General features: G+C 41.4%; 2 protein-coding genes across 3 annotated transcripts; both read right to left on the bottom strand.

The window, feature by feature from the left end:
* Nucleotides 1-32683: 32683 nt before the first annotated feature.
* fam181b (family with sequence similarity 181 member B) lies at nucleotides 32684-35034 on the bottom strand. The gene has a single exon (XM_021593118.3). The coding sequence runs from the start codon at nucleotides 34585-34587 to the stop codon at nucleotides 33271-33273; it is 1317 nt and encodes a 438-aa protein (XP_021448793.2). The 5' UTR covers nucleotides 34588-35034; the 3' UTR covers nucleotides 32684-33270.
* A 16498-nt stretch (nucleotides 35035-51532) lies between these two features.
* prcp (prolylcarboxypeptidase (angiotensinase C)) lies at nucleotides 51533-126262 on the bottom strand. Of its 2 annotated transcripts, none has more exons than XM_090224044.1 (9): nucleotides 125736-126262; nucleotides 105311-105451; nucleotides 74585-74686; nucleotides 74263-74444; nucleotides 73537-73694; nucleotides 72715-72884; nucleotides 64671-64841; nucleotides 62408-62595; nucleotides 51533-53418 (listed from the first exon to the last, which is right to left on the bottom strand). In XM_090224044.1, the coding sequence occupies exons 1-9, from the start codon at nucleotides 125919-125921 to the stop codon at nucleotides 53205-53207; spliced, it is 1512 nt and encodes a 503-aa protein (XP_090080170.1). In that variant the 5' UTR covers nucleotides 125922-126262; the 3' UTR covers nucleotides 51533-53204. The 2 variants fall into 2 exon arrangements, with proteins under 2 accessions (XP_090080170.1, XP_090080169.1); XM_090224043.1 differs by lacking the exon at nucleotides 125736-126262 and adding an exon at nucleotides 116851-117553.
* Between the last annotated feature and the right edge of the window lie 10471 nt (nucleotides 126263-136733).

Here is a 136733-nt window from a genome sequence, read left to right as displayed (position 1 = left end):
CCGGCCTCAGACTGGGGACCCTTGCAGCGGGCCCCGAATAGACGGGAGACTCTGGCAGCGCCGGAGATAGACGAAAATAGAAAAAGAAGTAATCGTTAAAACCTCAACGGGATCGGTGTCCCTACACTAGGACGGTTGTTGCTAACGTGCGCTAATGTGTCTGGAATGACGTTGTAAACAACAGTCAACTGTCCGAGACATGGACATGTGTTACATTATATGTGCAGAAGGCTTAAATTATTGTTAATCTGACTGCACTATCCAATTTACAGAAGCTATTACCAGTGAAATACCATGCTATTGTTTGAGGAGAGTGCACAACATGTGATTTACTGGGTTTATAACCATGTGATTTACTGGGTTTATAACCATGTGATTTACTGGGTTTATAACCATGTGATTTACTGGGTTTGTAACCATGTGATTGACTGGGCTTATAACCATGTGATTTACTGGGTTTATAACCATGTGATTTACTGGGTTTATAACCATGTGATTTACTGGGTTTATAACCATGTGATTTACTGGGTTTATAACCATGTGATTGACTGGGCTTATAACCATGTGATTTACTGAGTTTATAACCATGTGATTTACTGGGTTTATAACCATGTGATTTACTGGGTTTATAACCATGTGATTTACTCTGATTTACTGGGTTTATAACCATGTGATTTACTGGGTTTATAACCATGTGATTTACTGTGATTTACAGGGTTTATAACCATGTGATTGACTGGGCTTATAACCATGTGATTTACTGAGTTTATAACCATGTGATTTACTGGGTTTATAACCATGTGATTTACTGGGTTTATAACCATGTGATTTACTGGGTTTATAACCATGTGATTGACTGGCTTATAACCATGTGATTTACTGGGTTTATAACCATGTGATTTACTAGGTTTATAACCATGTGATTTACTGGGTTTATAACCATGTGATTTACTGGGTTTATAACCATGTGATTTACTAGGTTTATAACCATGTGATTTACTGGGTTTATAACCATGTGATTTACTGGGTTTATAACCATGTGATTTACTAGGTTTATAACCATGTGATTTACTAGGTTTATAACCATGTGATTTACTAGGTTTATAACCATGTGATTTACTGGGTTTATAACCATGTGATTTACTGGGTTTATAACCATGTGATTTACTAGGTTTATAACCATGTGATTTACTGGGTTTATAACCATGTGATTTACTGGGTTTATAACCATGTGATTTACTGGGTTTATAACCATGTGATTTACTGGGTTTATAACCATGTGATTTACTGGGTTTATAACCATGTGATTTACTAGGTTTATAACCATGTGATTTACTGGGTTTATAACCATGTGATTTACTGGGTTTATAACCATGTGATTTACTAGGTTTATAACCATGTGATTTACTAGGTTTATAACCATGTGATTTACTGAGTTTATAACCATGTGATTTACTGGGTTTATAACCATGTGATTTACTGGGTTTATAACCATGTGATTTACTAGGTTTATAACCATGTGATTTACTAGGTTTATGACCATGTGATTGACTAGGTTTATAACCATGTGATTTACTAGGTTTATGACCATGTGATTGACTAGATTTATAACCATGTGATTTCTAGGTTTATAACCATGTGATTTCTAGGTTTATAACCATGTGATTTACTAGGTTTATAACCATGTGATTTACTGGGTTTATAACCTTGTGGTTTACTGTGATTTACTGGGCTTATAACCATGTGATTGACTAGGTTTATAACCATGTGATTGACTAGGTTTATGACCATGTGATTGACTAGGTTTATAACCATGTGATTAACTGGGTTTATGACCATGTGATTTACTAGGTTTATAACCATGTGATTTACTGGGTTTATAACCATGTGATTAACTGGGTTTATGACCATGTGATTTACTAGGTTTATAACCATGTGTTCTCAGAAGCCCTTTACCGTACTCTACTGTAGGTGCCTTGATAATAAAGCCATACTGAAATGACAAGGTGATAAGTGTCTACGTAATAGCTGTCCTTTAGATGCCTTCCAGACAACTATATGGACTCCCATCAAGAATGGTGTGTGCGTGCGCGTGCATGAGTGCATTTTCCATGTGTGTGTGTGTGTGTGTGTGTGTGTGTGTGTGTGTGTGTGTGTGTGTGTGCGTGTGTGTTATGGCCGTCCTTCACCCATCAGAAGGGATAGACTGACAATTATCAGGAGTGTGTGAGAGTTAATGGTATTTCCGTCCGCTAGTCTGCTATAAGGATTATTCTGCCTCTCCAGAGAGGTGCAGGTGGCATAATATAATACTTATTCTATTCCTTCCAGGGATAAGGATGTCATTTATATCTTTAGATCTGATCTCGCCCACCCACACACACAAACACACACACACACACACACACACACACACACACACACACACACAATGGAAACGATACTAAGACTGATACAGATGACGGCCGACAACCCCTCACGCAACGTTTTACCTCAGAACATCCTTGAACATTCGTTGGCTAGACGATAGTCTCTGCATCCCAAACGGTATCCTATTCCCAGGAAGTGCGTTGCTTTTGAAAAGGTAGTGCTCTTTGAAAGGGAATACAGGGTGCCCTTCGGGATGTAGCCCCTTGAAGTCTTGGAGTTTTTCGGGACATTTATTACGCTCTCTTTAAGACTGTTGAATAAAATGATAACTGAGTTGTAAATCTGTAGGGTCAGTAGTTGAGTGAGTGAAAGGTTTGTCTACTGTCGGCAGCCACTGTCTTTGTGAATAGAAAACGTTAATGGAACAGAGGCTTTTTCTTTTCAGGTGAAGTGTGACGCTGTCTTTTTTTTTTTTTTCAGACCATTTGCATAAAAAAGCGAATTGGTGGTTTAGACCCTTGTACATCCCAAATGGCAACCTAATCCCTTCATAGTGCACTACTTTCGAGCAGAGCCCTATCCCTTGTACATCCCAAATGGCAACCTAATCCCTTCATTAGTGCACTACTTTCGAACAGAGACCTATCCCTTGTACATCCCAAATGGCAACCTAATCCCTTTACTTTCGAACAGAGCCCTATTGACCCTGGTCAAAAGTACGGCACCAGGAAAGGAATAGGGTGCCATTAGGGAATCAGCCCTTGGGGGAAGAGAGAATGATTAATAGCTGTGTACAAATATATTCTGCTACATTCAAACAGACGTTTTTCCACTTCCTGTATATAAATACTCACTTTTCAACGGGACATGATATCTATTGGGCTACCTATAGGGCAGACAGGTAACATCAAATCACATTTTAATGGTCACACATACACATGGTTAGCAGATGTTAAATGCGAGTGTAGCGAAATGCTTGTGCTTCTAGTTCCGACAGTGCAGTAATATCTAGCAAGTAATCTAAAAATTCCACAACAACCACTTTATACACACAAATGTAAAAGGATGGAAAAAGAATATGTACATTTCAATATAAGGATGAGCGATGACCGGGCGGCCGAGGCAAGATGCAATAGATGGTATAAAATACAGTATATGCATATGAGATGAGTAATGTAAGATATGTAAACATTATTAAAGTGGCATTGCTTAAAGTGACTAGCGAACCATTTATTAAAGTGGCCAATGATTTGAGTCTGTATGTAGGCAGCAGCCTCTCTGTGTTAGTGATGGCTGTTTGGCTTTGAGATAGAAGCTGTTTTTCAGTCTCCCGGTCCCAGCTTTGATGCACCTGTACTGACCTCACCTTCTGGATGGTAGCGGGGTGAACAGGCAGTGGCTCGGGTGGATGTTGTCCTTGATGATCTATTTGGCCTTCCTGTGAAATCGGGTGGTGTAGGTGTCCTGGAAGGCAGGCAGCGTGCCTCCGGTGATGCATTGTGCAGACCCCACCGCCCTCTGGAGAGCTTTGCGGTTGAGGGCGGAGCATTTTCTGTACCATGCGGTGATATAGCCCGACAGGATGCTCTCAATTGTGCATCTGTAAAATATTGTGAGGGTTTTAGGTGACAAGCCAAATTTCTTCAGCCTCCTGAGGTTGAAGAGGCGCTGTTACGCCTTCTTCACCACACTAACTGTGTGGGTGGACCATTTCAGTTTGTCCGTGATGTGTACGCCGAGGAACTTAAAACTTTCTCCCTTCTACACTACTGTCCCGTCGATGTGGATAGGGGGGTGCTCCCTCTGCTGTTTCCTGAAGTCCACAGTCATCTCCTTTGTTTTGTTGACGTTGAGTGAGAGGTTGTTTTCCTGACACCACACTCCGAGTGCCCTCACCTCCTCCTTGTAGGCTGTCTCGTCGTTGTTGGTAATCAAGCCCTCTACGGTTGTGTCGTCTGTGAACCTGATGATTGAGTTGGAGGCGTGCATGGCCCCGCAGTCATGGGTGAACAGGGAGAACAGGAGGGGGCTGAGCACGCACCCTTGTGGGGCCCCAGTGTTGAGGATCAGCGAAGTGGAGGTGTTGTTTCCTACCTTCAGCACCTGGGGGCGGCTCGTTAGAAAGACCCAGGGCCTCAAGCTTAATGATGAGCTTGGAGGGTACTATGGTGTTGAATGCTGAGCTGTAGTCAATGAACAGCATTCTTACATAGGTATTCCTCTTGTCCAGATGGGATATGGCAATGTGCATTCTGATGGTGATTGCATCGTCTGTGGACCTGTTGGGGCGGTATGCAAACTGAAGTGGGTCTAGGGTGGCAGATTGGGTGGAGGTGATATAATCCTTGACTAGTCTCTCAAAGCACTTCATGATGACAGAAGTGAGTGCTACAGGGCGATAGTCATTTAGTACAGTTATCTTTGCCTTCCTGGGTACAGGAACAATGGTGGCAATCTTGAAGCATGTGGGGACAGCAGACTGGGATAGGGAGAGATTGAATATGTCCGTTAACACACCAGCCAGCTGGTCTGCGTATTTTCTGCGGACGCAGCTAGTGATGTCTGGGCCGGCAGCATTGCGAGGGTTAACATGTTTAAATGTCTTACTCATGTCTGCCATGGAGAAGGAGAGGGGGGACCGCAGTCCTTGGTAGCGGGCTGCATCGGTGGTCCTGTATTGTCTTCAAAGCGGGCAAAAAGTAGGGGTTTAGTTTGTCTGGATGCAAGACGTCGGTGTCCGTGACGTGGCTGGTTTTCTTTTTGTAGTCCGTAATTGCCTGTAGACCCTGCCACATACGTCTCGTGTCTACGCCATTGAAATGCGACTCCACTTTTTCCTTTTACCAACATTTCGCTTGTTTGATTGCGTTGCAGAGGGAATACCTACCCTGTTCATATTCGGCCATATTCCCAGACATCTTTCCATGGTTGAATGTGGTGGTTTGCTCTTTCAGTTTTGCGCAAATGCCGTCATCTTTCCATAGGTTTAAATAGTCACAGTGGGTGTTACGTTCGTCGTCAATTGAATGAGACCAAAGCGCAGCGTGGAAAGTGTTCATCGTACTTTGTTAAAAATGAACACCAAAAACAACAAAAATATAAATTACCGTAAAGCTCTGTAGCGCAGAATTTAGGGAGCCTTGTTCTCAAATTAGCTTTGTTAAAATCCCCAGCTACAATAAAAGCAGCCTCAGGATATATGGTTTCCAGTTTACATATGGTCCAGTCAAATTCCTTGAGGTCCGTCGAGGTATCTGCTTGTGGGGGGATACACACGGCTGTGACTATAATCTAAGAGAATTATCTTGGGAGATAATGTAGTCGGCATTTAATTGTAAGGAATTCTAGGTCAGGTGAACAAAAGGACTTGAGTTCCTGTGTGTTGTTATGATTACACCATGAGTCGTTAATCATGAAGCATACACCATCACCCTTCTTCTTACCAGAGAGATGTTTGTTTCTGTTGGCATGACGCATGGAGAAACCAGGTGGCTGTATCGACTCCGACAACATATCCCGAGAGAGCCATGTTTCCGTGAAACAGAGAATGTTGTCTAGAGACTGGACATTGGCGAGTACTATACTCGGGAGCGGTGTGGCAATGTGCACGCCTTCAAAGTCTGACCAGGAAGCTGCTCCGTCTACCTCTCCTACGGCAATGTTGTTTTGGGTCGGCTTCTGGGAATAGATCCAGTGTCCTGGGTGGTGGTCAGAACAAAGGATCTTCTTCGGGAAAGACGTATTCCTGGTCGATATCTATTGGGCCTAGAGATAGCATGTGATATCTATTGGGCCCTACTGGTAGGATGGGATATCTATTGGGCCCTACTGGTAGGATGTGATATCTATTGGGCCCTACTGGTAGCATGTGATATCTATTGGGCCCTACTGGTAGGATGGGATATCTATTGGGCCTAGAGATAGCATGTGATATCTATTGGGCCCTACTGGTAGGATGGGATATCTATTGGGCCTAGAGGTAGCATGTGATATCTATTGGGCCAACAGGTAGCATGTGATATCTATTGGGCCTAGAGATAGCATGTGATATCTATTGGGCCTAGAGATAGCATGTGATATCTATTGGGCCTAGAGGTAGCATGTGATATCTATTGGGCCCTACTGGTAGGATGGGATATCTATTGGGCCAACAGGTAGGATGTGATATCTATTGGGCCTAGAGATAGCATGTGATATCTATTGGGCCCTACTGGTAGGATGGGATATCTATTGGGCCAACAGGTAGGATGTGATATCTATTGGGCCTACAGGTAGAATGTGATATCTATCGGGCCTACAGGTAACATGTGATATCTATTGGGCCTAGAGGTAGCATGTGATATCTATTGGGCCCTACTGGTAGGATGTGATATCTATTGGGCCTACAGGTAGGATGTGCTATCTATTGGGCCTACAGGTAACATGTGGTATCTATTGGGCCAACAGGTAGGATGTGATATCTATTGGGCCTACAGGTAGCATGTGATATCTATCGGGCATACAGGTAACATGTGATATCTATTGGGCCTACAGGTAGGATGTGATATCTATTGGGCCTACAGGTAGCATGTGATATCTATCGGGCCTACAGGTAACATGTGATATCTATTGGGCCAACAGGTAGCATGTGATATCTATTGGGCCTACAGGTAACGTGATATATATTGGGCCTACAGGTAACATGTGATATCTATTGGGCCCTACTGGTAGGATGGGATATCTATTGGGCCTAGAGGTAGCATGTGATATCTATTGGGCCAACAGGTAGCATGTGATATCTATTGGGCCTAGAGATAGCATGTGATATCTATTGGGCCAACAGGTAGGATGTGATATCTATTGGGTCTACAGGTAGCATGTGATATCTATCGGGCCTACAGGTAACATGTGATCTCTATTGGGCCAACAGGTAGGATGTGATATCTATTGGGCCTACAGGTAACATGTGATATCTATTGGGCCTACAGGTAGGATGTGATATCTATTGGGCCTACAGGTAGGATGTGATATCTATTGGGCCTACAGGTAGGATGTGATATATATTGGGCCTACAGGTAGCATTTGATATCTATTGGGCCTACAGGTAGGATGTGATATATATTGGGCCTACAGGCAACATGTGATATCTATTGGGCCTACAGGTAGGATGTGATATCTATTGGGCCTACAGGTAGGATGTGGTATCTATTGGGCCTACAGGTAGCATGTGATATATATTGGGCCTACAGGGAGGATGTGATATCTATTGGGCCTACAGCGAGGATGTGATATATATTGGGCCTACAGGTAGGATGTGATATCTATTGGGCCTACAGGTAGGATGTGATATCTACTGGGCCTACAGGTAGCATGTGATACTTATTGGGCCTACAGGTAGGAAGTGATATCTATTGGGCCTACAGGTAACATGTAATATCTATTTGGCCTACAGGTAGGATGTGATATCTATTGGGCCTACAGGTAGGATGTGATATCTATTGGGCCTACAGGTGACCTGGTGGGCATTCCAAGCAATATCATTCAATTTCCTTTACAGTGTACTGTATAGGACACATGGTTTTAGGTGGGACGCAACCAATAGTTTCTGTTCATTTCATCACCTGAGAGCCACAACTGCCATGTATTGAATCGGTTTTTATTTTTGCTTTGGGACCAATGTGTTTTATTGAACTGATCAGAATGCATTTCACTGTGGATATAATATATAATATAATAATAATATAACATATCTAATTACATTGAACGTTCCAATGCAGTCGTTTTTATCACAATATCAAATCAATTAAGTGACTTACTGTTATTGTTTTCAATTCAAATAGTAGAAAAAAAAGAAGAAAAAAAAGCTTCTTAGTGAAACGCATTTCCTCAAGCTAGGACTGTCTGGGAGTGGCCTGAGTTGAAAACCTGCTGTTATTGGCAGAGAGGTTTGGAACTCTTTCGTATTGGTCTATTAAACTAACTGCAATTTCAGGAAATCTTTCAAACAGCTCCGACACTATAAGGACAAACAGCTCTTACACTATTAAGGACAAACAGCTCTTACACTATCAGGACAAACAACTCTTACACTATCAGGACAAACAGCTCTTACACTATAAAGGACAAACAGCTCTTACACTATAAGGACAAACAGCTCTTACACTATCAGGACAAACAGCTCTTACACGATCAGGACTAACAGCTCTTACACTATCAGGACAAACAGCTCTTACACTATAAGGACAAACAGCTCTTACACTATCAGGACAAACAGCTCTTACACTATAAAGGACAAACAGCTCTTACACTATCAGGACAAACAGCTCTAACACTATAAGGAGAAACAGCTCTTAAACTATAAGGACAAACATCTCTTACACTATCAGGACAAACAGCTCTTACACTATAAGGACAAACAGCTCTTACACTATAAGGAGAAACAGCTCTTAAACTATAAGGACAAACATCTCTTACACTATCAGGACAAACAGCTCTTACACTATAAGGACAAACAGCTCTACCACTATAAGGACAAACAGCTCTTACACTATAAGGACAAACAGCTCTTACACTATAAAGGACAAACAGCTCTTACACTATAAGGACAAACAGCTCTTACACTATCAGGACAAACAGCTCTTACACTATAAGGACAAACAGCTCCGACACTATAAGGACAAACAGCTCTTACACTATAAGGACAAACAGCTCTTACACTATCAGGACAAACAGCTCTTACACTATAAAGGACAAACAGCTCTTACACTATAAGGACAAACAGCTCCGACACTATAAAGGACAAACAGCTCTTACACTATAAGGACAAACAGCTCTTACACTATAAGGACAAACAGCTCTTACACTATCAGGACAAACAGCTCTTACACTATAAAGGACAAACAGCTCTTACACTATAAGGACAAACAGCTCCGACACTATAAGGACAAACAGCTCTTACACTATCAGGACAAACAGCTCTTACACTATAAAGGACAAACAGCTCTTACACTATAAGGACAAACAGCTCTTACACTATTAAGGACAAACAGCTCTAACACTATAAGGACAAACAGCTCTTACACTATCAGGACAAACAGCTCTTACACTATCAGGACAAACAGCTCTTACACTATAAAGGACAAACAGCTCTTACACTATAAGGACAAACAGCTCTTACACTATAAGGACAAACAGCTCTTACACTATAAGGACAAACAGCTCTTACACTATAAGGACAAACAGATCTTACACTATAAGGACAAACAGCTCTTACACTATAAGGACAAACAGCTCTTACACTATAAGGACAAACAGCTCTTACACTATAAGGACAAACAGCTCTTACACTATAAGGACAAACAGCTCTAACACTATAAAGGACAAACAGCTCTTACACTATAAAGGACAAACAGCTCTTACACTATAAGGACAAACAGCTCTTACACTATAAGGACAAACAGCTGTAACACTATAAAGGACAAACAGCTCTTACACTATAAGGACAAACAGCTCTTACACTATAAGGACAAACAGCTCTAACACCACTATAAGGACAAACAGCTCTTACACTATAAGGACAAACAGCTCTTACACTATAAGGACAAACAGCTCTAACACCACCATAAGGACAAACAGCTCTTACACTATAAGGACAAACAGATCTTACACTATAAAGGACAAACATCTCTTACACTATCAGGACAAACAGCTATAACACTATAAGGAGAAACAGCTCTTAAACTATAAGGACAAACATCTCTTACACTATCAGGACAAACAGCTCTTACACTATAAGGACAAACAGCTCTTACACTATAAGGAGAAACAGCTCTAACACTATAAAGGACAAACAGCTCTTACACTATAAAGGACAAACAGCTCTTACACTATAAGGACAAACAGCTCTTACACTATAAGGACAAACAGCTGTAACACTATAAAGGACAAATAGCTCTTACACTATAAGGACAAACAGCTCTTACACTATAAGGACAAACAGCTCTAACACCACTATAAGGACAAACAGCTCTTACACTATAAGGACAAACAGCTCTTACACTATAAGGACAAACAGCTCTAACACCACCATAAGGACAAACAGCTCTTACACTATAAGGACAAACAGATCTTACACTATAAGGACAAACAGCTCTTACACTATAAGGACAAACAGCTCTTACACTATAAGGACAAACAGCTCTAACACCACTATAAGGACAAACAGCTCTTACACTATAAGGACAAACAGCTCTTACACTATAAGGACAAACAGCTCTAACACCACCATAAGGACAAACAGCTCTTACACTATAAGGACAAACAGATCTTACACTATAAGGACAAACAGCTCTTACACTATAAGGACAAACAGCTCTTACACTATAAGGACAAACAGCTCTTACACTATAAGGACAAACAGCTCTACCACTACAAGGACAAACAGCTCTTACACTATAAGGACAAACAGCTCTTACACTACAAGGACAAACAGCTCTACCACTATAAGGACAAACAGCTCTTACACTATAAGGACATTAGCATCCTTTTCACAAGTTCACAGTATTCTTCCAACCCCAGTGTGGAAATCTAAAACATAGGCAAATCCCATTTTTGACCACACTGGGCCTTTAAGTCGTAAGTAGGATAGGGGTTCTTACAGCTTCTTTACTATTATAACCCCGGAGTTACTTCCTGTAAACCTGTTTCATTGATTTGTTGTCTTAATATACAATGCAAGGCAGCTGTGTGTGTGTGTGTGTGTGTGTGTGTGTGTGTGTGTGTGTGTGTGTGTGTGTGTGTGTGTGTGTGTGTGTGTGTGTGTGTGTGTGTGTGTGCGTGCGTGCGTGCGTGCGTGCGTGCGTGCGTGCGTGCGTGCGTGCGTGTGTGTGTGTGTGTTGTATTGGGAGGTTGGATTGTGATAGGGATTTGCAGCGTGCGACACAGGCTGCTGGTATAGAGTGAAGGGATCCGTCAGCCGGGCTGGGAATGGCTTTTTAGAATGAGATTTATTCATGGGATTTGCATGAGAGATTCGTGTCAGTCAATTTCAGAGGCATCTGCTGTACTTAAAGAATCCGAAGCTACACACCTCTTTGATCTGGAGATGATTCATGTCAACTGACAGCTTGTTATTGTTATCACAAAGTAAACAAACACACATTCATTTCACACAGTCACAAGTATGTGTGTCTAGGTTTTCCTGCATGTACACACACCCACACAGAAAAATAAATTAACATTCTATAGCTGTTTACAACCGACTGTCATTTAACTGAATGTAATTTAACTTAATATCATGTTTTCAACTCTCTAGAGACAGCAGGAGAGGTAGAGATACTCTCAATGATCGGCTATGAAAAGCCAACTGACATTTACTCCTGAGGTGCTGACTTGCTGCACCCTCGACAACCACTGTGATTATTATTGTTTGACCATGCTGGTCATTTATGAACATTTGAACATCTTGGCCATGTTCTGTTATAATCTCCATCCGGCACAGCCAGAAGAGGACTGGCCACCCCTCATAGCCTGGTTCCTCTCTAGGTTTCTTCCTAGGTTTTGGCCTTTCTAGGGAGTTTTTCCTAGCCACCGTGCCTCTACACCTGCATTGCTTGCTGTTTGGGCTTTTAGGCTGGGTTTCTGTACAGCACTTTGAGATATCAGCTGATGTAAGAAGGGCTTTACAAATAAATTGATGTAATGTAACTGAATGTAATGTAAATGAATGTAATGTAACCTAATGTAATGTAAATTAATGTAATGTAACCTAATGTAATGTAAATTAATGTAATGTAACCTAATGTAATGTAATCAGTCAAAACATGTCAATAATTTTTGGGGATTATATATATTTTTTATTTAACATTTATTTAAACTAGGCAATTCAGTAAAGAATAAATTCTTATTTACAATGACGGCCTACCCCCGGCCAAACCCCGGACGACAGGTGTCTGTAATCATAGCCAAGAGTGGGCTAATATCATTGGTTAATTCTCAAATATTAAAATGGCATACAAACAACAGCATACAAACAACAAATGGATAGCATACAGGTCATTGATTCATTTTAGACTACACAAGCTTACAAACAATTACAATGGCAAAGTCACAATAATCAGAAGAATGGCTTCAGATCAAAGTCTACGTTGAGAACGAAGGGAGCAAGGGTCTTTAAATTAAAGATCCAGGCAGTGTAACGGTTTTCTTGAGGTGAAGGAGAGGCGGACCAAAACGCAGCGTGATGGTTATTCATGGTTCTTTAATATAGACACTATACATGAATAAACTAACAAAACAAGAAATGTGGAAAATAAATAAATAAATAAACAGCCCTATCTGGTGCAAACACAGAGACAGGAACAATCACCCACAAACACACAGTGAAACCCAGGCTACCTAAGTATGATTCTCAATCAGAGACAACTAATGACACCTGCCTCTGAAACATAGAAATACCCAAATCATAGAAAAACAAACATAGACTGCCCACCGCAACTCACGCCCTGACCATATTAAATAATGACAAAGCAAAGGAAATAAAGGTCAGAACGTGACAGGCAGCCTCTCGTTTTAACAATAAATTATCAAGTGCCAATATAACGCAGAGACGAAATCGAGTGGCCTGCCTCCAAGAAGTGGGCCCCAACTGGATAAGTCAAGTTTTTACACCTAATGGTGCTACGATGCTCCTAATGGTGCTACGATGCTCCTAATGGTGCTACGATGCTCCTAATGGTGCTACGATGCTCCTAATGGTGCTACGATGCTCCTAATGGTGCTACGATGCTCCTAATGGTGCTACGATGCTCCTAATGGTGCTACGATGCTCTGAGATACGTACTTTTAATTCGCGCTTTGTTTTACCTACATAATTTTTACCACAAGGACAAGTTACGAGATAAATAACTGCCTTAGTGGAGCACGTAATAACACCTTTTATTGGGATCTGTTTCCCTGTTTGGGGGTGTTTGAAGGATCTACATTTATAAGTGCCATTGCATTGAGCACAGCCATTACATTTGTACTTTCCATCCAGTAGGGGCGCAAATAGACGTTGTTCAGGAATATCTTGGGTTGGTAAATCAGAGTTGACCAATTGGTCTCTGAGATTTCTGCCCCGTGAGAATACGACCAAGGGAAGGTCCGAAAACACATTACCGAGACGACCATCGGATCTTAGAATGTGCCAATGTTTGTGAACGATTCCCTTAATTTGTTCAGAGCACTTTGAATAGCGGGGTGGTTAGAACACAAGAATGCGTCTTTTTGCGAGACTGACCTTGAAAAAGGTCATGTCTCGTTTTGTTTTGAAGTTTCTCAATGGCAATATTAATCTGATCATTTTTGTAGCCCCTCTCCTTGAACTTTCTTTGATTCTCGGCCAAACGAGTCATTCCACAGTGTTTGTGATTATACCCTGATGAAGACAGCTTGGCTGTCGAAACGTTGGTAATTACATTTTTGCATCTGAGCTCCTTGAGTGTGCAGGTCTCTTTCATTTTCAAGTTTTCAACTCCGCTAGCTAGCACCTCTAGCTAGCACCTCTAGCCAGCACCTCTAGCCAGCACCTCTAGCCAGCACCTCTAGCCAGCACCGCTAGCCAGCACCTCGCCTAAATAGGTGTGCGTTTCTTTTTCTTCTAGATAATGCAGTGCAAAAACCTGCGACATGCAAAGTGTCTCCCAACTGAGCCTCTGCTACAGCTATACACTGTCCTAACTCTGCTACTGTTTACACTGTCCTAACTCAGCTACAGATTTACACTGTCCTAACTCTGCTACAGCTTTACACTGTCCTAACTCTGCTACTGTTTACACTGTCCTAACTCTGCTACTGTTTACACTGTCCTAACTCTGCTACAGCTATACACTGTCCTAACTCTGCTACTGTTTACACTGTCCTAACTCAGCTACAGATTTACACTGTCCTAACTCTGCTACAGCTTTACACTGTCCTAACTCTGCTACTGTTTACACTGTCCTAACTCTGCTACAGCTTTACACTGTCCTAACTCTGCTACTGTTTACACTGTCCTAACTCTGCTACAGCTTTACACTGTCCTAACTCTGCTACTGTTTACACTGTCCTAACTCTGCTACTGCTTTACACTGTCCTAACTCTGCTACTGTTTACACTGTCCTAACTCTGCTTTACACTGTCCTAACTCTGCTTTACACTGTCCTAACTCTGCTACTGTTTACACTGTCCTAACTCTGCTACAGCTTTACACTGTCCTAACTCTGCTACAGCTTTACACTGTCCTAACTCTGCTACAGCTTTACACTGTCCTAACTCTGCTACTGTTTACACTGTCCTAACTCTGCTACTGCTTTACACTGTCCTAACTCTGCTACTGTTTACACTGTCCTAACTCTGCTACTGTTTACACTGTCCTAACTCTGCTACTGCTTTACACTGTCCTAACTCTGCTACTGTTTACACTGTCCTAACTCTGCTACAGCTTTACACTGTCCTAACTCTGCTACTGTTTACACTGTCCTAACTCTGCTACTGCTTTACACTGTCCTAACTCTGCTACTGTTTACACTGTCCTAACTCTGCTTTACACTGTCCAAACTCTGCTTTACACTGTCCTAACTCTGCTACTGTTTACACTGTCCTAACTCTGCTACAGCTTTACACTGTCCTAACTCTGCTACTGTTTACACTGTCCTAACTCTGCTACTGTTTACACTGTCCTAACTCTTCTACAGCTTTACACTGTCCTAACTCTGCTACAGCTTTACACTGTCCTAACTCTGCTACTGTTTACACTGTCCTAACTCTGCTACAGCTTTACACTGTCCTAACTCTGCTACTGCTTTACACTGTCCTAACTCTGCTACAGCTTTACACTGTCCTAACTCTGCTACTGCTTTACACTGTCCTAACTCTGCTACTGCTTTACACTGTCCTAACTCTGCTACTGTTTACACTGTCCTAACTCTGCTACTGTTTACACTGTCCTAACTCTTCTACTGCTTTACACTGTCCTAACTCTGCTTTACACTGTCCTAACTCTTCTACAGCTTTACACTGTCCTAACTCTGCTTTACACTGTCCTAACTCTGCTTTACACTGTCCTAACTCTGCTACAGTTTTACACTGTCCTAACTCTGCTGCAGCTTTACACTGTCCTAACTCTGCTACTGTTTACACTGTCCTAACTCTGCTTTACAGTGTCCTAACTCTGCTACTGCTTTACACTGTCCTAACTCTGCTACTGCTTTACACTGTCCTAACTCTGCTACTGTTTACACTGTCCTAACTCTGCTTTACACTGTCCTAACTCTGCTACAGCTTTACACTGTCCTAACTCTGGTACTGTTTACACTGTCCTAACTCTGCTACTGTTTACACTGTCCTAACTCTGCTACTGTTTACACTGTCCTAACTCTGCTACTGTTTACACTGTCCTAACTCTGCTACTGTTTACACTGTCCTAACTCTGCTACTGTTTACACTGTCCTAACTCTGCTACTGTTTACACTGTCCTAACTCTTCTACTGCTTTACACTGTCCTAACTCTGCTTTACACTGTCCTAACTCTTCTACAGCTTTACACTGTCCTAACTCTGCTTTACACTGTCCTAACTCTGCTTTACACTGTCCTAACTCTGCTACAGCTTTACACTGTCCTAACTCTGCTGCAGCTTTACACTGTCCTAACTCTGCTACTGTTTACACTGTCCTAACTCTTCTACAGCTTTACACTGTCCTAACTCTGCTACAGCTTTACACTGTCCTAACTCTGCTGCAGCTTTACACTGTCCTAACTCTGCTACAGATTTACACTGTCCTAACTCTTCTACAGCTTTACACTGTCCTAACTCTGCTACTACTTTACACTGTCCTAACTCTTCTACAGCTTTACACTGTCCTAACTCTGCTACTGCTTTACACTGTCCTAACTCTGCTACAGCTTTACACTGTCCTAACTCTGCTACTGCTTTACACTGTCCTAACTCTTCTACAGCTTCACACTGTCCTAACTCTGCTACTGCTTTACACTGTCCTAACTCTGCTACAGCTTTACACTGTCCTAACTCTGACTTTACACTGTCTTAACTCTGCTACAGCTTTACACTGTCCTAACTCTGCTACAGCTTTACACTGTCCTAACTCTGCTTTACACTGTCCTAACTCTGCTACAGCTTTACACTGTCCTAACTCTGCTACAGCTTTACACTGTCCTAACTCTGCTACTGTTTACACTGTCCTAACTCTGCTACAGCTTTACACTGTCCTAACTCTGATACTGCGTTACACTGTCCTAACTCTGCTACAGCTTTGCACTGTCCTAACTCTGCTACTGTTTACACTGTCCTAACTCTGCTACTGCTTTACACTGTCCTAACTCTGCTACAGCTTTACACTGTCCTAACTCTGCTACAGCTTTACACTGTCCTAACTCTGCTGCAGCTTTACACTGTCCTAACTCTGCTACTGTTTACACTGTCCTAACTCTTCTACAGCTTTACACTGTCCTAACTCTGCTACAGCTTTACACTGTCCTAACTCTGCTGCAGCTTTACACTGTCCTAACTCTGCTACAGATTTCCACTGTCCTAACTCTGCTACAGCTTTACACTGTCCTAACTCTGCTACAGATTTACACTGTCCTAACTCTGCTACAGATTTACACTGTCCTAACTCTGCTACAGCTTTACACTGTCCTAACTCTGCTACAGCTTTACACTGTCCTAACTCTGCTACAGCTTTACACTGTCCTAACTCTGCTACAGCTTTACACTGTCCTAACTCTGCTACTGTTTACACTGTCCTAACTCTGCTACTGCTTTACACTGTCCTAACTCTGCTACAGCTTTACACTGTCCTAACTCTGCTACAGCTTTACACTGTCCTAACTCTGCTACAGCTTTACACTGTCCTAACTCTGCTACTGTTTACACTGTCCTAACTCTGCTACAGCTTTACACTGTCCTAACTCTGCTACAGCTTTACACTGTCCTAACTCTGCTACAGCTTTACACTGTCCTAACTCTGCTACAGCTTTACACTGTCCTAACTCTGCTACAGCTTTACACTGTCCTAACTCTGCTACTGCTTTACACTGTCCTAACTCTGCTACAGCTTTACACTGTCCTAACTCTGCTACAGCTTTACACTGTCCTAACTCTGCTACAGCTTTACACTGTCCTAACTCTGCTACTGTTTACACTGTCCTAACTCTGCTACTGCTTTACACTGTCCTAACTCTGCTACAGCTTTACACTGTCCTAACTCTGCTACAGCTTTACACTGTCCTAACTCTGCTACAGCTTTACACTGTCCTAACTCTGCTACAGCTTTACACTGTCCTAACTCTGCTACAGCTTTACACTGTCCTAACTCTGCTACAGCTTTACACTGTCCTAACTCTGCTACAGCTTTACACTGTCCTAACTCTGCTACTGCTTTTTTTTATTATACTTTTAGTTCAACAAGGAACACAGACTGAGACCAAGGTGTCTTTTACAGCTGGGCCCTGCGTATACATATTTACGTATACATATTTACACATACAGTTTAGGTACAATGATTAAGAAACTAAACAGGACAAGACAAAACGATCACAGATAACACAAACAAAAACAGCAACAGATTACATTTACAAACAAGGTTATTACCCTAACAGGTTGTTTCCCTAACAGCACAATAAATTGCATTACCCAAAACAGTTACAAGCAATACAAAAATAAACATCCTCCAATAACCTTTCAAAATGGGCGACAGGGGGGACAAGAGTCTCAAGTCTAAGTTTAGTCTGCAGGCTATTCCATAGGCAAGGAGCGTAACAGGAGAAGGCCGCCATACCCAACTCTGTGGAAATCGCATGGGCCTCAAGTGTAATCCATGCTTGACACGTGGTTTTAGGAATTCTAATTCCAATATTGATTTACACTGTCCTAATTCCCAGACACATCCACTGTTCTGCAGGTTCACATCCCACCTGGACACATCCACTGTTCTGCAGGTTCACATCCCACCTGGACACATCCACTGTTCTGCAGGTTCACATCCCACCTGGACACACCCACTGTTCCACAGGTTCACATCCCACCTGGACACATCCACTGTTCTACAGGTTCACATCCCACCTGGACACATCCACTGTTCTGCAGGTTCACATCCCACCTGGACACATCCACTATTCTGCAGGTTCACATCCACTGTTCTGCAGGTTCACATCCCACCTGGTACATGCTCCAGAGTGCCACAGGGGTCTATGGCACTGCATCTCAGTGCAAGAGGCGTCACTACAGTCCCTGGTACGATTCCAGGCTGTATCACATCCGGCGGTGATTGGGAGTCCCATTGGCCCAGCGTCTCCCGGGTTTGGGCCGTCCATTGTAGATAAGAATTTGTCCTTAGCTGAGTCGTCTAGTTAAATAAAGGTTACATGCATACACGCCGCAATGCAACAAGCCTCCTGCTGTACCTACCTCATCTTCTCGCTCACTTGCATATCTGGCTTTTGGTATTCCAGTCTGTGCCAATGGAAATCTTGGTAATCTCTTTGACAAACAGTGGCACTGCGATACTCCACACATCACTGTACGATACTGTTGTGTGTCCAATAGATATCTGCCACCATCAGACTGTGTCTGCTCGGCGATAAAACAGATTACCTCTGTCTGTTTACCGTGCACGTGCCAAGATATTGTTTTGGTTTGTCTGATACACCACCATATTGGCTCGCGTTTACCACATTCTCTGTAGGCTGCACTCATCTGATCATGCACATTTGTGTGTGCCTGTGTGTGTGTATTAGCCCACCCTTTACACTAAATGTAATAACCCCCCCATTACACTAAATGTAGTAACCCCCCATTACACTAAATGTAGAAACCCCCCCCCCATTACACTAAATGTAGAAACCCCCATTACACTAAATGTAGTAGCCCCCCATTACACTAAATGTAGTAACCCCCCCATTACACTAACTGTAGTACCCCCTCAATTACACTAACTGTAGTACCCCCCCCCCCCCCAATTACACTAAAAATAGTAACCCCCCCATTACACTAACTGTAGTACCCCCCCCCCAATTACACTATGTAGTAACCCCTCCCATCACACTAAATGTAGTAACCCCTCCCATCACACTAAATGTAGTAACCCCCCATTACACTAAATGTAGTACCCCCCCCCCATTACAATAAATGTAGTAACCCCCCATAACACTAAATGTAGTAACCCCTCCCATCACACTAAATGTAGTAAGCCCCCCCCCCCCCCCATTACACCAAATGTAGTAACCCCTCCCATCACACTGAATGTAGTAAGCCCCCCCCCCCCATTACACTAAATGTAGTAACCCCTCCCATTACACTAAATGTAGTAAGCCCCCCCCCCTCCCCCATTACACTAAATGCAGTAACCCCCCCTTTACAGTAAATGCAGTAACCTCTCCCCCCATTACACTAAATGTAGTAACCCCCCCATCACACTAAATGTAGTAACCCCCCCATTACACTAAATGTAGTAACCCCTCCCCCCCATTACACTAAATGTAGTAACCCCTCCCCCCCATTACACTAAATGTAGTAACCCCTCCCCCCCATTACACTAAATGTAGAAACCCCTCCCCCCATTACACTAAATGTAGTAACCCCTCCCCCCCATTACACTAAATGTAGTAACCCCTCCCCCCATTACACTAAATGTAGAAACCCCTCCCCCCATTACACTAAATGTAGTAACCCCTCCCCCCCATTACACTAAATGTAGTAACCCCTCCCCCCCATTACACTAAATGTAGTAACCCCTCCCCCCCATTACACTAAATGTAGTAACCCCTCCCCCCCATTACACTAAATGTAGTAACCCCTCCCCCCCATTACACTAAATGTAGTAACCCCTCCCCCCCATTACACTAAATGTAGAAACCCCTCCCCCCCATTACACTAAATGTAGTAACCCCTCCCCCCCATTACACTAAATGTAGTAACCCCTCCCCCATTACACTAAATGTAGAAACCCCTCCCCCCCATTACACTAAATGTAGTAACCCCTCCCCCCCATTACACTAAATGTAGTAACCCCTCCCCCCATTACACTAAATGTAGTAACCCCTCCCCCCCATTACACTAAATGTAGAAACCCCTCCCCCCCATTACACTAAATGTAGTAACCCCTCCCCCCCATTACACTAAATGTAGTAACCCCTCCCCCATTACACTAAATGTAGAAACCCCTCCCCCCCATTACACCAAATGTAGTAACCCCTCCCCCCCATTACACTAAATGTAGTAACCCCTCCCCCATTACACTAAATGTAGAAACCCCTCCCCCCATTACACTAAATGTAGAAACCCCTCCCCCCATTACACTAAATGTAGTAACCCCTCCCCCATTACACTAAATGTAGAAACCCCTCCCCCCATTACACTAAATGTAGTAACCCCTCCCATAACACTAAATGTAGTACCCCGCCATCACACTAAATGTAGTAGCCCCCCCATCACACTAAATGTAGTACCCCGCCATCACACTAAATGTAGTAGCCCCCCATTACACTAAATGTAGTAACCCCCCATTACACTAAATGTAGTAACCCCCCATTACACTAAATGTAGTAACCCCCCCATCACACTAAATGTAGTACCCCGCCATCACACTAAATGTAGTAGCCCCCCATTACACTAAATGTAGTAACCCCTCCCATTACACTAAATGTAGTAACCCCTCCCCCCCATTACACTAAATGTAGTAACCCCTCCCCCATTACACTAAATGTAGAAACCCCTCCCCCCATTTCACTAAATGTAGAAACCCCTCCCCCCATTACACTAAATGTAGAAACCCCTCCCCCCATTACACTAAATGTAGTAACCCCTCCCCCCCATTACACTAAATGTAGTAACCCCTCCCCCATTACACTAAATGTAGAAACCCCTCCCCCCATTACACTAAATGTAGTAACCCCTCCCATAACACTAAATAGAGTCCCCTTTCCCATCACACTAAATGTAGTAACCCCCCCATCACACTAAATGTAGTACCCCGCCATCACACTAAATGTAGTAGCCCCCCATTACACTAAATGTAGTAACCCCCCATTACACTAAATGTAGTAACCCCTCCCATTACACTAAATGTAGTAACCCCTCCCCCCCATTACACTAAATGTAGTAACCCCCCCATTACACTAAATGTAGTAACCCCCCCATTACACTAAATGTAGTAGCCCCTCCCATCACACTAAATGTAGTAACCCATCATAGCGAGCTTTATGTGAGTACGCATCGTAAGCTACTCAGCAGGCATCAATTTAAGAGCCCTATTCAATCTGTACCACGGAGGCTCAGTGTTAAAGCAATGTTCCCTGTTAGCGGAGACTGCACTCACGGTAAACACTGCAGATGTCAGCTCAATGGGAAATGACCTTACATGTCTATCGTGCAATACAGATTGAACATCGACCCAAATCTGGCTGAAAGACGAAAAAACAAGGACAGGTTTTTATTTTATTCACATTATTTACATTTAAACCTTTTATTTAACGAGGTCAATAAAAAAAAAAAAATGAATTCTTATTTACAATGACGGCCTACTCCCAGCCAAACCCGGACAACGCTGGGCCAGTTGTGTGCCACCCTATGGGACTCCCAATCACGGCCGGATGTGATACAGCCTGGATCATTAAGCCATTTATTCATTTAATCACAATGACTCAATTGGTCATATTGTATTTTAAAAAACGGGTAGACAACCTATATTTCTCTCTGATATAAGTGATGAAAATGCATCCGTTTTCCTCCATGATGTTGAAGATGATTCTACATGTGTGACTGAAACCGTCTGGTTTGGAGTGGCAACGCTGCCATCTAGTGGCAGAGTGTTGATACTAACTAGACAGCTGTTGGTAGATATAACATAGCAGAGTGTTGATACTAACTAGACAGATGTTGGTAGATATAACATAGCAGAGTGTTGATACTAACTAGACAGATGTTGGTAGATATAACATAGCAGAGTGTTGATACTAACTAGACAGATGTTGGTAGATATAACATAGCAGAGTGTTGATACTAACTAGACAGATGTTGGTAGATATAACATAGCAGAGTGTTGATACTAGACAGATGTTGGTAGATATAACATAGCAGAGTGATGATACTAACTAGACAGGTGTTGGTAGATATAACATAGCAGAGTGTTGATACTAGACAGCTGTTGGTAGATATAACATAGCAGAGTGTTGATACTAGACAGATGTTGGTAGATATAACATAGCAGAGTGTTGATACTAACTAGACAGATGTTGGTAGATATAACATAGCAGAGTGGTGATACTAGACAGGTGTTGGTAGATATAACATAGCAGAGTGTTGATACTAGACAGATGTTGGTAGATATAACATAGCAGAGTGTTGATACTAGACAGATGTTGGTAGATATAACATAGCAGAGTGTTGATACTAACTAGACAGATGTTGGTAGATATAACATAGCAGAGTGTTGATACTAACTAGACAGATGTTGGTAGATATAACATAGCAGAGTGTTGATACTAACTAGACAGATGTTGGTAGATATAACATAGCAGAGTGTTGATACTAACTAGACAGATGTTGGTAGATATAACATAGCAGAGTGGTGATACTAGACAGATGTTGGTAGATATAACATAGCAGAGTGTTGATACTAACTAGACAGATGTTGGTAGATATAACATAGCAGAGTGTTGATACTAGACAGATGTTGGTAGATATAACATAGCAGAGTGTTGATACTAGACAGATGTTGGTAGTTGATACTAGACAGATGTTGGTAGATATAACTTAGCAGTGTGTTGATACTAACTAGACAGATGTTGGTAGATATAACATAGCAGAGTGTTGATACTAACTAGACAGGTGTTGGTAGATATAACATAGCAGAGTGTTGGTACTAGACAGGTGTTGGTAGATATAACATAGCAGAGTGTTGATACTAGACAGATGTTGGTAGATATAACATAGCAGAGTGTTGATACTAACTAGACAGATGTTGGTAGATATAACATAGCAGAGTGTTGATACTAACTAGACAGATGTTGGTAGATATAACATAGCAGAGTGTTGATACTAGACAGGTGTTGGTAGATATAACATAGCAGAGTGTTGATACTAGACAGATGTTGGTAGATATAACATAGCAGAGTGTTGATACTAACTAGACAGATGTTGGTAGATATAACATAGCAGAGTGTTGATACTAACTAGACAGATGTTGGTAGATATAGCATAGCAGAGTGTTGATACTAACTAGACAGATGTTGGTAGATATAACATAGCAGAGTGTTGATACTAGACAGATGTTGGTAGATATAACATAGCAGAGTGTTGATACTAACTAGACAGATGTTGGTAGATATAACATAGCAGAGTGTTGATACTAACTAGACAGATGTTGGTAGATATAACATAGCAGAGTGTTGATACTAGACAGATGTTGGTAGATATAGCATAGCAGAGTGTTGATACTAACTAGACAGATGTTGGTAGATATAACATAGCAGAGTGTTGATACTAACTAGACAGATGTTGGTAGATATAACATAGCAGAGTGTTGATACTAACTAGACAGGCGTTGGTAGATATAACATAGCAGAGTGTTGATACTAGACAGGTGTTGGTAGATATAACATAGCAGAGTGTTGATACTAGACAGATGTTGGTAGATATAACATAGCAGAGTGTTGATACTAACTAGACAGGTGTTGGTAGATATAACATAGCAGAGTGTTGATACTAACTAGACAGATGTTGGTAGATATAGCATAGCAGAGTGTTGATACTAGACAGATGTCGGTAGATATAACATAGCAGAGTGTTGATACTAACTAGACAGATGTTGGTAGATATAACATAGCAGAGTGTTGATACTAACTAGACAGATGTTGGTAGATATAACATAGCAGAGTGTTGATACTAGACAGATGTTGGTAGATATAACATAGCAGAGTGTTGATACTAACTAGACAGATGTTGGTAGATATAACATAGCAGAGTGTTGATACTAACTAGACAGATGTTGGTAGATATAACATAGCAGAGTGTTGATACTAGACAGATGTTGGTAGATATAACATAGCAGAGTGTTGATACTAACTAGACAGATGTTGGTAGATATAACATAGCAGAGTGTTGATACTAACTAGACAGATGTTGGTAGATATAACATAGCAGAGTGTTGATACTAACTAGACAGGTGTTGGTAGATATAGCATAGCAGAGTGTTGATACTAACTAGACAGATGTTGGTAGATATAACATAGCAGAGTGTTGATACTAACTAGACAGATGTTGGTAGATATAACATAGCAGAGTGTTGATACTAACTAGACAGATGTTGGTAGATATAACATAGCAGAGTGTTGATACTAGACAGATGTTGGTAGATATAACATAGCAGAGTGTTGATACTAACTAGACAGATGTTGGTAGATATAACATAGCAGAGTGTTGATACTAACTAGACAGATGTTGGTAGATATAACATAGCAGAGTGGTGATACTAGACAGATGTTGGTAGATATAACATAGCAGAGTGTTGATACTAACTAGACAGATGTTGGTAGATATAACATAGCAGAGTGTTGATACTAGACAGATGTTGGTAGATATAACATAGCAGAGTGTTGATACTAGACAGATGTTGGTAGATATAACATAGCAGAGTGTTGATACTAGACAGATGTTGGTAGATATAACTTAGCAGTGTGTTGATACTAACTAGACAGATGTTGGTAGATATAACATAGCAGAGTGTTGATACTAGACAGATGTTGGTAGATATAACATAGCAGAGTGTTGGTACTAGACAGGTGTTGGTAGATATAACATAGCAGAGTGTTGATACTAGACAGATGTTGGTAGTTGATACTAGACAGATGTTGGTAGATATAACATAGCAGAGTGTTGATACTAGACAGATGTTGGTAGATATAACTTAGCAGTGTGTTGATACTAACTAGACAGATGTTGGTAGATATAACATAGCAGAGTGTTGATACTAGACAGATGTTGGTAGATATAACATAGCAGAGTGTTGATACTAACTAGACAGATGTTGGTAGATATAACATAGCAGAGTGTTGATACTAACTAGACAGATGTTGGTAGATATAACATAGCAGAGTGTTGATACTAACTAGACAGGTGTTGGTAGATATAACATAGCAGAGTGTTGATACTAACTAGACAGATGTTGGTAGATATAACATAGCAGAGTGTTGATACTAACTAGACAGATGTTGGTAGATATAACATAGCAGAGTGTTGATACTAGACAGATGTTGGTAGATATAACATAGCAGAGTGTTGATACTAACTAGACAGGTGTTGGTAGATATAACATAGCAGAGTGTTGATACTAGACAGATGTTGGTAGATATAACATAGCAGAGTGTTGATACTAGACAGATGTTGGTAGATATAACATAGCAGAGTGTTGATACTAACTAGACAGATGTTGGTAGATATAACATAGCAGAGTGGTGATACTAACTAGACAGGTGTTGGTAGATATAACATAGCAGAGTGTTGACACTAACTAGACAGATGTTGGTAGATATAACATAGCAGAGTGTTGATACTAACTAGACAGATGTTGGTAGATATAACATAGCAGAGTGTTGATACTAACTAGACAGATGTTGGTAGATATAACATAGCAGAGTGTTGATACTAACTAGACAGATGTTGGTAGATATAACATAGCAGAGTGTTGATACTAGACAGATGTTGGTAGATATAGCATAGCAGAGTGTTGATACTAACTAGACAGATGTTGGTAGATATAACATAGCAGAGTGTTGATACTAACTAGACAGATGTTGGTAGATATAACATAGCAGAGTGTTGATACTAACTAGACAGGCGTTGGTAGATATAACATAGCAGAGTGTTGATACTAGACAGGTGTTGGTAGATATAACATAGCAGAGTGTTGATACTAGACAGATGTTGGTAGATATAACATAGCAGAGTGTTGATACTAACTAGACAGATGTTGGTAGATATAACATAGCAGAGTGTTGATACTAACTAGACAGATGTTGGTAGATATAACATAGCAGAGTGTTGATACTAGACAGATGTTGGTAGATATAACATAGCAGAGTGTTGATACTAGACAGATGTTGGTAGATATAACACCGTCAGTCACCGTGTCCTCCTACGTTTAGAACCGGCAGTCACCATGTCCTCCTACGTTTAGAACATGCAGTCACCGTGTCCTCCTACGTTTAGAACATGCAGTCACCGTGTCCTCCTATGTTCATGTCAGTAACCATGTCCTCCTACGCTTAGAACCGGCAGTCACCGTGTCCTTCTACACTTAGAACTGGCAGTCACCGTGTCCTCCTACGCTTAGAACCGGCAGTCACCATGTCCTCCTACGCTTAGAACCGGCAGTCACCGTGTCCTCCTACGCTTAGAACCGGCAGTCACCGTGTCCTCCTACGCTTAGAACCGGCAGTCACCGTGTCCTCCTACGCTTAGAACCGGCAGTCACCGTGTCCTCCTACGTTTGGAACCGGCAGTCACCGTGTCCTCCTACGTTTGGAACCGGCAGTCATCTAGTCATAATATTTCTGATCGCAATAAAGAGATGCCTTCCTACATTTACACTTTGTTGTTCTGAGATTCAGAAAAAGACTAGCATACTATACTATACACTGTTCGTCTTGACTGGCGTCCGTGTTCGTCTTGACTGGCGTCCGTGTTCGTCTTGACTGGCGTCCGTGTTCGTCTTGACTGGCGTCCGTGTTCGTCTTGACTGGCGTCCGTGTTTGTCTTGACTGGCGTCCGTGTTTGTCTTGACTGGCGTCCGTGTTTGTCTTGACTGGCGTCCGTGTTCGTCTTGACTGGCGTCCGTGTTCGTGTTGACTGGCGTCCGTGTTCGTCTTGACTGGCGTCCGTGTTCGTCTTGACTGGCGTCCGTGTTCGTCTTGACTGGCGTCCGTGTTCGTCTTGACTGGCGTCCGTGTTCGTGTTGACTGGCGTCCGTGTTCGTCTTGACTGGCATCCGTGTTCGTCTTGACTGGCATCCGTGTTCGTCTTGACTGGCATCCGTGTTCGTCTTGACTGGCGTCCGTGTTCGTGTTGACTGGCGTCCGTGTTCGTCTTGACTGGCGTCCGTGTTCGTGTTGACTGGCGTCCGTGTTCGTCTTGACTGGCATCCGTGTTCGTGTTGACTGGCATCCGTGTTCGTCTTGACTGGCATCCGTGTTCGTCTTGACTGGCATTCGTGTTCGTGTTGACTGGCGTCCGTGTTCGTGTTGACTGGCGTCCGTGTTCGTCTTGACTGGCGTCCGTGTTCGTGTTGACTGGCGTCCGTGTTCATCTTGACTGGCGTCCGTGTTCGTCTTGACTGGCGTCCGTGTTCGTCTTGACTGGCATCCGTGTTCGTCTTGACTGGCATCCGTGTTCGTCTTGACTGGCATCCGTGTTCGTCTTGACTGGCATCCGTGTTCGTCTTGACTGGCGTCCGTGTTCGTCTTGACTGGCGTCCGTGTTCGTGTTGACTGGCATCCGTGTTTGTCTTGACTGGCGTCCGTGTTCGTCTTGACTGGCATCCGTGTTCGTCTTGACTGGCATCCGTGTTCGTCTTGACTGGCGTCCGTGTTCGTCTTGACTGGCATCCGTGTTCGTCTTGACTGGCGTCCGTGTTCGTGTTGACTGGCATCCGTGTTCGTCTTGACTGGCATCCGTGTTTGTCTTGACTGGCATCCGTGTTAGAAAGTAAAATGAGTGTTAAATCCACACTAGCCTTGTGCGGCCAGTAGAGGGGGGTATTGTCGCAGTCTCTATGGTTCACGGACTTTCTTGATATAGTTTCTCAGGGTAAGAGGGCTGATCTAGGATCAGGTCACCCCCCCCCCTCCCCTGTCCATTCATCATTATCTAAAAAGCAAAAACTAATCTTGATACTTTTTGTACATGTGAGTAAATGATAGGTGTACGATATTGTTTTTCAGCTATCTTAAAGAAAAGCAAGTCATCACGTCGAGTTACGGCTAGGCCCTAAATCTTTAACTTTACATGAAATTGTGTTTCAAAATCTTTCAAGTGTATTTTTTATTTTATTCACAAGATACACTGTTTTTCCAACAACTGTGATGCTCAATTAACTTCATTTGTTCTGACAGCAAATAACGTAGAAATCAATAAAAGGACACTTCTGGCAGTGTAGTAATAAAGACCAGCTTTATTTTGTCGTTATCAGAATATGGGGTGGCAGGGTAGCCCAGTGGTTAGAGTGTAGAGGAGGTAGGTAGTCTAGTGGTTAGAGTGTAGCGGAGGCAGGGTAGCCTAGTGGTTAGAGTGTAGAGGAGGTAGGTAGTCTAGTGGTTAGAGTGTAGCGGAGGCAGGGTAGCCTAGTGGTTAGAGTGTAGAGGAGGCAGGGTATCCTAGTGGTTAGAGGAGACATATAGCCTTGTGGTTAGAGGAGGTAGGTAGTCTAGTGGTTAGAGTGTAGCGGAGGCAGGGTAGCCTAGTGGTTAGAGTGTAGAGGAGGCAGGGTATCCTAGTGGTTAGAGGAGACATATAGCCTTGTGGTTAGAGGAGGTAGGTAGTCTAGTGGTTAGAGGAGGCAGGTAGTCTAGTGGTTAGAGGAGGCAGGTAGTCTAGTGGTTAGAGGAGGCAGGTAGTCTAGTGGTTAGAGGAGGCAGGTAGTCTAGTGGTTAGAGGAGGCAGGTAGTCTAGTGGTTAGAGGAGGCAGGTAGTCTAGTGGTTAGAGGAGGCAGGTAGTCTAGTGGTTAGAGGAGGCAGGTAGTCTAGTGGTTAGAGGAGGCAGGTAGTCTAGTGGTTAGAGGAGGCAGGTAGTCTAGTGGTTAGAGGCGGCAGGGTAGCCCAGTGGTTAGAGTGTAGAGGCGGCAGGGTAGCCCAGTGGTTAGAGTGTAGAGGCGGCAGGGTAGCCCAGTGGTTAGAGTGTAGAGGCGGCAGGGTAGCCCAGTGGTTAGAGTGTAGAGGCGGCAGGGTAGCCCAGTGGTTAGAGTGTAGAGGCGGCAGGGTAGCCCAGTGGTTAGAGTGTAGAGGCGGCAGGGTAGCCCAGTGGTTAGAGTGTAGAGGCGGCAGGGTAGCCCAGTGGTTAGAGTGTAGAGGCGGCAGGGTAGCCTAGTGGTTAGAGCGTTGGACTAGTAACCGGAAGGTTGCAATTTCAAACCCTCGAGCTGACAAGGTACTGTCGTTCTGCCCCTGAACAGGCAGTTAACCCACTGTTCCTAGACCAGTTAACCCACTGTTCCTAGACCAGTTAACCCACTGTTCCTAGACCAGTTAACCCACTGTTCCTAGACCAGTTAACCCACTGTTCCTAGACCAGTTAACCCACTGTTCCTAGACCAGTTAACCCACTGTTCCTAGACCAGTTAACCCACTGTTCCTAGACCAGTTAACCCACTGTTCCTAGACCAGTTAACCCACTGTTCCTAGACCAGTTAACCCACTGTTCCTAGACCAGTTAACCCACTGTTCCTAGACCAGTTAACCCACTGTTCCTAGACCAGTTAACCCACTGTTCCTAGGTTGTTCTGCCCCTGAACAGGCAGTTAACCCACTGTTCCTAGACCAGTTAACCCACTGTTCCTAGGCCGTCATTGAAAATAATAATTTGTTCTTAACTGACTTGCCTAGTTAAATAAAGGTTATCTATTTAAAAAAAATGACATCTTGTAAAACATATTCTGTTTTCATTAAGAAGTGTGGTGATTCTAGTATTTCAACACTTCACGGTATATTCACAGTGTTGACTAATTTAACCTAACCTCAACTCTCACACTAACTAGTCTGGCTGCACACAGAAAACAACTAGCCAGAGTTACTGTACCAACGAAGGACAACCATAGAGGGATCTAGCAGAATCGGGAATGCCAAATAGCTACCATTCTTTTCTCTCACTTAAACCAACGATAGTTTGAAACAATGTTTTATCATTTGTTATGGGTGTAATTGAAGGGCATTTGAAAATGTTGCCATGGTTTTTGTCCTAAACACAGTCCTGGTTTGATCCATGCATGACTGAGAAATCACAGTGTATGGTTTGAATACTGTAGACTACCTGGTGATGGTCATCAACCGGAGGTTTGAATACTGTAGACTACCTGGCGATGGTCATCAACCAGAGGTTTGAATACTGTAGACTACCTGGTGATGGTCATCAACCGGAGGTTTGAATACTGTAGACTACCTGGCGATGGTCATCAACCAGAGGTTTGAATACTGTAGACTACCTGGTGATGGTCATCAACCGGAGGTTTGAATACTGTACTCTGCCTGGTGATGGTCATCAACCGGAGGTTTGAATACTGTAGACTACCTGGCGATGGTCATCAATCGGAGGTTTGAATACTGTAGACAACCTGGTGATGGTCATCAATCGGAGGTTTGAATACTGTAGACTACCTGGCGATGGTCATCAACCAGAGGTTTGAATACTGTAGACTACCTGGCGATGGTCATCAACCAGAGGTTTGAATACTGTAGACTACCTGGCGATGGTCATCAACCAGAGGTTTGAATACTGTAGACTACCTGGCGATGGTCATCAACCAGAGGTTTGAATACTGTAGACTACCTGGTGATGGTCATCAACCGGAGATTTGAATACTGTAGACTACCTGGTGATGGTCATCTTGAACCTCAAAAGGAAATGAATTGGCTTTGAACAAAATGTCAGAACACTTATCAACCACTTTTCAGAGTGTTCTGATTCAAGTTAAGATCCAGGAGACTTTTGTAATAATTACAAAAATGTATAACAGGTCCAAGGGCTTTGTGACACTGTTTAATAATCAGATGTGACTTTAAAACTGGATTCTTATAATCTTGGACTCTTTTAATTGAACGTAATATCTTGAAAGTAATATCTGGTGTTTTTAAAGTAGCGTCTTGTCGTCAGTCTTGTCCGCTGTGAGCATGAATTAAATGAATTAAATCAAATCAAAACACATATTGAAATTGACTGGCATGGGTAACACAACGTTTTTTTTCATTAGGGGTGAATTAACTTTCACTTACACAAGCATTAGAGTACATGAGAAAACCAAATCTATACATTTGTTTTTATTCACCACACTGAAAGATCGCCAAGGACTGTTTACCATCTGGCAAGCGGTGTCAGAGTGTCATGTCTCGGACCAACAGGCTCAGAGACAGCTTCTACCACCAGGCCACCAGACTGCTGAAAAGTTCAACCTAGCCGTCTCCCTGCACAGATCTGCACCTAAGAGACTATATGCACCATAGATATAATTTGCACCGACTACCAACACAATCAACCCTTACACACAAACAAACAGACACACCAGCAGACAGTCTTGTTTTACTAACCTTGTGGAGAGACACAATTGATTCCCATTCAAAATCATATTTTCCCTAACCCCTAACCTTACCCCTAACGTTAACCCCTAACCCCTACCCTAACCCTAACCCCTAACCTAACCCCTAACCCTTACCCTAACCCCTAACCCCTAACCTAACCCTAACCTAACCCTAAACCTTACCCTAACTCCTAACCCTTACCCCTAACCCCAAACTATAACCCCTAACCCTAAACCTTACCCTAACCCCAAATCATAACAACCCTAAACCTTACCCTAACCCCAAAACATAACCCACCCCTAACACTAAACCTTACCCTAACCCCTTAACCCTAAACCTAACTCCTTAACCCTAACCCCTAAACCTAACCCTAAACCTAACCCCTTAACCCTAAACCTAACCCCTTAACCCTAAACCTAATCCATTAACCCTAAACCTAACCCCTTAACCCTAAACCTAACCCCTTAACCCTAAACCTAACCCCTAACCCCTTAACCCTAAACCTAACCCCTAACCCCTAAACCTAATCCCTTAACCCTAACCCTAACCCCTTAACCCTAAACCTAACCCCTTAACCCTAAACCTAACCCCTTAACCCTAAACCTAACCCCTTAACCCTAACCCCTTAACCCTAACCCCTTAACCCTAACCCCTTAACCCTAAACCTAACCCCTTAACCCTAAACCTAAACCCTTAACCCTAAACCTAACCCCTAACCCCTAAACCTAATCCCTTAACCCTAACCCTAACCCCTTAACCCTAAACCTAACCCCTTAACCCTAAACCTAACCCCTTAACCCTAAACCTAACCCCTTAACCCTAACCCCTTAACCCTAAACCTAACCCCTTAACCCTAAACCTAACCCCTTAACCCTAACCCCTTAACCCTAACCCTAACCCCTTAACCCTAACCCTAACCCCTTAACCCTAACCCCTTAACCTAACCCTAAACCTAATTCCATCCCTAATAATATCATTTTTCCTTGTGGGGACCAGCTAAATGTCCCGAGTTGGTCAACTTTTTGTTTGTTTACTATTCTTGTGGCTCCATGTCTCCATGTCCACACTCACACACACACACACACACACACACACACACACACACACACTCACACTCACACTCACACTCACACTCACACTCACACTCACACTCACACTCACACTCACACTCACACTCACACTCACACACTCACACTCACACTCACACTCACACTCACACTCACACTCACACACACACACACACACACACACACACACACACGCACAAACAGTCAATGTTACTGTTTTATTATATACTATTAATTCCACTACCCACTTAATATTTGTAAATACCTACATGATCAATAGGCATACTACCTGGTCTATTACTTCTACTACTTGTTATTACATGATTATTGATGTAATGTTCTGCGTTGTCGAGGGAGCTCTAACACACAAGTATTTCACTGCACTTTTTATACCTGCTGGAAAAGGTGTACGTTACAAATACGATTAGATTAGACAGTATCTCAATCTGTAGCTCTGGTCAATAGCAAGTCACACTAACATGTTGGACCAGAACTACTCCACTTGTAGTCTCCGACAGGGATGCGATAGCGATGTCTTATCAGAGAGAAGAAAAATCCTTTGTGTTGTAACCACCACTACTCAGACCATATGAGACCTGAGACACAGAGCAGTCTGGGAAGAAGTTGGGAAAGGCCAGAGTGCACAGTGAGTTACTATCCTCTGTAGACCCTGTCGCAGAGGAGTCGGACACAGAGTGACAGTACAGGGGTGTCTGTGTTCCTGGGCCCGTCCGTACGCTCTCTCCTGATTGGCAGTACAGGGGTGTCTGTGTTCCTGGGCCCGTCCGTACGCCCTCTCCTGATTGGCAGTACAGGGGTGTCTGTGTTCCTGGGCCCGTCCGTACGCCCTCCCCTGCCTTCTTAGAAGGAGAAGAGGTCCAAGGCTCTGTATACAAGAATCCTCCCACTAGATGGTGAGGGTCGTAGGGCGATACCTGGTCTGTTATGTCCTGAGTCTGCTGGTGCTGGAGGATCCTACTGGGCAGGCCCCGAGTCTGAAACATGTCCTGGTCGATGATCCTACTGGGCAGGCCCCGAGTCTGAAACACGTCCTGGTCGATGACCCTACTGGGCAGGCCGCGAGTCTGAAACACGTCCTGATCACTGAGCATGTTACTGTAGTCCGGCCCCAGCAGGTCAAAGAAGTCTGGGTTCCCCGCTCCCCGTTCCAGATCACCCAGGAACATGCCCGAGGTGGACGTGACTCGAGAGGTGGTGGTAGTGTTGGCCGGCTCAGTGAAAAAGGATGGGGGAAGGTTACGGTGCCTCAGGGGAGGCTTCTTGGCTCTCTCCCCCTTGACAGGCTCCTTGACAGAGTTAAAGAGGGCAGCCAGGCTCTTGGTCTGGAGGTTGGCCTGTAGCCCGTCCCGCTTGTGGACGGGTTTGCCTTGCTGGAATGGGCTGGGCTGGGTCTGAAGCTGGATCTGAGGCTGGGTCTGGGTCTGGGTGGGAAAGCCAGAGATTTTTCTCTTGTTGGCCCCTGGAGCTGCTGCTGGGTTCCCTGTTGGACTGATGAAGCCTGTACATCTCTTGATCTGCTTCTGCAGGTACTTGCGGTGGTTGACTTTCCTTTTGGACTTGACTGGCTTGTCCAAAGCCAGTTTGATGTTGCTGGAGGCCGAGTCTATGAAGCTGAGCAGATTCCTGGTAGTTTCCCTGTATTCACCTCTCTCCTCACTCTCCTCCAGCGGACTCCCGTCCAGACTTCTGGTGGTTTCCCTGTATTCTCCTCTCTCCTCACTCTCCTCCAGCGGACTCCCGTCCAGGCTCTGACTCATGTCATACTCCATCATGACCGACCCAGGGAAACAGAAGTTTACGAACGGAGAGTTCATGATTGCAGTTTGAACAGCCATTACAATTCTGATTCTAAACACTGGGGCCTCAGTGGCCTCGCCCTCAGCATCCGCTGCTGCTGCTAATCCAAAATATAAAGAGCCTCTTCCTCGTCACAGCATGTCTTCTTGTCCTGTAGGTCTGGGTAATGTTGGCACCTACAAGAAGCAAATCAGATATTCGATTTCAGACTGTCACAAGAGACTAGTCCCAGGGTAGCTTCCCAGTGTGCAAAAAATGGTTGAGAATATGTATTCTCAACGTCTTTTCAACCAACGAGATGTATTTTCAGCGTCTTTTTTGCTCGTAGGGTTGGTCCAAACCCCTTGGTCCTTGAGCTAGTTGTGAGCCTTGGACATGCAGCTCCTGTGAATTCCACTCCTCTCCTCTCCACTTTTCCACTCCACAGTAGAACAGAACAGAGACTGAACTGAGGGAACAGACACTTGTTGTTTGTGGAAAGCAAATCTGACGGAGAGAGAGAGAGATCTTTCAGGGGGCGGGGCTAGATGATGTCAGAACATCAAAGGGGAGGGGCAGAGAGACCCCGGGACTTAACTCTTTGCTTACGCCTGACCACCTGCAACTAAGAGAGATTTGTCTGAGCTTCCCCGCTGTGTCTCAAGACAATAGCCAGTGGTAGGGTTGGTTGGATCCCTCTTCCTCCTCCTTTCACTGTTTATGTGTGCTGTGAACCTAAACCGGTCTTATGAAACTTGAATATGTTGGGCTACTATGGAGGTGAAACTAGAATATCACTTTCAGAGCAATGCAATTCTTTGGAAATTAGTTCTTATGTTGTTTTATAATAGTTAGTTCAAATTTAAAAGATTTCATTTCTAAAAAACATTGTCCCTGTACTATGTATACATTATTTATCTTGTGCTCTTAAAAAAAAAAATATATATATATATATATATATATATATATATATATATATATATATATTATTTCCATGTCTTTATTCATACCAGCTTGATTGTTGGGTTTACAGGCAGGACTTGCTACTTCTACCATCTCATCACACACCGAAAACACACCAAACTATGTCATCAAGACCCTACCGTTTACTATTATCTTTTCAGAAAGGCTTTTTCTTTATGGGGAAATCCTGGTTCCCAAACAGGTATCTTTATAGTATCTGGGATCAATTATAACTAATCCTGGTGCCCAAACAGGTATCTTTATAGTATCTGGGATCAATTATAACTAATCCTGGTGCCAAAACAGGTATCTTTATAGTATCTGGGATCAATTATAACTAATCCTGGTGCCCAAACAGGTATCTTTATAGTATCTGGGATCAATTGTATCAGTATAGTATCTGGGATCAATTGTATCAGTATAGTATCTGGGATCAATTGTATCTCTATAGTATCTGGGATCAATTGTATCAGTATAGTATCTGGGATCAATTGTATCAGTATAGTATCTGGGATCAATTATAACTAATCCTGGTGCCCAAACATGTATCTCTATAGGATCTGGGATCAATTGTATCTCTATAGTATCTGGGATCAATTGTATCTCTATAGTATCTGTGATCAATTGTATCAGTATAGTATATGGGATCAATTATAACTAATCCTGGTGCCCAAACATGTATCTCTATAGTATCTGGGATCAATTGTATCAGTATAGTATCTGGGATCAATTATAACTAATCCTGGTTCCCAAACAGGTATCTTTATAGTATCTGGGATCAATTATAACTAATCCTGGTGCCCAAACATGTATCTCTATAGTATCTGGGATCAATTATAACTAATCCTGGTGCCCAAACAGGTATCTTTATAGTATCTGGGATCAATTATAACTAATCCTGGTGCCCAAACAGGTATCTTTATAGTATCTGGGATCAATTGTATCTTTATAGTATCTGGGATCAATTCCCAAATATAACTCTACTACTTAAGATAACCTTCCTGCTTGTTCTGTGTCTTAATCTGCTCGTGGAACTAAAGTTGGAAGTTGATTTCTTGTTGGTGCATGGTCATGTTGGTGAATTCCCAGAGCAGTGGGAATTTTTGCTCGGTCCTGACAACTATTATAGCCGGGTCTTTGACATACAGCCCTACAGAGTCTAAAGAGCCTCTATTCTCCCCCCGCCTCTCAAAGGGAGCTTTGTGCCAGGGATTCATTAAAGTGCACCTCACAGCCCCACAGTAAAATAGCCCCCCCCCCCCTCCCTCCCTCCCTCCCTCTCAATAATGAACAGTCGATTTAACTGGAAAAGCTGGCGGGGTTGTTAAATTAAAAGGGGAAAATAAAGTGTTGGTTCAAGCTCGGTGAAGAAGAAGAAATGTTGACCTTAAGAAATACAGCCCTGGTATGAAACTGCTTGCTGTACCCTGCTTACTGCGTCTGCTTTTACCGCTGCAGACAATCATACTTTTACGGGAAGTCTCTTGGCTAACGGTGAATAGTGAATACCCAGAACACACTGAGAGGTGCAGTATGGGTTCTAGGTCTGCCTGAGAGTTTCACTGTGCCAAAGCTTGATCCTGATTTAAGTGGGGGGGTGGGGGGGGGGGGGGGCTGAAAGGAGGAAATAGTATCAGGGCTGGTGAGAGACGGATGAAGGAAATAGTATCAGGGCTGGTGAGAGAGGGAAGATGGAGGAAATAGTATCAGGACTGGTGAGAGAGGGAAGATGGAGGAAATAGTATCAGGGCTGGTGAGAGATGGAAGATGGAGGAAATAGTATCAGGGCTGGTGAGAGAGGGAAGATGGAGGAAATAGTATCAGGGCTGGTGAGAGAGGGAAGATGGAGGAAATAGTATCAGGACTGGTGAGAGAGGGAAGATGGAGGAAATAGTATCAGGGCTGGTGAGAGAGGGAAGATGGAGTAAATAGTATCAGGACTGGTGAGAGAGGGAAGATGGAGGAAATAGTATCAGGACTGGTGAGAGAGGGAAGATGGAGGAAATAGTATCAGGACTGGTGAGAGAGGGAAGATGGAGGAAATAGTATCAGGACTGGTGAGAGAGGGAAGAATACATAGGACTGGATGGAGGAAATAGTATCAGGGCTGGTGAGAGAGGGAAGATGGATGGAGGATAGATTATTCACACAGTAAAAAAAAAGGGATGTACCTATTTTGAAGATATTTCCATACACTGCCTTGATTGGCTGATAGGATGGTCTAGAGCCCACCCACTTACCCAGAAGAATAGTCATTGGTCTATTATAAACAGATCACAGAGACGTCATGATGTGGTCCAAACCTTCCACTTGAACAGGCTGAAATTCCAGGCATATTTTATTTTTAACAACCCTTACAACAAAACGGCCACTATTATCACTTTCACAATTTCAGAGTGTTATTTCACCTCGTAGTGTGGAAATATAATTCTAACATTTAATTTTTTAACTGCACTGCCCCTTTAAATCATTTGGGCTTTTATGAAATAATGTTGGAAATCTGGCTTATGTTATTGCCTACACTCTCGGAGCTCTCTCCTCTCAGCTCTCTCCTCTCTCCTCTCAGCTCTCTCCTCTCAGCTCTCTACTCTCAGCTCTCTACTCTCAGCTCTCTCCTCTCAACTCTCTCCTCTCAGCCTGGTCTGAGGCTCAGTTGGTATAGCTGTTTTTGGTCCTTGCAACAGAATTCCCAAGAATGGATTCTTTCTTTTTCCCTTTTCTTGAAAGTGCATTTTAAGGCAGTGAATCATTTAGAGCTGGGAGACGGAGAGGAGGGAGAGAGAGAGAGGTTCTGAGCTCTTTGAAAGAAGAAGGGTCCATCGAGAAACTGTTATTCTCATGTAAATTGGTGCGGACAGGGAAAAGGGGGGACAGTGAAAGTGATAGTACTGATCTAATTATCTGTGGCCCCAACACCCGGTCTGAATGAGACGCTCAGAATAACTGCTGACATGGAAGCACAATAAACAGGACAACGTAGAGCTTCTGTAAAAAAAAAACAAGCTTTTCTCTTCAGGCCTTTATGGGGGTGTTCTCTCTCCCTCTTCTCTCTCTCCCACTATCCACTCTCTCGCTCTCCCGCTTCTCTCTCTCTCCCTCTATCCACTCTCTCGCTCTCCCTCTTCTCTCTCTCTCTCTATCCACTCTCTCGCTCTCCCTCTTCTCTCTCTCTCTGTCTCTCTCCCTCTCTCCACTCTCTCTCTCTAACTCCACTCTCTCCCTCTATCCACTCTCTCGCTCTCCCTCTTCTCTCTCTCTCCCTCTATCCACTCTCTCGCTCTTCCTCTTCTCTCTCTCTCTATCCACTCTCTCGCTCTCCCTCTTCTCTCTCTCTCTGTCTCTCTCCCTCTTCTCTCTCTCCCTCTCTCCACTCTCTCTCTAACTCCACTCTCTCCCTCTATCCACTCTCTCGCTCTCCCTCTTCTCTCTCTCTCTATCCACTCTCTCGCTCTCCCTCTTCTCTCTCTGTCTCTCTCCCTCTTCTCTCTCCCTCTCTCCACTCTCTCTCTCTAACTCCACTCTCTCCCTCTCTCCACTTGGTCTCTCCCTCTTCTCTCCCTCTTCTCTCCACTCCATCTCTTCCTCCTCTCCCTCTCCCCTTCCTCCTCCCATCTCTCTTTTCCTTCTCTCCCCCTCCTCCTCCCCTCTCTCTCTTTCTTTTCTCTCTCTCTTTACAAAAAAAGCAGGGTATTTAAAAGAGATATTCATAGCATCTCGCACCTCTATTCTTAAATGTCGACAGCAGCAGGCGAGAAAAAGAGGCAACAGAAATAAGTGAATATGACATGATAATTAGGTCAAATACAGTATCCGCATTCATGGAGCCACTCTCTGGTTCTTTTTTCTAGCACTTCTATCAAACATCAGACAACAATGCCAACAACTTTGTAGTGCACTATCTAGGGTGTCATTTGGGACAACCGTTGCGGAGGGAGGATATACCACAGAAACAGAAACAGTCTGTTATTACATAGAAACAGTCTGTTATTACAGAAACAGTCTGTTATTACATAGAAACAGTCTGTTATTACATAAACAGTCTGTTAGTGTTATTACACAGAAACAGTCTGTTATTACACAGAAACAGTCTGTTATTACACAGAAACAGTCTGTTATTACATAAACAGTCTGTTAGTGTTATTACACAGAAACAGTCTGTTATTACACAGAAACAGTCTGTTATTACACAGAAACAGTCTGTTATTACATAGAAACAGTCTGTTATTACATAGAAACAGTCTGTTATTACATAAACAGTCTGTTAGTGTTATTACACAGAAACAGTCTGTTATTACACAGAAACAGTCTGTTATTACACAGAAACAGTCTGTTAGTGTTATTACATAGAAACAGTCTGTTAGTGTTATTACATAGAAACAGTCTGTTATTACACAGAAACAGTCTGTTATTACATAGAAACAGTCTGTTAGTGTTATTACACAGAAACAGTCTGTTATTACACAGAAACAGTCTGTTATTACATAGAAACAGTCTGTTATTACATAAACAGTCTGTTAGTGTTATTACACAGAAACAGTCTGTTATTACACAGAAACAGTCTGTTATTACAGAAACAGTCTGTTATTACACAGAAACAGTCTGTTATTACACAGAAACAGTCTGTTAGTGTTATTACATAGAAACAGTCTGTTAGTGTTATTACATAGAAACAGTCTGTTATTACATAGAAACAGTCTGTTATTACACAGAAACAGTCTGTTATTACATAGAAACAGTCTGTCATTACATATAAACAGTCTGTTAGTGTTATTACATAGAAACAGTCTGTTATTACATAGAAACAGTCTGTTATTACACAGAAACAGTCTGTTATTACATAGAAACAGTCTGTTATTACACAGAAACAGTCTGTTATTACACAGAAACAGTCTGTTATTACATAGAAACAGTCTGTTAGTGTTATTACATAGAAACAGTCTGTTATTACACAGAAACAGTCTGTTATTACACAGAAACAGTCTGTTATTACATAGAAACAGTCTGTTATTACATATAAACAGTCTGTTAGTGTTATTACATAGAAACAGTCTGTTATTACATAGAAACAGTCTGTTATTACACAGAAACAGTCTGTTATTACATAGAAACAGTCTGTTAGTGTTATTACATAGAAACAGTCTGTTATTACACAGAAACAGTCTGTTATTACATAGAAACAGTCTGTTATTACACAGAAACAGTCTGTTATTACACAGAAACCGTCTGTTATTACATAGAAACAGTCTGTTATTACACAGAAACAGTCTGTTAGTGTTATTACATAGAAACAGTCTGTTAGTGTTATTACATAGAAACAGTCTGTTATTACACAGAAACAGTCTGTTATTACATAGAAACAGTCTGTTATTACACAGAAACAGTCTGTTATTACACAGAAACAGTCTGTTAGTGTTATTACATAGAAACAGTCTGTTAGTGTTATTACATAGAAACAGTCTGTTATTACACAGAAACAGTCTGTTATTACAGAAACAGTCTGTTATTACATAGAAACAGTCTGTTATTACATAGAAACAGTCTGTTATTACATAGAAACAGTCTGTTAGTGTTATTACATAGAAACAGTCTGTTATTACACATAAACAGTCTGTTATTACATAGAAACAGTCTGTTATTACATAGAAACAGTCTGTTATTACATAGAAACAGTCTGTTAATGTTATTACATAGAAACAGTCTGTTATTACAGAAACAGTCTTATTACAGAAACAGTCTGTTATTACACAGAAACAGTCTGTTATTACATATAAACAGTCTGTTAGTGTTATTACATAGAAACAGTCTGTTATTACAGAAACAGTCTGTTAGTGTTATTACATAGAAACAGTCTGTTAGTGTTATTACACAGAAACAGTCTGTTATTACATAGAAACAGTCTGTTAGTGTTATTACATAGAAACAGTCTGTTATTACATAGAAACAGTCTGTTAATGTTATTACATAGAAACAGTCTGTTATTACATAGAAACAGTCTGTTAATGTTATTACATAGAAACAGTCTGTTATTACATAGAAACAGTCTGTTAATGTTATTACACAGAAACAGTCTGTTATTACACAGAAACAGTCTGTTATTACATAGAAACAGTCTGTTATTACACAGAAACAGTCTGTTATTACAGAAAGAGTCTGTTATTACACAGAAACAGCCCGTTATTACAGAAACAGTCTGTTATTACACAGAAACAGTCTGTTATTACATAAACAGTCTGTTAGTGTTATTACATAGAAACAGTCTGTTATTACATAGAAACAGTCTGTTATTACATAGAAACAGTCTGTTATTACATAGAAACAGTATGTTATTACATAGAAACAGTCTGTTATTACAGAAACAGTCTGTTATTAAATTGAAACAGTCTGTTATTACATAGAAACAGTCTGTTATTACATAGAAACAGTCTGTTATTACAGAAACAGTCTGTTATTACACAGAAACAGTCTGTTATTACATAAACAGTCTGTTAGTGTTATTACATAGAAACAGTCTGTTATTACATAAACAGTCTGTTATTACATAGAAACAGTCTGTTATTACATAGAAACAGTCTGTTAGTGTTATTACATAGAAACAGTCTGTTATTACATAGAAACAGTATGTTAGTGTTATTACATAGACACAGTCTGTTAGTGTTATTACATAGAAACAGTCTGTTATTACATAGAAACAGTCTGTTATTACATAAACAGTCTGTTATTACATAAACAGTCTGTTATTACATAGAAACAGTCTGTTAGTGTTATTACATAGAAACAATCTGTTAGTGTTATTACATAGACACAGTCTGTTATTACATAGAAACAGTCTTAGTGTTATTACATAGAAACAGTCTGTTAGTGTTATTACATAGAAACAGTCTGTTAGTGTTATTACATAGACACAGTCTGTTATTACATAGAAACAGTCTGTTAGTGTTATTACATAGAAACAGTCTGTCATTACATATAAACAGTCTGTTAGTGTTATCTCTTATTCAAGATTGCTTCGATCACGTGGACTGGCATATGTTTTGGATAGCCTCAGACAACAACATTGATGTATACGCTGATTCGGTGAGCGAGTTTGTTAGCAAGTGCATCGGTGATGTTTTATCCACTGTGATGATTCAAACCTTCCCTAATCAGAAACTGTGGATTGATGGCAGCATTCGCGCAAAACTGAAAGTGCGAACCACTGCTTTTAATCATGGCAAGGCGACCGGAAACATGACCGAATACAAACAGTGTAGCTATTCCCTCAGCAAGGCAATCAAACAAGCTAAGCGTCAGTATAGAGACAAAGTAGAGTCGCAATTCAACGGCTCAGACACGAGAGGTATGTGGCAGGGTCTACAGTCAATCACGGACTACAAAAAGAAAACCAGCCCTGTCGCGGACCAGGATGTCTTGCTCCCAGACAAGCTAAACAATTTCTTTGCTCACTTTGAGGACAATACAGTTCCACCGACACGGCCCGCTACCAAAACCTGTGGACTCTCCTTCACCGCAGCCAACGTGAGTAAAACATTTAAACGTGTTAACCCTCGCAAGGCTGCCGGCCCAGACGGCATCCCTAGCCACGTCCTCAGAGCATGCGATGACAAGCTGGCTGGTGTGTTTACGAACATATTCAATGAATCCCTATCCCAGTCTGCTATGCCCACATGCTTCAAGAGGGCCATCATTGTTCCTGTTCCCAAGAAAGCTAAGGTAACTGAGCTAAACGACTACCACCCCGTAGCACTCACTTCCGTCATCATGAAGTACTTTGCGAGACTAGTCAAGGATCAAATCACCTCCACCCTACCTGACACCCTAGACCCACTCCAATTTGCCCGCCCTGTGCAACTGGGTCCTGGACTCTGGGTCCTGGACTTTCTGACGGGCCGCTCCCGGTGGTGAGTGTAGGAAACAACATCTCCACCTCAACACTGGGGCCCCACAAGGGTGCGTTTTCAGCCCGCTCCTGTATTCCCTGTTCACCCATGACTGCGTGGCCAAGCACGCCTCCAACTCAATCATCAAGCTTGCAGACAATCCACCCACACAGACAGCATCGTGAAGAAGGCGCAGCAGCGCCTCTTCCACCTCAGGAGGCTGAAGAAATTTGGCTGACAAACTTTCACAGATGCACAATCAAGAGCATCCTGTCGGGCTGTATCACCGCCTGGTATGGCAACTGCACCGCCCACAACCCTAAGGGTAGGTCTGCACAACGCATCACCGGGGGCAAACTACCTGCCCTCCAGGACACCTACAGCACCCGATGTCACAGGAAGGCCAAAAAGATCATCAAGGACAACAACCACTCGAGCCACTGCCTGTTCACCCCGCTATCATCCAGAAGGCGGGGTGGGACCGCCATCAAAGCTGGCGAGACTGAAAAACAGCTTCTATCTCAAGGCCTGTTCAGGGGCAGAACGACAGATTTGTACCTTGTCAGCTCGGGGGTTTGACTGTTAAACAGCCACCACTAACATTTTTTTTATTTTACCTTTATTTTATTTAACTAGGCAAGTCAGTTCTTACACAAATTCTTATTTTCAATGACGGCCTAGGAACAGTGGGTTAACTGCCTGTTCAGGGGCAGAGCAACAGATTTGTACCTTGTCAGCTCGGGGGTTTGAACTTGCAACCTTCCGGTTACTTCCGGTTACTAGTCCAACGCTCTAACCACTAGGCTACCGTGCCGCCCCACATTGAGTAGCTGCTGCCAACATACTGACTAAACTCCAGCCACTTTAATAATAAGAAATTGGAAGTAATAAATGTATCACTAGCCACTTTAAACAATGCCACTTAATATAATGTTTACATTACTCATCTCATATGTATATACTGTACTCTATACCATCTACTGCATCTTGCCATCTTTATGTAATACATGTATCACTAGCCACTTTAAACAATGCCACTTTTATATGTTTACATACCCTACATTACTCATCTCATATGTATATACTGTACTCTATACCACCTACTGCATCTTGCCTATGCCATTCGGCCATTACTCATCCATTTATTTATATGTACATATTCTTATTCATTCCTTTACACTTGTGTGTATTAAGTGGTTGTTGTGAAATTGTTAGATTACATTGTTAGATATTACTGCACGGTCGGAACTAGAAGCACAAGCATTTCGCTACACTCGCATTTAACATCTGCTAACCATGTGTGTATATGTGACAAATAAAATTGTATTTGATATAATAATAATAATATTTAATAATAATAACAATAATAATGTAATAACACAGAAAAATCTACCAAAACAAAACGACTCTATCAAGGTGAACAAACCCTGCGAATAAAACTGACAAACAGGGGAAACATTGGACGAATTCAACCCTTTTCTGTGTCCCATCCATTGCTACTAACTATCCCACAGGTGAGCAAGAGTACTTGCTTTCCCCGGTACACAGTTCCATATTGTCTGGATATTGTTAAAGATCGGCTCTTCCCCTGGAATGTACTTACTCAGCAACCACCCCACCCAACAATATCCCCCAGGTACCCACCCTGACCCCCTCACCACCAAGCCCTCCTCAGGGCGATGTGATGCGACACCCATAGCCCTAATCTTCCTCCCAGTAGTGGGTGGTCCCTGCCTGCTCTATGACACACTCAGAGCCCAAAGGTCAGGCCCACACTAAGAACACAGTTGATTGATGGGAGTGTCGGGGGCAACAGAAAAGGGTCAGTCCAAATTAATGACTGTGAGTTGCTGTTCAGAGGAGAAAAGCTAAGGATCTGTTAGCAAGGGGATCTAGGGGACCTCCTCGCCTGTGGTTAGGTTATTTCTGAGATGGGTTTCAATACCAGGGAGGGACGTCTGAGATTTGGACAAAATGGCATGGAAGTCTGGCTTTGCGTCTATCAATACACTGATTAACAACATACTAAATATCAAGCTCTACACTCTCACCAAAAAATTCCAACTAAATAATGTAGCAAACCTTGTCGAAGAAAGACTGCGGCGGTTTCTTTACAAGGGACCTCTGATAGTCGGACAAGTGAGACAAGGGCCTAGATCCGATCAGAACCAGCGCTAACCGTTGATAGTCGACACCCACATAGCTCCACCCCCCTAGATCCCATCAGAACCAGCGCTAACCGTTGATAGTCGACACCCACATAGCTCCACCCCCCTAGATCCCATCATAACCAGCGCTAACCGTTGATAGTCGACACCCACATAGCTCCACCCCCTTAGATCCGATCAGAACCAGCGCTAACCGGTGATAGTCGACACCCACATAGCTCCACCCCCCTAGATCCAATCAGAACAAGCATCAAGACTAAGGAGATGATTGTGGACTACAGGATTATTATTATTATTATTGGACCATGCTGGTCATTTATGAACATTTGAACATCTTGGCCATGTTCTGTTATAATCTCCACCCGGCACAGCCAGAAGAGGATTGGCCATCCCACATATGCTCTCTCTAATTCTCTCTTTCTTTCTCTCTCTCGGAGGACCATGCCCCAGGAATACCTGACATGATGACTCCTTGCTGTCCCCAGTCCACCTGGCCGTGCTGCTGCTCCAGTCTCAACTGTTCTGCCTTATTATTATTCGACCATGCTGGTCATTTATGAACATTTGAACATCTTGGCCATGTTCTGTTATAATCTCCACCCGGCACAGCCAGAAGAGGACTGGCCATCCCACATATGCTCTCTCTAATTCTCTCTTTCTTTCTCTCTCTCGGAGGACCGTGCCCCAGGAATACCTGACATGATGACTCCTTGCTGTCCCCAGTCCACCTGGCCGTGCTGCTGCTCCAGTCTCAACTGTTCTGCCTTATTATTATTCGACCATGCTGGTCATTTATGAACATTTGAACATCTTGACCATGTTCTGTTATAATCTCCACCCGGCACAGCCAGAAGAGGACTGGCCACCCCACATAGCCTGGTTCCTCTCTAGGTTTCTTCCTAGGTTTTGGCCTTTCTAGGGAGTTTTTCCTAGCCACCGTGCTTCTACACCTGCATTGCTTGGTGTTTGGGGTTTTAGGCTGGGTTTCTGTACAGCACTTTGAGATATCAGCTGATGTACGAAGGGCTATATAAATACATTTGATTTGATTTTGATTTGGGGCAAAAAAGTATTTAGTCAGCCACCAATTGTGCAAGTTCTACCACTTAAAAAGATGAGAGAGGCCTGTAATTTTCATCACAGGTACACTTCAACTATGACAGACAAAATGAGAAGAAAAAAATCCAGAAAATCACATTGTAGGATTTTTAATTTATTTATTTGCAAATTATGGTGGAAAATAAGTATTTGGTCACCTACAAACAAGCAAGATTTCTGGCTCTCACAGACCTTCCCTAACCTAACCTTCCCTCCCTCTGTACCCCCTGCCTCTCTCCTAACCTTCCCTCCCCTCCCTCCCTTTGTCCTTCCCTCCCTCTGTACCCCCTGCCTCTCTCCTAACCTTCCCTCCCTCTGTACCCCCTGCCTCTCTCCTAACCTTCCCTCCCTCTGTAACCCCTGCCTCTCCTAACCTTCCCTCCCTCTGTACCCCCTGCCTCTCTCCTAACCTTCCCTCCCCTCCCTCCCTCTCTCTCTCTCCTTTCCTCCCTCTGTACCCCCTGCCTCTCTCCTAACCTTCCCTCCCTCTGTACCCCCTGCCACTCTCCTAACCTTCCCTGTGTCTGTACACCCTGCCTCTCTCCTAACCTTCCCTCCCTCTGTACCCCCTGCCTCTCTCCTAACCTTCCCTCCCTCTGTACCCCCTGCCTCTCTCCTAACCTTCCCTCCCTCTGTACCCCCTGCCTCTCTACTCCCCCTGTCCTTCCTTCCCTTTGTACCCTCTGCCTCTCTCCTAACCTTCACTCCCCTCCCTCCCTCTCTCCTTTCCTCCCTCTGTACCCCCTGCCTCTCTCCTAACCTTCCCTCCCTCTATACCCCCTGCCTCTCTCCTAACCTTCCTTCCCCTCCCTCCCTCTCTCCTTCCCTCCCTCTGTACCCCCTGCCTCTCTCCTAACCATCCCTCCCTCCTTCCCACCCTGGCCCTCCCTCCCTCCCTCCTTCCCACCCTAGCCCTCCCTCCCTCTTTCCCACCCTCCCTCGTTCCCACCCTAGCCCACCCTCCCTCCCTCCTTCCCACCCTAGCCCTCCCTCCCTCCTTCCCACCCTAGCCCTCCCGCCTTCCCACCCTGGCCCTCTCTCCTTCCCACCCTGGCCCTCCCTCCTTCCCTCCCTCCCCCCCTCCCTCCCTGCTTCTAGCCCTCCCTCATTCCCACCCTGGCCCTCCCTCCCTCGTTCCCACCCTAGCCCTCCCTCCCTCGTTCCCTCCCTCCCTCCTTCCCACCCTGGCCCTCCCTCCCTCATTCCCTCCCACCCTCCCTCGTTCCCACCCTAGCCCTCCCTCGTTCCCACCCTAGCCCTCCCTCCCTCCTTCCCACCCTGGCCCTCCCTCCCTCCCTCCTTCCCACCCTGGCCCTCCCTCCCACCCTAGCCCTCCCTCCTTCCCACCCTGGACCTCCCTCCCTCCTTCCCACCCTAGCCCTCCCTCCTTCCCACCCTAGCTCTCCCTCCTTTCCACCCTAGCCCTCCCTCCTTCCCACCCTAGCCCTCTCTCCTTCCCACCCTAGCCCTCTCTCCTTCCCACCCTAGCCCTCTCTCCTTCCCACCCTAGCCCTCCCTCCTTCCCACCCTAGCTCTCCCTCCTTTCCACCCTAGCCCTCCCTCCTTCTCACCCAGCTCTCCCTCCTTCCCACCCTAGCCCTCTCTCCTTCCCACCCTAGCCCTCTCTCCTTCCCAACCTAGCCCTCCCTCCCTCCTTCCCACCCTGGCCCTCCCTCCCTCCTTCCCACCCTAGCCCTCCCTCCTTTCCACCCTAGCCCTCCCTAGCCCTCCCTCCTTCCCACCCTAGCTCTCCCTCCTTTCCACCCTAGCCCTCCCTCCTTCCCACCCTAGCCCTCTCTCCTTCCCACCCTAGCCCTCTCTCCTTCCCACCCTAGCCCTCCCTCCTTCCCACCCTAGCTCTCCCTCCTTTCCACCCTAGCCCTCCCTCCTTCTCACCCTAGCTCTCCCTCCTTCCCACCCTAGCCCTCTCTCCTTCCCACCCTAGCCCTCCCTCCCTCCTTCCCACCCTGGCCCTCCCTCCCTCCTTCCCACCCTAGCCCTCCCTCCTTTCCACCCTAGCCCTCCCTCCTTCCCACCCTAGCTCTCCCTCCTTTCCACCCTAGCCCTCCCTCCTTCCCACCCTAGCCCTCTCTCCCTCGTTCCCACCTTAGCCCTCCCTCCTTCCCACCCTAGCCCTCCTTCCCTCCTTCCCACCCTGGCCCTCCCTCCCTCGTTCCCACCCTAGCCCTCCCTCCCTCGTTCCCTCCCTCCCTCCCTCGTTCCCACCCTAGCCCTCCCTCCCTCCCTCATTCCCACCCTAGCCCTCCCTCCCTCGTTCCCACCCTAGCCCTTCCTCCCTCCTGCAAACCAAGGCCCTCCCTCCATCCCACCCTCTCTGGCCCCGAATGTGCAGTAGTAATAATATTGCTAGCAGGGGTTAACTGACGGGGGACCATGGCCCGTCTAGGTACAGCAATTTAAAAACCTTTGAGGATCCCAGCTGTATGAATCTGTTCCAGGGGGGAATCCCACAGGCTGGTCCGCATGGGGTTAGGGTCAACACACCCACCAATCCCTGCATCCCAAATGGTACCCTCTTGCCTATATATAGTGTACAACTTGAGTCCTGGTCTAAAAGTCGTGCACTATATACAGGCAATAGGGTACCAATTGGGACGCAAGCCTGTGACTTTACCCCAGCAACCTCGATCACCTCCCACCAGCACCGTTATTGGTCTCCTCCGATTTGGCTTTCTTTGCTTTTTTATTAAATCACAACCACATGCTACTGCTGTGATTGGCAACAGAATGAATATATACACTGAGCGAACAAAACATTAGGAACACTTTCCTAATATTGAGTTGCACCCCCCTCCCCCTTTTGCCCTCACAGAACAGCCTCGATTCGTCGGGTCATGGACTCCACTAGGTGTCGAAAGCAGTTCCACAGTGATTCTGGACCATGTTGACTCCAGTTGAACCCCCCATGTTGACTCCAGTTGAACCCCCCCATGTTGACTCCAATGCTTACCCACAGTTGTGTCCAGTTGGCTGGATGTTCTTTGGGTGGTGGAACATTCTTGATACACACGGGAAACTGTTGAGTGTGTAAAACCCAGCAGCGTTGCAGTTCTTGACACAAACCGGTGCGCCTGGCACCTACTACCATACCCTGTTTAAAGGCACTTAAATATTTTGTTTTGCCCGTTCATCCTCTGAACAACACACAGACACAATCCATGTCTCTATTGTCTTAAGGCTTAAAAATCCTTCTTTAACCTGCCTCCTCCTCTTCCTCTACTATGATTGAAGTGACATCAATAAGGGATCATAACTTTTACCTGGATACACCTGGTCAGTGAGACGGGGAACACTCAATGTTAAAGGGAACGCTCAGTGTGACAGGGAATGCTCAGTGTTAAAGGGAACGCTCAGTGTGACAGGGAACGCTCAGTGTTAAAGGGAACGCTCAGTGTGACAGGGAACGCTCAGTGTGACAGGGAACGCTCAGTGTGACAGGGAACGCGCAGTGTTAAAGGGAACGCGCAGTGTTAAGGGGAACGCGCAGTGTTAATGGGGAACGCTCAGTGTTAAAGGGAACGCTCAGTGTGACGGGGAACGCTCAGTGTGACAGGGAACGCTCAATGTGACAGGGAACGCTCAGTGTGACAGGGAACGCTCAGTGTGACAGGGAACGCTCAGTGTTAAAGGGAACGCTCAGTGTTAAAGGGAACGCTCAGTGTGACAGGGAATGCTCAGTGTTAAAGGGAACGCTCAGTGTTAAAGGGAATGCTCAGTGTGACAGGGAACGCTCAGTGTGACAGGGAACGCTCAGTGTGACAGGGAATGCTCAGTGTTAAAGGGAACGTGCAGTGTTAAGGGGAACGCTCAGTGTGACAGGGAACGTTCAGTGTGACGGGGAACGCTCAGTGTGACGGAGAACGCTCAGTGTTAAAGGGAACGCTCAGTGTGACGGGGAACGCTCAGGGGAACGCTCAGTGTGACGGGGAACGCTCAGTGTGACGGGGAACGCTCACATGCTCAGTGTGACGGGGAACGCTCAGTGTGACGGGGAACACTCACATGCTCAGTGTGACGGGGAACACTCAGTGTGACGGGGAATGCTCACATGCTCAGTGTGACGGGGAACGCTCAGTGTGACGGGGAACGCTCAATGTGACGGGGAACGCTCAGGGGAACGCTCAGTGTGACGGGGAACGCTCAGTGTTAAAGGGAACGCTCAGTGTTAAAGGGAACATTCAGTGTTAAAGGGAACGCTCAGTGTTAAGGAGAACGCTCAGTGTGACGGGGAACGCTCAGTGTTAAAGGGAACGCTCAGTGTTAAAGGGAACGCTCAGTGTTAAAGGGAACGCTCAGTGTTAAAGGGAACGCTCAGTGTTAAAGGGAACGCTCAGTGTTAAGGAGAACGCTCAGTGTGACGGGGAACGCTCAGTGTTAAAGTGAATGCTCAGTGTTAAAGGGAACGCTCAGTGTGACAGGGAATGCTTAGCGTGACAGGGAACGTTCAGTGTTAAAGGGAATGCTCAGTGTTAAGGGGAACGCTCAGTGTTAAAGGGAATGCTCAGTGTTAAAGGGAACGCTCAGTGTGACGGGGAACGCTCACTGTGACGGGGAACGCTCACTGTGACGGGGAACGGTCACTGTGACGGGGAACGCTCAGTGTTAAAGGGAACGCTCAGTGTGACAGGGAACGCTCAGTGTTAAAGGGAACGCTCAGTGTTAAAGGGAACGCTCAGTGTGACAGGGAACGCTCAGTGTTAAAGGGTACGCTCAGTGTTAAAGGGAACGCTCAGTGTGACAGGGAACGCTCAGTGTTAAAGGGAACGCTCAGTGTGACAGGATGAATATATAGATTATAGAAGCAGCCCTCTGATGTTCAGCATGTTTACATATGAATAATTGTCACGCCAATGACTCATCCATCAAATGTCAATATCTTTCGAATGTTCAGTGTAGAATAAAACATTATTTATTTAGCAAGTATTCCTTTTGTGAGTTTAGAGTTGACAAGATAGACAAAAACAGTATCAAAATAACATTGCTTTTAATCTGGGAACAACACATGACAATAGCAGTAAGACATTAAAGGGATATTACTTATTAACAGCCACAGCCATTAAAGGGATATTACTTAACAGCCATTAAAGGGATATTACTTAACAGCCATTAAAGGGATATTACTTAACAGCCACAGCCATTAAAGGGATATTACTTAACAGCCATTAAAGGGATATTACTTAACAGCCATAGCCATTAAAGGGATATTACTTAACAGCCATTAAAGGGATATTACTTAACAGCCATAACCATTAAAGGGATATTACTTAACAGCCATAACCATTAAAGTCAATGAAACATGTTAACACGACATTGAGAGACACTGCTGGGTCCAGCCCTTCTGCTGCCGTTGTTAAATATGGGTCAATTTCTGGACCAAATACAACTCAGGCCGTAGTATAGAAACTGTAAACTACAAGTGAATGTTATCAATTGTTTTGGAAAAAACCTTTAGAATCCCTGACTAATGCTAATTCTAGTTTAACAGAAATGGTCAATTACAACGAATTGTAAACACTTACCAAAAAAAAAAGCATACGTTTTTCCTGAGAGTTGTTAAATAAATATTTTTTTTGTACTAATTATCCAATAAACACAATTGTTGTTCTGATATACAGTATGTGTAAGCTATCAAATGTCAATTAAACACAATTAATAAATACTGTAACTGAATGATCTAATCTGGTGTTATGTGAAAATGTCTTTAATTTTCAAATTAAGAAAATATTTATTTTGTTTTTAACATTTGATATTCTAGCCCTTTCTGACTCGTAATAAAAAAAGAGACTTTGGCACAAAACAGAGAACACTGTAAACAATCATTGAAATCAACAAATCAACATTGAAATAGTTACTTAACTAAACCTGATTATTGGTGTAAGTAGATCTTCCTTAAACTCGAACACATCTGAAAAACAATATTCCACTGAACATACATCAGTACATTCTCGTGGTAGAGAACGTTGGTATTATATGGCACCCTATTCCCTTCATAGTGCACTCCTTTTTAAACAGGGTCCATATGGGCTCTGGTCAAAAGTAGTGCACTATATAGGGAATAGGGTCACTTTTGGGATGCAAAAAAAGCCTTGGTTTCAATGTCCACACTAGCATATCACTTAGAATACACGTTCAATACATTGCTCCCTTCTTAGTAGTATGCTAGAGAGGGCATTGCAACAAAGCCACATGTTATATGCTATGGTTTTTCAGCTTCAGGTAGTTTGAGAGGCTGGGGCTGCATCTAGTGCCCTACTTCTGACCAGAGTCCTAGGGGGTCCTGGATAAAAGTAGTGCACTATATAGGGAATAGGGTGACATTTCAGGCCAACCCTGGGTGTTTAAGTTCAGAGTGATTTAGTCTGGCAGTTTTAGTTCTGCTTGATTTAGTAATTGTAGTTAAGAGTGCTTTAACCTGGGAGTTGTAGTTCAGAGTGCTTTAACCTGGGAGTTGTAGTTCAGAGTGATTTAGCCTTGCAGTTGTTCAGAGTGATTTAACCTGGTAGTTGTAGTTCAGAGTGATTTAGCCTGGCAGTTGTAGTTCAGACTGATTTAACCTGGTATTTGTAGTTTCCTGGCCTGTGTGATCCACAGTTTGAAGTATTCCACCACCTGGATGCGGGCTGAGAGGACGGTGTGAGGGTCATACTCGTTGTTGTAGCGTAGGTCCAGGTGGTGAGCTCCGTCAGGTATCACTATGGCAACCACCGAGTCCGAGATGTTTCGGGTCACCCCACCACTTGACCACGGGTCCAGTCCTCCGTTACTGTGAGAGTTTAGAGGAGAGGGATCAACCAATCACATAAGGAAGGAGGATCCAACGGTGAAGCAGAGTTAACATGGAATAACATCAGGCTTAACCTACATGGAATAACATCAGGCTTAACCTACATGGAATAACATCAGGCTTAACCTACATGGAATAACATCAGGCTTAACCTCCCCGGAATAACATCAGGCTTAACCTACATGGAATAACATCAGGCTTAACCTACATGGAATAACATCAGGCTTAACCTCCACGGAAAAACATCAGGCTTAACCTCCACGGAATAACATCAGGCTTAACCTACATGGAATAACATCAGGCTTAACCTACATGGAATAACATCAGGCTTAACCTACATGGAATAACATCAGGCTTAACCTACATAGAATAACATCAGGCTTAACCTACATGGAATAACATCAGGCTTAACCTCTATTTAAGCAATAAGGCACAAGAGGCAGTGCTGCATCATGAATAGAGTCACAGGTAAGAGGCAGTGTTGTATCATGAATTCAGTCACAGGTAAGAGGCAGTGCTGTATCATGAATAGAGTCACAGGTAAGAGGCAGTGCTGTATCATGAATAGAGTCACAGATAAGAGGCAGTGCTGTATCATGAATAAGGTCACAGGTAAGAGGCAGTGTTGTATCATGAATAGAGTCACAGATAAGAGGCAGTGCTGTATCATGAATTCAGTCACAGGTAAGAGGCAGTGCTGTATCATGAATAAGGTCACAGGTAAGAGGCAGTGCTGTATCATGAATACAGTCACAGGTAAGAGGCAGTGCTGTATCATGAATAAGGTCACAGGTAAGAGGCAGTGTTGTATCATGAATACAGTCACAGGTAAGAGGCAGTGCTGTATCATGAATAAGGTCACAGGTAAGAGGCAGTGTTGTATCATGAATAGAGTCACAGATAAGAGGCAGTGCTGTATCATGAATACAGTCACAGGTAAGAGGCAGTGCTGTATCATGAATAAAGTCACAGATAAGAGGCAGTGATGTATCATGAATAGAGTCACAGATAAGAGGCAGTGCTGTATCATGAATAAGGTCACAGGTAAGAGGCAGTGTTGTATCATGAATAGAGTCACAGATAAGAGGCAGTGCTGTATCATGAATTCAGTCACAGGTAAGAGGCAGTGCTGTATCATGAATTCAGTCACAGGTAAGAGGCAGTGTTGTATCATGAATTCAGTCACAGGTAAGAGGCAGTGCTGTATCATGAATACAGGTAAGAGGCAGTGCTGTATCATGAATAGAGTCACAGGTAAGAGGCAGTGCTGTATCATGAATAGAGTCACAGATAAGAGGCAGTGCTGTATCATGAATACAGGTAAGAGGCAGTGCTGTATCATGAATACAGTCACAGGTAAGAGGCAGTGCTGTATCATGAATAAAGTCACAGATAAGAGGCAGTGATGTATCATGAATAGAGTCACAGATAAGAGGCAGTGCTGTATCATGAATAAGGTCACAGGTAAGAGGCAGTGTTGTATCATGAATAGAGTCACAGATAAGAGGCAGTGCTGTATCATGAATTCAGTCACAGGTAAGAGGCAGTGCTGTATCATGAATAAGGTCACAGGTAAGAGGCAGTGCTGTATCATGAATAAGGTCACAGGTAAGAGGCAGTTACTTTATCATGAATAGAGTCACAGGTAAGAAGCAATGCTGTATCATGAATAGAGTCACAGGTAAGAGGCAATGCTGTATCATGAATAGAGTCACAGGTAAGAGGCAATGCTGTATCATGAATAGAGTCACAGGTAAGAGGCAGTGCTGTATCATGAATACAGTCACAGGTAAGAGGCAGTGCTGTATCATGAATAAGGTCACAGGTAAGAGGCAGTGCTGTATCATGAATAAGGTCACAGGTAAGAGGCAGTGCTGTAGCATTAATAAGGTCAAAGGTTAGAGGCAGTGCTGTAGCATTAATACAATCACAGGTAAGAGGCAGTGCTGCATCATGAATACAGGTAAGAGGCAGTGCTGTATCATGAATACAGTCACAGGAAAACGGGGTGCTTCGGCCCGATGTGATAGCCTTAAATGTTTGGCCCGACGTGTGCCTAAACATATTAAAATAACAATAAATTACATATTTTAATTTAAAATGTTATTTTGATAAGTAAATTCATACCCAATGTCATTCTTCCACCAGAAGACATAGTCCAGACAAACGTCTGGATGTTAGTTATTTTGGTCATGTGGATACAGACGTTCATTATTTTTGCGTAGTTGCTATGCAAAAGGCCTGGTCGTCGGTCCTAAACAAAATGGTCGCTATTCAGGATGGATAACGTTCTTGTCACCTGCTAGCTAGCTCGGCTAACTCAGCTAACTCGGCTAACTCAGCTAACTCGGCTAACTCGGCTAGCTCGGCTAGCTCAGCTAACTCGGCTAACTCAGCTAGCTCAGCTAACTCAGCTAACTCGGCTAGCTCGGCTAACTCGGCTAGCTCGGCAAACCAAATGCTAGGCTTATATTAACCCCCGCTGTACCAAACCAAATGCTAGGCTTCTATTAACCCCCGCTGTAGCAAACTAAATGCCAGGCTTATATTAACCCCCGCTGTACCAAACCAAATGCTAGGCTTATATTAACCCCCGCTGTACCAAACGCTAGGCTTATATTAACCCCCGTTGTACCAAACTAAATGCCAGGCTTATTTTAACCCCCGCTGTACCAAACCAAATGCTAGGCTTATATTAACCCCCGCTGTACCAAACCAAATGCCAGGCTTATATTAACCCCCGCTGTACCAAACTAAATCCTAGGCTTATATTAACCCCCGCTGTACCAAACTAAATCCTAGGCTTATATTAACCCCCGCTGTACCAAACCAAATGCCAGGCTTATATTAACCCCCGCTGTACCAAACTAAATGCCAGGCTTATATTGACCCCCGCTGTACCAAACCAAATGCTAGGCTTATATTAACCCCCGCTGTACCAAACCAAATGCTAGGCTTATATTAACCCCCGCTGTACCAAACCAAATGGTAGGCTTATATTAACCCCCGCTGTACCAAACCAAATGCTAGGCTTATTTTAACCCCCGCTGTACCAAACCAAATGCCAGGCTTATATTAACCCCCGCTGTACCAAACGAAATGCTTATATTAACCCCCGCTGTACCAAACCAAATGGTAGGCTTATATTAACCCCCGCTGTACCAAACTAAATGCTAGGCTTATATTAACACCCGTTGTACCAAACTAAATGCTTATATTAACCCCCGCTGTAGCAAACTAAATGCCAGGCTTATATTAACCCCCGCTGTACCAAACCAAATGCCAGGCTTATTTTAACCCCCGCTGTACCAAACTAAATGCCAGGCTTATATTAACCCCCGCTGTACCAAACCAAATGCTGGGCTTATATTAACCCCCGCTGTACCAAACTAAATGCCAGGCTTATATTAACCCCCGCTGTACCAAACCAAATGCTGGGCTTATATTAACCCCCGCTGTACCAAACCAAATGCTAGGCTTATATTAACCCCCGCTGTACCAAACTAAATGCCAGGCTTATATTAACACATGGGGGGGAAATATACTGTGGGGGAATGACACCGAATCTCCTTATCCCCCCCCCCGACCCAAATTAGCCTACATTTAGAATATTGTGTGTATGTGTATTTCACATTATGTTGAGGTAAAAATCAGAGTATAATGCTTGTATGGATGTCAACCCAAACACATGTATGTTATCGTCACCAATCAAAGGCATTACAGTTAAAAAACGACTTTGACTACCACCACTGATTTCTGTATGCTAGCTGAGCTACCAGCTTACACGAATGGGAGTTAGCATTTAGCAGCCACTTCCTCTGTACATAGTCTCACTATTGGTATTTTACTGCTGCTCTTTAATTACTTGTTACTTTTATTTCTTATTCTTATCCGTATTTTTTTTAAACAGCTTCGTTGGTTAGAGGCTTGTAAGTAAGCATTTCACTGTGAGGTCTACTACACCTGTTGTATTCAGCATTTCACTGTGAGGTCTACTACACCTGTTGTATTCAGCATTTCACTGTAAGGTCTACTACACCTGTTGTATTCAGCATTTCACTGTGAGGTCTACTACACCTGTTGTATTCAGCATTTCACTGTAAGGTCTACTACACCTGTTGTATTCAGCATTTCACTGTGAGGTCTACTACACCTGTTGTATCCAGCATTTCAATGTGAGGTCTACTACACCTGTTGTATTCAGCATTTCAATGTGAGGTCTACTACACCTGTTGTATTCAGCATTTCACTGTGAGGTCTACTACACCTGTTGTATTCAGCATTTCAATGTAAGGTCTACTACACCTGTTGTATTCAGCATTTCACTGTAAGGTCTACTACACCTGTTGTATTCAGCATTTCACTGTGAGGTCTACTACACCTGTTGTATTCGGCATTTCACTGTAAGGTCTACTACACCTGTTGTATTCAGCATTTCACTGTAAGGTCTACTACACCTGTTGTATTCAGCATTTCACTGTGAGGTCTACTACACCTGTTGTATTCAGCATTTCACTGTGAGGTCTACTACACCTGTTGTATCCAGCATTTCAATGTGAGGTCTACTACACCTGTTGTATTCAGCATTTCAATGTGAGGTCTACTACACCTGTTGTATTCAGCATTTCACTGTGAGGTCTACTACACCTGTTGTATTCAGCATTTCAATGTAAGGTCTACTACACCTGTTGTATTCAGCATTTCACTGTAAGGTCTACTACACCTGTTGTATTCAGCATTTCACTGTGAGGTCTACTACACCTGTTGTATTCGGCATTTCACTGTAAGGTCTACTACACCTGTTGTATTCAGCATTTCACTGTGAGGTCTACTATACCTGTTGTATTCAGCATTTCACTGTAAGGTCTACTACACCTGCTGTATTCAGCATTTCACTGTGAGGTCTACTACACCTGTTGTATTCAGCATTTCACTGTAAGGTCTACTACACCTGTTGTATTCAGCGTTTCACTGTCAGGTCTACTACACCTGCTGTATTCAGCATTTCAATGTCAGGTCTACTACACCTGTTGTATTCAGCATTTCACTGAGAGGTCTACTACACCTGTTGTATTCAGCATTTCACTGTGAGGTCTACTACACCTGTTGTATTCAGCATTTCACTGTAAGGTCTACTATACCTGTTGTATTCAGCATTTCACTGTGAGGTCTACTACACCTGTTGTATTCAGCATTTCACTGTGAGGTCTACTACACCTGTTGTATTCAGCATTTCACTGTAAGGTCTACTACACCTGTTGTATTCAGCATTTCACTGTAAGGTCTACTACACCTGTTGTATTCAGCATTTCACTGTGAGGTCTACTACACCTGTTGTATTCAGCATTTCACTGTCAGGTCTACTACACCTGTTGTATTCAGCATTTCACTGTGAGGTCTACTACACCTGTTGTATTCAGCATTTCACTGTAAGGTCTACTACACCTGTTGTATTCAGCATTTCACTGTAAGGTCTACTACACCTGTTGTATTCAGCATTTCACTGTGAGGTCTACTACACCTGTTGTATTCAACTCAGCCAAATACATTTAAACTCAGTTATTCACAATTTCTGACATTTAATCCTAGTAAAAATTCCCTGTCTTAGGTCAGTTAGGATCACCACTTTATTTAAGAATGTGAAATGTCAGAATAATAGTAGAGAGAATTATTTATTTCAGCTTTTATTTCTTTCATCACATTCCCAGTGGGTCAGAAGTTTACATACACTCAATTAGTATTTGGTAGCATTGCCTTTAAATTGTTTAACTTGGGTCAAATGTTTCAGGTAGCCTTCCACAAGCTTCCAACAATAAATTGGGTGAATTTTGTCCCATTCCTCCTGACAGAGCTGGTGTAACTGAGTCAGGTTTGTAGGCCTCCTTGCTCGCACATGCTTTTTCAGTTCTGCCCACAAATGTTCTATAGGATTGAGGTCAGGGCTTTGTGATGGCCACTCCAATACCTTGACTTTGTTGTCCTTAAGCCATTTTGCCACAACTTTGGAAGTATGCTTGGGGTCATTGTCCATTTGGAAGAGACATTTGTGACCAAGCTTTAACTTAACCTGACTGATGTCTTCAGATGTTGCTTCAATATATCCACATCATTTTCGCCATCTATTTTGTGAAGTGCACCACTCCTGCAGCAAAGCACCCCCCACAACACGATGCTGCCACCCCCATGCCTCACGGTTGGGATGGTGTTCTTCGGCTTGCAAGCCTCCCCCTTTTTCCTCCAAACATAACAATGGTCATTATGGCCAAACAGTTCTATTTTTGTTTCATCTGACCAGAGGACGTTTCTATAAAATCACGATCTTTGTTCCCATGTACAGTTGCAAACCGCAGTCTGGCTTTTTTATGGCGGTTTTGGAGCAGTGGCTTCTTCCTTGCTGAGCTGCCTTTCAGGTTATGTCGATATAGGACTCGTTTTACTGTGGATATAGATACTTTTGTACCCGTTTCCTCCAGCATCTTCACAAGGTCCTTTGCTGTTGTTCTGGGATTGATTTGCACTTTTCGCACCAAAGTACGTTAATCTCTAGGAGACAGAATGCGTCTCCTTCCTGAGCGGTATGATGGCTGCGTGGTCCCATGGTGTTTATACTTGCGTACTATTGTTTGTACAGATGAATGTGGTACCTTCAGGCGTTTGGAAATTGCTCCCATCGATGAACCAGGCTTGTGGAGGTCAACATTTTTTTCTGAGGTCTTGGCTGATTTCTTTTGATTGTCCCATGTCAAGCAAAGAGGCACAGAGTTTGAAGGTAGGCCTTGAAATACATCCACAGGTACATCTCCAATTGACTCAAATTATGTCAATTAGCCTATCAGAAGCTTCTAAAGCTATGACATCATTTTCTGGAATTTTCCAAGCTGTTTAAAGGCACAGTCAACTTAGTGTATGTGAACTTCTGACCCACTGGAATTGTGATACAGTGAATTATAAGTGAAATAATCAGTCTGTAAACAATTGTTGGAAAAATTACTTGTGTACAAGTAGACTACAAAGTAGATGTCCTAACCGACTTGCCAAAACTATAGTTTGTTAACAAGAAATGTGTGGAGTGGTTGAAATACGAGTTTTAATGACTCCAACCTAAGTGTACGTAAACTTCCGACTTCAACTGTAAATCCAAATCGGACTTAAGTAACCATATTGTGGGCCTGTTACACTACACAAATCATGTAGCATGTGACGAATATCCACTTTGTTAGATCAGATTTGTTGAATGTGAGCCAATCTGGACAATGGAACGTCTGGTCAATGGAATGTCTGGTCAATGGAACGTCTGGTCAATGGAACGTCTGGTCAATGGAACGTCTGGTCAATGGAACGTCTGGTCAATGGAATGTCTGGTCAATGGAATGTCTGGTCAATGGAACGTCTGGTCAATGGAATGTCTGGTCAATGGAACGTCTGGTCAATGGAACGTCTGGTCAATGGAATGTCTGGTCAATGGAACGTCTTCATTCCACTGACTCCTTTACCACATCTATGACCATGATATTCTTATGGAGGCGCAGTGATAATTTCAGATGGAAACTGTTTACAGGCATAGTGTGCCTGTAACGGCCAAAACAGCACAGCTTGGAACGCTGCTTGTCAAATCAGCATCCTGGATCCAGAGAACAGCAGGGTATTATTTAAGATGGCTGAACCTCTATTGGGTAACAGTGTATTATTTAAGATGGCTGAACCTCTGGCTAGCAGTGTATTATTTAAGATGACTGAACCTCTGGGTAACAGTGTATTAATTAAGATGGCTGAACCTCTGGGTAACAGTATATTATTTAAGATGGCTGAACATCTATTGGGTAACAGTGTATTAATTAAGATGGCTGAACCTCTATTGGGTAACAGTGTATTATTTAAGATTCCTGAACCTCTGGGTAACAGTGTATTAATTAAGATGGCTGAACCTCTGGGTAACAGTGTATTAATTAAGATGGCTGAACCTCTATTGGGTAACAGTGTATTATTTAAGATTCCTGAACCTCTGGGTAACAGTGTATTAATTAAGATGGCTGAACCTCTGGGTAACAGTGTATTAATTAAGATGGCTGAACCTCTATTGGGTAACAGTGTATTAATTAAGATGGCTGAACCTCTATTGGGTAACAGTGTATTATTTAAGATGGCTGAACCTCTATTGGGTAACAGTGTATTAATTAAGATGGCTGAACCTCTGGGTAACAGTGTATTAATTAAGATGGCTGAACCTCTATTGGGTAACAGTGTATTAATTAAGATGGCTGAACCTCTATTGGGTAACAGTGTATTAATTAAGATGGCTGAACCTCTGGGTAACAGTGTATTAATTAAGATGGCTGAACCTCTATTGGGTAACAGTGTTTTAATTAAGATGGCTGAACCTCTATTGGGTAACAGTGTTTTAATTAAGATGGCTGAACCTCTATTGGGTAACAGTGTTTTAATTAAGATGGCTGAACCTCTATTGGGTAACAGTGTTTTAATTAAGATGGCTGAACCTCTATTGGGTAACAGTGTTTTAATTAAGATGGCTGAACCTCTATTGGGTAACAGTGTTTTAATTAAGATGGCTGAACCTCTATTGGGTAACAGTGTTTTAATTAAGATGGCTGAACCTCTATTGGGTAACAGTGTATTAATTAAGATGGCTGAACCTCTGGGTAACAGTGTTTTAATTAAGATGGCTGAACCTCTATTGGGTAACAGTGTTTTAATTAAGATGGCTGAACCTCTGGGTAACAGTGTATTAATTAAGATGGCTGAACATCTATTGGGTAACGGTGTATTAATTAAGCATTAAGACATGAGAACCTGTTGATTACTGTGAATAACACATGGCGAGGGCTGTACTAAGGCATGGTCCAAGTTAGGTTGACGTGTCCGGGAACCATTTCAGTCGCAATCTCCAGTTACATGGTCACAGGTAAATCTTCTGTCCCTCGCTCAGTAAAATCAGCAGGTGTTAGTTTACCTGAAGATGATGTTGCTGTGAGAAGCGATGTCCAGTCCTCCGTAGACGGTCGCTGCCCAGTCAGCCCGAGGACGCACCCCAAACAGGGAGTTGCACTCATCTGAGAAGGCCTGGAAGTTCCAGTCCTGGGGCTCAAACATGTCTTGCACCCCATCAGTGCAGAGTGGCATCACCATCTCTGTACACGCCTGGGGGAGGAAGAGGGGGAAAGGAGCTGTTAAGGACTGAAACCAAGGTGACCTACTGCTCCTCAGACATCTAAACATTTTACTGCATAGGCTAACAGGGTCCATCTAGAGGACCAGACTAGAGGACCAGGCTAACAGGGTCCATACAGAGGACCAGACTACAGGGTCCATACAGAGGACCAGACTACAGGGTCCATATAGAGGACCAGACTAGAGGCCCAGACTAGAGGCCCAGACTAGAGGACCAGACTACAGGGTCCATCTAGAGGACCAGACTAGAGGGTCCACATAGAGGCCCAGACTACAGGGTCCATATAGAGGCCCAGACTAGAGGCCCAGACTAGAGGACCAGACTACAGGGTCCATCTAGAGGACCAGACTAGAGGGTCCATATAGAGGCCCAGACTAGAGGACCAGACTACAGGGTCCATATAGAGGCCCAGACTAGCGGCCCAGACTAGAGGCCCAGACTAGAGGGTCCATATAGAGGCCCAGACTAGAGGCCCAGACTAGAGGCCCAGACTAGAGGCCCAGACTAGAGGACCAGACTAGAGGACCAGACTAGAGGACCAGACTAGAGGGTCCATATAGAGGACCAGACTAGAGGATCAGACTAGAGGACCAGACTAGAGGGTCCAGACTAGAGGACCAGACTAGAGGACCAGACTAGAGGGTTCATATAGAGGCCCAGACTAGAGGGTTCATATAGAGCCCCAGACTAGAGGGTTCATATAGAGGCCCAGACTAGAGGGTCCATATAGAGGCCCAGACTAGAGGCCTAGACTAGAGGGTCCATATAGAGGACCAGACTACAGGGGCCATATAGAGGCCCAGACTAGAGGACCAGACTACAGGGTTCATATAGAGGCCCATCCTAGAGGGTCCATATAGAGGCCCAGACTACAGGCCCAGACTAGAGGGTCCATATAGAGGCCCAGACTAGAGGACCAGACTAGAGGACCAGACTAGAGGACCAGACTAGAGGACCAGACTAGAGGGTCCATATAGAGGACCAGACTAGAGGCCCAGACTAGAGGACCAGACTACAGGGTCCATATAGAGGACCAGACTAGAGGGTCCATCTAGAGGAGCAGACTAGAGGGTCCATATAGAGGACCAGACTAGAGGGTTCATATAGAGGCCCAGACTAGAGGACCAGACTAGAGGGTTCATATAGAGGACCAGACTAGAGGACCAGACTAGAGGGTTCATATAGAGGGCCAGACTAGAGGACCAGACTAGAGGGTCCATATAGAGGACCAGACTAGAGGGTCCATATAGAGGCCCAGACTAGAGGGTCCATATAGAGGACCAGACTACAGGGTCCATATAGAGGCCCAGACTAGAGGGTCCATATAGAGGACCAGACTAGAGGGTCCATATAGAGGACCAGACTACAGGGTCCTTACAAATACATTGCTTGATCTGGAAGACCCTGAAGAGCACTACCTGACCAGAGCCCTATTCCCTAATTAGAGCACTACCTGACCAGAGCCCTATTCCCTAATTAGAGCACTACTTAACCAGAGCCCTATTCCCTAATTAGAGCACTACCTGACCAGAGCCCTATTCCCTAATTAGAGCACTACCTGACCAGAGCCCTATTCCCTAATTAGAGCACTACCTGACCAGAGCCCTATTTCCTAATTAGAACACTACCTGACCAGAGCCCTATTCCCTAATTAGAGCACTACTTAACCAGAGCCCTATTCCCTAATTAGAGCACTACCTGACCAGAGCCCTATTCCCTAATTAGAGCACTACCTGACCAGAGCCCTATTCCCTAATTAGAACACTACCTGACCAGAGCCCTCTTCCCTAATTAGAGCACTACCTGACCAGAGCCCTATTCCCTAATTAGAGCACTACCTGACCAGAGACCTATTCCCTAATTAGAGCACTACTTGACCAGAGCCCTATTCCCTAATTAGAGCACTACCTGACCAGAGCCCTATTCCCTAATTAGAGCACTACCTGACCAGAGCCTAATTCCCTAATTAGAGCACTACCTTTGACAAGAGCTCCATATAGGGAATAGGGTGCCATTTTAGAAACAACCTGTGAGTTTGTGTTACCTGGTAGTACCAGCCGATGAAGCCCAGGTTCCCTGTAGCCGTAGAGGAAGTGTTGAGACAAGGACAGTTTCCTGTGTAGTTGTAGTAGACTCTAGCAGCTTCAGAGATACCCCCTAACAGCTGGTAGTCTGACACACTGCTGGGGTCAAAGCTAAGGTGTTTGCACACCACCTGGGAACAAAACAACAAAAGATATCACGGATGTAGAGATTTTTTTTTTTTTTAAGTTGGCAGACAGTTTGGGCTTAGAAATGACAATTATTGTCTCAGTATAGTAAATACAGGATTTCTGTGGTCCGTGTTCGTCACACGAGGCACAAACATGGAACAATTACTAATGAATTGATACGTCTGACAACAGCAGAGTGAAAATACTTTTCCCGCTAATTAAATAGTAATACTAGGTAATAAGTAAGAGTTTTTTTCATAGGTAACCTTTTAAAGCACTTTGTTTACAAAACAAACACCTCCGTTCCATTTCAGTCCAAATCCAAACGGCTCAACCAACGTTAGAAAGCTCTCTCTCTCTCGTCTCGGAGCTGTTTACCGGTTGTTTTCTCATAAAACATTTCAAAAAAATGTAGTGTCTAATTTACATATGAAATTGAGTGGAATGAAACAAAAGGCTTCATTTAAATGTATAGCTCTGCGCTTAGCATAGCGAGGAGACATATTTTGTTGTTAAAAGATTTATCGACCTAGCTATGGTTTCCTCCCTCCGCCTCATTCTCACCCTACCAGGACAACTTCTCAACTTTACGAAAGTGACTGTTTCATCTACAGTGACAATTACTGCAGTTGAGATACATTTAAAATGGGATTTTTTTTTTTTTTTTTTTCATCGTTCGTGGTTTGCTTTCAGACATAGTTACTGTATTGGTCGTTGTCATGGTAGCAGCAGAGTTTGCTGCCTGTCCTGTTCTGTCTGCTAGCTGTTTTTGTTCTGTCAGTCTTTGTAAAAGGCTGCTGGAGAGACTGTGGCTGCTTGTTAGGACGTTGGACTGGAGTTCTGGCAGAATGGAGGCTGTTACTGAGGCTTTTGTCTACAGGCGGGCTAGGGGAGGAGGAGGAGGGGGAGGAGGAGGAGGAGGTTGAGGAGGAAGGGGGAGGATGTCGATGGATATATGAGAAGGAGGGGTAGAGCAACAGGCATGTCTGAACCGCAGATTTATGCCATGAAAAAAGAAAAACGTCCAGCAATTGCTCTAAAGCATCTCCTCTCTACTTTTCAGATAGGATTAGTCTCCTACATTCATCTTTGCCAACAGATTTCCCCCCCTTTAAACCCTCAATACTCCCTTCCCACAGTCACTCACATAATCACATTAGCTTTGTCATTAAAAAAGCTCACTGGCTAAACCGCTTAAACCACCCATAGGGCAGGCATACATTACAGGCACTGAGCCACAACGGCTCCAAATGTCCATTCAGCTTCTCCGTGTCTGTTAACCTGCTGCACCACTAGGGGATTTAGGATTTATATATATCGATGAGGACTACAAATGTTTTTTTTTTTAAAAAATTTTTAAGTTGATATATTTCTACTAATGAAAAAGCAACAGAACATTGGACATCTCATTAAACTCACAGGATGGTTGGAGCACCCCAGGAGGGTGAGCAAGCACTAGCAGCGTTTAGGGTTCAGGGTTTAGGGTTTAGGGTTCAGGGTTTAGGGTCAATGGTGCTGCCTTGGTTGGGGACGTGACGTGTCAGAGGAGCTGGTACAAAGAATGATGGGTCAGAGTCCTTCAGCCTTCTATAACAGCCTCTACAGTCCAGGGATCACTGAGTCCTTCAGCCTTCTATAACAGCATCTATAGTCCAGGGATCACAGATCCCTTCAGCCTTCTATAACAGCCTCTATAGTCCAGGGATCACTGAGTCCTTCAGCCTTCTATAACAGCCTCTACAGTCCAGGGATCACTGAGTCCTTCAGCCTTCTATAACAGCCTCTACAGTCCAGGGATCACTGAGTCCTTCAGCCTTCTATAACAGCCTCTACAGTCCAGGGATCACTGAGTCCTTCAACCTTCTATAACAGCCTCTATAGTCCAGGGATCACTGAGTCCTTCAGCCTTCTATAACAGCATCTATAGTCCAGGGATCACAGAGTCCTTCAGCCTTCTATAACAGCCTCTACAGTCCAGGGATCACTGAGTCCTTCAGCCTTCTATAACATCCTCTATAGTCCAGGGATCACAGAGTCCTTCAGCCTTCTATAACAGCATCTACAGTCTAGGGATCACTGAGTCCTTCAGCCTTCTATAACAGCCTATATAGTCCAGGGATCACTGAGTCCTTTAGCCTTCTATAACAGCCTCTACAGTCCAGGGATCACTGAGTCCTTCAGCCTTCTATAACAGCCTCTACAGTCCAGGGATCACTGAGTCCTTCAGCCTTCTATAACAGCCTCTATAGTCCAGGGATCACTGAGTCATTCAGCCTTCTATAACAGCATCTATAGTCCAGGGATCACTGAGTCATTCAGCCTTCTATAACAGCCTCTATAGTCCAGGGATCACTGAGTCCTTCAGCCTTCTATAACAGCCTCTATAGTCCAGGGATCACTGAGTCATTCAGCCTTCTATAACAGCATCTATAGTCCAGGGATCACTGAGTCCTTCAGCCTTCTATAACAGCCTCTATAGTCCAGGGATCACTGAGTCATTCAGCCTTCTATAACAGCCTCTATAGTCCAGGGATCACTGAGTCATTCAGCCTTCTATAACAGCCTCTATAGTCCAGGGATCACTGAGTCATTCAGCCTTCTATAACAGCATCTATAGTCCAGGGATCACTGAGTCCTTCAGCCTTCTATAACAGCATCTATAGTCCAGGGATCACTGAGTCATTCAGCCTTCTATAACAGCCTCTATAGTCCAGGGATCACTGAGTCATTCAGCCTTCTATAACAGCATCTATAGTCCAGGGATCACTGAGTCATTCAGCCTTCTATAACAGCCTCTATAGTCCAGGGATCACTGAGTCCTTCAGCCTTCTATAACAGCATCTATAGTCCAGGGATCACTGAGTCATTCAGCCTTCTATAACAGCCTCTATAGTCCAGGGATCACTGAGTCATTCAGCCTTCTATAACAGCATCTATAGTCCAGGGATCACTGAGTCATTCAGCCTTCTATAACAGCATCTATAGTCCAGGGATCACTGAGTCATTCAGCCTTCTATAACAGCATCTATAGTCCAGGGATCACTGAGTCATTCAGCCTTCTATAACAGTGGATGGTCAGGGGGCCGGAACATATGGTCAAATAATTTATATATTTTCCATAATAAAAAATATGATATATCCAGCTGTTTGAAGTAAAAGAGGCAAAAAACAAAATTTTAAAATAGGAAGCATAGACACAGATATACTGCTTCTTAGACTGGCTTTCAATGAGAATGACAGATCTATAACTCACATTTCTATGTGAATTTGGACGGGTCGCCCAAAAAGGTGCCATATTGCAGCTTTAACAATTAAAAAGTATACAGCTGATATCATCAAATTACATAGTACTGATACATAGTACTGGTACAGAGTACTGTTACATAGTACTGTTACATAGTACTGTTACAGAGTACTGGTACATAGTACTGTTACATAGTACTGTTACAGAGTACTGTTACAGAGTACTGTTACAGAGTACTGGTACAGAGTACTGTTACAGAGTACTGGTACATAGTACTGTTACAGAGTACTGTTACAGAGTACTGTTACATAGTACTGTTACAGAGTACTGGTACAGAGTACTGTTACAGAGTACTGTTACATAGTACTGGTACATAGTACTGTTACAGAGTACTGTTACAGAGTACTGTTACAGAGTGCTGGTACATAGTACTGGTACATAATACTGGCACATAGTACTGGTACATAGTACTGGTACACAGTACGGGTACATAGTACTGTTACAGAGTACTGTTACATAGTACTGGTACAGAGTACTGGTACATAGTACTGGTACATAGTACTGTTACATAGTACTGGTACAGAGTACTGTTACATAGTACTGTTACAGAGTACTGTTACAGAGTACTGTTACAGAGTACTGTTACAGAGTACTGTTACAGAGTACTGTTACATAGTACTGGTACATAGTACTGTTACATAGTACTGTTACATAGTACTGGTACATAGTACTGTTACATAGTACTGGTACATAGTAATGGTACATAGTACTGTTACATAGTACTGGTACATAGTACTGTTACAGAGTACTGGTACAGAGTACTGTTACAGAGTACTGTTACAGAGTACTGTTACAGAGTACTGGTACATAGTACTGTTACATAGTACTGGTACATAGTACTGTTACATAGTAATGGTACATAGTACTGGTACATAGTACTGTTACATAGTACTGGTACATAGTACTGGTACATAGTACTGTTACAGAGTACTGGTACAGAGTACTGTTACAGAGTACTGGTACAGAGTACTGTTACAGAGTACTGTTACAGAGTACTGGTACATAGTACTGTTACATAGTACTGGTACATAGTACTGGCACATAGTACTGTACCAATGTCAGACAAACAGGGTTTAGTGGAGAAGAAAACGCCACAGATGCACTTCTGAGGCCTACTGTGTAAAATTCTCCCTCTCTCCCGCCCAGGGGCTTTATTGGCATGGGAAACATGTTAATGTTGCCAAAGCAAGTGAAGTAGATAATATACAAAAGTGAAGAGACACCTCACAAGACACCTCACAATCCTCACAACCACACAAGAAGAAGAAACGAACAAGTCCCAAAAGGCACCATGATCCTTAAGTAGTGCACTACTGTCAAACCCGGTCTGGTCAAAAGTAGTGCACCACTGTCAAACCCGGTCTGGTCAAAAGTAGTGCACTACGGTCAAACCCGGTCTGGTCAAAAGTAGTGCACTACTGTCAAACCCGGTCTGGTCAAAAGTAGTGCACTACTGTCAAACCCGGTCTGGTCAAAAGTAGTGCACTACTGTCAAACCCGGTCTGGTCAAAAGTAGTGCACCACTGTCAAACCCGGTCTGGTCAAAAGTAGTGCACTACTGTCAAACCCGGTCTGGTCAAAAGTAGTGCACTACTGTCAAACCCGGTCTGGTCAAAAGTAGTGCACTACTGTCAAACCCGGTCTGGTCAAAAGTAGTGCACTACATAGGAAACGGGGTAACATTTGGGTCTTAAACATTATGAAATGTAAATTTACTTTGAATATTAATGCAGTTAATTGACAGTTGTAATAAACAAAATAATAAGAAAAGAAAAAAAGACGAAAGATGACACCTACTTGTAACACAACCATTTGAATCAGAGACAGAGAGGATGTGGCAGAGCAGATAAAGGAAGTAGAGACAGAGAGGATGTGGCAGAGCAGATAAAGGAAGTAGAGACAGAGAGGATATGGCAGAGCAGATAAAGGAAGTAGAGACAGAGAGGATGTGGCAGAGCAGATAAAGGAAGTAGAGACAGAGAGGATGTGGCAGAGCAGATAAAGGAAGTAGAGACAGAGAGGATGTGGCAGAGCAGATAAAGGAAGTAGAGACACAGAGGAAGTGGCAGAGCAGATAAAGGAAGTAGAGACAGAGAGGATGTGGCAGAGCAGATAAAGGAAGTAGAGACAGAGAGGATGTGGCAGAGCAGATAAAGGAAGTAGAGACAGAGAGGATGTGGCAGAGCAGATAAAGGAAGTAGAGACACAGAGGATGTGGCAGAGCAGATAAAGGAAGTAGAGACAGAGAGGATGTGGCAGAGCAGATAAAGGAAGTAGAGACAGAGAGGATATGGCAGAGCAGATAAAGGAAGTAGAGACAGAGAGGATGTGGCAGAGCAGATAAACGAAGTAGAGACAGAGAGGATGTGGCAGAGCAGATAAAGGAAGTAGAGACAGAGAGGATGTGGCAGAGCAGATAAAGGAAGTAGAGACAGAGAGGATGTGGCAGAGCAGATAAAGGAAGTAGAGACAGAGAGGATGTGGCAGAGCAGATAAAGGAAGTAGAGACAGAGAGGATGTGGCAGAGCAGCTAAAGGAAGTAGAGACAGAGAGGATGTGGCAGCTAAAGGAAGTAGAGACAGAGAGGATGTGGCAGCTAAAGGAAGTAGAGACAGAGAGGATGTGGCAGAGCAGATAAAGGAAGTAGAGACAGAGAGGATGTGGCAGAGCAGCAAAAGGAAGTAGAGACAGAGAGGATGTGGCAGCTAAAGGAAGTAGAGACAGAGAGGATGTGGCAGCTAAAGGAAGTAGAGACAGAGAGGATGTGGCAGTTAAAGGAAGTAGAGACAGAGAGGATGTGGCAGTTAAAGGAAGTAGAGACAGAGAGGATGTGGCAGCTAAAGGAAGTAGAGAGAGAGGATGTGGCAGATAAAGGAAGTAGAGACAGAGAGGATGTGGCAGAGCAGATAAAGGAAGTAGAGACAGAGAGGATGTGGCAGCTAAAGGAAGTAGAGACAGAGAGGATGTGGCAGCTAAAGGAAGTAGAGACAGAGAGGATGTGGCAGTTAAAGGAAGTAGAGACAGAGAGGATGTGGCAGTTAAAGGAAGTAGAGACAGAGAGGATGTGGCAGCTAAAGGAAGTAGAGAGAGAGGATGTGGCAGATAAAGGAAGTAGAGACAGAGAGGATGTGGCAGATAAAGGAAGTAGAGACAGAGAGGATGTGGCAGATAAAGGAAGTAGAGACAGACAGGCTGTGGCAGCTAAAGGAAGTAGAGACAGAGAGGATGTGGCAGATAAAGGAAGTAGAGACAGAGAGGATGTGGAAGCTAAAGGAAGTAGAGAGAGAGAGGATGTGGAAGCTAAAGGAAGTAGAGACAGAGAGGATGTGGAAGCTAAAGGAAGTAGAGACAGAGAGGATGTGGAAGCTAAAGGAAGCAGAGACAGAGAGGATGTGGCAGATAAAGGAAGTAGAGACAGAGAGGATGTGGAAGCTAAAGGAAGCAGAGACAGAGAGGATGTGGCAGATAAATGAAGTAGAGACAGAGAGGATGTGGCAGTTAAAGGAAGTAGAGACAGAGAGGATGTGGAAGCTAAAGGAAGTAGAGACAGAGAGGATGTGGAAGCTAAAGGAAGTAGAGACAGAGAGGATGTGGAAGCTAAAGGAAGTAGAGACAGAGAGGATGTGGAAGCTAAAGGAAGTAGAGACAGAGAGGATGTGGCAGCTAAAGGAAGTAGAGACAGAGAGGATGTGGAAGCTAAAGGAAGCAGAGACAGAGAGGATGTGGCAGAGCAGATAAAGGAAGTAGATACAGAGAGGATGTGGAAGCTAAAGGAAGTAGAGACAGAGAGGATGTGGCAGAGCAGATAAAGGAAGTAGAGACAGAGAGGATGTGGCAGCTAAAGGAAGTAGAGACAGAGAGGATGTGGAAGCTAAAGGAAGTAGAGACAGAGAGGATGTGGAAGCTAAAGGAAGTAGAGACAGAGAGGATGTGGCAGAGCAGATAAAGGAAGTAGAGACAGAGAGGATGTGGCAGCTAAAGGAAGTAGAGACAGAGAGGATGTGGCAGCTAAAGGAAGTAGAGACAGAGGATGTGGCAGATAAAGGAAGTAGAGACAGAGAGGATGTGGAAGCTAAAGGAAGTAGAGACAGAGAGGATGTGGCAGAGCAGCTAAAGGAAGTAGAGACAGAGAGGATGTGGCAGCTAAAGGAAGTAGAGACAGAGAGGATGTGGCAGCTAAAGGAAGTAGAGACAGAGAGGATGTGGAAGCTAAAGGAAGTAGAGACAGAGAGGATGTGGAAGCTAAAGGAAGTAGAGACAGAGAGGATGTGGCAGCTAAAGGAAGTAGAGACAGCTAATTGGAAACAGTACATTCACAGGGTAGTACAGGTTGAATGGATTCAGTGAGGTAGAAAGAAAATAATTGTTGTTAATGTGATTTTTCCCTTCCCTTGTTTTAACCTTTTCTGTAAGTAAAACTAAATATGAACTATTAAATTATTAACAATTGGGCTACTATGTAAAATACTAGGAGATTTCTTATTCTACTTGTGTAATACAATTTAATACATTATTATGAAAGATATATAAATTTGATATAGATATATATATATATATATATATGTGTGTACCTGTATTGGCCAGCGTGGGAGAGGTTGGAGGAAGTTAGCTTCGTAAGGATAGTCAACCATGGCCAGATTCACCCAGGTCTCTTGGAGCCAGGCCTTAAAACCATCCAAGTCCGTCTTCTTGAGTGGGGAACATAAGCTAAACTCCCCGGACAGCCATTGGAGGCCGTCATCTGCACAGAGATGAGTAAAATAGTCCTCATGAGTTAACTAGGCTTTAAACTAGCTTTGAAAAAAGGCTATTTCATCCTACCAGTTGCTGTGACGTTGTCATTCAGACAGGCTAATTCATCCTACCAGTTGCTGTGATGTTGTCATTCAGACAGGCTAATTCATCCTACCAGTTGCTGTGATGTTGTCATTCAGACAGGCTAATTCATCCTACCAGTTGCTGTGATGTTGTCATTCAGACAGGCTAATTCATCCTACCAGTTGCTGTGATGGTGTCATTCAGACAGGCTAATTCATCCTACCAGTTGCTGTGATGTTGTCATTCAGACAGGCTAATTCATCCTACCAGTTGCTGTGATGTTGTCATTCAGACAGGCTAATTCATCCTACCAGTTGCTGTGACGTTGTCATTCAGACAGGCTAATTCATCCTACCAGTTGCTGTGATGTTGTCATTCAGACAGGCTAATTCATCCTACCAGTTGCTGTGACGTTGTCATTCAGACAGGCTAATTCATCCTACCAGTTGCTGTGATGTTGTCATTCAGACAGGCTAATTCATCCTACCAGTTGCTGTGATGTTGTCATTCAGACAGGCTAATTCATCCTACCAGTTGCTGTGATGTTGTCATTCAGACAGGCTAATTCATCCTACCAGTTGCTGTGATGTTGTCGATGGCCTTCCAGGACCTCCGGATGTTAACGTCACAGTTCAGTCCACTCCTGGCGAAGTCCTGGGTGACTATCTTATAGAAATCTCCACATGGAACCATGTCAGGGAACTGCCATATGGGGGCAGAGGCAGCCAGAGCTCTGGAGTACACAGAGAGACAGATATAACCCAGTATTAACCACACAGAGAGACAGATATAACCCAGTATTAACCACACAGAGAGACAGATATAACCCAGTATTAACCACACAGAGAGACAGTTAGAACACATTGTTAACCACACAGAGAGACAGTTAGAACCCAGTATTAACCACACAGAGAGACAGTTAGAACACATTAACCACACAGAGACAGTTAGAACCCAGTATTAACCACACAGAGAGACAGTTAGAACACAGTATTAACCACACAGAGAGACAGTTAGAACACAGTATTAACCACACAGAGAGACAGTTAGAACACATTAACCACACAGAGAGACAGTTAGAACCCAGTATTAACCACACAGAGAGACAGTTAGAACACATTGTTTACCACACAGAGACAGTTAGAACGCAGTCTGAGATTTTCCTCAGGTCAAATAGCACCCTATTCCCTATAAAGCACACTACTTTTGACCACAGCCCTATGAGCCCTGGTCAAAAGTAGTTCACTATATAAAAATATAAAAATAGGGCCCCATGAAGACCTGTACACAGTATCTCTTACCCAACAACAACATTAGGGTATTTCATTCTCAACCAGGCAGAGAGCATCCCTCCGTAGGACCCTCCGATGGCGATCACAGGACTTTCCTGAGCTCCAAGCACCTTCCTCTTCAGTTCTCTGATGAGCACAGCGAAGTCAGCGAGCGCCTGCTCCGACGTCAGGTAATTCAGGTGCTTGGTGTCCTGTTTGTGAAGACAAAGCATGTTTAACGAACAGTGTTTCTAAACGTGTAGTAAACCAACACGTCATATTTAAAATGCTATATACCGTGTGTGTGTGTGTGTGTGTGTGTGTGTGTGCAAAAGCATTACGGTTCATTTACACTGTAAGAGTCTTGTCCAAACGGCAGGGATTCTCCATAGTAACGGTGCTCTGCAAACACCAACATGGCTCCCAGATCCTCTGCAACGTCCCACATGAAACCCTACAGACAAAAAGTACAAGGCAAAATATTCTAACAAATGATGCAAGGCATGCTGGGAAGATGAATACATTACAGAACAGAGAAGATGAATACAGAACAGAGAAGATGAATACAGAACAGAGAAGATGAATACAGAACAGAGAAGATGAATACAGAACAGAGAAGATGAATACATTACAGAACAGAGAAGATGAATACATTACAGATCAGAGAAGCTGAATACAGAACAGAAAAGATGAATACATTACAGAACAGAGAAGATGAATACATTACAGAACAGAGAAGATGAATACATTACAGAACAGAGAAGATGAATACAGAACAGAAAAGATGAATACATTACAGAACAGAGAACAGAAAAGATGAATACATTACAGAACAGAGAAGCTGAATACAGAACAGAGAAGATGAATACATTACAGAACAGAGAACAGAAAAGATGAATACATTACAGAACAGAGAAGATGAATACAGAACAGAGAAGATGAATACAGAACAGAGAAGATGAATACAGAACAGAGAAGATGAATACAGAACAGAAAAGATGAATACAGAACAGAACAGAGAAGCTGAATACAGAACAGAGAAGATGAATACAGAACAGAGAAGATGAATACAGAACAGAAAAGATGAATACATTACAGAACAGAGAACAGAAAAGATGAATACATTACAGAACAGAGAAGCTGAATACATTACAGAACAGAGAAGATGAATACATTACAGAACAGAGAAGATGAATACATTACAGAACAGAAAAGATGAATACAGAACAGAAAAGATGAATACAGAACAGAACAGAGAAGATGAATACAGAACAGAACAGAGAAGATGAATACAGAACAGAAGAGAGAAGATGAATACATTACAGAACAGAGAAGCTGAATACAGAACAGAACAGAGAAGATGAATACATTACAGAACAGAGAAGATGAATACATTACAGAACGGAAAAGATGAATACATTACAGAACAGAGAAGATGAATACAGAACAGAGAAGCTGAATACATTACAGAACAGAGAAGATGAATACATTACAGAACAGAGAAGATGAATACATTACAGAACAGAGAAGATGAATACAGAACAGAAAAGATGAATACATTACAGAACAGAGAAGATGAATACAGAACAGAACAGAGAAGATGAATACAGAACAGAAGAGAGAAGATGAATACATTACAGAACAGAGAAGATGAATACATTACAGAACAGAGAAGATGAATACATTACAGAACAGAAAAGATGAATACATTACAGAACAGAGAAGCTGAATACAGAACAGAACAGAGAAGATGAATACAGAACAGAAAAGATGAATACAGAACAGAACAGAGAAGATGAATACAGAACAGAACAGAGAAGATGAATACAGAACAGAAAAGATGAATACAGAACAGAGAACAGAGAAGATGAATACAGAACAGAGAAGATGAATACAGAACAGAGAAGATGAATACAGAACAGAGAAGATGAATACAGAACAGAGAAGATGAATACAGAACAGAGAAGATGAATACAGAACAGAGAACAGAGAAGATGAATACATTACAGAACAGAGAAGATGAATACAGAACAGAGAAGATGAATACAGAACAGAGAAGATGAATACATTACAGAACAGAGAAGATGAATACAGAACAGAGAAGATGAATACATTACAGAACAGAGAAGATGAATACATTACAGAACAGAGAAGATGAATACATTACAGAACAGAAAAGATGAATACATTACAGAACAGAGAAGCTGAATACAGAACAGAACAGAGAAGATGAATACAGAACAGAAAAGATGAATACAGAACAGAAGAGAGAAGATGAATACATTACAGAACAGAGAAGCTGAATACAGAACAGAACAGAGAAGATGAATACATTACAGAACAGAGAAGATGAATACATTACAGAACAGAAAAGATGAATACAGAACAGAGAAGCTGAATACATTACAGAACAGAGAAGATGAATACATTACAGAACAGAGAAGATGAATACATTACAGAACAGAGAAGATGAATACAGAACAGAAAAGATGAATACATTACAGAACAGAGAAGCTGAATACAGAACAGAGAAGATGAATACATTACAGAACAGAGAAGATGAATACATTACAGAACAGAGAAGATGAATACAGAACAGAACAGAGAAGATGAATACAGGACAGAGAAGATGAATACAGAACAGAACAGAGAAGATGAATACAGAACAGAGAAGATGAATACATTACAGAACAGAGAAGATGAATACATTACAGAACAGAGAAGATGAATACAGAACAGAACAGAGAAGATGAATACAGAACAGAACAGAGAAGATGAATACAGAACAGAGAAGATGAATACAGAACAGAGAAGATGAATACAGAACAGAACAGAGAAGATGAATACAGAACAGAGAAGATGAATACAGAACAGAGAAGATGAATACAGAACAGAGAAGATGAATACATTACAGAACAGAGAAGCTGAATACAGAACAGAGAAGATGAATACATTACAGAACAGAGAAGATGAATACATTACAGAACAGAGAAGATGAATACATTACAGAACAGAGAAGATGAATACAGAACAGAAGAGAGAAGATGAATACATTACAGAACAGAGAAGATGAATACATTACAGAACAGAGAAGATGAATACAGAACAGAAGAGAGAAGATGAATACATTACAGAACAGAGAAGATGAATACATTACAGAACAGAGAAGATGAATACAGAACAGAAAAGATGAATACATTACAGAACAGAGAAGCTGAATACAGAACAGAGAAGATGAATACATTACAGAACAGAGAAGATGAATACAGAACAGAACAGAGAAGATGAATACATTACAGAACAGAGAAGATGAACACATTACAGAACAGAGAAGATGAATACATTACAGAACAGAGAAGATGAATACAGAACAGAACAGAGAAGATGAATACAGAACAGAACAGAGAAGATGAATACAGAACAGAACAGAGAAGATGAATACAGAACAGAACAGAGAAGATGAATACAGAACAGAACAGAGAAGATGAATACATTACAGAACAGAGAAGATGAATACATTACAGAACAGAACAGAGAAGATGAATACATTACAGAACAGAACAGAGAAGATGAATACATTACAGAACAGAACAGAGAAGATGAATACAGAACAGAACAGAGAAGATGAATACAGAACAGAACAGAGAAGATGAATACATTACAGAACAGAGAAGATGAATACAGAACAGAACAGAGAAGATGAATACAGAACAGAAGAGAGAAGATGAATACAGAACAGAGAAGATGAATACAGAACAGAGAAGATGAATACATTACAGAACAGAGAAGCTGAATACAGAACAGAGAAGATGAATACATTACAGAACAGAGAAGATGAATACATTACAGAACAGAGAAGATGAACACATTACAGAACAGAGAAGATTAATACATTACAGAACAGAGAAGATGAATACATTACAGAACAGAGAAGATGAATACAGAACAGAACAGAGAAGATGAATACAGAACAGAGAAGATGAATACAGAACAGAGAAGATGAATACATTACAGAACAGAGAAGATGAATACAGAACAGAACAGAGAAGATTAATACATTACAGAACAGAGAAGATGAATACAGAACAGAAGAGAGAAGATGAATACATTACAGAACAGAGAAGATGAATACATTACAGAACAGAGAAGATGAATACAGAACAGAACAGAGAAGATGAATACATTACAGAACAGAGAAGATGAATACAGAACAGAAGAGAGAAGATGAATACATTACAGAACAGAGAAGATGAATACATTACAGAACAGAGAAGATGAATACAGAACAGAAAAGATGAATACATTACAGAACAGAGAAGCTGAATACAGAACAGAGAAGATGAATACATTACAGAACAGAGAAGATGAATACAGAACAGAACAGAGAAGATGAATACATTACAGAACAGAGAAGATGAACACATTACAGAACAGAGAAGATGAATACATTACAGAACAGAGAAGATGAATACAGAACAGAACAGAGAAGATGAATACAGAACAGAACAGAGAAGATGAATACAGAACAGAACAGAGAAGATGAATACAGAACAGAACAGAGAAGATGAATACAGAACAGAACAGAGAAGATGAATACAGAACAGAACAGAGAAGATGAATACAGAACAGAACAGAGAAGATGAATACATTACAGAACAGAGAAGATGAATACATTACAGAACAGAACAGAGAAAATGAATACATTACAGAACAGAACAGAGAAGATGAATACATTACAGAACAGAACAGAGAAGATGAATACAGAACAGAACAGAGAAGATGAATACAGAACAGAACAGAGAAGATGAATACATTACAGAACAGAGAAGATGAATACAGAACAGAACAGAGAAGATGAATACAGAACAGAAGAGAGAAGATGAATACAGAACAGAGAAGATGAATACAGAACAGAACAGAGAAGATGAATACATTACAGAACAGAGAAGATGAATACAGAACAGAAGAGAGAAGATGAATACATTACAGAACAGAGAAGATGAATACATTACAGAACAGAGAAGATGAATACAGAACAGAAAAGATGAATACATTACAGAACAGAGAAGCTGAATACAGAACAGAGAAGATGAATACATTACAGAACAGAGAAGATGAATACAGAACAGAACAGAGAAGATGAATACAGAACAGAACAGAGAAGATGAATACAGAACAGAGAAGATGAATACAGAACAGAGAAGATGAATACAGAACAGAACAGAGAAGATGAATACAGAACAGAGAAGATGAATACAGAACAGAGAAGATGAATACAGAACAGAGAAGATGAATACATTACAGAACAGAGAAGCTGAATACAGAACAGAGAAGATGAATACATTACAGAACAGAGAAGATGAATACATTACAGAACAGAGAAGATGAATACATTACAGAACAGAGAAGATGAATACAGAACAGAAGAGAGAAGATGAATACATTACAGAACAGAGAAGATGAATACATTACAGAACAGAGAAGATGAATACAGAACAGAAGAGAGAAGATGAATACATTACAGAACAGAGAAGATGAATACATTACAGAACAGAGAAGATGAATACAGAACAGAAAAGATGAATACATTACAGAACAGAGAAGCTGAATACAGAACAGAGAAGATGAATACATTACAGAACAGAGAAGATGAATACAGAACAGAACAGAGAAGATGAATACATTACAGAACAGAGAAGATGAACACATTACAGAACAGAGAAGATGAATACATTACAGAACAGAGAAGATGAATACAGAACAGAACAGAGAAGATGAATACAGAACAGAACAGAGAAGATGAATACAGAACAGAACAGAGAAGATGAATACAGAACAGAACAGAGAAGATGAATACAGAACAGAACAGAGAAGATGAATACATTACAGAACAGAGAAGATGAATACATTACAGAACAGAACAGAGAAGATGAATACATTACAGAACAGAACAGAGAAGATGAATACATTACAGAACAGAACAGAGAAGATGAATACAGAACAGAACAGAGAAGATGAATACAGAACAGAACAGAGAAGATGAATACATTACAGAACAGAGAAGATGAATACAGAACAGAACAGAGAAGATGAATACAGAACAGAAGAGAGAAGATGAATACAGAACAGAGAAGATGAATACAGAACAGAGAAGATGAATACATTACAGAACAGAGAAGCTGAATACAGAACAGAGAAGATGAATACATTACAGAACAGAGAAGATGAATACATTACAGAACAGAGAAGATGAACACATTACAGAACAGAGAAGATTAATACATTACAGAACAGAGAAGATGAATACATTACAGAACAGAGAAGATGAATACAGAACAGAACAGAGAAGATGAATACAGAACAGAGAAGATGAATACAGAACAGAGAAGATGAATACATTACAGAACAGAGAAGATGAATACAGAACAGAACAGAGAAGATTAATACATTACAGAACAGAGAAGATGAATACAGAACAGAAGAGAGAAGATGAATACATTACAGAACAGAGAAGATGAATACATTACAGAACAGAGAAGATGAATACAGAACAGAACAGAGAAGATGAATACATTACAGAACAGAGAAGATGAATACAGAACAGAAGAGAGAAGATGAATACATTACAGAACAGAGAAGATGAATACATTACAGAACAGAGAAGATGAATACAGAACAGAAAAGATGAATACATTACAGAACAGAGAAGCTGAATACAGAACAGAGAAGATGAATACATTACAGAACAGAGAAGATGAATACAGAACAGAACAGAGAAGATGAATACATTACAGAACAGAGAAGATGAACACATTACAGAACAGAGAAGATGAATACATTACAGAACAGAGAAGATGAATACAGAACAGAACAGAGAAGATGAATACAGAACAGAACAGAGAAGATGAATACAGAACAGAACAGAGAAGATGAATACAGAACAGAACAGAGAAGATGAATACAGAACAGAACAGAGAAGATGAATACAGAACAGAACAGAGAAGATGAATACAGAACAGAACAGAGAAGATGAATACATTACAGAACAGAGAAGATGAATACATTACAGAACAGAACAGAGAAAATGAATACATTACAGAACAGAACAGAGAAGATGAATACATTACAGAACAGAACAGAGAAGATGAATACAGAACAGAACAGAGAAGATGAATACAGAACAGAACAGAGAAGATGAATACATTACAGAACAGAGAAGATGAATACAGAACAGAACAGAGAAGATGAATACAGAACAGAAGAGAGAAGATGAATACAGAACAGAGAAGATGAATACAGAACAGAACAGAGAAGATGAATACATTACAGAACAGAGAAGATGAATACAGAACAGAAGAGAGAAGATGAATACATTACAGAACAGAGAAGATGAATACATTACAGAACAGAGAAGATGAATACAGAACAGAAAAGATGAATACATTACAGAACAGAGAAGCTGAATACAGAACAGAGAAGATGAATAAATTACAGAACAGAGAAGATGAATACAGAACAGAACAGAGAAGATGAATACATTACAGAACAGAGAAGATGAACACATTACAGAACAGAGAAGATGAATACATTACAGAACAGAGAAGATGAATACAGAACAGAACAGAGAAGATGAATACAGAACAGAACAGAGAAGATGAATACAGAACAGAGAAGATGAATACAGAACAGAGAAGATGAATACAGAACAGAGAAGATGAATACAGAACAGAGAAGATGAATACAGAACAGAGAAGATGAATACAGAACAGAGAAGATGAATACAGAACAGAGAAGATGAATACAGAACAGAGAAGATGAATACAGAACAGAACAGAGAAGATGAATACATTACAGAACAGAGAAGATGAATACATTACAGAACAGAACAGAGAAGATGAATACATTACAGAACAGAACAGAGAAGATGAATACATTACAGAACAGAACAGAGAAGATGAATACAGAACAGAACAGAGAAGATGAATACAGAACAGAACAGAGAAGATGAATACATTACAGAACAGAGAAGATGAATACAGAACAGAACAGAGAAGATGAATACAGAACAGAAGAGAGAAGATGAATACAGAACAGAGAAGATGAATACAGAACAGAGAAGATGAATACATTACAGAACAGAGAAGCTGAATACAGAACAGAGAAGATGAATACATTACAGAACAGAGAAGATGAATACATTACAGAACAGAGAAGATGAACACATTACAGAACAGAGAAGATGAATACATTACAGAACAGAGAAGATGAATACATTACAGAACAGAGAAGATGAATACATTACAGAACAGAGAAGATGAACACATTACAGAACAGAGAAGATGAATACATTACAGAACAGAGAAGATGAATACATTACAGAACAGAGAAGATGAATACAGAACAGAACAGAGAAGATGAATACAGAACAGAACAGAGAAGATGAATACAGAACAGAGAAGATGAATACATTACAGAACAGAGAAGATGAATACAGAACAGAACAGAGAAGATTAATACATTACAGAACAGAGAAGATGAATACAGAACAGAAGAGAGAAGATGAATACATTACAGAACAGAGAAGATGAATACATTACAGAACAGAGAAGATGAATACAGAACAGAACAGAGAAGATGAATACAGAACAGAAGAGAGAAGATGAATACATTACAGAACAGAGAAGATGAATACATTACAGAACAGAGAAGATGAATACAGAACAGAAAAGATGAATACATTACAGAACAGAGAAGATGAATACAGAACAGAAGAGAGAAGATGAATACATTACAGAACAGAGAAGATGAATACATTACAGAACAGAGAAGATGAATACAGAACAGAAAAGATGAATACATTACAGAACAGAGAAGCTGAATACAGAACAGAGAAGATGAATACAGAACAGAACAGAGAAGATGAATACAGAACAGAACAGAGAAGATGAATACAGAACAGAACAGAGAAGATGAATACAGAACAGAACAGAGAAGATGAATACATTACAGAACAGAGAAGATGAATACATTACAGAACAGAACAGAGAAGATGAATACATTACAGAACAGAACAGAGAAGATGAATACATTACAGAACAGAACAGAGAAGATGAATACAGAACAGAACAGAGAAGATGAATACAGAACAGAACAGAGAAGATGAATACATTACAGAACAGAGAAGATGAATACAGAACAGAACAGAGAAGATGAATACAGAACAGAAGAGAGAAGATGAATACAGAACAGAGAAGATGAATACAGAACAGAGAAGATGAATACATTACAGAACAGAGAAGCTGAATACAGAACAGAGAAGATGAATACATTACAGAACAGAGAAGATGAATACATTACAGAACAGAGAAGATGAACACATTACAGAACAGAGAAGATGAATACATTACAGAACAGAGAAGATGAATACATTACAGAACAGAGAAGATGAATACAGAACAGAACAGAGAAGATGAATACAGAACAGAACAGAGAAGATGAATACAGAACAGAGAAGATGAATACATTACAGAACAGAGAAGATGAATACAGAACAGAACAGAGAAGATTAATACATTACAGAACAGAGAAGATGAATACAGAACAGAAGAGAGAAGATGAATACATTACAGAACAGAGAAGATGAATACATTACAGAACAGAGAAGATGAATACAGAACAGAACAGAGAAGATGAATACATTACAGAACAGAGAAGATGAATACAGAACAGAAGAGAGAAGATGAATACATTACAGAACAGAGAAGATGAATACATTATAGAACAGAGAAGATGAATACAGAACAGAAAAGATGAATACATTACAGAACAGAGAAGCTGAATACAGAACAGAGAAGATGAATACATTACAGAACAGAGAAGATGAATACAGAACAGAACAGAGAAGATGAATACATTACAGAACAGAGAAGATGAACACATTACAGAACAGAGAAGATGAATACATTACAGAACAGAGAAGATGAATACAGAACAGAACAGAGAAGATGAATACAGAACAGAACAGAGAAGATGAATACAGAACAGAACAGAGAAGATGAATACAGAACAGAACAGAGAAGATGAATACAGAACAGAACAGAGAAGATGAATACAGAACAGAACAGAGAAGATGAATACAGAACAGAACAGAGAAGATGAATACATTACAGAACAGAGAAGATGAATACATTACAGAACAGAACAGAGAAAATGAATACATTACAGAACAGAACAGAGAAGATGAATACATTACAGAACAGAACAGAGAAGATGAATACAGAACAGAACAGAGAAGATGAATACAGAACAGAACAGAGAAGATGAATACATTACAGAACAGAGAAGATGAATACAGAACAGAACAGAGAAGATGAATACAGAACAGAAGAGAGAAGATGAATACAGAACAGAGAAGATGAATACAGAACAGAACAGAGAAGATGAATACATTACAGAACAGAGAAGATGAATACAGAACAGAAGAGAGAAGATGAATACATTACAGAACAGAGAAGATGAATACATTACAGAACAGAGAAGATGAATACAGAACAGAAAAGATGAATACATTACAGAACAGAGAAGCTGAATACAGAACAGAGAAGATGAATACATTACAGAACAGAGAAGATGAATACAGAACAGAAGAGAGAAGATGAATACATTACAGAACAGAGAAGATGAATACATTACAGAACAGAGAAGATGAATACAGAACAGAACAGAGAAGATGAATACATTACAGAACAGAGAAGATGAATACAGAACAGAAGAGAGAAGATGAATACATTACAGAACAGAGAAGATGAATACATTACAGAACAGAGAAGATGAATACAGAACAGAAAAGATGAATACATTACAGAACAGAGAAGCTGAATACAGAACAGAGAAGATGAATACAGAACAGAACAGAGAAGATGAATACAGAACAGAACAGAGAAGATGAATACAGAACAGAACAGAGAAGATGAATACAGAACAGAACAGAGAAGATGAATACAGAACAGAGAAGATGAATACATTACAGAACAGAGAAGATGAATACAGAACAGAACAGAGAAGATTAATACATTACAGAACAGAGAAGATGAATACAGAACAGAAGAGAGAAGATGAATACATTACAGAACAGAGAAGATGAATACATTACAGAACAGAGAAGATGAATACAGAACAGAACAGAGAAGATGAATACATTACAGAACAGAGAAGATGAATACAGAACAGAAGAGAGAAGATGAATACATTACAGAACAGAGAAGATGAATACATTATAGAACAGAGAAGATGAATACAGAACAGAAAAGATGAATACATTACAGAACAGAGAAGCTGAATACAGAACAGAGAAGATGAATACATTACAGAACAGAGAAGATGAATACAGAACAGAACAGAGAAGATGAATACATTACAGAACAGAGAAGATGAACACATTACAGAACAGAGAAGATGAATACATTACAGAACAGAGAAGATGAATACAGAACAGAACAGAGAAGATGAATACAGAACAGAACAGAGAAGATGAATACAGAACAGAACAGAGAAGATGAATACAGAACAGAACAGAGAAGATGAATACAGAACAGAACAGAGAAGATGAATACAGAACAGAACAGAGAAGATGAATACAGAACAGAACAGAGAAGATGAATACATTACAGAACAGAGAAGATGAATACATTACAGAACAGAACAGAGAAAATGAATACATTACAGAACAGAACAGAGAAGATGAATACATTACAGAACAGAACAGAGAAGATGAATACAGAACAGAACAGAGAAGATGAATACAGAACAGAACAGAGAAGATGAATACATTACAGAACAGAGAAGATGAATACAGAACAGAACAGAGAAGATGAATACAGAACAGAAGAGAGAAGATGAATACAGAACAGAGAAGATGAATACAGAACAGAACAGAGAAGATGAATACATTACAGAACAGAGAAGATGAATACAGAACAGAAGAGAGAAGATGAATACATTACAGAACAGAGAAGATGAATACATTACAGAACAGAGAAGATGAATACAGAACAGAAAAGATGAATACATTACAGAACAGAGAAGCTGAATACAGAACAGAGAAGATGAATACATTACAGAACAGAGAAGATGAATACAGAACAGAAGAGAGAAGATGAATACATTACAGAACAGAGAAGATGAATACATTACAGAACAGAGAAGATGAATACAGAACAGAACAGAGAAGATGAATACATTACAGAACAGAGAAGATGAATACAGAACAGAAGAGAGAAGATGAATACATTACAGAACAGAGAAGATGAATACATTACAGAACAGAGAAGATGAATACAGAACAGAAAAGATGAATACATTACAGAACAGAGAAGCTGAATACAGAACAGAGAAGATGAATACAGAACAGAACAGAGAAGATGAATACAGAACAGAACAGAGAAGATGAATACAGAACAGAACAGAGAAGATGAATACAGAACAGAACAGAGAAGATGAATACATTACAGAACAGAGAAGATGAATACATTACAGAACAGAACAGAGAAGATGAATACATTACAGAACAGAACAGAGAAGATGAATACATTACAGAACAGAGAAGATGAATACATTACAGAACAGAGAAGATGAATACAGAACAGAAAAGATGAATACATTACAGAACAGAGAACAGAAAAGATGAATACATTACAGAACAGAGAAGCTGAATACAGAACAGAGAAGATGAATACATTACAGAACAGAGAACAGAAAAGATGAATACATTACAGAACAGAGAAGATGAATACAGAACAGAGAAGATGAATACAGAACAGAGAAGATGAATACAGAACAGAGAAGATGAATACAGAACAGAAAAGATGAATACAGAACAGAACAGAGAAGCTGAATACAGAACAGAGAAGATGAATACAGAACAGAGAAGATGAATACAGAACAGAAAAGATGAATACATTACAGAACAGAGAACAGAAAAGATGAATACATTACAGAACAGAGAAGCTGAATACATTACAGAACAGAGAAGATGAATACATTACAGAACAGAGAAGATGAATACATTACAGAACAGAAAAGATGAATACATTACAGAACAGAGAAGCTGAATACAGAACAGAACAGAGAAGATGAATACAGAACAGAAAAGATGAATACAGAACAGAACAGAGAAGATGAATACAGAACAGAACAGAGAAGATGAATACAGAACAGAAGAGAGAAGATGAATACATTACAGAACAGAGAAGCTGAATACAGAACAGAACAGAGAAGATGAATACATTACAGAACAGAGAAGATGAATACATTACAGAACAGAAAAGATGAATACATTACAGAACAGAGAAGATGAATACAGAACAGAGAAGCTGAATACATTACAGAACAGAGAAGATGAATACATTACAGAACAGAGAAGATGAATACATTACAGAACAGAGAAGATGAATACAGAACAGAAAAGATGAATACATTACAGAACAGAGAAGATGAATACAGAACAGAACAGAGAAGATGAATACAGAACAGAAGAGAGAAGATGAATACATTACAGAACAGAGAAGATGAATACATTACAGAACAGAGAAGATGAATACATTACAGAACAGAAAAGATGAATACATTACAGAACAGAGAAGCTGAATACAGAACAGAACAGAGAAGATGAATACAGAACAGAAAAGATGAATACAGAACAGAACAGAGAAGATGAATACAGAACAGAACAGAGAAGATGAATACAGAACAGAAAAGATGAATACAGAACAGAGAACAGAGAAGATGAATACAGAACAGAGAAGATGAATACAGAACAGAGAAGATGAATACAGAACAGAGAAGATGAATACAGAACAGAGAAGATGAATACAGAACAGAGAAGATGAATACAGAACAGAGAACAGAGAAGATGAATACATTACAGAACAGAGAAGATGAATACAGAACAGAGAAGATGAATACAGAACAGAGAAGATGAATACATTACAGAACAGAGAAGATGAATACAGAACAGAGAAGATGAATACATTACAGAACAGAGAAGATGAATACATTACAGAACAGAGAAGATGAATACATTACAGAACAGAAAAGATGAATACATTACAGAACAGAGAAGCTGAATACAGAACAGAACAGAGAAGATGAATACAGAACAGAAAAGATGAATACAGAACAGAAGAGAGAAGATGAATACATTACAGAACAGAGAAGCTGAATACAGAACAGAACAGAGAAGATGAATACATTACAGAACAGAGAAGATGAATACATTACAGAACAGAAAAGATGAATACAGAACAGAGAAGCTGAATACATTACAGAACAGAGAAGATGAATACATTACAGAACAGAGAAGATGAATACATTACAGAACAGAGAAGATGAATACAGAACAGAAAAGATGAATACATTACAGAACAGAGAAGCTGAATACAGAACAGAGAAGATGAATACATTACAGAACAGAGAAGATGAATACATTACAGAACAGAGAAGATGAATACAGAACAGAACAGAGAAGATGAATACAGGACAGAGAAGATGAATACAGAACAGAACAGAGAAGATGAATACAGAACAGAGAAGATGAATACATTACAGAACAGAGAAGATGAATACATTACAGAACAGAGAAGATGAATACAGAACAGAACAGAGAAGATGAATACAGAACAGAACAGAGAAGATGAATACAGAACAGAGAAGATGAATACAGAACAGAGAAGATGAATACAGAACAGAACAGAGAAGATGAATACAGAACAGAGAAGATGAATACAGAACAGAGAAGATGAATACAGAACAGAGAAGATGAATACATTACAGAACAGAGAAGCTGAATACAGAACAGAGAAGATGAATACATTACAGAACAGAGAAGATGAATACATTACAGAACAGAGAAGATGAATACATTACAGAACAGAGAAGATGAATACAGAACAGAAGAGAGAAGATGAATACATTACAGAACAGAGAAGATGAATACATTACAGAACAGAGAAGATGAATACAGAACAGAAGAGAGAAGATGAATACATTACAGAACAGAGAAGATGAATACATTACAGAACAGAGAAGATGAATACAGAACAGAAAAGATGAATACATTACAGAACAGAGAAGCTGAATACAGAACAGAGAAGATGAATACATTACAGAACAGAGAAGATGAATACAGAACAGAACAGAGAAGATGAATACATTACAGAACAGAGAAGATGAACACATTACAGAACAGAGAAGATGAATACATTACAGAACAGAGAAGATGAATACAGAACAGAACAGAGAAGATGAATACAGAACAGAACAGAGAAGATGAATACAGAACAGAACAGAGAAGATGAATACAGAACAGAACAGAGAAGATGAATACAGAACAGAACAGAGAAGATGAATACATTACAGAACAGAGAAGATGAATACATTACAGAACAGAACAGAGAAGATGAATACATTACAGAACAGAACAGAGAAGATGAATACATTACAGAACAGAACAGAGAAGATGAATACAGAACAGAACAGAGAAGATGAATACAGAACAGAACAGAGAAGATGAATACATTACAGAACAGAGAAGATGAATACAGAACAGAACAGAGAAGATGAATACAGAACAGAAGAGAGAAGATGAATACAGAACAGAGAAGATGAATACAGAACAGAGAAGATGAATACATTACAGAACAGAGAAGCTGAATACAGAACAGAGAAGATGAATACATTACAGAACAGAGAAGATGAATACATTACAGAACAGAGAAGATGAACACATTACAGAACAGAGAAGATTAATACATTACAGAACAGAGAAGATGAATACATTACAGAACAGAGAAGATGAATACAGAACAGAACAGAGAAGATGAATACAGAACAGAGAAGATGAATACAGAACAGAGAAGATGAATACATTACAGAACAGAGAAGATGAATACAGAACAGAACAGAGAAGATTAATACATTACAGAACAGAGAAGATGAATACAGAACAGAAGAGAGAAGATGAATACATTACAGAACAGAGAAGATGAATACATTACAGAACAGAGAAGATGAATACAGAACAGAACAGAGAAGATGAATACATTACAGAACAGAGAAGATGAATACAGAACAGAAGAGAGAAGATGAATACATTACAGAACAGAGAAGATGAATACATTACAGAACAGAGAAGATGAATACAGAACAGAAAAGATGAATACATTACAGAACAGAGAAGCTGAATACAGAACAGAGAAGATGAATACATTACAGAACAGAGAAGATGAATACAGAACAGAACAGAGAAGATGAATACATTACAGAACAGAGAAGATGAACACATTACAGAACAGAGAAGATGAATACATTACAGAACAGAGAAGATGAATACAGAACAGAACAGAGAAGATGAATACAGAACAGAACAGAGAAGATGAATACAGAACAGAACAGAGAAGATGAATACAGAACAGAACAGAGAAGATGAATACAGAACAGAACAGAGAAGATGAATACAGAACAGAACAGAGAAGATGAATACAGAACAGAACAGAGAAGATGAATACATTACAGAACAGAGAAGATGAATACATTACAGAACAGAACAGAGAAAATGAATACATTACAGAACAGAACAGAGAAGATGAATACATTACAGAACAGAACAGAGAAGATGAATACAGAACAGAACAGAGAAGATGAATACAGAACAGAACAGAGAAGATGAATACATTACAGAACAGAGAAGATGAATACAGAACAGAACAGAGAAGATGAATACAGAACAGAAGAGAGAAGATGAATACAGAACAGAGAAGATGAATACAGAACAGAACAGAGAAGATGAATACATTACAGAACAGAGAAGATGAATACAGAACAGAAGAGAGAAGATGAATACATTACAGAACAGAGAAGATGAATACATTACAGAACAGAGAAGATGAATACAGAACAGAAAAGATGAATACATTACAGAACAGAGAAGCTGAATACAGAACAGAGAAGATGAATAAATTACAGAACAGAGAAGATGAATACAGAACAGAACAGAGAAGATGAATACATTACAGAACAGAGAAGATGAACACATTACAGAACAGAGAAGATGAATACATTACAGAACAGAGAAGATGAATACAGAACAGAACAGAGAAGATGAATACAGAACAGAACAGAGAAGATGAATACAGAACAGAGAAGATGAATACAGAACAGAGAAGATGAATACAGAACAGAGAAGATGAATACAGAACAGAGAAGATGAATACAGAACAGAGAAGATGAATACAGAACAGAGAAGATGAATACAGAACAGAGAAGATGAATACAGAACAGAGAAGATGAATACAGAACAGAACAGAGAAGATGAATACATTACAGAACAGAGAAGATGAATACATTACAGAACAGAACAGAGAAGATGAATACATTACAGAACAGAACAGAGAAGATGAATACATTACAGAACAGAACAGAGAAGATGAATACAGAACAGAACAGAGAAGATGAATACAGAACAGAACAGAGAAGATGAATACATTACAGAACAGAGAAGATGAATACAGAACAGAACAGAGAAGATGAATACAGAACAGAAGAGAGAAGATGAATACAGAACAGAGAAGATGAATACAGAACAGAGAAGATGAATACATTACAGAACAGAGAAGCTGAATACAGAACAGAGAAGATGAATACATTACAGAACAGAGAAGATGAATACATTACAGAACAGAGAAGATGAACACATTACAGAACAGAGAAGATGAATACATTACAGAACAGAGAAGATGAATACATTACAGAACAGAGAAGATGAATACATTACAGAACAGAGAAGATGAACACATTACAGAACAGAGAAGATGAATACATTACAGAACAGAGAAGATGAATACATTACAGAACAGAGAAGATGAATACAGAACAGAACAGAGAAGATGAATACAGAACAGAACAGAGAAGATGAATACAGAACAGAGAAGATGAATACATTACAGAACAGAGAAGATGAATACAGAACAGAACAGAGAAGATTAATACATTACAGAACAGAGAAGATGAATACAGAACAGAAGAGAGAAGATGAATACATTACAGAACAGAGAAGATGAATACATTACAGAACAGAGAAGATGAATACAGAACAGAACAGAGAAGATGAATACAGAACAGAAGAGAGAAGATGAATACATTACAGAACAGAGAAGATGAATACATTACAGAACAGAGAAGATGAATACAGAACAGAAAAGATGAATACAGAACAGAGAAGATGAATACATTACAGAACAGAGAAGATGAATACAGAACAGAACAGAGAAGATGAATACAGAACAGAAGAGAGAAGATGAATACAGAACAGAGAAGATGAATACAGAACAGAACAGAGAAGATGAATACATTACAGAACAGAGAAGATGAATACAGAACAGAAGAGAGAAGATGAATACATTACAGAACAGAGAAGATGAATACATTACAGAACAGAGAAGATGAATACAGAACAGAAAAGATGAATACATTACAGAACAGAGAAGCTGAATACAGAACAGAGAAGATGAATAAATTACAGAACAGAGAAGATGAATACAGAACAGAACAGAGAAGATGAATACATTACAGAACAGAGAAGATGAACACATTACAGAACAGAGAAGATGAATACATTACAGAACAGAGAAGATGAATACAGAACAGAACAGAGAAGATGAATACAGAACAGAACAGAGAAGATGAATACAGAACAGAGAAGATGAATACAGAACAGAGAAGATGAATACAGAACAGAGAAGATGAATACAGAACAGAGAAGATGAATACAGAACAGAGAAGATGAATACAGAACAGAGAAGATGAATACAGAACAGAGAAGATGAATACAGAACAGAGAAGATGAATACAGAACAGAACAGAGAAGATGAATACATTACAGAACAGAGAAGATGAATACATTACAGAACAGAACAGAGAAGATGAATACATTACAGAACAGAACAGAGAAGATGAATACATTACAGAACAGAACAGAGAAGATGAATACAGAACAGAACAGAGAAGATGAATACAGAACAGAACAGAGAAGATGAATACATTACAGAACAGAGAAGATGAATACAGAACAGAACAGAGAAGATGAATACAGAACAGAAGAGAGAAGATGAATACAGAACAGAGAAGATGAATACAGAACAGAGAAGATGAATACATTACAGAACAGAGAAGCTGAATACAGAACAGAGAAGATGAATACATTACAGAACAGAGAAGATGAATACATTACAGAACAGAGAAGATGAACACATTACAGAACAGAGAAGATGAATACATTACAGAACAGAGAAGATGAATACATTACAGAACAGAGAAGATGAATACAGAACAGAACAGAGAAGATGAATACAGAACAGAACAGAGAAGATGAATACAGAACAGAGAAGATGAATACATTACAGAACAGAGAAGATGAATACAGAACAGAACAGAGAAGATTAATACATTACAGAACAGAGAAGATGAATACAGAACAGAAGAGAGAAGATGAATACATTACAGAACAGAGAAGATGAATACATTACAGAACAGAGAAGATGAATACAGAACAGAACAGAGAAGATGAATACATTACAGAACAGAGAAGATGAATACATTACAGAACAGAAAAGATGAATACATTACAGAACAGAGAAGATGAATACAGAACAGAGAAGATGAATACATTACAGAACAGAGAAGATGAATACAGAACAGAACAGAGAAGATGAATACAGAACAGAACAGAGAAGCTGAATACAGAACAGAAAAGATGAATACAGAACAGAGAAGATGAATACAGAACAGAGAAGATGAATACAGAACAGAACAGAGAAGCTGATTACAGAACAGAGAAGATGAACACAGAACAGAACAGAGAAGATGAATACAGAACAGAGAAGATGAATACAGAACAGAACAGAGAACAGAGAAGATGAATACAGAACAGAGAAGATGAATACAGAACAGAGAAGATGAATACAGAACAGAACAGAGAACAGAGAAGATGAATACAGAACAGAGAAGATGAATACAGAACAGAGAAGATGAATACAGAACAGAGAAGATGAATACAGAACAGAGAAGATGAATACAGAACAGAACAGAGAAGATGAATACAGAACAGAGAAGATGAATACAGAACAGAACAGAGAACAGAGAAGATGAATACAGAACAGAGAAGATGAATACAGAACAGAGAAGATGAATACAGAACAGAACAGAGAAGATGAATACAGAACAGAGAAGATGAATACAGAACAGAACAGAGAAGATGAATACATTACAGAACAGAGAAGATGAATACAGAACAGAAAAGATGAATACATTACAGAACAGAGAAGATGAACACAGAACAGAGAAGCTGAATACAGAACAGAAAAGATGAATACATTACAGAACAGAGAAGCTGAATACAGAACAGAAAAGATGAATACATTACAGAACAGAGAAGATGAATACAGAACAGAAAATATGAATACATTACAGAACAGAGAAGATGAATACATTACAGAACAGAGAAGATGAATACAGAACAGAACAGAGAAGATGAATACATTACAGAACAGAGAAGATGAATACAGAACAGAGAAGATGAATACAGAACAGAGAAGATGAATACATTACAGAACAGAGAAGATGAATACAGAACAGAGAAGATGAATACAGAACAGAACAGAGAAGATGAATACATTACAGAACAGAGAAGATGAATACATTACAGAACAGAGAAGATGAATACAGAACAGAGAAGCTGAATACAGAACAGAGAAGATTAATACATTACAGAACAGAGAAGATGAATACAGAACAGAGAAGATGAATACAGAACAGAACAGAAAAGATGAATACATTACAGAACAGAGAAGATGAATACATTACAGAACAGAGAAGATGAATACAGAACAGAACAGAGAAGATGAATACATTACAGAACAGAGAAGATGAATACAGAACAGAACAGAGAAGATGAATACATTACAGAACAGAGAAGATGAATACATTACAGAACAGAGAAGATGAATACAGAACAGAACAGAGAAGATGAATACATTACAGAACAGAGAAGATGAATACATTACAGAACAGAGAAGATGAATACAGAACAGAGAAGATGAATACAGAACAGAGAAGATGAATACAGAACAGAGAAGATGAATACAGAACAGAGAACAGAGAAGATGAATACATTACAGAACAGAGAAGATGAATACAGAACAGAGAAGATGAATACAGAACAGAGAAGATGAATACATTACAGAACAGAGAAGATGAATACAGAACAGAGAAGATGAATACATTACAGAACAGAGAAGATGAATACATTACAGAACAGAGAAGATGAATACATTACAGAACAGAAAAGATGAATACATTACAGAACAGAGAAGCTGAATACAGAACAGAACAGAGAAGATGAATACAGAACAGAAAAGATGAATACAGAACAGAACAGAGAAGATGAATACATTACAGAACAGAGAAGATGAATACAGAACAGAAGAGAGAAGATGAATACATTACAGAACAGAGAAGCTGAATACAGAACAGAACAGAGAAGATGAATACATTACAGAACAGAGAAGATGAATACATTACAGAACAGAAAAGATGAATACATTACAGAACAGAGAAGATGAATACAGAACAGAGAAGCTGAATACATTACAGAACAGAGAAGATGAATACATTACAGAACAGAGAAGATGAATACATTACAGAACAGAGAAGATGAATACAGAACAGAAAAGATGAATACATTACAGAACAGAGAAGCTGAATACAGAACAGAGAAGATGAATACATTACAGAACAGAGAAGATGAATACAGAACAGAACAGAGAAGATGAATACAGAACAGAGAAGATGAATACAGAACAGAACAGAGAAGATGAATACAGAACAGAGAAGATGAATACATTACAGAACAGAGAAGATGAATACATTACAGAACAGAGAAGATGAATACAGAACAGAACAGAGAAGATGAATACAGAACAGAACAGAGAAGATGAATACAGAACAGAGAAGATGAATACAGAACAGAGAAGATGAATACAGAACAGAACAGAGAAGATGAATACAGAACAGAGAAGATGAATACAGAACAGAGAAGATGAATACATTACAGAACAGAGAAGCTGAATACAGAACAGAGAAGATGAATACAGAACAGAGAAGATGAATACATTACAGAACAGAGAAGATGAATACAGAACAGAAGAGAGAAGATGAATACAGAACAGAAGAGAGAAGATGAATACATTACAGAACAGAGAAGATGAATACATTACAGAACAGAGAAGATGAATACAGAACAGAAGAGAGAAGATGAATACATTACAGAACAGAGAAGATGAATACATTACAGAACAGAGAAGATGAATACAGAACAGAAAAGATGAATACATTACAGAACAGAGAAGCTGAATACAGAACAGAGAAGATGAATACATTACAGAACAGAGAAGATGAATACAGAACAGAACAGAGAAGATGAATACATTACAGAACAGAGAAGATGAACACATTACAGAACAGAGAATATGAATACATTACAGAACAGAGAAGATGAATACAGAACAGAACAGAGAAGATGAATACAGAACAGAACAGAGAAGATGAATACAGAACAGAACAGAGAAGATGAATACAGAACAGAACAGAGAAGATGAATACATTACAGAACAGAACAGAGAAGATGAATACATTACAGAACAGAGAAGATGAATACATTACAGAACAGAACAGAGAAGATGAATACATTACAGAACAGAACAGAGAAGATGAATACATTACAGAACAGAACAGAGAAGATGAATACAGAACAGAACAGAGAAGATGAATACAGAACAGAACAGAGAAGATGAATACATTACAGAACAGAGAAGATGAATACAGAACAGAACAGAGAAGATGAATACAGAACAGAGAAGATGAATACGGAACAGAGAAGATGAATACATTACAGAACAGAGAAGCTGAATACAGAACAGAGAAGATGAATACATTACAGAACAGAGAAGATGAATACATTACAGAACAGAGAAGATGAACACATTACAGAACAGAGAAGATGAACACATTACAGAACAGAGAAGATGAATACATTACAGAACAGAGAAGATGAATACAGAACAGAACAGAGAAGATGAATACAGAACAGAACAGAGAAGATGAATACAGAACAGAGAAGATGAATACATTACAGAACAGAGAAGATGAATACAGAACAGAACAGAGAAGATTAATACATTACAGAACAGAGAAGATGAATACAGAACAGAAGAGAGAAGATGAATACATTACAGAACAGAGAAGATGAATACATTACAGAACAGAGAAGATGAATACAGAACAGAACAGAGAAGATGAATACATTACAGAACAGAGAAGATGAATACATTACAGAACAGAAAAGATGAATACATTACAGAACAGAGAAGATGAATACAGAACAGAGAAGATGAATACATTACAGAACAGAGAAGATGAATACAGAACAGAACAGAGAAGATGAATACAGAACAGAACAGAGAAGCTGAATACAGAACAGAAAAGATGAATACAGAACAGAGAAGATGAATACAGAACAGAGAAGATGAATACAGAACAGAACAGAGAAGCTGATTACAGAACAGAGAAGATGAACACAGAACAGAACAGAGAAGATGAATACAGAACAGAGAAGATGAATACAGAACAGAACAGAGAACAGAGAAGATGAATACAGAACAGAGAAGATGAATACAGAACAGAGAAGATGAATACAGAACAGAACAGAGAACAGAGAAGATGAATACAGAACAGAGAAGATGAATACAGAACAGAGAAGATGAATACAGAACAGAGAAGATGAATACAGAACAGAGAAGATGAATACAGAACAGAGAAGATGAATACAGAACAGAACAGAGAAGATGAATACAGAACAGAGAAGATGAATACAGAACAGAACAGAGAACAGAGAAGATGAATACAGAACAGAGAAGATGAATACAGAACAGAGAAGATGAATACAGAACAGAACAGAGAAGATGAATACAGAACAGAGAAGATGAATACAGAACAGAACAGAGAAGATGAATACATTACAGAACAGAGAAGATGAATACAGAACAGAGAAGATGAATACAGAACAGAGAAGATGAATACATTACAGAACAGAGAAGATGAATACAGAACAGAGAAGATGAATACAGAACAGAGAAGATGAATACAGAACAGAACAGAGAAGATGAATACATTACAGAACAGAGAAGATGAATACATTACAGAACAGAGAAGATGAATACATTACAGAACAGAGAAGATGAATACAGAACAGAGAAGCTGAATACAGAACAGAAAAGATGAATACATTACAGAACAGAGAAGCTGAATACAGAACAGAAAAGATGAATACATTACAGAACAGAGAAGATGAATACAGAACAGAAAAGATGAATACATTACAGAACAGAGAAGATGAATACATTACAGAACAGAGAAGATGAATACAGAACAGAACAGAGAAGATGAATACATTACAGAACAGAGAAGATGAATACATTACAGAACAGAGAAGATGAATACAGAACAGAGAAGATGAATACAGAACAGAACAGAGAAGATGAATACATTACAGAACAGAGAAGATGAATACATTACAGAACAGAGAAGATGAATACAGAACAGAACAGAGAAGATGAATACATTACAGAACAGAGAAGATGAATACATTACAGAACAGAGAAGATGAATACATTACAGAACAGAGAAGATGAATACAGAACAGAGAAGATGAATACAGAACAGAACAGAGAAGATGAATACATTACAGAACAGAGAAGATGAATACATTACAGAACAGAGAAGATGAATACATTACAGAACAGAGAAGATGAATACAGAACAGAAGAGAGAAGATGAATACATTACAGAACAGAGAAGCTGAATACAGAACAGAGAAGATGAATACATTACAGAACAGAGAAGATGAATACATTACAGAACAGAGAAGATGAATACATTACAGAACAGAGAAGCTGAATACAGAACAGAGAAGATGAATACATTACAGAACAGAGAAGATGAATACATTACAGAACAGAGAAGATGAATACATTACAGAACAGAGAAGATGAATACATTACAGAACAGAGAACAGAGAAGATGAATACAATACAGAACAGAGAAGATGAATACAGAACAGAGAAGATGAATACAGAACAGAGAAGATGAATACAGAACAGAACAGAGAAGATGAACACAGAACAGAGAAGATGAATACATTACAGAACAGAGAAGATGAATACATTACAGAACAGAGAAGATGAATACAGAACAGAACAGAGAAGATGAACACAGAACAGAGAAGATGAATACAGAACAGAGAAGATGAATACAGAACAGAGAAGATGAATACAGAACAGAGAAGATGAATACAGAACAGAGAAGATGAATACAGAACAGAGAAGATGAATACAGAACAGAGAAGATGAATACAGAACAGAGAAGATGAATACAGAACAGAGAAGATGAACACAGAACAGAGAAGATGAACACAGAACAGAGAAGATGAATACAGAACAGAGAAGATGAATACAGAACAGAGAAGATGAATACAGAACAGAGAAGATGAATACAGAACAGAGAAGATGAATACATTACAGAACAGAGAAGCTGAATACAGAACAGAGAAGATGAATACATTACAGAACAGAGAAGATGAATACATTACAGAACAGAGAAGATGAATACAGAACAGAACAGAGAAGATGAATACAGAACAGAACAGAGAAGATGAATACAGAACAGAGAAGATGAATACAGAACAGAGAAGATGAATACAGAACAGAACAGAGAAGATGAATACAGAACAGAGAAGATGAATACAGAACAGAGAAGATGAATACATTACAGAACAGAGAAGCTGAATACAGAACAGAGAAGATGAATACAGAACAGAGAAGATGAATACATTACAGAACAGAGAAGATGAATACAGAACAGAAGAGAGAAGATGAATACAGAACAGAAGAGAGAAGATGAATACATTACAGAACAGAGAAGATGAATACATTACAGAACAGAGAAGATGAATACAGAACAGAAGAGAGAAGATGAATACATTACAGAACAGAGAAGATGAATACATTACAGAACAGAGAAGATGAATACAGAACAGAAAAGATGAATACATTACAGAACAGAGAAGCTGAATACAGAACAGAGAAGATGAATACATTACAGAACAGAGAAGATGAATACAGAACAGAACAGAGAAGATGAATACATTACAGAACAGAGAAGATGAACACATTACAGAACAGAGAATATGAATACATTACAGAACAGAGAAGATGAATACAGAACAGAACAGAGAAGATGAATACAGAACAGAACAGAGAAGATGAATACAGAACAGAACAGAGAAGATGAATACAGAACAGAACAGAGAAGATGAATACATTACAGAACAGAACAGAGAAGATGAATACATTACAGAACAGAGAAGATGAATACATTACAGAACAGAACAGAGAAGATGAATACATTACAGAACAGAACAGAGAAGATGAATACATTACAGAACAGAACAGAGAAGATGAATACAGAACAGAACAGAGAAGATGAATACAGAACAGAACAGAGAAGATGAATACATTACAGAACAGAGAAGATGAATACAGAACAGAACAGAGAAGATGAATACAGAACAGAAGAGAGAAGATGAATACAGAACAGAGAAGATGAATACAGAACAGAGAAGATGAATACATTACAGAACAGAGAAGCTGAATACAGAACAGAGAAGATGAATACATTACAGAACAGAGAAGATGAATACATTACAGAACAGAGAAGATGAACACATTACAGAACAGAGAAGATGAATACATTACAGAACAGAGAAGATGAATACAGAACAGAACAGAGAAGATGAATACAGAACAGAACAGAGAAGATGAATACAGAACAGAGAAGATGAATACATTACAGAACAGAGAAGATGAATACAGAACAGAACAGAGAAGATTAATACATTACAGAACAGAGAAGATGAATACAGAACAGAAGAGAGAAGATGAATACATTACAGAACAGAGAAGATGAATACATTACAGAACAGAGAAGATGAATACAGAACAGAACAGAGAAGATGAATACATTACAGAACAGAGAAGATGAATACATTACAGAACAGAAAAGATGAATACATTACAGAACAGAGAAGATGAATACAGAACAGAGAAGATGAATACATTACAGAACAGAGAAGATGAATACAGAACAGAACAGAGAAGATGAATACAGAACAGAACAGAGAAGCTGAATACAGAACAGAAAAGATGAATACAGAACAGAGAAGATGAATACAGAACAGAGAAGATGAATACAGAACAGAACAGAGAAGCTGATTACAGAACAGAGAAGATGAACACAGAACAGAACAGAGAAGATGAATACAGAACAGAGAAGATGAATACAGAACAGAACAGAGAACAGAGAAGATGAATACAGAACAGAGAAGATGAATACAGAACAGAGAAGATGAATACAGAACAGAACAGAGAACAGAGAAGATGAATACAGAACAGAGAAGATGAATACAGAACAGAGAAGATGAATACAGAACAGAGAAGATGAATACAGAACAGAGAAGATGAATACAGAACAGAGAAGATGAATACAGAACAGAACAGAGAAGATGAATACAGAACAGAGAAGATGAATACAGAACAGAACAGAGAACAGAGAAGATGAATACAGAACAGAGAAGATGAATACAGAACAGAGAAGATGAATACAGAACAGAACAGAGAAGATGAATACAGAACAGAGAAGATGAATACAGAACAGAACAGAGAAGATGAATACATTACAGAACAGAGAAGATGAATACAGAACAGAAAAGATGAATACATTACAGAACAGAGAAGATGAACACAGAACAGAGAAGCTGAATACAGAACAGAAAAGATGAATACATTACAGAACAGAGAAGCTGAATACAGAACAGAAAAGATGAATACATTACAGAACAGAGAAGATGAATACAGAACAGAAAAGATGAATACATTACAGAACAGAGAAGATGAATACATTACAGAACAGAGAAGATGAATACAGAACAGAACAGAGAAGATGAATACATTACAGAACAGAGAAGATGAATACAGAACAGAGAAGATGAATACAGAACAGAGAAGATGAATACATTACAGAACAGAGAAGATGAATACAGAACAGAGAAGATGAATACAGAACAGAGAAGATGAATACAGAACAGAACAGAGAAGATGAATACATTACAGAACAGAGAAGATGAATACATTACAGAACAGAGAAGATGAATACAGAACAGAGAAGCTGAATACAGAACAGAGAAGATGAATACATTACAGAACAGAGAAGATGAATACAGAACAGAGAAGATGAATACAGAACAGAACAGAGAAGATGAATACATTACAGAACAGAGAAGATGAATACATTACAGAACAGAGAAGATGAATACAGAACAGAACAGAGAAGATGAATACATTACAGAACAGAGAAGATGAATACATTACAGAACAGAGAAGATGAATACATTACAGAACAGAGAAGATGAATACAGAACAGAAGAGAGAAGATGAATACATTACAGAACAGAGAAGCTGAATACAGAACAGAGAAGATGAATACATTACAGAACAGAGAAGATGAATACATTACAGAACAGAGAAGATGAATACATTACAGAACAGAGAAGCTGAATACAGAACAGAGAAGATGAATACATTACAGAACAGAGAAGATGAATACATTACAGAACAGAGAAGATGAATACATTACAGAACAGAGAAGATGAATACATTACAGAACAGAGAACAGAGAAGATGAATACAATACAGAACAGAGAAGATGAATACAGAACAGAGAAGATGAATACAGAACAGAGAAGATGAATACAGAACAGAACAGAGAAGATGAACACAGAACAGAGACGATGAATACATTACAGAACAGAGAAGATGAATACATTACAGAACAGAGAAGATGAATACAGAACAGAACAGAGAAGATGAACACAGAACAGAGAAGATGAATACAGAACAGAGAAGATGAATACAGAACAGAGAAGATGAATACAGAACAGAGAAGATGAATACAGAACAGAGAAGATGAATACAGAACAGAGAAGATGAATACAGAACAGAGAAGATGAATACAGAACAGAGAAGATGAATACAGAACAGAGAAGATGAACACAGAACAGAGAAGATGAACACAGAACAGAGAAGATGAATACAGAACAGAGAAGATGAATACAGAACAGAGAAGATGAATACAGAACAGAGAAGATGAATACAGAACAGAGAAGATGAATACATTACAGAACAGAGAAGCTGAATACAGAACAGAGAAGATGAATACATTACAGAACAGAGAAGATGAATACATTACAGAACAGAGAAGATGAATACATTACAGAACAGAGAAGATGAATACATTACAGAACAGAGAAGATGAATACATTACAGAACAGAGAAGATGAATACATTACAGAACAGAGAAGATGAATACAGAACAGAAGAGAGAAGATGAATACATTACAGAACAGAGAAGCTGAATACAGAACAGAGAAGATGAATACATTACAGAACAGAGAAGATGAATACATTACAGAACAGAGAAGATGAATACATTACAGAACAGAGAAGATGAATACATTACAGAACAGAGAAGATGAATACATTACAGAACAGAGAAGATGAATACAGAACAGAAGAGAGAAGATGAATACATTACAGAACAGAGAAGCTGAATACAGAACAGAGAAGATGAATACAGAACAGAGAAGATGAACACAGAACAGAGAAGATGAATACAGAACAGAGAAGATGAATACAGAACAGAGAAGATGAATACAGAACAGAGAAGATGAATACAGAACAGAGAAGATGAATACAGAACAGAGAAGATGAATACATTACAGAACAGAGAAGCTGAATACAGAACAGAGAAGATGAATACATTACAGAACAGAGAAGATGAATACATTACAGAACAGAGAAGATGAATACATTACAGAACAGAGAAGATGAATACATTACAGAACAGAGAAGATGAATACATTACAGAACAGAGAAGATGAATACATTACAGAACAGAGAAGATGAATACAGAACAGAAGAGAGAAGATGAATACATTACAGAACAGAGAAGCTGAATACAGAACAGAGAAGATGAATACATTACAGAACAGAGAAGATGAATACATTACAGAACAGAGAAGATGAATACATTACAGAACAGAGAAGATGAATACATTACAGAACAGAGAAGATGAATACAGAACAGAAGAGAGAAGATGAATACATTACAGAACAGAGAAGCTGAATACAGAACAGAGAAGATGAATACATTACAAAACAGAGAAGATGAATACATTACAGAACAGAGAAGATGAATACATTACAGAACAGAGAAGATGAATACATTACAGAACAGAGAAGATGAATACATTACAGAACAGAGAAGATGAATACAGAACAGAAGAGAGAAGATGAATACATTACAGAACAGAGAAGCTGAATACAGAACAGAGAAGATGAATACATTACAGAACAGAGAAGATGAATACATTACAGAACAGAGAAGATGAATACAGAACAGAGAAGATGAATACAGAACAGAACAGAGAAGATGAACACAGAACAGAGAAGATGAATACATTACAGAACAGAGAAGATGAATACATTACAGAACAGAGAAGATGAATACAGAACAGAACAGAGAAGATGAATACATTACAGAACAGAGAAGATGAATACAGAACAGAGAAGATGAATACAGAACAGAACAGAGAAGATGAATACAGAACAGAGAAGATGAATACAAAACAGAACAGAGAAGATGAATACAGAACAGAGAAGATGAATACAGAACAGAGAAGATGAATACAGAACAGAGAAGATGAATACATTACAGAACAGAGAAGATGAATACAGAACAGAACAGAGAAGATGAATACATTACAGAACAGAGAAGATGAATACAGAAGGGTAATTATTACAGTGTTATTGCAGAACCAGGTAATGTCTCCTTCATTGCCGGTGTAGAACAAGATAGGCCCTCCCTTCTGATCCCAGTGTTCATTATTAACCAGGTATCTCTGCTTAAAGGTGCCATCCTCCAGGAAACCAAAGTGATCGATCTGTAAGGACAGAGACGTACATCAGAAAAACCTGGAGAAATCAAGAGGATGGCTAAAATATGACACGCTGCTACTTTAAACCCAACCTAGTGTCACGGATCCCTCCGGGAACGTTCATCACGCACACCTGGCACCTATTGCGCAGATGATTACGGGTCTCGTCCCGTGTGTTACTCATTGTGTGCTTGTGCTTATTCGAGGTGCACCTCACTCTTATGTTTTGGGTTTCTACCCTGTGTTTTGTTATGCGTTTGTTGGGTCTTCGTCCCAGTGCCTTTTTTGGGGGCGCAATAAAAAAATCCTATTACGCATTCCTGCGCCTGTCTCCCGAATAATTTATACCGACGTGACAGAATGATCAACCATTGAGGGAGACAGCGGGAATGGCCCGTCTCCACGACGACGCATGAGGTCATCCTCTCTGACCAACGGTTCCATTTCCTCTCTGACCAGCGGTTCCATTTCCTCTCTGACCAACGGTTCCATTTCCTCTCTGACCAGCGGTTCCATTTCCTCTCTGACCAACGGTTCCATTTCCTCTCTGACCAACGGTTCCATTTCCTCTCTGACCAGCGGTTCCATTTCCTCTCTGACCAACGGTTCCATTTCCTCTCTGACCAGCGGTTCCATTTCCTCTCTGACCAACGGTTCCATTTCCTCTCTGACCAACGGTCATCCTCTCTGACCAACAGTCATCCTCTCTGACCAACGGTCATCCTCTCTGACCAATGGTCATCCTCTCTGACCAATGGTCATCCCCTCTGACCAACGGTCATCCTCTCTGACCAACGGTCATCCTCTCTGACCAACAGTCATCCTCTCTGACCAACAGTCATCCTCTCTGACCAACAGTCATCCTCTCTGACCAACGGTCATCCCCTCTGACCAACGGTCATCCCCTCTGACAAACAGTCATCCTCTCTGACCAACAGTCATCCTCTCTGACCAACGGTCATCCTCTCTGACCAACGGTTCCATTTCCTCTCTGACCAACGGTCATTCTCTCTGACCAACGGTCATCCTCTCTGACCAACTGTCATCCTCTCTGACCAACGGTCATCCTCTCTGACCAACGGTTCCATTTCCTCTCTTACCAACAGTCATCTTCTCTGACCAACGGTTCCAATTCCTCTCTGACCAACGGTCATCCTCTCTGACCAACGGTCATCCTCTCTGACCAACGGTCATCCTCTCTGACCAACGGTTCCATTTCCCCTCTGACAGACACCCTGTAAAGGTTCTTGTTCCCCTCTGACAGACACCCTGTAAAGGTTCTTGTTCCCCTCTGACAGACACTCTGTAAAGGTTCTTGTTCCCCTCTGACAGACACCCTGTAAAGGTTATTGTTCCCCTCTGACAGACACCCTGTAAAGGTTATTGTTCCCCTCTGACAGACACCCTGTAAAGGTTCTTGTTCCCCTCTGACAGACACCCTGTAAAGGTTCTGTAAAGGTTCTTGTTCCCCTCTGATAGACACCCTGTAAAGGTTCTTGTTCCCCTCTGACAGACACCCTGTAAAGGTTCTTGTTCCCCTCTGACAGACACCCTGTAAAGGTTATTGTTCCCCTCTGACAGACACCCTGTAAAAGTTCTTGTTCCCCTCTGACAGACACTCTGTAAAGGTTCTTGTTCCCCTCTGACAGACACCCTGTAAAGGTTCTTGTTCCCCTCTGACAGACACCCTGTCAAGGTTATTGTTCCCCTCTGACAGACACCCTGTAAAGGTTCTTGTTCCCCTCTGACAGACACCCTGTAAAGGTTCTTGTTCCCCTCTGACAGACACCCTGTAAAGGTTCTGTAAAGGTTCTTGTTCCCCTCTGTTAGACACCCTGTAAAGGTTCTTGTTCCCCTCTGACAGACACCCTGTAAAGGTTCTTGTTCCCCTCTGACAGACACCCTGTAAAGGTTATTGTTCCCCTCTGACAGACACCCTGTAAAAGTTCTTGTTCCCCTCTGACAGACACCCTGTAAAGGTTCTTGTTCCCCTCTGATAGACACCCTGTAAAGGTTATTGTTCCCCTTTGACAGACACATTGTAAAGGTTCTTGTTCCCCTCTGACAGACACCCTGTAAAGGTTCTTGTTCCCCTCTGACAGACACCCTGTAAAGGTTCTGTAAAGGTTCTTGTTCCCCTCTGACAGACACCCTGTAAAGGTTCTTGTTCCCCTCTGATAGACACCCTGTAAAGGTTATTGTTCCCCTCTGACAGATACCTTGTAAAGGTTCCTGTTCCCCTCTCACAGACACCCTGTAAAGGTTCTGTAAAGGTTCTTGTTCCCCTCTGACAGACACCCTGTAAAGGTTCTTGTTCCCCTCTGACAGATACCTTGTAAAGGTTCCTGTTCCCCTCTGACATACACCCTGTAAAGGTTCTGTAAAGGTTTTTGTTCCCCTCTGACAGACACATTGTAAAGGTTCTTGTTCCCCTCTGACAGACACCCTGTAAAGGCTCCTGTTCCCCTCTGACAGACACCCTGTAAAGGTTCTTGTTTCCCTCTGACAGACACCCTGTAAAGGTTCTGTAAAGGTTCTTGTTCCACTCTGCCAGACACCCTGTAAAGGTTCTTGTTCCCCTCTGCCAGACACCCTGTAAAGGTTCTTGTTCCCGTCAGACAGACACCCTGTAAAGGTTCCTGTTCCCCTCTGACAGACACCCTGTAAAGGTTCTGTAAAGGTTATTGTTCCCCTCTGCCACACACCCTGTAAAGGTTCTTGTTCCCGTCAGACAGACACCCTGTAAAGGTTCTTGTTCCCTTCTGACAGACACCCTGTAAAGGTTCTGTAAAGGTTCTTGTTCCCCTCTGACAGACACCCTGTAAAGGTTCTTGTTCCCCTCTGATAGACACCTTGTAAAGGTTCTTGTTCCCCTCTGACAGACACCCTGTAAAGGTTCTGGTTCCCCTCTGACAGATACCCTGTAAAGGTTCTGTAAAGGTTCTTGTTCCCCTCTGACAGACACCCTGTAAAGGTTCTTGTTCCCCTCTGACAGACACCCTGTAAAGGTTCTTGTTCCCCTCAGACAGACACCCTGTAAAGGTTCTGTAAAGGTTCTTGTTCCCCTCTGACAGACACCCTGTAAAGGTTCTTGTTCCCCTCTGACAGACACCCTGTAAAGGTTCTTGTTCCCCTCTGATAGACACCCTGTAAAGGTTCTTGTTCCCCTCTGATAGACACCTTGTAAAGGTTCTTGTTCCCCTCTGACAGACAGCCTGTAAAGGTTCTGTAAAGGTTCTTGTTCCTCTCTGACAGACACCTTGTAAAGGTTATTTTTCCCCTCTGACAGACACCTTGTAAAGGTTCTTGTTCCCCTCTGACAGACACCTTGTAAAGGTTATTGTTCCCCTCTGACAGACACCCTGTAAATGTTATTGTTCCCCTCTGACAGACACCTTGTAAAGGTTCTTGTTCCCCTCTGACAGACACCCTGTAAAGGTTCTTGTTCCCCTCTGACAGACACCCTGTAAATGTTCTTGTTCCCCTCTGACAGACACTCTGTAAAGGTTCTTGTTCCCCTCTGACAGACACCTTGTAAAGGTTCTTGTTCCCCTCTGACAGACACCCTGTAAAGGTTCTTGTTCCCCTCTGACAGACAGCCTGTAAAGGTTCTTGTTCCCCTCTGACAGACACCTTGTAAAGGTTCTTGTTCCCCTCTGACAGACACCTTGTAAAGGTTCTTGTTCCCCTCTGACAGACACCCTGTAAAGTTTATGTAAAGGTTCTTGTTCCCCTCTGACAGACACCTTGTAAAGGTTCTGTAAAGGTTATTGTTCCCCTCTGACAGACACCTTGTAAAGGTTATTGTTCCCCTCTGACAGACACCTTGTAAAGGTTCTTGTTCCCCTCTGATAGACACCCTGTAAAGGTTCTTGTTCCCCTCTGATAGACACCCTGTAAAGGTTATTGTTCCCCTCTGACAGATACCTTGTAAAGGTTCCTGTTCCCCTCTCACAGACACCCTGTAAAGGTTCTGTAAAGGTTCTTGTTCCCCTCTGACAGACACATTGTAAAGGTTCTTGTTCCCCTCTGATAGACACCCTGTAAAGGTTCTGTAAAGGTTCTTGTTCCCCTCTGTCAGACACCCTGTAAAGGCTCTTGTTCCCCTCTGACAGACACCCTGTAAAGGCTCTTGTTCCCCTCTGACAGACACCCTGTAAAGGTTCTTGTTTCCCTCTGACAGACACCCTGTAAAGGTTCTGTAAAGGTTCTTGTTCCACTCTGCCAGACACCCTGTAAAGGTTATTGTTCCCCTCTGCCAGACACCCTGTAAAGGTTCTTGTTCCCGTCAGACAGACACCCTGTAAAGGTTCCTGTTCCCCTCTGACAGACACCCTGTAAAGGTTCTGTAAAGGTTCTTGTTCCCCTCTGCCAGACACCCTGTAAAGGTTATTGTTCCCGTCAGACAGACACCCTGTAAAGGTTCTTGTTCCCTTCTGACAGACACCCTGTAAAGGTTCTGTAAAGGTTCTTGTTCCCCTCTGACAGACACCCTGTAAAGGTTCTTGTTCCCCTCTGATAGACACCCTTTAAAGGTTCCTGTTCCCCTCTGATAGACACCTTGTAAAGGTTCTTGTTCCTCTCTGACAGACACCCTGTAAAGGTTCTGGTTCCCCTCTGACAGATACCCTGTAAAGGTTCTGTAAAGGTTCTTGTTCCCCTCTGACAGACACCCTGTAAAGGTTCTTGTTCCCCTCTGACAGACACCCTGTAAAGGTTCTTGTTCCCCTCAGACAGACACCCTGTAAAGGTTCTGTAAAGGTTCTTGTTCCCCTCTGACAGACACCCTGTAAAGGTTCTTGTTCCCCTCTGACAGACACCCTGTAAAGGTTCTTGTTCCCCTCTGATAGACACCCTGTAAAGGTTCTTGTTCCCCTCTGATAGACACCTTGTAAAGGTTCTTGTTCCCCTCTGACAGACAGCCTGTAAAGGTTCTGTAAAGGTTCTTGTTCCTCTCTGACAGACACCTTGTAAAGGTTATTTTTCCCCTCTGACAGACACCTTGTAAAGGTTCTTGTTCCCCTCTGACAGACACCTTGTAAAGGTTATTGTTCCCCTCTGACAGACACCCTGTAAAGGTTCTTGTTCCCCTCTGACAGACAGCCTGTAAAGGTTCTTGTTCCCCTCTGACAGACACCTTGTAAAGGTTCTTGTTCCCCTCTGACAGACACCTTGTAAAGGTTCTTGTTCCCCTCTGACAGACACCCTGTAGAGTTTATGTAAAGGTTCTTGTTCCCCTCTGACAGACACCTTGTAAAGGTTCTGTAAAGGTTATTGTTCCCCTCTGACAGACACCTTGTAAAGGTTCTTGTTCCCCTCTGACAGACACCTTGTAAAGGTTCTTGTTCCCCTCTGATAGACACCCTGTAAAGGTTCCTGTTCCCCTCTGACAGACACCCTGTAAAGGTTATTGTTCCCCTCTGACAGACACCTTGTAAAGGTTCTTATTCCCCTCTGACAGACAGCCTGTAAAGGTTCTGTAAAGGTTCTTGTTCCGCTCTGACAGACACCCTGTAAAGGTTCTGTAAAGGTTCTTGTTCCCCTCTGATAGACACCCTGTAAAGGTTCCTGTTCCCCTCTGACAGACACCCTGTAAAGGTTATTGTTCCCCTCTGACAGACACCTTGTAAAGGTTATTGTTCCCCTCTGACAGACACCTTGTAAAGGTTCTTGTTCCCCTCTGACAGACACCCTGTAAAGGTTCTTGTTCCCCTCTGACAGACACCTTGTAAAGGTTATTGTTCCCCTCTGATAGACACCCTGTAAAGGTTCCTGTTCCCCTCTGACAGACACCCTGTAAAGGTTCTGTAAAGGTTATTGTTCCCCTCTGACAGACACCCTGTAAAGGTTCTTGTTCCCCTCTGACAGACACCTTGTAAAGGTTCCTGTTCCCCTCTGACAGACACCCTGTAAAGGTTCTGTAAAGGTTATTGTTCCCCTCTGACAGACACCCTGTAAAGGTTCTTGTTCCCCTCTGACAGACACCTTGTAAAGGTTCTTGTTCCCCTCTGACAGACACCCTGTAAAGGTTCTGTAAAGGTTATTGTTCCCCTCTGACAGACACCCTGTAAAGGTTATTGTTCCCCTCTGACAGACACCTTGTAAAGGTTCTTGTTCCCCTCTGACAGACAGCCTGTAAAGGTTCTGTAAAGGTTCTTGTTCCCCTCTGACAGACACCCTGTAAAGGTTATGTAAAGGTTCTTGTTCCCCTCTGACAGACACCTTGTAAAGGTTCTTGTTCCCCTCTGACAGACACCTTGTAAAGGTTCTTGTTCCCCTCTGACAGACACCTTGTAAAGGTTCTTGTTCCCCTCTGACAGACACCTTGTAAAGGTTCTTGTTCCCCTCTGACAGACACCCTGTAAAGGTTATTGTTCCCCTCTGACAGACACCTTGTAAAGGTTCTTGTTCCCCTCTGACAGACACCCTGTAAAGGTTCTTGTTCCCCTCTGACAGACAGCCTGTAAAGGTTCTGTAAAGGTTCTTGTTCCCCTCTGACAGACACCCTGTAAAGGTTCTGTAAAGGTTCTTGTTCCCCTCTGACAGACACCCTGTAAAGGTTCTGTAAAGGTTCTTGTTCCCCTCTGTCAGACACCCTGTAAAGGTTATTGTTCCCCTCTGACAGACACATTGTAAAGTTTCCATTGTGAGAGACAGTACAGTAGCAGCTACTCCAGAGGGTGACCTCTCTGTCCCTCCAACGTGTCCCTGCACTAGGGTGTGATCATTGTGGCCCTGGCCTTCTGCCATACACTACTTTGTACTGTGCAGTGAGTCGGTGACAACCCCAATGCAGGACGCTAGGATAATTAGCCTCAATTTGTATTAAAACCCAGAGAGAGACAGTTCCAGGGATGCCGCATTAGTTCCACTAGCACATCTGCCTCCCAAACCGAACCCTATACAGTCCACTACGCTATTTGGGACTCGTCCTTCTCTCCAGCCTAATGCCACCGCTGTGTGGCCACAGACGAGTTGTCCCCTACTTGAAACCCACCCAACACTTGATAAAGAATGTTTTTGTTGTGTTTGCACCCTCTCTCTCTCTCTCTCTCTCTCTCTCTCTCCCCCGTTCTCCCTTCCCAGTGCCTTTCAAAAGGATTCACCAATTTTATGAGCCAATGACAGGGAAAAGATTTCAGGCCTGAATGTGTTCATTCATCCACTCCTGGAGCCTCTCCACAGCTTGGCTAGTGGTGTCAGGAAAACCACATTGCAATCCAGACTCAAAATGATTTGTCAATTTCATATGTAAATAGTATATTATCTGTAATGAGTCAATTACATATTCATTCCCCTTCTGTTAGATGATCAAAAAATATGTTTTACATCACTCAAGAAGGTACTCTAGGAAATAGATTCAAAATCTATAACCTGATCTTCTGGCCGAGTGGTTCTAACTCAGTGTTAAGCCAATCTGGGCTGGAGACTTTCCCTATGTTTGTGCTTATGGTTTCATAGTATGGTTTCATAGGGGAACTGAAACCTTCATAGCTTCGATGTCCATGTCTTCCTACCAAACCTAATACTGCCACCTTGTGGTTGATGCTGGTAGCATTTAGTTACAGGAAACTCATTAGGTGCTGAAACATTCAATGTCAAGTCAAATGCTGATAAATCTGTAGCTTCTGAAAAGCAGTGAGGTAAACATTACTTACAACTAAATGTTATAGTATGAAAATAAATGGTAAAAAAAATTTATGACTCAAAGCCAATGTAGGAAACGACTGATGAACATACACACTCTGTAGTCTACAGGAGGTCGGTGGCACCTTAACTGGGGAGGAGGGGCTCGTGGTAATGGCTGGAGCGGAATAGGTGGAATGGTATCAAATACATTAAACACGTGGTTTTTAAATCCATTCCATTCGCTCCGTTCCAGTAGTTATCGTGAGCCGTCACTCCCCTGAGCAGCCACTACTGCTGTACTCATGGTAAAGGGACAGTAGATATCGTGAGCCGTCACTCCCCTGAGCAGCCTCTACTGCTGTACTCATGGTAAAGGGACAGTAGTTATCGTGAGCCGTCACTCCCCTGAGCAGCCTCTACTGCTGTACTCCTGGTAAAGGGACAGTAGTTATCGTGAGCCGTCACTCCCCTGAGCAGCCTCTACTGCTGTACTCCTGGTAAAGGGACAGTAGTTATCGTGAGCAGTCACTCCCCTGAGCAGCCTCTACTGCTGTACTCATGGTAAAGGGACAGTAGTTATCGTGAGCAGTCACTCCCCTGAGCAGCCTCTACTGCTGTACTCATGGTAAAGGGACAGTAGTTATCATGAGCAGTCACTCCCCTGAGCAGCCTCTACTGCTGTACTCATGGTAAAGGGACAGTAGTTATCATGAGCAGTCACTCCCCTGAGCAGCCTCTACTGCTGTACTCATGGTAAAGGGACAGTAGTTATCATGAGCAGTCACTCCCCTGAGCAGCCTCTACTGCTGTACTCCTGGTAAAGGGACAGTAGTTATCGTGAGCCGTCACTCCCCTGAGCAGCCTCTACTGCTGTACTCATGGTAAAGGACAGTAGTTAATGTACAGTTCACAAGTGATGCTAAAAACAGGGCTCCATTCTTTGTTCCAGGAGAAGAGAGAAGCCAAAGGGATTTCCTGGATAACTGCTAGATCACTTGATTCCCTTCAGACCAGCCAGCCATCCCATCCTCCTTTTGTATAAATGTTTTGTCATTGTTCGTAAAGCACTGCCTGTAAGTCGTTGTGATATTGTTAAGTTTGCATCCTCAGCCTTGTTACTATTACCCCAGTCTCTAGTTACTATGCCCCCAGCCTTTAGTTACTATTCCCCCAGCCTCTAGTTACTATTCCCCCAGCCTCTAGTTACTATTACCCCAGCCTCTAGTTACTATTACCCCAGCCTCTAGTTACTATTACCCCAGCCTCTAATTACTATTACCCCAGCCTCTAATTACTATTACCCCAGCCTCTAGTTACTATTACCCCAGCCTCTAGTTACTATGCCCCCAGCCTCTAGTTACTATGCCCCCAGCCTGTAGTTACTATGCCTTTAGTTACTATGCCCCCAGCCTTTAGTTACTATGCCCCCAGCCTTTAGTTACTATGCCTCTAGTTACTATGCCCCCAGCCTCTAGTTACTATGCCCCCAGCCTGTAGTTACTATGCCTTTAGTTACTATGCCCCCAGCCTTTAGTTACTATGCCCCCAGCCTTTAGTTACTATGGCCCAAGTCTCTAGTTACTATGCCTTTAGTTACTATGCCCCCAGCCTTTAGTTACTATGCCCCCATCCTTTAGTTACTATGCCCCCAGCCTCTAGTTACTATGCCCCCAGCCTTTAGTTACTATGCCCCCATCCTTTAGTTACTATGCCCCCAGCCTTTAGTTACTATGCCCCCAGCCTTTAGTTACTATGCCCCCAGCCTTTAGTTACTATGCCTTTAGTTACTATGCCCCCATCCTTTAGTTACTATGCCCCCAGCCTTTAGTTACTATGCCTCTAGTTACTATGCCCCCAGCCTCTAGTTACTATGCGCCCAGTCTTTAGTTACTATGCCCCCAGCCTTTAGTTACTATGGCCCCAGTCTCTAGTTACTATGGCCCCAGCCTTTAGTTACTATGCCCCCAGCCTTTAGTTACTATGCCCCCAGCCTTTAGTTACTATGCCCCCAGCCTCTAGTTACTATGCCACCAGTCTCTAGTTACTATGGCCCCAGCCTTTAGTTACTATGCCCCCAGCCTTTAGTTACTATGCCCCCAGCCTTTAGTTACTATGCCCCCAGTCTCTAGTTACTATGCCCCCAGCCTTTAGTTACTATGCCACCAGTCTCTAGTTACTATGCCCCCAGCCTTTAGTTACTATGCCCCCAGCCTTTAGTTACTATGGCCCCAGCCTTTAGTTACTATGGCCCCAGTCTCTAGTTACTATGTCCCCAGTCTCTAGTTACTATGCCCCCAGTCTCTAGTTACTATGTCCCCAGCCTTTAGTTACTATGCCCCCAGTCTCTGGAACAGCCTGCCAGAGAACCTGAGGGGGGGGGGCAGGAACTGTGGACATATTTAAAAGAGATCTTAAAACACACCTTTTTAACTTTGATTTTCCTTGGGGATCTTTTTAGTTTTTCAGATTTTATTGTTATTGTTGTTTATCTTATGTTTGTTGTGTAGTAAATATTTAGTTTTTATTTTTCATTGTTTTTTATTCATGTTTTCGTGTGAAGCACATTCTGTTTCATTCCATGTCTGAAATGTACTGTATAAATAAAGCTTGATTTGATTTGTAATGCATCATGACATGTTTGTTGCAATTCTGAGATCGCGAGTTACAAGAAAGCATTTCAACTCGCATGAATCACAACGATCAACAAAACAGTTGAAAATGCTATCTAGCCACAGCTATAACGGACAACCTAACAACGTGGATATGTAGAGTTCACATCATTTTTATATCTTTATTTAACTAGGCAAGTCAGTTAAGAACAAATTCTTATTTACAATGATGCCCTAGGAACAGTGGGTTAACTGCCTTGTTCAGGGGCAGAACGACAGATTTGTACCTTGTCAGCTACAGGGATTCGATCTTGCAACCTTCCGGTCACTAGTCCAACGCTCTAACCACTAGGCTACCTATACCTTTAGCACATGCAATTTTGGGGGAAAGCTGTAACCTCCAGGATCTTTGATGTTCTTTAGTCTATAGTAGCCTACTTTAAATTCACTTTTATGTCAGCACACTGCAGTTCCTCTAGGCAGGATGCCAGCAGGGATTGAGTTGTGTTGGCAGGAAAACAGCCCAGTGTATTGATGGCTTTCCCGTCCTACCAGGAAGCAGAGCGGATACGCTGATTGTCTGCAGACACAATACCCAAACAGTTTAGAAGTGATTTAAAGTACACAGAGAATTAAGGAAATCCTCCAAGGAAAGCCAGCGAAGCAGTTTTCAGATCACCACAAACAAATAAAAACTACGGTCAATAGTAAATTAGGCAACAAGCATCAATATAAACAATGCTATTTAAATTGCAACGTCTTGGTGGACAAAGACCATAGTGGAACGAGATAATATATTCTCTAAAAATAACTATAAAATCTAGACATTTTAAATTGGGCTAAATAATCATTACAAAAAACATAGCTACATAACTGAACAAATTGTTGCACAGGGTAAATAAATGCATCAACTCAACCGTTATAACATTATTATTTCAACATTAGCACAAACTTGTTAAAGTTGTAAAGCTCTTAACATATCTGTCAGATAAACTAAACATGCAGTGTGTGTGTGTGTGTGTGTGTGTTTGTTTAGACTATAGCTTGAATGTCCTGATAATCTACAAAGCTGATTAGTCTCGTTCCTTGTCTAGACAGTGATTCTTGACAGACATCATGACAGCCGTCAATAACTTTATGATATTATTATAGCGAAAATAAACGTACCTTCTGGTCAAAATAGCGTGTTTCATAGTTGATGACGGTGTCCTGAGCATTGAGGTCTGTAACCCCGCCATGCCTCGTCAAAAGTTGCGACTTGAGCGCAAACACATGAAAACAATAGAGCGATAAGATGAGAACGATGGACGTTATGACCGGTCTGGATACCGAAACGAATCCTCCAGACCTCATATCTGCAGTGGCCAGGACGATTCTACAGAACAACCTGTCTGAATAGTCTATATAAAGTGATCTGTGTGGGCTGCAGTCGCATGATGCAGCTGTGAGTAGGAAGGAGGAACCTAGTTAACATTTGTTGATGTTTCACTAAGAGGAAGTCAAGTTGCCAGTCAGCAAATCAAAAGTGCAGAGACAGTACAGTATGAAGAGAGGCTAAAACGGTTTATCCAATAGAAATCCCTTATTAGGCTTTTAGGCGACGCTCATGTGTAAAAGGACGTCATCGCGTCTGACGTTCGTATCCCGATGAACTGCGCATGTGCAAGCCGTCAAAAATCAAAGGCACTCCTTCAATATAAATGTGTTTTTTTAACGAAAATGAAAACGTGTCAGTGTATCACTTTCACGAGGTTGGAGTAATAACATGTTCAACGATTTAAGAAATTGTCTCGAATGTAAGTTGTGCCTTTAGATTAGGAGAAAATGAACAACTAAGGACGTATTGTTTCACTTCTCTCATTGACTTCTCAAACCCCAAACACCAGCATGATCTGTTTCACAAGCGTTCTCATAAATCTCGCGATGTTACGCTTCTGGGTTTAGAAACTCTGTGATGTCGTGCTTGTAGCAAATTGATGAACAATTAAGCTATCATGTGGCATTGATAAGATTCCTGCAAAATTATCTGCTTTTCATAGGCAAGTATTCATGGCGTGGTCGTTGTTATATAAACATGTTTTTTCCCCACTTTAATTTTTATGAACTGGTTCAATAATCATATCCTGCTGGTGAGTCAACTGTTTAATGTAGAAGGATTGTTTTTTAACTTGTTACAATATCCCTGTAACACCTAGAGAGTTGGCCATAGTTTTTGATGCTGTTCCATCTGGAACTCTCATGTTATTTAGAGGTGTAACCAGACCTCACCTTGTTGACCTGCCCTCCTAGAGAGTAACCAGACCTCACCTTGTTGACCTACCCTCCTAGAGAGTTCTCCATAGTCTCTGATGCTGTTCCATCTGGAACTCTCATGTTATTTAGAGGTGCAACCAGACCTCACCTTGTTGACCTGCCCTCCTAGAGAGTTCTCCATAGTCTCTGATGCTGTTCCATCTGGAACTCTCATGTTATTTAGAGGTGCAGCCAGACCTCACCTTGTTGACCTGCCCTCCTAGAGAGTTCTCCATAGTCTCTGATAATATTCCATCTGGAACTCTCATGTTATTTAGAGGTGCAGCCAGACCTCACCTTGTTGACCTGTCCTCCTAGAGAGTTCTCCATAGTCTCTGATAATATTCCATCTGGAACTCTCATGTTATTTAGAGGTGTAGCCAGACCTCACCTTGTTGACCTGCCCTCCTAGAGAGTTCTCCATAGTCTCTGATGCTATTCCATCTGGAACTCTCATGTTATTTAGAGGTGTAGCCAGACCTCACCTTGTTGACCTTCCCTCCTTAATCCAGTTGACCCTCCAATAGGGAAAATATGTTTCTCCTCGCTCCCTCAGAACAACAGATCTATACGTGCTTTATTTCAACGGGAGATTGTATCCATTCCTTATGTCACAACTTACTGGAATACATTGGTCACTAATATCTGTTGGGGAAAAAGTCTGGTTATTACCACACAAACACCTGCACGTTAACAAGTTGAAAGAGGTCTCTTTCAGAATGATCCATAAGTATTACCCTGTGAATCATTTCCTGAAGAAACTCATTAACATTGATTGTAATGTTTGTGTTGAGCCTCCAGAAACAGTTTCACATCTATTTTGGCATTGTCTACATGTAAAACAATTATGGAAAGATATTCACAGTTTTATAAATTGTTAATATTCTTGATGACTTTAGTTTTTTTAATGGGAGAATATGTTGCTCGGTTTCCTTAACCATAACAAAGATAAAGAAAAACTATTTTAGCTCATAAATCTAATTGTCCTAATGGAAAAATACATGTAAATTCACTAATAAAAAAAAAACACTCTTCCGTCTTTTCTATAAGGAATTGGAGAAGTACATTAAGACCTTAAGACCATTCTACATTCTTCTAATCAGAAAGCTGTTAAAACAATCAATATGTGTGTTCCTTTTAAGGTCTTTGTATAATCTGTCATTTGTTCTACACCGTAGCAGATGTTATCATTGTCTATTTATGTACTTATTGTATGTATACAGACTTTTCTACATTGGTAATAAAAATAACAACTTTTTTTTAAAATATATTTATATAGATTTTTAAATATATTTAAAAAATTAAAATAAAATGAAGCTATCATGTGAGAAGACATTGTGCCATGATGCTAGTTAATCTATGGACAGACTGGACAAAGATTACAAAGTAACAGTTGGTATATGTTGGAAAGGTTCTCATCTATGGACAGACTGAGCAAAGATTACAAAGTAACAGTTGGTATATGTTGGAAAGGTTCTCATCTATGGACAGACTGGACAAAGATTACAAAGTAACAGTTGGTATATGTTGGAAAGGTTCTCATCTATGGACAGACTGAGCAAAGATTACAAAGTAACAGTTGGTATATTTTGGAAAGGTTCTCATCTATGGACAGACTGGGCAAAGATTACAAAGTAACAGTTGGTATATGTTGGAAAGGTTCTCATCTATGGACAGACTGAGCAAAGATTACAAAGTAACAGTTGGTATATGTTGGAAAGGTTCTCATCTATGGACAGACTGGGCAAAGATTACAAAGTAACAGTTGGTATATGGTGGAAAGGTTCTCATCTATGGACAGACTGGACAAAGATTACAAAGTAACAGTTGGTATATGGTGGAAAGGTTCTCATCTATGGACAGACTGGGCAAAGATTACAAAGTAACAGTTGGTATATGTTGGAAAGGTTCTCAGTTACAATGTAGCCATTCATCACGAGTTGCGAAAATATAGATGCAAATGGAGCTGCTGTGTGTTGACACCATTGCGGTATAAAATAACAGATGTCACCTGCGGTGTATTCATCACCCATATTCTGTTGCAAAACGTTTCTTAAACAGAAGCAAACAAACCGAAACGGGGAGGGACCAACCTGAATTTGTCCAACAACAACAACAACAAAAAACCTGTCTGTTTAGACTAGTGATTACACACCATGTTAACATGTCACTTTACGATCGTTGTAAATGCTGTAACACATTTGGTTATACGCAGTGCATTTGGTAGGCAAGACCTTCTCAAATGCTCCCGTTCATATATACAGTCATTGTGCTGCAGATAGAAATATTATGTATTGTAATGACCTGACTAGATCATAAAGGAACTATTGTCCAGACAGAGGATTTGAGTTTACGAATTGACGGTTTATTAACCCAACTTTACACAGGCTACTGTTTGGCCGTGGCCCACGCCAAATAAATAAAAGATAACCCACAAGCCAACAGTGACCGTCTCTTGTGAAGGCCAGACATAAGAGAGAGAACAATGGCTAAACCTGGTCTTAACTTCCAATGCTCCACCCCCCTGCCCCACCCCCTCCACGCCACTCCACCAACCGCCAGGATGCCCGGCATCAGAACATTCCAGGCATTCCCGTGATTGACAGATAGCAGGTTGATTGGCATGTCGGACCCCGCGAACACAGGGTACTGGTAAGTACAACACAACCACCTACTAGCCGAACACATAACACACAGCTGTCTATGCGGGTCGCTACAGTATAGAACCAGCATGATTCTATTTCAAGTGGAGGAGTCATTCAACTATCATTATTATTTTATGAAACATTTTGGACCAGGTGTATCAGTTGAAGTACAGAATTCACACAAATAACATTTCCTGATACCTTGCTGATGTTATTTCTATTTGAGGATAAATTACAAATCATGAAATTAACATCATTATTCAACTATAAAAAATCGACATTAAACTTGCAGTTCACTATTTTACAACTTGATGTTAGATGGCGTCTCACCCTGAAAATAGTCTATGGGCCTGGAGAAACTGTAATCCATGGTTCGGTTTACTTTAAAAAGCTATTACAAACTTCAGCAGAAATGAGCCACCGCTAGCAGAAACATCCCTGACCCTCGAAGGAGGGGGAGACGACGCTATAAAGGCCTGTGTGTTGGGTACCTGATGAACCTACAGAAAATCAAATCAAATGTATTTATATAGCCCTTCTTACATCAGCTGATATCTCAAAGTGCTGTACAGAAACCCAGCCTAAAACCCCCCAAACAGCAAGCAATGCAGGTGTAGAAGTACGGTGGCTAGGAAAAACTCCCTAGAAAGGCCAAAACCTAGGAAGAAACCTAGAGAGGAACCAGGCTACGAGGGGTGGCCAGTCCTCTTCTGGCTGTGCCGGGTGGAGATTATAACAGAACATGGCCAAGATGTTCAAATGTTCATAAATGACCAGCATGGTCGAATAATAATAATCACAGGCAGAACAGTTGAAACTGGAGCAGCAGCACGGCCAGGTGGACTGGGGACAGCAAGGAGTCATCATGTCAGGTAGATTTGATTTGATTTTGATCTGACTTGTAGACTATGTGTGGAAGCCAGGAGATTCTCTGGTCGGATGAAACCAAGATTTAACTCTTTGGCCTGAATGCCATGCGTCACGTCATGAGAAAACCTGGCACCATCCCTACGGTGAAGCATGGTGGTGGCAGCATCATACTGTTGGGATTTTTTTCAGCAGCAGGGACTGGGAGACTAGTCAGGATCGAGGGAAAGATAAATGGAGCAAAGTACTGAGAGATCCTTGATGAAAACCTGCTACAGCGTGGGTTCACCTTCCAACAGGACATGGACCCTAAGAACACAGCCAAGACAATGCAAGAGTGGGTTCACCTTCCAACAGGACAAGGACCCTAAGAACACAGGCAAGACAATGCAAGTCGGGACAAGTCTCTAAATGTCCTTGACCCAGCCAGAGCCCAGACTTAAACCCGATCTAACATCTCTGGAAAGACCTGAAAATAGCTGTGCAGCAACGCTCCCCATCCAACCTGACAGAGCTTGAGAGAATCCGCAGAGAAAAATGGGAGAAACTCCCCAAATACAGGTGTGCCAAGCTTGTAGCGTCATACCCAAGAAGACTTGAGGCTGTAATCGCTGCCAAAGATGCTTCGACAAAGTACTGAGTAAAGGGTCTGAATACTTATGTGATATTTCAGTTTTAAAGGTTTTATAAATTTGCTAAAAATGTCTAAAAACCTGTTTTTGCTTCGTCATTATGGGGTATTGTCTGTAGATTGATGAGTAAAAACAACAATTGAATCCATTTTAGAATAAGACTGTAACGTAACAAGATGTATCAACATATCTATCTACCTCCATTACCTCGTACCCCTGCACATTGACTCAGTACTGGTACCCCATGTATATAGCCAAGTTATTACCTCGTACCCCTGCACATCGACTCAGTACTGGTACTGTATATAGCCAAGTTATTACCTCGTACCCCTGCACATCGACTCAGTACTGGTACCCCATGTATATAGCCAAGTTATTACCTCGTACCCCTGCACATCGACTCAGTACTGGTACCCCATGTATATAGCCAAGTTATTACCTCGTACCCCTGCACATCGACTCAGTACTGGTACCCCATGTATATAGCCAAGTTATTACCTCGTACCCCTGCACATCGACTCAGTACTGGTACCCCATGTATATAGCCAAGTTATCGGTACTCATTGTGATTTTTATTTTACATTTTAGTCAGCAGATGCTCTCTTATCCAGAACGACTTAGAGGATTTAAGTGCTTTGCTCAAGGGCACAACTACACATTTTTCACCTAGTCAGCTCTGGGATTCGAACCAGTGACCTTTCGGTTACCAGTCAAGTTATCTCAACCGCTACCTGCTCCTCGTGTTATTATTTTTATATTATTTATCTTTATTTTCTCTCTACATTGTTGGGAAGGATCCGTAAGTCAGCATGTCTAACCCACATTTGCTTCGCTTTTCAAAAGATAGCTCGTTGGACTGTGTGTGTGTGTGTGTGTGTGTGTGTGTGTGTGTGTGTGTGTGTGTGTGTGTGTGTGTGTGTGTGTGTGTAGGATAGGACACCTACACCACTCGATGTCACAGGAAGGCCAACAAAAATCATCAAGGACAACAACCACCCGAGCCACTGCCTGTTCGCCCCGCTATCATCCAGAAGGCGAGGTCAGTACAGGTGCATCAAAGCTAGTCAGACACTGTCACACAGTGGCGGTTCTAGCTTGTATGGCTCCCTGGGCGAACTCCCACTTTAGCCCCCCCCAAATTATTACACCACCACTACTACTTGCTAACAAAAAACATAAATACAACTAAATTCCATAAATCCTATATCACACAAATATAATAACACACTTATACAGAAGAGAGCCTGATTATTACACTATTGCGCTTCAAAAGAAGAAACACACAAACTAAGTTGCACAACTTCCATCTGAACCCTGACCTTGATCTTGCCTTCCTTGATGCAAAGTCCTCAATTACATCGTCACAAGAAATCTGCCCAGCAATTACATGGTTAATACTGACGACAGCAAGGCCACTAAGGCGTTCCTGTGACATGGTGGACCTCAGGTAGGATTTGATGAGCTTCAGCTTTGAAAGGCTCCTCTCTGCTTCAGCTACGGTCACCGGAAGAGTTATTCTGAGAGGAAATTCTGAGAGCAGTTAGAGAACAGATACATTTCTGAGATCTCTCTTTCATCTATAAATATCAGCAGCTCAAGCAGGGTCATGGTCTTCCGGTGTTCTTCCGGCAAGTTCTTCAGTTCCTGTGCCAGCTCTCTGCCATCCAAGTCTGAGTGTTCTTCATAGTGCAGTGTCTAAGACTAATTCCTCATTTGAGAGACTTTGGAAGGTTGACAGCACTCCAAACTTCTCTCCCACAGTTTCCAATGTGGAAAATCTTTCCTGAACGGCTGAGGTTGCAGCATCAACAACAAAATTGAAAAAATGTTCACCTCCAGCTTCTTCAGGGCATCACTCAAAGGCTCATCAAATGATTCATATGAAAAGTGTCCCGCTTTGTGGACCTCAAGCCTTTTTTGTTGTGGAACGACCTCGACATTCAAACCCTCGCAAGTTTCCTTGGCTGACGTTTGTGCTTTAGCAAGTTTCCTTGGCTGACGTTTGTGCTTTAGCAAGTTTCCTTGGCTGACGTTTGTGCTTTAGCAAGTTTCCTTGGCTGACGTTTGTGCTTTAGCAAGTTTCCTTGGCTGACGTTTGTGCTTTAGCAAGTTTCCTTGGCTGACGTTTGTTCTTTAGCAAGTATCCTTGGCTGACGTTTGTGCTTTAGCAAGTTTCCTTGGCTGACGTTTGTGCTTTAGCAAGTATCCTTGGCTGACGTTTGAACAGTCATAAAGCTCGTTGCCCTGTAGCTGCTGAGAAGACTGACTGCAACATCCACTTGCATCCTGGGAGACGGCATCAGCTTGCTCACATGTTGGATCTGGCTCAAGATGTCACGTGACGCGCAAAATGAGCGATAGAAAACCGATTGCGCAAATGTCACCATTCCAATGTTTTTTTGTGCGGGGCCCCCCCGTGCCGCCCCGACAAGATGCCGCCCTGGCTGCCCATGTCACCTATGCCTAAATCCGCCACTGCAGCGTTACTAGATGGCTACCACCCTGTTACTCAACCCTGCACCTTAGAGGCTGCTGCCCTATATACATAGACATGGAATCACTGGTCACTTTAATCATGTTTACATATTGCTTAACTCATTTCATATGTATGTACTGTGTTCTATTCTACTGTATTTTAGTCAATGTCACTCCGACATTGCTGGTCCTAATATATATGTATATTTCTTAACTCCATTATTTGACTTTAGATTTGTGTGTATTGTTGTGAATTGTTAAGATATTACTGCACTGTTGGACCTAGGAACACAAGCATTTCGCTAGACCCGCAATAACATCTGCTAAATATGTGTATGTGACCAATAACATTTGATTTGTTGTTCCCGTTAGTACCACCGCACGGTAAAGCAACGCCAGTGTTGAAAATATCGAACGCATGAGGTACACAGAACGCACCGCCAAAGTAGAGTGTTGGACTGCTCATTTAAAAATGAATTACTTCCGCCGGAACGCAAAGAGTTTGATACATTTGGTGGACATGGGGCGTTAGTCTATACCTGTTGTTTCCGAAGCATGTGTGACAAGTGATTTGATTTCAAGTGATTTAGGCATTATCCTTTTAATATTGTCAAAATCATGTTTGTCATGAAATTTGACATTTTCACATTTCCCCATCACTTCCATAGATTTGTAGTTAGTGGTGGCTAAAGTTAGCTGAAGTTTGTCATGGCTGTTTGAAAAAAACGGAACCATGCACTACAGTTTCTCCTGGCCCATAGACTGTTTTCAGGGTGAGACGCCATCTAACATTAAGTTGTAAAATAATGAACGACAGTTTAAATTGGAATAATCATTGCAAAAAAACATACATAACTGTGAACAAATTGTTGCACAGGTAAATAAATGCATCAACTCAACCGTTATAACATTATTACAACTTGTTAAAGTTTTAAAGCTCTTAACATATCTGTCAGATAAACTAAACATGCAGTGTGTGTGTGTGTGTGTGTGTGTGTGTGTTTGTTTAGACTATAGCTTGAATGTCCTGATAATCTACAAAGCTGATTAGTCTCGTTCCTTGTCTAGACAGTGATTCTTGACAGACATCATGACAGCCGTCAATAACTTTATGATATTATTATAGCGAAAAGAAACGTACCTTCTGGTCAAAATAGCGTGTTTCATAGTTGATGACGGCGTCCTGAGCATTGAGGTCTGTAACCCCGCCATGCCTCGTCAAAAGTTGCGACTTGAGCGCAAACACATGAAAACAATAGAGCGATAAGATGAGAACGATGGACGTTATGACCGGTCTGGATACCGAAACGAATCCTCCAGACCTCATATCTGCAGTGGCCAGGACGATTCTACAGAACAACCTGTCTGAATAGTCTATATAAAGTGATCTGTGTGGGCTGCAGTCGCATGATGCAGCTGTGAGTAAGAAGGAGGAACCTAGTTAACATTTGTTGATGTTTCACTAAGAGGAAGTCAAGTTGCCAGTCAGCATGCAAGTCACACGTCGATGAACAATTAAGCTATCATGTGAAAAGACTTTGTGCCATGATGCAAATTAATTTATGGACAGACTGGGCAAAGATTACAAAGTAACAGTTGGTATATGTTGGAAAGGTTCTCAGTTACAATGTAGCCATTCATCACGAGTTGCGAAAATATAGATGCAAATGGAGCTGCTGCGTTTACGCCTGGAGCATATTCATTACGTAGATTCCGTTGTAAAACGTTTCTTAAACGGAAAGAAACGGGGAGAGACCTACCTGAATGTTTCCAATAGAAACTCTCGGTTTAGTTGCAATTGCAACTATCTGGACTAATGATTAAACCCCAGGTTGACACTTCACCTTATTATTGTCTTAAATGATAAAAAACATTCAGTTTACCTCAGTGCATTTGGTAGGCATGACGTTCTCAAATGCTCCAGTGCATTGGTAGGCATGACGTTCTCAAATGCTCCAGTGCATTCGGTAGGCATGACATTCTCATGCTCCAGTGCATTAGGTAGGCATGACGTTCTCATGCTCCAGTGCATTAGGTAGGCATGACGTTCTCATGCTCCAGTGCATTAGGTAGGCATGACGTTCTCATGCTCCAGTGCATTCGGTAGGCATGACGTTCTCATGCTCCAGTGCATTAGGTAGGCATGACGTTCTCATGCTCCAGTGCATTGGGTAGGCATGACGTTCTCATGCTCCAGTGCAGACCCCTTCCCTTTTTACACAGTGTGTTAAATATTTTTTCCCTTCACACAATAACACATAATGACAAAGCGAAAACAGGTTTTTAGATTTTTTTTCTTGAAATGTAATTATTATTTTTTTCATAGAAATGCCTTATTTACATAAGTACTCAGACCCTTTGCTATGAGTCACATGTGCCGAATACAACAGGTGTAGGTAGACCTTACAGTGAAATGCTTACTTACGACCCCTAACCAACAATGCAGTTTAAAATATATGGATAACAATAATAGAGCGTAATCACACAGTCTTCCGGAACTGCTGGTGCTCTCATGCATGTTTCAGTGTTATTTGCCTCGAAGCGAGCATAGACCTAATTTAGCTCGTCTGGTAGGCTCGTGTCACTGGGCAGCTCTCGGCTGTGCTTCCCTTTGTAGTCTATAATGGTTTGCAAGCCCTGCCTCATCCGACGAGCGTCAGAGCCAGTGTAATACGATTCGACCTTAGTCCTGTATCAACACTTTGCCTGTTTGATGGTTCGTCGGAGGGCATAGCTGGATCTTATACGTTTCCCGCTCCTTGAAAGCGGCAGCTCTGAGCCTTTAGCTCAGTGTGGATGTTCCCTGTAATCCATGGCTTCTGGTTGGGGTATGTATGTAAGGTCACTGTGGTGGGGACGTCATCGATGCACTTATTGATGAAGCCAATGACTGATGTGGTGTTCTCCTCAATGCCATTGGATGAATCCCAGAACATATTCCAGTCTGTGCTAGCAAAACAGTCCTGTAGCTTAGTATCTGCTTCATCTGACCACTTTTTAATAGACGAGTCACTGGTGCTTCCTGATTTCATTTTTGCTTGTAAGCAGGAATCAGGAGGATAGAATTATTGTCAGATTTGGCAAATGGAGGGCGAGGGAGATCTTTGTATGTGTCTCTGTGTGTGGAGTAAAGGTGGTCCAGAGTTTTGTTTCCATCTGGTTCCACATTTAACATGCTGATAGAAATTTGGTAAAACGGATTTAAGTTTCCCTGCATTAAAGTCCCCGGCTACTAGGAGCGCCACCTCTTGGTGAGCGTTTTCTTGTTTGCTTACGGCGGAATACAGCTCATTCAATGCTGTCTTAGTGCCAGCCTCAGTCTGTAGTGGTATGTAAACAGCTACAAAAATACAGATGAAAACTCTCTCGGTAGATAGTGTGGTCTACAGCTTATCATGAGATACTCTACCTCAGGTGAGCAACTCAGAGCAGCTCGAGACTTCCTTAGATATCGTGCACCAGCTGTTATTTACAAAAATACATAGTTGGCCGCCCCTTGTCTTACCAGACGCCGCTGTTCTATCCTGCCGGTACAGGGTATAACCAGCCAGCTGTATGTTGATAGTGTCGTCAGTCAGACACACCTCCGTGAAGCACAAGATATTACAGTTTTGAATGTCCCGTTGGTAGTTTAATCTTCCTGGTAGGTCATCAATTTTATTCTCCAAAGATTGTACGTTTGCTAACAGAATGGAAGGAAATGGAGGTTTATTCAATCGAATTCTACGAATTCTCAGAAGGCAGCCCGCCCTCTGGCCCCTTTTTCTCCGCTTCCTCTTCACGCAAATCACGGGGATCTGGGCCTCTTCCCGAGAAAGCAGTATATCGTTCGCGTTAGGCTCGTCAGACTCCTTAAAAGAAAGAAAAACGATTCTGCCAGTCCATGGTGAGTAATCACAGTCCTGATGTCCTGATGTTATTTCCGGTCATAAGAGACGGTAGCAGCAACATTATGTATAAAATAAGTAAAATAATAAGTTACAAACAATGCAAATAAACAAACAAAAAAACACAATCGGTTGGGGACACGTAAAACGGCAGCCTTTTTTTCCGACGACATTGATCATTCTTGATGTTTCTACAACCTGATTGGAGTCCGCCTGTAGCTAATTCAATTGATTGGACATGATTTGAAAAGGCACACACCTGTCTACATAAGGTCCCACAGTTTATAGTGCATGTCAGAGTAAAAACCAAGCCATGGGGTCGAAGGAATTGTCCGTAGAGGTCCGAGACAGGATTGCGTCGAGGCACAGATCTGGGGAAGAGTAGCAAAACATTTCTGCAGCATTGAAGGTCCCCAAGAACACAGTGGCCTCCATCATTCTTAAATGGAAGAAGTTTGGAACTACCAAGACTCTTCCAAGAGCTGGCCACCCGGCCAAACTGAGCAATCAGGGGAGAAGGGCCTTTGTCAGGGAGGTGATCAAGAACCTGATGGTCACTCTGACAGAGTTCCTCTGGAGATGGGAGAACCTTCTAGAAGGACGACCATCTCTGCAGCACTCCACCAATCAGGCCTTTATGGTAGAGTGATGGAAGCCACTCCTCAGTAAAAGGCACATGACAGCCCGCTTGGAGTTTCCCAAAAGGCACCTAAAGAACTCTCAGACCATAAGAAACAAGATTCTCTGGTCTGATGAAACCAAGATTGAACTCCTTGGCCTGAATGCCAAGTGTCCCATCTGGAGGAAACCTGGCCTCATCCCTACGGTGAAGCATTGTGGTGGCAGCATCATGCTGTGGGGATGTTTTTCAGCGACAGGGACTGGGAAACTAGTCAGAATCGAGGGAAAGATGAACGGAGCGAAGTACAGAGAGATCCTTAATGTAAACCTGCTCCAGAACGCTCAGGACCTCAGACTGGGGGGAAGGTTCAACTTCCAACAGGACAACGACCCTAGGCACACAGCCAACAACGCAGGAGTGGCTTCGGGATAAGTCTCTGAATGTCCTTGAATGGCCCAGCCAGACCCCCGACTTGAACCCGATCAAACTTTCTAAATGCACTGTATACAAGGAAAGGGGGATAACTAGTCAGTTGCACAACTGAATGCATTCAACCGAAATGTGTCTTTCGCATTTAACCCAACCCCTCTGAATAAGAGAGGTGTAGCGGGCTGCCTTAGTTGATGTCCATGTCGTCGGCGCCCGGGGAGAAGCTGTTGTTAGGGAGAAACTGTCATCTCTGTTGTTAGGAAGAAACTGTCATCTCTGTTGTTAGGAAGAAACTGTCATCTCTGTTGTTAGGGAGAAACTGTCATCTCCGTTGTTAGGGAGAAACTGTCTTCTCCGTTGTTAGGGAGAAACTGTCATCTCCGTTGTTAGGGAGAAACTGTCTTCTCCGTTGTTAGGGAGAAACTGTCATCTCCGTTGTTAGGGAGAAACTGTCATCTCTGTTGTTAGGGAGAATCTGTCATCTCCGTTGTTAGGGAGAAACTGTCATCTCTGGTTTAGTTTTCTTCAAACAGCCATTACTGTCACGCCCGCTCCCCTTCCGTGGCGCTCGAGGGCGCCAGCCATTAGTGTCACGCCTGCTCCCCTTCCCTGGCTCTCGAGGGCACCAGCCATTACAGTCACGCCTGCTCCCCTTCCCTGGCTCTCGAGGGCACCAGCCATTACAGTCACGCCTGCTCCCCTTCCCTTGCGCTCGAGGGCGCCAGCCATTACTGTCACGCCTGCTCCCCTTCCCTGGCGCTCGAGGGCGCCAGGCTACCCATTATACGCAGCTGTTACCTTCATTACGCGCAGCTGCGCTGTGACGCTCGTCGTTGGAATGAGGTGAGGACCAAAGCGCAGCGTGGTAAAGTGTTCATCATTATATTTATTAAACCGAGAACACTAAACAAAATAACAAAGGAGAAACGAAACAGTTCTGTAAGGTGACAGACACACAACAGAAAATAAATCACCCACAACTCAAAGGAGAAACCAGGATACCTAAGTATGGTTCTCAATCAGGGACAACGATTGACAGCAGCCTCTGATTGAGAACCATACCAGGCCAAACACAGAAATACCAAATTATAGAAAAAAGAACATAGACTGCCCACCCCAACTCACGCCCTGACAATACTAAAACAAAGACATAACAAAGGAACTAAGGTCAGAACATGACATGCGTTCATTGGACTCACCTGGACTCCCTCACTGTTGATTGCCCCCGTGTATATCTATATATATATATATATATATATCTGTTCCTCTGTGTTGTTCCCTGTATGTCTACTCTGTTGTTCCCTGTATGTCTGTGTTGTTCCCTGTATGTCTACTCCTCTGTGTTGTTCCCTGTATGTCTACTCTGTTGTTCCCTGTATGTCTGTGTTGTTCCCTGTATGTCTACTCCTCTGTGTTGTTCCCTGTATGTCTGCTCCTCTGTGTTGTTCCCTGTATGTCTGTGTTGTTCCCTGTATGTCTACTCCTCTGTGTTGTTCCCTGTATGTCTACTCCTCTGTGTTGTTCCCTGCATGTCTACTCTGTTGTTCCCTGTATGTCTGTGTTGTTCCCTGTATGTCTACTCCTCTGTGTTGTTCCCTGTATGTCTGCTCCTCTGTGTTGTTCCCTGTATGTCTGTGTTGTTCCCTGTATGTCTGTCCTTCTGTGTTGTTCCCTGTATTTCTGTGTTGTTCCCTGTATGTCTGTCCTTCTGTGTTGTTCCCTGTATGTCTGCTCCGTGTTGTTCCCTGTATGTCAGCACCGTGTTGTTCCCTGTATGTCTGTGTTGTTCCCTGTATGTCTACTCCTCTGTGTTGTTCCCTGTATGTCTGCTCCTCTGTGTTGTTCCCTGTATGTCTGTGTTGTTCCCTGTATGTCTACTCCTCTGTGTTGTTCCCTGTATGTCTGTGTTGTTCCCTGTATGTCTACTCCTCTGTGTTGTTCCCTGTATGTCTGCTCCTCTGTGTTGTTCCCTGTATGTCTGAGTTGTTCCCTGTATGTCTACTCCTCTGTGTTGTTCCCTGTATGTCAGCTCCGTGTTGTTCCCTGTATGTCTGTGTTGTTCCCTGTATGTCTACTCCTCTGTGTTGTTCCCTGTATGTCTGCTCCTCTGTGTTGTTCCCTGTATGTCTGTGTTGTTCCCTGTATGTCTGCTCCGTGTTGTTCCCTGTATGTCTGTGTTGTTGTCTGTATCTGTGTTGTTCCCAGTATGCCTGTGTTGTTCCCTGTATGTCTGTGTTGTTCCCTGTATGTCTGTCCTTCTGTGTTGTTCCCTGTATTTCTGTGTTGTTCCCTGTATGTCTACTCCTCTGTTGTTCCCTGTATGTCTGCTCCTCTGTGTTGTTCCCTGTATGTCTGTGTTGTTCCCTGTATGTCTGCTCCTCTGTGTTGTTCCCTGTATGTCTGTGTTGTTCCCTGTATGTCTGCTCCGTGTTGTTCCCTGTATGTCTGCTCCGTGTTGTTCCCTGTATGCCTGTGTTGTTCCCTGTATGTCTACTCCTCTGTGTTGTTCCCTGTATGTCTGCTCCGTGTTGTTCCCTGTATGTCTGTGTTGTTCCCTGTATGTTTGCTCCGTGTTGTTCCCTGTATGTCTGTGTTGTTGTATGTATCTGTGTTGTTCCCTGTATGTCTGTGTTGTTCCCTGTATGTCTGCTCTGTGTTGTTCCCTGTATGTCTGTGTTGTTCCCTGTATGTCTACTCCTCTGTGTTGTTCCCTGTATGTATGTGTTGTTCCCTGTATGTCTGCTCCGTGTTGTTCCCTGTATGTCTGTGTTGTTGTCTGTATCTGTGTTGTTCCCTGTATGTCTGTGTTGTTCCCTGTATGTCTGCTCCTCTGTGTTGTTCCCAGTATTGTTTGTCGTGTTTATGTCCAGACGTGGTTCCTGTTCCATGTCCGTCTGTATTAAATGGGTGATTCCCTGTACCTGCGTTGGGCCGCAGAATTACAAACTTCAGCTAACTTTAGCAACGCTAGCTACAAATCTATGTAAGTGATGGGGGGGGGGGGGGGGGGGGGGGAGGCCGAATCACCTTTAAGTATAATCAAACCAAATATGAGTTGATTTCAGGTGATTTGGACAGTATTTTTTTTAGTGGTCATGAACCGTCAAAATTGTGTTTTTCATAAAATGGTTTATTTCGTGCTCACAGGCACCCATCACTTCCATAGATGTTTAGTTGTAAAATAGTGAACGACTTCCTTTAAATGATCATTAAAATTACCATTTGCAAAAACGGATGAGTCAGAAACATGAGTCATGTTTAGTGATGATTATTTAATGTACCACAGGATAGCCTTAGGGATTATTTTGTACACATAAAATAAAAAAATGGTCATATCCAAATTAAATGTAACATCCTGATGCTTCTCTGTTTCTCAACTGTATTCTATTGAAGGTTTACTGTATTCTATTGAAGGTTTTTACTGTATTCTATTGAAGGTTTTTACTGTATTCTATTGAAGGTTTTTACTGTATTCTATTGAAGGTTTTTACTGTATTCTATTGAAGGTTTTTACTATATTCTATTGAAGGTTTTTACTGTATTCTATTGAAGGTTTTTACTGTATTCTATTGAAGGTTTTTACTGTATTCTATTGAAGTATTGTACTGTATTCTATTGAAGGTTTTTACTGTATTCTATTGAAGTATTGTACTGTATTCTATTGAAGGTTTTTACTGTATTCTATTGAAGGTTTTTACTGTATTCTATTGAAGTATTGTACTGTATTCTATTGAAGGTTTTTACTGTATTCTATTGAAGGTTTTTACTGTATTCTATTGAAGGTTTTTACTGTATTCTATTGAAGGTTTTTTACTGTATTCTATTGAAGTATTGTACTGTATTCTATTGAAGTATTGTACTGTATTCTATTGAAGGTTTTTACTGTATTCTATTGAAGGTTTTTACTGTATTCTATTGAAGGTTTTTACTGTATTCTATTGAAGTATTGTACTGTATTCTATTGAAGGTTTTTACTGTATTCTATTGAAGGTTTTTACTGTATTCTATTGAAGGTTTACTGTATTCTATTGAAGGGTTTTACTGTATTCTATTGAAGGTTTTTTACTGTATTCTATTGAAGGTTTTTCACTGTATTCTATTGAAGGTTTTTTACTGTATTCTATTGAAGGTTTTTACTGTATTCTATTGAAGGTTTTTTACTGTATTCTATTGAAGGTTTTTTACTGTATTCTATTGAAGGTTTTTACTGTATTCTATTGAAGTATTGTACTGTATTCTATTGAAGGTTTTTACTGTATTCTATTGAAGGTTTTTACTGTATTCTATTGAAGTATTGTACTGTGTATTTCTCCCTCTCGAGTCTCTAGACCATAGAAGAAAAGGTACGAGACATGAAACATGGATAAACACAGTTTGACCAAGTTACTCAGTACTGTAGCAGTTTGACCAAGTTACTCAGTACTGTAGCAGTTTGACCAAGTTACTCAGTACTGTAGCAGTTTGACCAAGTTACTCAGTACTGTAGCAGTTTGACCAAGTTACTCAGTACTGTAGCAGTTTGACCAAGTTACTCAGTACTGTAGCAGTTTGACCAAGTTACTCAGTACTGTAGCAGTTTGACCAAGTTACTCAGTACTGTAGCAGTTTGACCAAGTTACTCAGTACTGTAGCAGTTTGACCAAGTTACTCAGTACTGTAGCAGTTTGACCAAGTTACTCAGTACTGTAGCAGTTTGACCAAGTTACTCAGTACTGTAGCAGTTTGACCAAGTTACTCAGCACTGTAGCAGTTTGACCAAGTTACTCAGTACTGTAGCAGTTTGACCAAGTTACTCAGCACTGTAGCAGTTTGACCAAGTTACTCAGCACTGTAGCAGTTTGACCAAGTTACTCAGTACTGTAGCAGTTTGACCAAGTTACTCAGTACTGTAGCAGTTTGACCAAGTTACTCAGTACTGTAGCAGTTTGACCAAGTTACTCAGTACTGTAGCAGTTTGACCAAGTTACTCAGTACTGTAGCAGTTTGACCAAGTTACTCAGTACTGTAGCAGTTTGACCAAGTTACTCAGTACTGTAGCAGTTTGACCAAGTTACTCAGTACTGTAGCAGTTTGACCAAGTTACTCAGTACTGTAGCAGTTTGACCAAGTTACTCAGCACTGTAGCAGTTTGACCAAGTTACTCAGTACTGTAGCAGTTTGACCAAGTTACTCAGTACTGTAGCAGTTTGACCAAGTTACTCAGTACTGTAGCAGTTTGACCAAGTTACTCAGTACTGTAGCAGTTTGACCAAGTTACTCAGTACTGTAGCAGTTTGACCAAGTTACTCAGCACTGTAGCAGTTTGACCAAGTTACTCAGCACTGTAGCAGTTTGACCAAGTTACTCAGTACTGTAGCAGTTTGACCAAGTTACTCAGTACTGTAGCAGTTTGACCAAGTTACTCAGTACTGTAGCAGTTTGACCAAGTTACTCAGTACTGTAGCAGTTTGACCAAGTTACTCAGCACTGTAGCAGTTTGACCAAGTTACTCAGCACTGTAGCAGTTTGACCAAGTTACTCAGTACTGTAGCAGTTTGACCAAGTTACTCAGTACTGTAGCAGTTTGACCAAGTTACTCAGTACTGTAGCAGTTTGACCAAGTTACTCAGCACTGTAGCAGTTTGACCAAGTTACTCAGCACTGTAGCAGTTTGACCAAGTTACTCAGTACTGTAGCAGTTTGACCAAGTTACTCAGCACTGTAGCAGTTTGACCAAGTTACTCAGTACTGTAGCAGTTTGACCAAGTTACTCAGTACTGTAGCAGTTTGACCAAGTTACTCAGCACTGTAGCAGTCAAAAGACAGCAATATCAGCTAGATTAACATTAGTTTGATCAAATACTGTTCAGGAGGACAAAAAAAAGTATATATATATATATATATATTTATATATAGCCAGTAATATAAAAGAAAAGTGCTAAGTTAAAATACAGGCGTTACAACAAACAAGAAATTTAAATATTAAAACTACACTATCAATATACAGCAGATTATGATGCTGTGTAACAACAGTACACCATGGCGATCAGGTCTAGAAAATAAAGCTAGAAGACACTCAAATATATGGCAGGAGCTGTAAGATAAAAACACCAAAAGCATAAGAATATGGAATACAGTACTAATTATCCTGAAATCCAGACCCGTTTTATGCCAACATTCCAACATTCCACAAGGAGTACAAAGGAGTGGAATGTTAGTACAAACAGACTGGTACCCAGGCTACAAATAATTCTGTGTACAAAACTAAAAATCGAAAATGTTTTGCTTTCAAAGAAAAATGTGGTAATATAGAATGCATGACACTTTCAAATCACGGCAAACGTTGGGCAATCAACTACAGATGTAGTCTCTTAAATTTGATCACTCTTTTGTTGCTGAGAATTTTCCTGCAAAGCAGGAAATGCAAACGTTTTAAAAATGCTTCTAAAGTTTGTCATTTCCACTTTGAAATTTCAGACTCAAGTTGCCCTAACGAAAAACGTATCAACCCCCCCAACGAAAAAAAAAAAAAAAAAGTTCATTAATTATAATCCACATAATAATTCACATTTCCTGTGATTGGTCACTCTAAAAATCACAATAGATCACACATGAGATGTCATGGACTCATCTTAATATTAGATTCATTGTGATGTCTGGAAACAGCTGACACTCATTTAAATCGAACCATGTGTTTAGAAACAGCAGATTGCCCCTTTAAAAAAAAAAATCAACCGCAAAGAAAACAAATACATTTTTAACTTAATGTTTTAAAACACTTGGAAAAAGTTTAAATATATTTCCCGTGCAGCTAACTAGAGGCTATGGGTTAACTGAATAGTTAATGTAGTGCATTATTAAAATGCATTATCAAGTAACGATGCATTCATCGAAATACAAATAATACAATTGGCGATAAACTGAATTTTGTTTAACTGAAGAATAAATATAATCTATTCTTGAGTACGGGTTTGATTTTCATATTAGACAACATGAAAATGTGAAAAACAAAGGAGCAGCAGGTAATATGTTGAGAATCTATTTTAAACTAAAAAAATATAGATTCACAGTTCCATTGTAATAACATGTGCAAACAATCAGACGAACGCATTAAGGGAATTGTTACGTTTAGTCATAGACGCGGGTCCATTATCCGAAATGAACATCATTCATGAACACTGGTACATTATCTGAAATGAACATCATTCATGAACACTGGTAC

Source organism: Oncorhynchus mykiss, chromosome 27 (assembly GCF_057628025.1).
Source record: "Oncorhynchus mykiss isolate SJ-2025 chromosome 27, ASM5762802v1, whole genome shotgun sequence".
Classification (NCBI taxonomy): Eukaryota; Metazoa; Chordata; class Actinopteri; order Salmoniformes; family Salmonidae; genus Oncorhynchus; species Oncorhynchus mykiss.
This window is presented reverse-complemented; position numbering and strand designations above follow the sequence as displayed.

What these genes read in the sequence shown, in the direction of transcription:
- fam181b (XM_021593118.3), bottom strand. Translation starts at nt 34,587, where the DNA reads ATGGCTGTTCAAACTGCAATCATGAACTCTCCGTTCGTAAACTTCTGT.
- prcp (XM_090224044.1), bottom strand. Translation starts at nt 125,921, where the DNA reads ATGAGGTCTGGAGGATTCGTTTCGGTATCCAGACCGGTCATAACGTCC. An exon ending in CACGCTATTTTGACCAGAAG is followed by an intron (nt 105,452 to 125,735) that starts GTACGTTTCTTT and finishes CTGTCCTTACAG; the next exon opens with ATCGATCACTTTGGTTTCCT. An exon ending in CGACAACATCACAGCAACTG is followed by an intron (nt 72,885 to 73,536) that starts GTAGGATGAATT and finishes ATCTCTGTGCAG; the next exon opens with ATGACGGCCTCCAATGGCTG.